Source organism: Rhineura floridana, chromosome 8 (genome assembly GCF_030035675.1).
Source record: "Rhineura floridana isolate rRhiFlo1 chromosome 8, rRhiFlo1.hap2, whole genome shotgun sequence".
In the NCBI taxonomy this organism is placed as follows: Eukaryota; Metazoa; Chordata; class Lepidosauria; order Squamata; family Rhineuridae; genus Rhineura; species Rhineura floridana.
This window is the reverse complement of record NC_084487.1, coordinates 29,886,265-30,030,443: the sequence shown is the minus strand read 5'-3', so window position 1 is coordinate 30,030,443 and position 144,179 is coordinate 29,886,265.

Below are 144,179 nucleotides of genomic sequence, written 5' to 3'. Positions count from 1 at the left end.
TATGATCTCTCTGGGAGGCAGCTTCTTCACCCAGTGTGGCAGCACAATCCCAGGAAGCAGGTTCTTTCATACTTTAAGCCACAAGGGATGTGGGGCTGGCCTCCTGCGGCCCTAGATGGAGCACCCAACTCATTTGCAAACAGCCAGAATTTGTGTTTGCCTCAGATTGACACATAGGGTGGTATTCAATGCCGTTCCTACATATTTCAGTGTGTCTACTCTGAGTAGGACATAGTTTAATGTGCCCCATAGTCATCTGCCTGCCTTCCTGCAAATATTCCTCTCCCCCCACAAAAGTCCTCCCAAAACTGCCCAGAGCAGCAATAATCCTCAGGGCTGTGCAACAATGTAGACAGAACTCTTTTAGCTCAAAGCTGCTTTTTCTATAGTTTTCCTTTATCAACATTTTTGTTAATGCAACATTTAGGTGAGACGCCATTTCACTGTCCTGAAAAGCAACTTGCCCCTTGTGGGCTATTAGGGACCAGAAATAGGGATATTTTAATTGAAACTTTGGAAGAGATTAGTAGTTAAAGCCATTTCTCTCTATTTAAAAATTTGATAGGTCCCAATCTATGAGCTAGGAAAGATGGGATAAATGACCAGGTTGCAGCATCGGACACATCAGCCAAATGCCTCATAACATCTTTTCTGTCTCTTTCCATTGTGGTCCCTCACTGCATTGGCTTCTGTTCTAAGGACCTTCCTTTTTCCTGGGGCCCAGAGTACACTCTGAAAAGGCAGAGGAGGCCAACGTCCTGCAAATTTCCATCCTAAGTGGCTCAGAGAATGTTTTTTCTTTTTTTGTAAAGTCCATTTTACATACTGCTTTCACAATTCAGCTCTTATCTGAAGCCTACAGGTTTTTCTCTGGGACAATGGCATTTGCAAGAACCAGACCATAACTTCCAATAATTTTCCCAGGCATTGTGAAAGCCTTTGGTAGCCACTGAATACGTGGGAGAGAAATCAGCCTGTATTTGTCTACTTTATATCCTCTTTAGTGCTCTCGCTTAGTGTAAATAGGGCTATTTGAATGAAAATGGTAATGCTTATAAAGTCAGAATAAGAGAGAAGCAAAAATGGCCAAGCATTGCACAGAAAAGGGTTGGTGCAAAACTTTTTTTTTCATTCCACAGTTCTCACAAGTATCCTGATATGTGAACAGCTGCAGTGCTAGGGGATTGGAGAAGACCTGCCCTGGGAGTGAGTACCTGAGCATCTGGGTGCTTGCTTGATTGCTCCTCTGGGTTGCTGTCTCTTGAGGCAGCTGAAGTCCCTGGTAAGTACTGCAAGGACTGGGACCCCCTGCCTGACCCTGACTCCAGAGAGAGGCTGCAGTCAATCTTGCAGCCTCTTGCATCAGCTCATGGCTGAGTCAGGGGGCATAAAAGCCCAGCTGCCCTTGGGCAGTGGGTCTGCTGCTGGCTGGGTTGCCACCGAAGGAGTGATACCAAAGCGAGTAGCCCCTTGGGGAGTCTCTTAGGGAGTCTCGAGAGCAAGGGCACTACCCTCTTATATTTTAAAAAACCAATCTAGAGGAGATTGGTAGTGGGGAGGGCTTATGGCTCATGTGTAGTTCCTGCACAGGGTGAGAGCCTGTGCAGTGAACAGAATGATAGGAGAAATTCATCAGATGCCTTCAGAGTGAGAGTCTGCAACTGGCAGAAGGCTGGCCCTCCATAGGTGTGAGACGGGGGGGAGTAGATGTGCCCTGTTTGGAAGATATTGAGAAGGTCTGACTGCTCCCAATTTTCTCAGAGGTGTACTGGGATGATTGGTTCAGGTAGGTTTTATTGGTGGGCTCTTGTTGTGTCCATATCAGGTGTTTAGAAGGAGTCTTAGGAAGGAGGAACATGGGTGATGCCACCACAATTACAGTGATCATGGACAGAGGGAGGTATAGCCATGGGGAGATGGTGAACTACCATAGAAGACGAGGGCAAGGTTATCTATGCCTTGTTCCTCTCTCCCACTCTTCTCATGGACGAGTTCCTCTTTCCTCATCTGTTGTATCCACTGGCTTGTGTGTGCTTTGTTTAATGCCAGATCGGTACACAATAAGACCACATTCATCCATGATTTGATCATGGATGAAGGTGCCGATTTGGTGTGCATTACTGAAACCTGGGTGGGTGAGCTGGGAGAAGTTGATCTGACTCAGCTTTGCCCACTTTAATATTCGGTGCAGCACCAGCACAGGCTGCAGGGATGGGGGGGAGGAGTTGCTGTGGTCTGCAGAACTTCCATCTCTGTCACCAGGAAACCACTCTGTCTTGGAGCTGCCTGTGAGGGCCTGCACCTGGTGTCGGGCCAAGGAGACAGTAACCTAGGGTTGCTGCTGCTGTACCATCCACCCTGCTGCCTGGCAGCTTCTCTGACCGAGCTGGCGGAGGCCATCTCAGCTGTGGTATTGGAGGAGCCCAGAATGATAGCCCTGGATGATTTCATTGTCCATGCTGAGGCTGCCTCTAGTGTTCCAGCTCGGCACTTCATGACTTCCATGATGACCATGGGGTTGTGTCAATTTGTCACTGGCCTGACACATAGGACTGGGCACACCCTTGACATGGTTTTTGCTCCAGATGGAGGAAGGGGTGGTCTGGAGATGGAGGGTGGATGTCACCCCATTGTCATGGTCAGACCACTTCCTAGTAAACTTTAGACTTATGGCTCTGATCCTTCCCTGCAGGGGTGATGGACAGATTAAGATGGTCTGCCCTTGAAAACTAATGGAATCCACAGGATTCCTGAATGCCCTGGGGGAGTTCCCAGTAGATAGAATAGGTGACCCTGTTGAAGCCCTTGTCATGTTGTGGAACAGTGAGGTGCATCAGGCTCTTGACACGGTTGTCCCCGAGCACCCTCTCCGGCATTGTGGAGCCCGGTTTGCATCTTGGTACACCAGTGAACTAAGGGAAATGGAATAGGATGGACAACAGCTAGAGCGCAAATGGTGAAAGAAGTGCTGTGAGGCTGATCGGGAATGAGTCAAACATCATAACCATGCCTACTGTATGGCAGTGAGGGTGGCAAAGAAAGCCCGCTTGTCTGCCACCATCGCATCCTCACATAGCCATGCAGTGGAGCTTTTCCATATTGTCAGGAGTCTGTTGACATCAACTCCAGGAAACTGAGTTTGAGACCCTTCAGAGGCCCACTGTGAATTCTTTGCAAGGCACTTTGAGGGTAAAGTTGCTTGCCTCTGTAGCAATCTTGATGCCCCATCCACTGTAGTCCCCAGAGTGGTGTCCAGTGCAATGTCTGCTGCAACTTTTTGGGATCAGGTTCAGTTCATACAGCCTGATGATGTGGACAAGGTGCTTGCAACAATGTGGTCAGTAACATGTCCTCTTGACCCTTGCCCTTCTTTGCTTATTAAAGCTTGCTGAGGGGGTTTGGCTGAGTGGATCTAGGGTGTGGTCAATGCATTGTTGTGGGAGGGAGTAGTTCCATCCTCCCTGAAAGAGGCAGTGATCTGACTACTCCTGAAAAAGCGCACCCTGAACCGATTCGTTTGTGACAAATACCGCCTGGTCACAAAGACCCCCTTTTTAGGGAAGGTGATTGAGAGGGTTGTGGCGCAGTGATAGCAAGTACTCTTGGATGAAAAGGATTACCTTGACCCATTCCAACCTGGATTCAGGCCTGCTTTTGGGACTAAATAGGCTGTAGTCGCCCTGATGGACGACCTTTATTGGGAGAAGGCCAAGGGGAGTGTGACCCTGTTATTCTTACTTGATCTCTCAGCAGCTTTTGATACTGTTGACCATGGTATCCTTCTGACCCAACTTAGTGAGATGGGTATCAGAGGCACTGTTTTACAGTGGTTCTGATCCTACCTCTAGGGTTGTTTTCAGAGAACAGCATTGAGGTATTGTCTTTCGGCTCCCTAGCAGTTGAGCTCTGTGGTGCCGCAGGGTACCATCTTGTCCCCAATAACATCTATATGAAGCCTTTGGGAGTGGTCATCAGGAGATTTGGGTGAGGTGTCAGCAGTACGCTGATGATACCCAGCTCTATTTCTCTGTGACATCTGAATCAGGAGAGGCCGTGCAAGCCCTGGGCGGATGCCTGGATTCGGTGGTGGGCTGGATGAGGGCCAATAAACTGAGTCTGAATCCTAGCAAGACTGAGATGTTGTGGGTTGGTGGTTCCGGAGTTTGGATAATTGGTCAGTTGCCTGCTTTGGATGGAGTTGTACTCCCTCTGAAAGAGTAAGTCCATAGTCTGCAGGTGCTCCTGCATCCATCTTTGTCGCTAGAGGCCCAGGTGACCTTAGTGGCTAGAAGTGCCTTTTACCAGCTTCAGCTAGTAAGACAGCTGCGGCTGTTTCTGGAATGGGATAGCCTGACCACTGTTGTCCATGCACTGGTATCCTCCAGGTTGGATTTCTGTAATGCACTCTATGTGGGGCTGCCCTTGAGATTGGTCCAGAAGCTGCAGCTGGTGCAAAATGTGGCAGCGAGACTACTCACTGGGGCAGGCTATCGCCAACATGTCACCCTGCTGCTGCTGAAAGAATTGCACTGGCTACCTATTAGCTACAGGGCTAAGCTCAAGGTCCTAGTTTTGGTGTGCAAAGCCCTATACAACTTGGGACCAGGATACTTGAAAGTTTGTCTTATCCCTTATATACCCAGTCGATCAATGCATTCTGCAGGTGAGGTCCTCCTTCAGATACCATCTTATCAGGAGGTCCATTCTGCACAACATAGGAAATGGACCTTTAGTGTTGTGGCACTTACCTTTGCAATTCCACAATCTTAAATATTAGACAGGCCCTATGTCCATTATCTTTTCTGTGCCTACTGAAGACCTTCCTCTTTCAACAACCTTTTTAAGTAGAGACCTTATCCCAATCTGTGTCTGTGTTGGAATTGCTTTTTAATGTGTTTTTAAAGCTTTTTTTTAAAAAAAAAATATTTTAAAAAATGTTTTGTTTTAATGTTGTTGGACGCCATCCCAACCTCCAAGCAGTGAGAGATTTCCGGGAGTCTCTACGCTTACCCAGGGTTTAGTTTCCTTGGAAAGAAGGTCAGCGGAGACTGAAATATCATTTATTGATTTACACTCATTCCAAGCTGAGCTTAAGATGGAGGGCTTCAACGCATCAGCAGTCCAATAGATCTTGCATTTTCTAGCAGGCTTACAGGAGGGAGCCAACCTCTCTGCCTGTCTTCAGTTCCCAGCCTTTCCTCAGACCCAACACAAGCCTCTCTCAGGCCCCAGGAGGGGTGGGGCTCTCCTGAAGAGTTTCAGTAACAATAGGATCTCCATGGCCTATTTGCCAGTTAATGGGCACTTGATAGACCCATTAACCCACCTGGCCACTCTACTAGATTAACAAAAGAGAATAATCTGACTAGTGTAACAGGTTTTTCACCTCCAGGTACAGGTTTCCAAATCAGAGGCTGGCAGGGGACTCAGAGAAATAATCTACCTCAACCCCCAAACCCATAAAAAAATATTTTTAAGTTTGTTTTGTTTTTAATACATTTTATATATTCCTTCCTACTGGGAAGAAGGGCAGGATAAAGTCTTTTTATGATGTTTTAAAGTGTTTTTAGTGCTTTTGTTTGCCGCCCTGGGCTCCTACTGGGAGAAAGAGCTGTGAATGAATGAATGAATGAATGAATGAATGAATGAATGAAAGAAAGGAAATGCTGATTGGTGGCAGAACAAACTATAGGAAACCACAATAATTTTCACCAGCCTAAATTAAACCAAAATAAGTTACCTCTGTTCTAAAAATTTTTCAGGAGTGGGACTACTACTGGCTAAGCTCTCCCACTGGCAGAAGGAAAACAAGCCTTCAAAATAGAGCTTGAGTAACATCACCCTTTTTGCCACTGTAACATCTGCTGGGTTGACCGAGCTGAATGGAATTTGGAATAGGAGAAAGCTCCCCCTGCCCCCCCGCACCTTTCTGGGGGATTTGTGCCAGCTGACCTGGGATAGAGGACCTACACCTGTGTATCTCAGGCTGTGTCTAGATAGAAGTCATCAACCCATGTATTTGTGGCTGTGGCCAGGCTCAGTTGTCTCAGCCAGAGATCCACCTGTTCTAAAACTCCTCATCCCAGCAGATCTTAGGTTTGGATTGCTCGCTAACTCTTAACAGTTTCTGAAAGACTGATTCTCGTACTCCTCCATCTTTTGGCAATCTGTGTATTGAGCAATATTTGTAAGGACCTTCCCTTCTTTCATGGCCCAGAGCATACTCTGAAAAGGCAGAGGAGGCCAACTTCCTGCAAATTGAGCAATACAAGCATCACCACCACAGAGCATATTTTAGCAACTCTCGTTCATATCTATGGTTGCAGTCCTCAACTAGGCATAAGAGTTACATGGTGAATTTATTTTCACACAAATGTTTTGGGAAGAAACTTAGCCTTCAGGAAGCTATCCCAGAATGCAATGTAAAGTGTAAACAATCCTGGCAGGGTGTTTTAGGTTTTAGGAAAAACCTAAGAGCAGCCCTGCTGGATCACAACAAAGGCCCATCGAGTCCAGCATCCTGTTCTCAAAGTGGCCAAATAGATGCCTATGGGAAGCCCGCAAGCAGGACTTGAGCACATCAGTACTCTTCCCATTTGTGCTCCCAGCACAACTGATATTCAGAGGCATGCATCCTCCAGCAGTGATGGTAGAACACAGCCATCATGGCTAGTAGCCATTGATAACCTTATCTTCCATGAATCTGTCTAATTCCCTTTTAAAGCCATTCAAGTCACATAGGCCATTCCTACACCTTGTGGTAGTGAATTCCATAGTTGCACTGTGTAAAGAAGTATTGTCCTGAATCTCCCAACATTCAACTTCATCGAATGGCCCTAAGTTTTAGTATTGTGAGAGAAAAACAAAAACCTCTCTCTATCCACTTTCTGCACAATATCTATTATTTAATATATCTCCATCTTGTTTACCCTTACTCGCTTTCCCCCCTCCCAAGCTAAAAAGCCTCAAATGTTATAACCTCTCCTCATAGGGGAGTTGTTCCAACCCCAGGATTGTTCGGGTTGCCCTTTTCTGAACATTTCCCTGCTCTAAATGTCCATTCTGAGATGCAGCAATCAGAACTGTACACAGTATTCCAAGTGGATTTGCATCACAGAGCTGTATGGCGGTATTATGGCATTGGCAGTTTTATTTTCCTTTGCTTTCCTAATGAACCCTAACATGAAATTTGTCTTTTACACAGCTGCCACCCACTGGATCGATACTTTCATTAGGTGATTAAAAACCAGCGGTGACTGGATTCCACTTCCCCACAGACATGGAGTGACCGGCCGCCACTGTTATAAACAAGAGGTGATTGCCAGCAGATTTGCTCAGCATTTCTGTATGACTACCTCACGTGGCTCCCTTATGTGTGTGAATTTTGCAACCATATGTGTAGGGTTAATAATAGGGGTCTTTTCCATTTAAAAGGGAAAGGGCTGTGGCTCAATAGTGGAGGATCTGCTTTGCAGGTACAATCCCTACTAGCTCCACCTAGGGCAGAGAAAGACTCCTGGCCAGCCACCAGTACAGAAAATGCTCAGCTAGATGGACTGATTGTATAACCTTGCTGTAAGGCAGCTTCCAATGTTCTTATGTGATGGGAATTGTGCTTGCTACAGAAAATGATGGCAGTTCATGGGACCTGGGGAGAAGAGAAACCACTTTCTCTATACCAAGGATGGGGAACCTGTGTGGTCCTCCAGATATTGACAGACTTCCATTCCCATCATCCCCAAGCCAGCATGGCCAACGAACAGGGATAAGGGGGGTTGTAGTCCAACAATATCTGAAGGGCCACAGGACCCCCATCCCTATTCTGCATGGATGCTCTGCATGTCAAGGTTGTGATCAGGCAATCTTACTTCAACCTATGTAAGGCAGGTGGGATGGGGACCGGGGCAAATTAAGAACACAAGAACAGCCCTGCTGGATTAGGCCAGTTGCCCATCTAGTCCAACATCCTGTTCTCACAGTGGCCAGCCAGGTGCCTATGGGAAGCTCGCAAGCATGGCCTGACCATATGGATCTGTTGACAGAGACGGTGATCTGACCACTCCTGGAAAAAAAGGACACTGGACCCTTTGGTTTGTGACAACTATAGCCCAGTCACAAATATCCCCGGTCGCAAATATCCCCTTTGAGAGAGTTGTGGCACAGCGATTGCAAGTACTCTCGGATGAAACAGATTATCTTGACCCATTCCAATCTGGATTCAGGCCTGCTTAAGAGATTGAATCGACTGTAGTCACCCTTATGGATGACCTTTATCGGGAGGACAGGGGGAGTGTGAGCCTGGTATTCTTACTTGATCTCTCAGTAGCTTTGATACTATTGACCATGGTATCCTCCTGACCCGACTTAGTGAGATGGGTATCAGAGGCACTCTTTTACAGTGGTTCTGATCCTACCTCCAGGGTTGTTTTCAGAGATAGCATTGGGGTATTGTCTTTCAACCGCCTGGCAGTTGTGCTGTGGGGTGCTGCAGGGAACCATCTTGTCCCCAATACTGTTTAGCATCTATATAAAGCCCTTGGGAGCAGTCATCAGGAGATTTGGAGCAAGGTGTCAGCAGTATGCTGATGATACCCAGCTCTGTTTCTCCATAATATCTGAATCAGGAGAGGCTGTGCAAACTCTGGACCGCTTGCTGGTCATGGACCGAAATAAACATTCATTCATTCAACCCTGGACTCGGTGGTGGGCTGGATGAGGGCCAGTAAACTGAGTCTGAATCCTAGCAAGACAGAGGCGCTGTGAGTTGGTGGTTCCTTTTTTTTTTCAATTAATTTTTATTCAAGTTTCCAAAACCAAAACAATACAAAAAGACAAAACACAATTCAACAACTAATACAATAAAAAAAGAAAAAAAAGAAAAGAAACATAAAAAATATTGACTTCTGATTTGTCTTAGTTCAGCTATAAATCTATAATATATAACAAGCCTGACTCTAAATAGATTATAAAATCACCCTCCTCCAGCGGTTATCTTAATTGGTTTCAAATCTCATTAACCTCATATCATTTTATTCTTCCACAAAAAGTCAAAGAGAAGTTTCCAATCCTTGAGATATATGTCCATCAATTTTTTTTCTAGATAAACATGTCAATTAATCCAACTCATCAAGTCTACTAAGTCCAGTAATTTCAAATCGCTCTTCTTTCATTATCCGTATTGATTCCATCTTCCATCTTCCATCTTTACGCACCCCATAATCTTGCTGTCATAGTCATATAATAAAAGTCTGATAGGAATTTCCTTTATCACAGATATTTTCTTGCCATCCATTCCGAACGTATCACTGAAGTATTGTTGCAAAGCCACATCTCTGTTCCTCTTTTTTACATGATACACTAGCACATCTCTTGAGGATTTTTCCATTGACACAAAACAGGGATTAATTCTGTTAACTTTCTCCATTTCAAGTTCCATCAAATCCTTCCAGTCCAGGAATTTTTTTGAACCAATAATATCTTTATCTCCAATTTCTTTAATTCCTTCAGGGACAGCGCTGAGTTCCAAACCATAATATTTGTCTCCAGGATCCATCACAGCCAGGAAATCCAAATCTTTTTCCATGTCCATATTTAATCCAATCTCCATAGTTTGAACCTTGCCTTTAATTTCTCTTTCATCCTTTTTTGGTTTTCCAGATCTATCTTTATTCTCCTTTCTCATAGAATCCTGAATTTCTTTCAGCTCCTGTCTCATTTCTTCAAATTCAATTCTCAATACTTGACTATTATTTCTCAGTTCTTGTTTTATTGACTTAATCCCATTCATTATTTTCTGAAACATGTCTAAAGATAAAGTCCCTTCTTGTACATCCATAGTCTTCTTAATTGTCATTCTTAAAGCCAAAGGAACAAAACCCCTTCAATTTTCAATGTCCCAAGCAAAGAGCAGTTTATTTCTTTATCCAGTTACAAAGGAGTTAATCTTTCAAACCAACTGGCGTCACACTCTAGACAGCTCTTATCTCTTAAATGCCCAGAAGTGCAAAAACAGCTTTAGTTCACAGCGTCCAAATAACTAGTAGCAGAAAGAGTGAGCAGATTCGTTAAAAAAAAGTAGATCAGAAAAAATAGTCCCAGACTTATGTTACACAAAAGTCTTATAAATCAAAAATCTCTTCCAATCAGAAATCCCTCATTCGTTGTAATCTTTATAATGCTATTTTCCATGTCAGCTTTTTGCAATAACAAAAAGATAGGCTATTTTTATTTTCTTCCCCCTTAATTCCGTGAGTAAAAGAGAAGGAGTTTTGACTCACCCAGGTTATCTTAATTGCTGTTCCTTTGACAAATCTCTTTGATAAGAAAGTGATAATCGTAGACAGGAGAATGCTTGCCTGTTAGTCCGTATTTTGTTAAAGAGAAAAAAAACACGGATCACTTATTCAGCTGAGCTAGCTAAAAATCCTCGCTCCGTTCGAGCTGCTGGAAGACCTTCTTTCACAGACAATTCTGACGAATTCCAGTCTCCAACAATCACAACAAAGCTGTGTGGGAGATCTCACGTTTCTTCTTTATCCGGAAGAAATTATCCCCAGTCAAAAAAAAACTTTTCTGACTGGATTTATAGCTGAAAAAGTTTCATCCAAGACGAGAGCCGTCTCAGAGGCTGCACAGGCGGAGGGATCCTCCTGGGAAGTCCATGAGTTGGTGGTTCCTAAGTGCAGATGATTAGTTAATTGCCTGCTTTGGTTTGTAGTCTGGGGGTTCTCCTGGATCCATTTTTGTCACTAGATGCCCAGATGAGCTCAGTGACTAGGAGTGCCTTTTACTAGCGTCAGTTGGTAAAATAGCTACAAACATTTCTGGACTGGGATAGCCTGACCACTGTTGTCCATGCAATGGTAACCTCCAGGTTGGATTACTGTAATGCATTCTGTGTGGGGCTGCCCTTGAGGTTGGTCTGGAAGCTGCAGCTGGTGCAAAATGTGGCAGTGTGTCTGCTCACCTGAGCAGGGTATTGCTGACATGTCATCCTGCTGCTGAAAGAATTGCACTGGCTGCCTGTTAGCTACCAGGATAAGTTCAAGGTTCTGGTTTTGGTGTATATAGCTTGGGACCAGGATACCTGAAAGATCATCTTACCCTTTATATACCCAGTCAATCACTGTGCTCTGCAAGTGAGGGCCTCCTGCAGATACCATCTTATCAGGAGTTCCATTCTGCACAACATAGGAAGAAGACCTTTAGTGTAGTGGCACCTACCCTCTGGAATTCCCTCCCTTTAAATATTAGACTGGTGCCATCTCTGTTATCTTTCGGTGCCTACTGAAGACCTTTCTCTTTCAACAAGCCTTTTAAGTTGAGACCTTATTCCAGTCTGCATTGGAATTGCTTTTAAATATGTTTCTAAAGCTTTTTTGAAAAGACATTTTTAAAGATGTTTTGTTTTAATATATTTTAAAGTCTGTTTTTGTGAAATTTTAGAGTGTTTTTAGTATTTTTGTTTGCCGCCCTGGTCTCCTACTGGGAGGAAAGGTGGGATATTAAATAAATAAACAAACATTGCAGGACTGTTAGAGAGTACTGCCATGAAGCCCACATTTTCTGAATTTCAGCCAAGGGATTCTTAGTCAATTAATTGGCTGGTCCTCAGGTAACAGGTTTTTCATTATGTTTAAAGCAGCTAAATGTCTAGATGCAAATATCTTTTCTATAGTCATAGTTTTCCTATAATTTGTCTGCAAACTCTAATTGCCTTGTATAGGGAAAATAGCCACTGACCTGACCATATGGATCTGTTGGCATGTTGCAGAAGTGTACTTTCATGAAGCCCACATTTTCAGAGTTTTGGCCAACAATTATTATTCCAAGGGATTCTTTACCGATGCCTAACTATGTTTCTTTTCTTTTCTTTCTTTTTGGTCAGCTGTGTGTAATTCAATGTGAGAAACTATATTACATTTGTGAAATCCCTACAGATCACTGCAAAAACAAGATGTGCTGCCACTGTGTTTTCCTCTTTTAAATAAACAATGTTTTTGGTGCATGATGGTGCAACAGTTTGCTAATGGGAGACACAATCATGCTGAGTGCATGAGAGAACATACACATTGCAAAGAGCAGCTAGCAAAACATCACTGAATCTTAATGTTCAAAGGAGTGTTGTGACACATCAAGTTCATCCCTTAAGGCAGTGGTAGGAAACTGGTGGCTAAGGAAATGGGGGAGAAATTCAATTCGGTTTGCATTTCAAGCTCAATCTATCAATTTTACCCTTTCCAAAACAATGTGTGAATTGCTATACAGCCATCTTTTGAAATTGGCACTTTTGCAAATTGCAAGTTTTGCAATGCAGTTCTCCAACCCAACAGTGTTTACAAAAATGCATATTTTAGAGGAAAGTGTGCATAAAAATAAATACAATAAAGAACATATCATACAAAGACACATTATATTAGGAGAAATTGCTTACAAAAACAGCACACAAAATGTGTGTGTTCAGAGAAATTTGCACTGAAATGCTGAAGAAGTTTCACGAAGTTTTTTTTTTAAAAAAATTCACAAACTCTTCCAGGAATCTGGAAAACTGAGTTTAAGACTGGAAAAATTAGAAACTGAGAGAACCAACATTGGTAGATACTTCCATCCCTATCTGTGGCTCTCCAGACAGAGTTGAACTACAACTGTCATCATCAACCCTAGCCAATGGTCAAGGATCATCGGAGTTGGAATCTAGCAACATCTGGAAGGCCATAGGTTCCCCACCCTTCCAATGAGGTGAGATACTGGACACCTAAAGCACTTTTCACAGAGGTCTGTCCTAACTTTTCTTTTAAACATTCAAGGAAATCTGTGTCCACATCCACCACTTACATGAATCAAGATGGGGCCTGCCCTCCTCCTGCAAGGAAGCCCTCCCCTGCTAATCCTTTGGAGAGGCAGTAACCAGCAGGGGCAACACTCACTAGACACAGGAAGGCCTTCTGGGGGCCACCTATCGACAACTTCATTTGTGGCTGTTAATGGAGTTTGTAATCTTTGGGATACTTTTTATTGTGCATCCGTGATGACTTGTGTCCGTGATGATATCAGGGTCATTCTATGTGATCCCACTTTCAATACTGCTTGTGCCTGCAAATGCTTCGAGGCAGACATACTAGGTTGTATTCACCTAAGTCCCATTCAGTGTAAACCAATTGAAATAAATGAGCATATATTAATCATGTCTATTAATTTCAGTGGGTCTACCCTGAGCAGTACTAATGGTGAACACCATCCTTAACTTCCTGGTGCAGTCCTGTAACTTTTTATATCACATACTTTTATATCACTTTTTATATCACAAACTTTTTATATCCTCCTGCTATTGTTGCACTATTGTGCAAGAGCACCTCTCCAGATGTCAATAATGCACTCACTGAGGAAACATCACAGAACAACTAATAAAGCGGAATGGTGTGTGGATAAATCCACCACTAATGCATTTGCATCAAGGACATGTTGAAAAATACACCTGCAAAAAACTCCATCAGTCTGGAGGGGCCCTAAATCTCTTGAACTGAATAGGGAGACAGAGAAATTAGCAAAGCCCATCACTGAGCACCATGGGATTTTTAATATTTTCTGCCTCCCAGTTCAGTTCAGGAGGCAGAGAATGGTCTGAGCTGCAGAAATGATGTTTCTGAGCATGCAAAAAGCATTATTTAAAATTTAAAGAAAACAAACAAAAAAGAAAATCCACCTCACCACTTGTTGCCACTTCCCTCTTTGCAAAGGTAAGCATTTTTTCCCTCTTAGGAAGAGGGAAACTGTAAAGAGAAGGGGTACACTTCATTCATTTGAATTATTTCCTAATTTCAGGGGGGTTGGGTCCTGGAACTTTTCTGAGCATTCATCACAAACACTAAAATTGCCAAATGCTTTCCAAGACAACCTGAGAGAGAGTGCCACACATCAGTAGTGTGTGCTGTACCCTTTCATGCTGATGGGAACATACATCCTCATCCATGACTGCTACTTATGACTAGAATTGAATTCTTGGTGTTTATCCAGATGAAACTCATTTTGATCTCAGTTAGGGTGGCCACATGGCTTATTTTACAGAGGACAGTCCTCTCTTTGAAATACCTGTCCAAGGACAATGCTCTTTTTGAAGGTGTCCTCTATCTGAAAGGCTGTGGAGTCCATGTCCATTTTAAAAAGAAAGAACAAAAGAAAGGTGAACTGCATGGGCACTGAAGTTGTTAGCTGTTAGCACCTGCTCACCAGGTCACAATCTTCCCCACAGTTATGAGATGTGTCACATTACTGTTTTCATCCAATGTTGAGAGGAGAAAAACACACTAACAATTTTGGGGGTGTATTTTCTACCCCAATGAGATTTCCCATGTATGGTGGGGTGATACCTTGACCCCAGATAACATTTGTGTCTGTGGTGTGTGACGATACCTAAATACGCAATCTGGAAAACATTTATTCAGAGGAGGTAGAATGTTTCTGTGCATTTGACTCCAGTGCTTTTTGCTGACCATTTTTCTACGAAAAAATGATGGGCTGTTTTTAGTACCCCAATCCACTAACGTTGGCTGACTACTAAATACATCCCAATGCATTCTGGGATATTTTATGCCCCAAGTGGTTTTTTGTTTCCAGGAGGAAAATGGTAACTGGCTGAAATTTGGGAACATTGCACAGGTCACAGTTTGTGACAACACCCTAGATAGACTATCTGATAGGCCTTCTCGTGTGTAAATTGCCCCACAAAATCAGATCATTTTAAATTATAGTAATTATTTCTACATTTGAAGCTATAGATAAAAAAATAGAACATGCAAACTTTATGCTGATCTTCTTTTGTTCCACTTTTTGACGATGTGTGAGTGGCCACTTTAATCTCATCCCCAAATCCACCCACCTTTGGCTTATTTCTAATTTCCTAACCTGGCCTGTTTTCTTCCAAGTGGTATTTTCCTCTTATTTGTCTTCCTTAATCAAAGTCCAGAGTGTTGCTTGAAGTCCCAGCAGCTTCAAGTTCATCTCTGAGTGCAACTCTACACATCTCAAAAGCAGGATTGGCCGCCCTGGGCTCCTGCTGGGAGGAAGGGCAGGATATAAATTTAATAAATAAATAAATAAAAGATCAAAAGCTTGTGTGTTACTGTTGATCTACGTGGTACCTTGGTCCACTTGAAGACATCAAGCAGTTTGCTTCTTCTCTGTAGCACTGCTGAGCTGAACCAGGGTTAACACTCCCCCACATACCCACTTATATTTAAGAGGTTCTTCGAACCAGATAAATTGATTTAGACATAATGAATTTGGTGCAGACTAGAAACTCCCAATGTCCATCATATATTTCTCACTGAACATTAGTAACAGGCATTTCAACAAAATGTAAACAAAACAGGCAAACAAGACAACTTATGTCCTAGAGGAACCAGTCAACCAACTCTAGCAACTGGTCTCTTCAGCTGTTATTTTGCTAATCAGGGGGCAAAAAAAGAGGAAGATACAAAGTGCAGGGAGAAAGGGAGATGAAGCCTTCAGGTTTATTTGGGATGGGGGAGAAATCTGATTCTGTTTGCATTTGAAGCCAAATCTATCACGTTCACACTTTCCAAAACAATATGAGAAATGAAACACAGCCACCCTTCGAAATTCACACTAATCCAAATTTTGCGATGCAGTTATCCAACCAAACCATGTTTACAAATTGCCTATATTAGGGGAAAATCTGTCTAAAAATGGACATATTAGTGAAAATATTAGTGAAAACAACATACAAAAATGCATTATATTAGGGGAATGTGCTTGCAAAAATGTGCCCATTAGTCAAAACGGTATACAAAATATGTTTTGTTAGGAGAAATTCACACTGAAATGCTGAAGACTTTTCCTGAGAATTTTCTTTTTTAAAAAAATTCAAATTGCGACAGAAATATGGAGAACTGAATTTAAGGTTGGAAAAATGAGAGAAACTGACAGATTCTTCTATCAACCAAATTGAGTTTTTGGCATTCTAATTCTGTTGCAAAATGGGGGTCAGCCTCAGGACCACCTGATTCTTCCCCCTCTTTCCACCCCTCTCCAGTATCAGTTTTTCTCTCCCTTACCTAGTTTTCATGACTGTGATTTAGCATCAGTAGGCTTGCTAACCAACCGGGGAGGGGTGGTGGTCTGGCCAATATTTTATCTTCTGGATCCGTTGCCACATTATTTTATGTAAACATTAGGATTTCAGGCTGGTTGCCAAAATATTTGGAGTAAAGCTCAGCCACAGTTTTGCTAGTTTTGTGTTTGGGTCCCATAACAGACTTTTTAATGGCCAGCCATTGTTGCAGGGCTTGATCAAGGCCATGATGGGCTCTGTGCTGATGGGATGTAGCAGATCCTTTAGTCCATCCTCAACTTGGTGGATATTTGCATTGTATTCCGCTAATTTGTACTCAGAGTAGACCAACTGAAATAGATGAACCCAAGTTAGTTATGATTATTAATTTCCATGGGTCTACTCTGAGTAAACATTCACTGACTACAACCCACTACATTTTGTGCTTTCTTAGAGGCAAAAGAATTCATGCATGAATCATGTGAAGAGGTCTCCTCAAGTGCAAGAAATGAGGGAGTCATGCTGCTGGCCATGTTTTTGACATCCCACCCTTGACATCCATTGAACATGGATGTCTGCATAGGGGAAGCCTACATGCCTGAGTATAAGTAACTCAATTATTATTGGGCAGAACAAAATACTGTGTTCCATAGTGACTGGTGCATGTCTGACATTTTGGAGGAGCGTCTAGACCATTGGTGAGCCCTCTGAGATAGGGAACCAAGATCTGCAGCCCAGTTAACCCATGCCTTAATCCAGCCTTGAACGCCTGGGAAAGTGGATCAGAACTCATCTTCTTTTGGCTAAGCAACACTGTGATAGAAATAATAAAGTGAACTCTTCACTGGGGAGATTCCCATCTGCTAAAGCTGATATTAAGTGCCCTTTCATTGCTAATCCATAGATACAACAACTCCCTTGTTCCTTATTTTTAACTTGGAAGTAATTCCAGGGGCACGTCAAGTGTGAATATAATTATAGTCTTAGAATATTACCGTTTCTATTGTGTTCCCCAATCCTTCTCCAGATAAGATAGAACTGTTCAACATGAAAACATCCTGAATTAATATTGCCTGCAGATAATGAAAGGGGCTGATTGGAAAATCCTTATCAAGTTAAAAAGTAATGGTGAACGAAAGGGCATGTGTGAGCCTTTTGAAAGTGGAGTTTAGATTTAGCAACTCATAGAGTCAAAGATGGCTCTGCCAAAGGGTAGAGAGGGAAAGGGGAACTTAGAAATACCTGGACTCGATTACATACTGATCCCAAAGTTTCCTTCCATCCCTCATCCCTCATTGGATGTTGTAAAGTGGAGGTATAGTTTAATGTTCATCATTCAAATACTGTACTTTACAAACCCTGCTATTGTCCCACCTACCATAGGGTGTAATCCTATACATATTTACCTGGGAGTAAGCCTCACTGCAAATGGGTCTTACATCTTAGTAGACAAGTGTAGGATTGTACTATAAATAATCATTCTGCTGCAGTATCAGTAGGAATTTTCTAGGACACACAACCTTTTCCTAGGGTTTAAGGGATCCCTGGGCAAAGTGCCCTCAGGTGGACCCACGGTGGGCTCATATAGCAGTGGTGGTTGTAGCACTCTAAGCAGTGCCAGGCAGATGGGTTTAGGCATCATTTTAATTTCCTAAAACATTTCCTGATGAAGTATCACTTTGAGAAATTATGGTAGGTGTATGTGATAACTACACCCAATCATTCAGTGCTGCTTGGGACAGACACCAAGCCAGACATTTTTTAAAGGGGGCCCTAAGACAGGTATCAATGGTGGGATCTGCCAGAATGCTGGGACCCTGACATCTGCCCAAGGATTCCAGTTGTGGATGCCAGCCTTGCTTTTCCTAGCACTTGTCAACAGTTCAGAATAAATACCGGTGGCACCATATAGGGAGGCCAATCTCTTTCCCACTATGAGCAAACAAAGGCAATATTTTCAGGTTTTTTTCATAGGGGGAAATACATATTTCAGAAGGGCAAGATTCACAGTTATATTTAAGAGGCTTGCTCTTAGATATCTCCAGGATGAACAACACAATCTTATGCATATCTACTCAGAAATAAGTTCAACAGAGCTCAATGGGACTTACACCTAGGTAATTGTGTGTAGGATTGCAGCCTAAATTGCAAAAAATTGTATTTCAAGACCATTTGGTGTGCTTGTTTTCTTTGTCAAAAGCTAGCTAGAGCTCAGCCAAATGTCTGTGTATACGATCGTTGTGCAGACATTTGCATTTTCAGCCAGGGAGAATTTGTATGCAAATTATGCCATAATCTGTTTGGCTGCTTTTCATTCAACTCTTGGATTTGAAACATTGCTCATTGGGGAAAGTAACAATCACCTTCCCACCATATTTGCATTTTTGCTGGTTGTGAATTAGTCGAGTTACTTCACTTCTTGTTGAACACTGTGTGTCTTTGGTCCACTGTCAAATAAATGTGATTGTGTGGCCACATCTGCACCATACATTTAAAGCAATAATATACCACTTTAAACAGTCATGGCTTACTCCCCCACCAAAGAATCCTAGGAACTATCATTTGTTAATGGTGCTGAGAATTGCTAGGAGATCCCAATTCTCCTCAGAGAGCTACAATTCCCAGAGTTCCCTGGGAAAGGGGATTTATTTTTATGCCATTCTGGAAGTTGTAGCTCTGTGAGAACAATGGTCTCCTAAGCATTCTTAACAAACTGTCTTCATTTTGTGCAGTCCCCTCCTGGTGCAACTCAAATCCACGTCCCCCTGTTCCAAGGTCCTCTGTCTGGAATACAGCCATCTCTTCAAGTGGCTGATTCAGAAACAGAACCTGTGAGACTTTTGTTCCAGCCTCTCTCAGTACTGAATAGCCATGACCATCTACCTCTCATCAGTACCCAGCCCAGAACTCTGAACTTTCTGTTTCTGTAAGTCTCAGAAGAGTCCTCTGTTGTATTTATAGATAAAAGACATCTTGTGTAAAACTGTAACCTAAAAGGTCTGGCTTCTCAGTTTCAAGCTGATGAGCTGTAGGATACAGAAATGAAAATTTCTTACTGGTTAATTTCTCCCTGCATCTTTAGTTCATCTACTAGGAGTGATGGCAGTCTCCTCTAAAATAATGTACTGTAAGAGTACTGAAGTAAGAGGAATCTTCACATTCATTTTTAAAAAAATGTTGCTGTCATTACTGCTTTATTCAGTCCCTGGCATGATGAAATTCATCTGGGAAAGGATATCACAAACTGCAGCTAGAATGGATATCCCAAGGGCAGTCTGATATTGGATTACTGCAATGAGCTTTAAGTGGGGCTGCCCTTGAGACTGACCCGGAAGTTGCAGCTATTTCAAAATGTGGCAGCTAAACTGCTCACTGAGGCATAATATTGTCATCATATTACGCCACTGCTGAAAGAATTGCACTAGCTGCCAACTAGCTGCTAGGCTAGGTTCAAGGTGCTGGCATTGGTGCACGAGTCCTATAATAGCTTGTTGCCACAGGCAACAATATATATAATGGCTTGTTGCCACAGGGCATCCTGCACATACCACACTATCAAAAGATCCATTCTACTTTTAGTGTGACAACCCCTACCGTTTGGAGCTCCCCTCCTGCTAAAGATATTCCTCTTTCAACAAACCTTCTAAAGTCTTTATCTCAGTATCTGTCTTGAAATTGAATTGATCTTAAGCATGGTGCTGTTATCATTTTAAATTGTTTTTATATTTATAATTGTCTTTTTAAAAAAAATGTTTATATTTATTTGCAATTGTTTTAACTATTTTTCTATAGGTAATTGTTTTATAGGCATTATGCAAATGTTATTATATTGTAAATAGCTTGGGGATGCCTAATATGAAATTATCCATAGATGATTATGATGATTAATAATAGTAATAGTAATAATAATAATAATGTTTATTGTAATGTTAATGATAAAAACAATGTTTGCACACTTGCCTCAGAAATGTAATGCTACAGGTGAAGAGAAGGGTAAATCTACACACACACTTCGTTCCTACACTAATCAGTCTACAGTTCACAGGTCAAGGAACATAAAAACAGACCCTGCAAAGTACAGGATAAGCAAGGCCCCTGCAAAGTGGAATCTTCAGCTTACCCAAACACAATCTTGTTTCAGTGAGAAGAGAACACACCCAGTTTCTAACCTTGGTTAACAGCTTAAGAGTGGACCGTGGTCATGCATTCTTTTTGTATTAGTCAGGGCCAGTTCTAAAGGGCTGCCAGGTGGGGCACTGGCCCAAGGGCCCCTGGAGCTACAGGGGCCCCTAAGGGGCCCCTCCGCTTCCCTTCCATGATCCGCGGCAGGAGCCATGGATCACAGGACAGGAGGAGCTTCCGAGCCGCCCACCATCCCCCTTGCTTCACCTACCTTTCTCTGCTGTTTTTTGAGGCTGTGTGCACTGTGCGTGCATGGTTGCCATCAATCAAGATGGCAGCCAAGGTTTCCATAAGAGGCTGAAGCCTCTGCCACCATCTTGGTTGATGGCAGCAATGTGCGCGCATGCGTGCCATCAACCAAGATGGTAGCAGAGGCTTCAGCTCCTAACGGAAACCTCGGCCGCCATCTTGTTTGATGGCAAACCTGTGCTTGCAGTGTGTGCAGCTGCAAAAAACAGAGAAAGGTAGGTGAAGAGGGGGGATAGAGGGGAGATGGTAGGTGGCTCGGAAGCTCCTGTCCTGCGATCTGCGGCTCCTGCCATGGATTGCGGAAGGGGAGCAGAGGGGCCCGGGTCAGGCTGGTGCCCAAGGGCCCCGGCATGCCTGCAGCCAGCCCTGCTATTAGTGCTGTGCCAAAAATTTATCCTGCTTAAAAATAATTCTCCATGAATTAATGAGATATGTGCATTTGACAATTATCATAAGAAGATAAAATATTGCTGGATCAGGCCATTGGCCCAACTAGTTCTCACTTTGAGATGCTTGTGAGAAGCTTACAAGCAGGACTTGAGAGCAAAAGCATTCTCCACTCCTGCAGTTTCCAGCAACTGGCATTCAGAGGTATACTGCTTCCAATCGCTGTTTTTTTAATAATGTTATTTGTTATTTAATTTTTGTAAATTGTATTGTTTTATTGATGTATTTCTATATTTGTTTTTTTCTTGTAAGCCACCTTGAGGGCCTTTTGGTGAAAAGGTGGGGTAGAAATAAATAAATAAATAAATAAATAAATAAATAAATAAATAACAACAACAACCATGGAGTCAAAGAGGGGAGAAAATTGCAGAGAAATTCTCATGAGTGGGGTGCAGGAGCTTTTTTAGAGGGACGGTTGTGGCCATGCTCATTACCTTACTCTTGAGGTGAGTGAGGGGCATTTGTGATTGCCCTTTACTCCTTTCTACAAATTGCCTCACCATTGGTCTCTGCACGCTGAAGCAGTGGTGGCTGGTGGCTCTATGTCAGTGGGGCACTGGAATCTGCTCTGGGTTTTAGTCTCAGTTTTCAAGGACCTGTCCAAGTTCCTTGAACATTTCAACTAAAATCCAGAGCAGATTTCACTGCCCCACTGACATGGGGCCACGAGCCACCACTGCTCTGCAGCCTTGTCAGCTTCCTGCATTTCAATTAAAGCCCAGGGGAAGATATCATGAGCTGACTCCTCCTGTGAAACTTTTTCAGATCAACAAGTGCAGGCAGCTAGGAAGGATGCAGAGTGCTGCAGGAAGGTTCCAAAACCAAAGAAGAGCTATCCTTTGAAATTCACACTTTCCACAAATTTTGCAATGCCGTTCTCCAATGACGTAATGTGTACAAAAATGTATATATTAAGATAAAGTGTGCATAAAATACATATATTAGTGAAAATAACATGCCCGAATGCATTATATATGGGTAAATTGCTTGCAAAAATGTGTACATTAGTCAAAAACTGCATATAAAAATATGTTTATTAGGAAAAATTCACAATAACATGTTGATGAATTTTCACAAGGATTTTTTTTAAAAAAAATCACAAAATGCAGAAATGTGGAGAACTGAATCTAAGATCTGAAAAATGAGAAACTGAGAAAACTGAAACTGACAGATCCTTCCATCCCTACCTGGCTCTAACAATCCTACAGCTCTAAGCAAGCAGCATTTGCCAGTTCCACTGGTGGTCCATCAGCTTTCCTCCCAAGAGAGGGGAATTAACCCCATGAACTCACCCTGCTCACTGCACCAAGAACATAAACTCTTTTTTATTCCACATCTCCAGTTCATCCCTGCTTTGTAGACCTCTCCTTATTCATTGCCAAGATCATTTATGGGAATCTGAACACTTCCTAGATGTCATACACTTCATTTTTGTTTACATTAACATGCTCTCTGTGTTCACTGAAAAAGAGGAGGCAAACGAGTGAAAAGGAGTGACCTTTAACTAAAACAATATTATTCAGTAACAGAAAGTCTCATTCATTTAATCACACATGGATCACTACATTCATTTGATGCATATTATAAGCACACTTCTCTGAAAATGGCAAGCTGATTTTTTTTTACTGAATCTCAGGAACTTTATTAATCAGCCTCTTTAATTAGCTCCTTGTGCACATTGCAATATATAATCACTCAAGTCCATCTAAGGTGTATATAAGCATGCTGAAGCAGAGTTCCCTGTGCACATCAGTTCCTGGACCAAGAACTGCATCCATAAATAGGTGTTGTGCATTCGATTCCTCCTACCATCTAGCTGATGGGACTGTGTGTGTGTGCGTGCGTGCATGTAGCCCCAATGAGAAAACTATCGATTGCACCAGTCAACTGTGCAGAAGTAGGAGGGCTAGATTTAATTCCTACTCCCCCCTCCCCAAAAAAGCAATGCACAGGGTGATTGGTGCTATGACTGCTTTTTAAAAAATGGATTACATACCCAGCTGAGCATACATGTAGTTGATTTGGGGCTACTGTAATTTGCTGTTTCCTGTACACAGGAAGCTAGTGAGCAGATAGGTAGAGGGCCAGGGACTCACTGGTGTGTCCAGTTTTCAGCTCAGCACTGCTGATGCCACCATAATGGAGACACTAGATTGTGGTTGAGCTTAACATTAGACAGTTTAGAAACTTTAGCATGCCGATTTTTCCCTTACCTATGTCCTCAACTTGCTCTGTCTGCTTCAGAACAACAGAGGCAATGGAAACTTCTTTCTGGGATAAAAAAAAAGATGGCGAAGTAAGAGGATGCAGTGTTCGGAGCTCTGCAGCAAATTCCTAAAACATCCTTCCTTGGAGCTGTATGGAGAGAAAAACGCTCTCAACGCTCTCCACTGTGGGCTCTGCTGTGGACTTACCAGCGAAGAAACGCCAATGAGCCGGGCGACCTGTGACGGCACGGAGAGAGCAGAGGCAGGGAGCAAGAGGAGTCTGCAGGACACCCAAGGAGTGGTGGGGGTGGCCGGACGGCACTGGTCTGTTTTTCTTGGGCGGCGATTGAGTTTTGTCAGTGGGGGGTGGGGCGCGGAGGCCGGGGCAGCGGCAGCAGGAGCGACTGTACTGTGCGCCTTCCTTGGCAGCTGCTTTTTACTGGACCAGGAGACGCCGCCGTTGCTGCCCTCCTTTTACCCCACGGACCCCCAACTAACTTGCAGCGCCCGTCATACGGCCTGCCGACCCCTCCGCCTAGCCCAGCCAGCCAGCTGATGAGGCCTGAGCGTCTCTTCTTCCATTCGCTGGTGTTGCCGCTGGGAAAACCCTCGCTGCCGCCGCTGCCGGGGCCTCTCCAAGCTGGAGGAGGAGGAAGAAGCTGGCAGAGGCCACATGCTATGATTGCCTTAGCACGACCACTGAGCCAGGCACAGAGCCGCTGCCCCCAGTGATCCTGGCCTAATGCCAGTGAGCTTACTCTAGCAAAAGCAGCACCACCTCCCTTTTGTGGAGGGCTTTTTGAAGAAGATCTTACGGCGCTGCCATCTGACTGTGGGGGGACTATGTCGTGGCTTGCCCTACGCCCCTGAGCGAGCAGTCTACGGTTAAGAAGACAGACTGGGACCCTGGTTTTAGTGGGTCTCCTTTGAACATCACGTCTTCCAGAGGATCACAGTTTTAGGAGTGAGGGGCCTGCCTGACTGGCGGACAGGGAGTGGGACATGTGCAGACCGGAGGGGGGTACCGTGGGGGGGATGGGGAGCCATCATATTAAAAGGCTAGGCGGCAGATCCTGGAAAGGTGCGGGTGGCAGGCCACGCCAGTTTAGGGGAACAAGGGATAGATGCGTAATATCCATCCCCTGTTCCGGGCCTGTACATAACCAGAAGGTGACTGGGGAACGCAGGACTCCATCCAACCTTAGACTGCTGTTGTGCAACGCCAGGTCTGTGGTGCAGAAAACAATGCTCATCCATGATATGATCTTGGATGAGAACGCAGACCTGGTGTGTATTACAGAGACCTAGCTGGACGAGGCCTCAGCTCCTATGCTGGAGGCCATGTGCCCGGCCGGTTTCCAATACGCACAGCAGCTGAGGGTTGGTAGGCGGGGAGGGGGCGTGGCAGTCATCTATCGAGGGTCCTTGGTTTTTGCCAGGCCCCCTCTCCATGAGACCAAGTTTGTTGACTGCATGTACTGGAGGTTGGGCCCAAAGGGCAGTTTAGGGATTCTACCTGTGTACTGCCCTCCCCGCAACACAGCAGACTCCCTGACCGAGGTGCTTGAGGTGGTCTCGGGTGTACGAGTGCTCTCCCCTAACCTGCTGGTTCTGGGGGACTTCAACGTGCACACCGAGACCATCCTCACTGGAGCCCCTCAGGATTTCATGGAAACCATGACTTCCTGGGAACTGCACCTTAGTAATATAGGGCCCACCCATGTAGCCGGTCATGCTCTTGACCTTGTGTTTGTCTCGCGAGGGGACGGAAGTGCTCTGAGAATGGGGGCTGTTTCTTCTAACCCTGTGTCATGGTCAGATCACTATCTGGTAAATATGGACCTCTCAATGCCACACTCCCTCCACAGGGGACAAGGACCTATTAAGATGGTCCGCCCCAGACGCCTGATGGATCCAAAAGGATTCCTGAATGTGCTGGGAGATTTGGAGCTGTCTGAAGGCCACCCGGTCGAAACCCTGGTGACAGAGTGGAATAGGGAGATCACTAGGGCAATAGACCGGGTGGCTCCAAAACTTCCTCTCCCACTGAATAGAGCTCAGATAGCACCCTGGTATACACCACGCCTCTGGGGTCTGAGACAGGAGATGAGACGACTAGAGCGCCGGTGGCGGAAATCTTGCTCTGAAGATGATCGGACACTGGTTAGAGCAGCAATAGCCGCCTACCAGGTGGCAACAAAGGCCACAAAGAAGGAATTCTTTGCTGCCTCTATTGCGTCTGCAGAGTGCTGTCCCAGGAGGTTGTTCCAAGTGGTCTGGAATCTGGTCGGTCCAGTTATTCAGGAACCCATGGAGCAGTCTAAAGCCTCCTGTGACACGTTTGCGAAACACTTTGCCGATAAAATCGAGCACCTGAAGAGCTTGATTCCGTACGCCGTGGATACAGGAAGTGAGCCAGAGCCGGCCAGTTGCAGTCCGGTCCGGTGGGATTGGTTTCAGCCTCTTCCCTCTGAGGAAGTGGACAAGGTGCTCTCTACTGTTAAGCCAACCAACTGTCTGCTGGATCCTTGCCCCTCGTGGCTCATTATGAGCTGCAAAGAGAGACTGGGTGAAGGGATCAAGGCTATAGTAAATGCATCCTTGGAAGAGGGTGCACTACCATTAGCCCTCAAGGAGGCAGTTATAAAGCCCATCTTAAAAAAGTCCTCCTTGGATCCCCAAGAGTTAAATAACTTCCGCCCAGTCTCTAATTTACCATTTCTGGGCAAGGTGATTGAGCGAGTGGTGGCCAAACAGTTACAGACACACTTGGAGGAAACAGATTATCTGGATCCATTCCAATCGGGCTTCAGGACTGGACATGGAACTGAAACAGCCTTGGTCGCTCTGGTGGATGATATGAGGAGGGCGCTGGATAGGGGAGAATTCACCTTCCTCGTCCTCCTGGATCTCTCAGCGGCTTTTGATACCGTTGACCACGGTATCCTTTTAGAACGCCTGGAGGGATTAGGAATAGGGAGCACTGTTTTACGGTGGCTCCGTTCCTATCTCTCAGACAGGCATCAAAGGGTGGCATTGGGGGAGGAGGTTTCAGACCCTTGGCCTCTTAATTGTGGAGTGCCACAGGGTTCTATCCTCTCCCCCATATTATTCAACATCTATGTAAAGCCGCTGGGGGCCATCATCAGGAGATTTGGGCTGCGGTGCCACCAATATGCGGATGACACCCAGCTCTATCTCTCGTTTAAGTCCTCACCAGAGTTGGCTGTGGATACCATCTCCAAGTGCCTGGAATCTGTAAGTGGATGGATGGGAAGGAATAGGCTGAAACTAAATCCCGACAAAACCGAGGTGTTGCTTGTGGGAGACAGGGGCAGGCTAGGGGATATAGACCTGGTGTTCAATGGGGTAAGATTACCCCTAAAAGACCAGGTCCGCAGCCTGGGGTCATTCTTGACTCCCAGCTGTCCATGGAGGCTCAGATCTCGGCAGTGAGCCAGGCAGCTTGGTATCAATTACATCTGATTAGGAGGTTGCAACCCTACCTGCCTGCCCATCTGCTCCCAGGGGTAATACAGGCCCTGGTCTTCTCTCGCCTAGACTACTGTAATGCGATGTATGTGGGGTTACCCTTGAAAACGGTCCGGAAATTGCAACTGATACAGAATGCGGCGGCACGTTTGATTAAGAACAGCTGCTGCCGTGATCATATCACTCCGGTGTTGATAGATCTACACTGGCTACCAGTTGTTTACCGGGCCCAATTCAAGGTGTTGGTATTGACCTTTAAAGCCCTATACGGTTTTGGCCCAGTTTATCTGAAGGAGCACCTCCAGTATCACCAATTATGCCGCCTGACGAGATCAGCCACGCAAGACCTTCTCTCGGTCCCACCAGTTAGGACAGTGATGCTGGTGCGGACCAGAGAGAGGGCATTTTCGACTGTGGCCCCCACCCTCTGGAATTCCCTTCCTTTCGATCTTCGCCATGCCCCTTCCCTGATAGGTTTCCGCCAGACCTTGAAAACCTGGCTGTTCAGGCAGGCCTACGGGACCTTTGGGGTGGTTTAGTTTTAATACTGATATTATTAATTATTATGATGATTTTTGTGGTTTTATTGTATTTATTGATGAAATTGTACGTCGCCTAGAGTGGCCGTTGATTCGGCCAGATAGGCGACTCAGAAATAAAATTTATTATTATTATTCAGTTGGAAGAAACAAAAGTGAAAAAGCCAATGATTTGAAACAAATGCAGACATACCCATTCAGAATTCAGCGGCATTTGTTTTGTAATGGAAACCAATGAAGCTAAGGAGCCCCTATATATCTAAGATGGAGTTTTATCCTAAGCCATGCAGGTGATGGAGAAATCAGTTTGGCACTCCAGATGGGATACTGGGACACCAAGTGAGGCAGGAGCTAGATTGTGGCAGGGTAAAGGGACCAACGAAGTGAGCAAAGAAAAGGGTAAGAGATCCATACAACTCTTTGCTTCACTCAGATAGCTGTATAACCCCTCCTGCATCACAGGAATGCCACTCTAGAGATTGAATTGGTTACTTGGAAGGAGCAACCTTGTTTTCTCTCCTCAGGAAGATAGCTGGATGAAAGATGGTGCTCAGGCTGCTCCAAGAGCTCCGACCCTTTCACAGGACCATTCAGCCCCAGTGAAAGGAGGAGGCAGTTCATAGACTTGCAGGTATAAGGTAAATTCTTTCCATTTGAAGGGGTAGCAGGAACTTTAAATACAAAATGGTCTAGGTGTCAGGTAGGGAGAAATTCAATCCAGTTCACATTCAAAAGTGAAATTCTTTAATTTGACTTTTCTGAAACAATATAAGAACGAAACCACAGCCATCCTTTGAAATCTGCTCTTCTCTGAATTTTGCAATGCAGTCCTCCAGCTATTTAATCTGCACAAAATGCATATACTAGAGTAAAGTGTGCATAAGAATGCATATATTAGTGAGTAACGTACATAAATGCATTATGAAAGGGAAGACTGTTTTGCAAAAATGTGTATATTAGGGAACATGGCATATAAACAGGAATGTTAGCAGAAATTCGCAATGCAATGGTGATGGGTTTTCATGAGGACTTTTAAAAAAAATACAAAGGGATGTAGAAATGTGAAGAACTGGACTTAAAATTGGGGGGGGGGAAGGGAAATGGAAAGAAACTGAAATTGTCAGAGTCACTCATCCTTGTAGCAGTGCTGGACCATAGGCAGCAGTCTGGAGGGAGCCAGGAAGCAGAAGACAGAGCCCAAGAGCAAATAGGCCCAGAGGGAAAACGATAAGGTAGATAGACCCAGAGCACAAACCAGAGTCAGTACCAAAGAGAAAAAGGATGACATAGCAGGTCTGAAGCAAGACCAGAAATGTTAGGACAACTCCAGGCTGCCACTATTTTCCAGAAAAGATTCATGTAGGTTTGTGCTGTATTGCCCTAGTAGCACAACAAATCCTTAAAATCACCCCACCTAACTTGCAGTTAGGAAATGCAATGAAAAGTGTGGAGTGAACAAATTATTAACAGGGAGACATATAAACACCCCACAAGCAAATGGGGATGAATGCAGGATGAATGCATATACTGTATACAAAACAAAATAGTGTGGATTGCCAAAGGGATTGTTTAATCTAAGTGATGTGGTAAATGTTAAGTTTTGATCATTCGTTGCTCTGAAAATTGCTTTGGTCTAACTTACTCTTGGATCGTCTTCTTTGTTTTCTGTGATTTATATAGTAATAGCCACTGGCTACAAAGGATAACCATCTATCAAGCTGATGACACACTTGAGTTGAGATAAATGCTGCTGCTCAGGCAATGTTCATTTTGGAAAAGAAGTGCTTTATAAGCCTCCCTGTCCATGAGGAACCAATGGCCAGCCCGGGTGGGTGAGGCCAGGCCAGATCTGAAAAGTTATTTGCTCAAAGGCTGCAGTAATGTGTCTCACCACATGGGACAGTGATCATCAGTTCCTGGAAATAGGCCGTGTCTTTCTTTCACACAGGCTCACGTACAAAGAATGACAGCATCACAGCACAGAGCAGTATCCAACTTCTGTGTCCCATGAGTGCAAGGATTTCCACTTGTGCAATGGGATTTTCTCTCCTCTCCCCCTCCCATGCCCGCCTCGCACCCTCCCCAAATCTGCTCTGGCAGGATGGGGAGAACCCCTAGGACAGATTTATGGGTGCGTGGAGGATGGAGGGAAGTCTCATTGCACAAGCAAAAAGCCTTGCACTTGACAGGATGTGTTTCTTAGCGCTGCTTTGAATAGAACTCAGAGTGCTGTTCCCAGGGAAATTCTGTTCCAAGAAGATAGGGAGGGCATATTTGCTCCAGCACCTCCAATTAAAAAAAAACCTTTTGAAAATTGTCTAGCAACAATTCATGCACAGATTGAATGTGGTTTCACAAAACAAGCCCTTTCTGCTGTGAAAGCAGCATTCAGTACCAAGCCTGAGTCTGAAATACTGGAGGATCTCATTTGAAAAGACGTTGCTTTCCTATGGAAGACCACAGACACCTGAGTTCTCATTCTGTGTTATTGTCACCATTTCTATTTTTAGGGATTTGCTTTAAATCCTCTTTCCATTGCCATGAGCTTTCCCCAAATGCACCGCCCTATATCAAAGATATGCAGGCATGTTTTCACACCGCACAGAATGGAAAGCAGGGATGAACTGAGGATGTAAAATGAAAATTGTCTCCTGACAATCCTGGCCACACAGTTATCAAAGAGCTGCACGGGCAATGTGGGATTTAGGCTTCTCCCCTCTCCCTTCCCTGCCATGCTAAGGATATGCATTTGTGGACAATAATCTTTTAACAGTACTTTGCATTTTGTCGGTGCTACGCTTCTGTTGATGCAGCCAAAGACTGACTTTATTAAGACTAATCAATATTCACAATGCAGTATGTGAGCTTTTGAGTTATACAACATTCTTTAGCAGGCCAAATACCTACATTTGCAAAGCAATTTTCATAACATAATGCATTTTTATGTTATTTTCACTATATATATGCACACTGTAGCACAGTATTTTCATTTTTGTACAGCTTACTTGGCTGGAGAGCTGCTTCACAAAATGTGGAGAAGTGTGGATTTGAAAAAAATTGCTGTATTTCAGTTCTCATATTGTTTCAAAAAGTGCAAATTGGATAAGTTCACTTTTAAATGCAAACTGAATCAAATTTCTCCCAAATCCCTAGATATAAAGGACGCTCTTTGCTGGCTAATGTGATAATCATAAGCATGCGTACTAAGAAGGAAAGACCCATTGAGCTCCGTGAGACTAGGATTGCCAGGTGTCCGGTTTTCACCCAGACTCCATTTTTTGCAGATCCTCTCTGGGTCTCCGGGTGAGTCACCTTCATCTCTGGACGCTCCGCTTTCATTTTTAAAAAAATAAGTTTCTAGGTGGTCTGGTTCATGAGATATACACCGAAACATCAGCCACCGCCCCCCGCAACTTCTGTTAGAAGTCGGCTGCTTTAATCCCCACCCTTTCAGGTTTTTAGCCAATAAGTGAAGTAAGGGTTGTGATTGACAAGAGATTTGCTGATGTGCAGGCACTAGCTAGAACCCATTGCAAATCTTGAAAACATTTCCTTTTCCTGTTTGTCTGCATATCAGAAGTTGAGTGAGTGTATAATATGTTATACTTTTCTAATTATATGAGTCAAACAAGTTTAGGTTTTACTGGGCTGTTGAAGAGGGCAGTTTATTTGTCTAATTCATAGCCTGTTTTGAAAACCTTCCCAATATGAAATTTTAATCCATTATCCACTTTTCTGGGCATAAAGCTGCAATGCTAATTTCACATACCTGGGAATAAACCCCATTGAATTCAGTAGGGCTTACTTTTGAGTAGACATGGTTAGGATTGTGCTGTAAATCATTGGGACTTTTGAGTGAATATAGCAAAGAATTGTGTTGTAAATCTTTCTCTCCCTCTTTCTTTTTTAAAGCAACTAGGCAGGGGTTACTTAGCATTATTATTATTATTAGAATTTATTACACACCCTTCACCCAAAGGTCAATGCTTTTATTTGGTAGGAAACTAATACTGATTTTTTTAAAAAAAAGTTCTGCAATGGCCAACTGGTTTTTAGAATAAACTATGATATAGGGTGTATGTATTTTTACATCTCCAGTGTGTGTGTGTGTGTGTGGAAACTTTCCAACAACCCTGTGAGGTAGGGTTGGAAACCAACACATCTTACAACAAGAAACAAATCCATTTAAAATCCAATAACCATAAAACAAGTATAAAACAGTTGCAAAACAGCTTAAAGTGACATGATTCTGAATTTTGGGTTGGGTGAGTAAAGTTCCTTATTATTTGAGGTTGCAGTCCTGTGCATGCTTCCCTGTTTGAATACATTGAATACACTGTGACTTGCTTCTGAGTAAACATGCATAGGATTGCACTATAAACATCTTTACAGGTTGTGTAAATAATAAACATCTTTGACATGCATGCTTATATCAATATCTCTTCATACTATGTCTCAATATGTATCTGATTTCACACTATGGTTGTAGATTATTATTTCCTCTACATTTTAAGGGCTCCATTCTTGCTTGGGGTGGTCATGGTCCATCTCCATTGTTTTCACCCTGAGGGGCAGATAAAGCTGAGAGATGGTGAGTAGCCCATCGTCACTAAGTAAACTTTGTAGCTGATTTCCATTTTAAAAAATAATAAAATGATTTATACACAGGCAAAGTTTATGAAGTAATGCAGGTCCACATAATGCATTTAAAACACATCCAACTCACATTTAAAGCACATGACTTCCCCCAAAGAATCCTGGGAAGTGTAGTTTCCCCTTCACAGTTATAGTTCCCATCACCTTTAACTACACTTCTCATGATTCTGTGGTGGGATTTATCAGAGCTTGGCAAAGTTACTTTTTAAAACTACAACTCCCATCAGCCCCAGCCAGCATGGCCACTAGATTGGGCTGATGGGAATTGTAGTTCAAAAAAGTAACTTTGCCAAGCTCTGGGATTTATGTGCTTCAAATGTGTGTTGAATGTACTTTAAATGCATGGTGTGGATCTGCCCTAGGTGTGATGTGCATTCATTAGTGAATTGAAAAGAACAATTTTAAAAGATATTTTTTAAACAGGGGAAGGACTGTAGCTCAGTGGTAGGGCACATGGTCTAAACTCAATCTCTAGAAAAGACTATTGCCTAGAATCCTGAAGAGCCAATGCTAGTCCATGTCATCAGTACTGAGCTAGATAGTACCAAATGGCCTGAGTCAGTATAAGGCAGATTCCTTTGTTCCTGAAAGAGGAAAGAGACCCAAGGGCCACAGTGACTCTGAAATTTATTTATGTATTTTACTTACAGCATTTATATACCACTTTATTGTAAAAAAAAAAACCCTCAATGCAGTATACAGAAGGAATCACAACAATAAAATTATTGGCAAAAACAGTTAAAAACAGGTATATAAAAACATTCAAATTAATAAAACCTACAATAAGTTAAAAACAGATAAAAAAGCACAATCACTTCTACATGCTTGGGTAGGCTTGCCTAAACAAAAAATGTTTTTAGTGGGTGTCAAAAAGAGGACAATGAAGGTGCCTGCCTTATGTCAATAGGCAGGGAATTCCAAAGTGTAGGTACTGCCATACTAAAGGATCAATTTCTTATAAAAGCAGAACAAGTACTATGTGGCACCTGTAACATGGAAAACATACCTTGAACTTGGTCTGGAAGCAAATCAACCACCAGTGCAAATTTCAGAGCACAGGTATTATGTGCTGAGAAGGTCTCACTCATGTCAGCACTTGTGCTTGCAGCATTCTGCACTAATTGCAGCCCCCGGGTCAGGTTGTGCTGCATGAGGATTTCTGTGACCTTGGCTGACTGGCTGCCAGGACTTTTTTAGTTTTGGTTTTTGGTTAGGAACCCTGACTGGTTGTGGGATGCTGAGTTTTCTGCCTTACTCACTGGAATCTTGTTATGGTTAATCTGCTATTGCATTTAGGGAATCATCACTGTTTTTTGTTTTTCTTTTTCTATTTGCATTTCATTTACTTCTGACCTCATTCCCTTACATCCATAAAAGCAATAAGATGTGTTCCATGTGCTCACCTCAACCCCCTTAAACTCAGTGATGGTGCACCTTATTGTTTGCATGATGGTTTGTTTCTTGATCAGTAGTGGTAAAAGAAAATTCACATACTGGGAAGTGTGGCTGCAATTGCTATTATTCCCAAGCTACTGCCTGTGAAGGTAGACCAAACCATGTGTGTTTTCTCTTTGTCAGTTGTTATTCACTGGAACTGGGTTAACTGTCAAAGTGAGTTTATAGCAGCCCAGAGGTAGGCAGAAAAGGGTAGAGAATCTTCTTACTCATTTCTCAAACTTCCTTCTGAAGTGAAGGGTCAAGTCTGTAAAGATGTTTGGAGAAGCCATATTAAAAGGCAGGCAGGGCATTCCAAGCAGGGGGTTGCCAACCCTGCTTTGATACAGATATCTTTGCAGAGGATTCCTAGTCAAGCCTTACCAACAGCACAATCCTAACCATATCTACTCAGATGTAAGTCTTGTTGAGTTCTATGGGGCTTAGTCCCTTAATAAATGTGTTAGAATTGCAGCCTTCAAGGGCATCCATCTTTATATCTGAGTGCTCCCATCTAATTCTCCACAACACTAAGCTCCTTCCTTCCTACAATGGTCTTCTGGTGACTGGCCTGGTCTGAGGGCACTTAAACCCTTCTTGTGAGAAGTAAGTAGGCTAGATTAAATGTTCCCTACCCAGGCTCCCTAAACAGATGAGAAGGAATTATCCCATTACTTCAGCTGGACCTGGGAACACCCTCATTTAGCTAAGATTTCTATCTTAATTTCCAATCATAGAATTTTTTTGTGTGTGAGTGGTATGCTCTAAGCAGCTGTGGTCAATGCTTAAAATATCATGCTTAATGACATCACTAGGCCCCCACCCCATGACATTACTAGGCCCCCCCCATGACATTACTAGGGCCCCACCCCATGACATTACTAGGGGCCATCCTTGAAATTTCAGGGTCTGGGATGCATCTGACCTGGCAACACTACATGGGACTCATTTTTGACCAAATATGGGATTAAATGATAAAGGATAATCTAGAACACTGTTCTTCAACCTTGGGTGCCCAGATGTTGTTGGACTACATCTCCATCTTTCGCCATTGGCTAACCTGGCTGGTGTTGATGAAAGTTGTAATCCAACAACATCTAGGGACCCAAAGTTGAAGAACAGTGATCTAGAACACACATAAAACAAACATGCTTAGGAGTGCACTGCTGTTAAACTGGAATTGTTCTTTGTGCAACAGATTAATGTCTAGTACTAATCAGCACTATACATTGTTCTGTGTAATGAAAGGACCCCATATAGTTAGAACAAAAATATGCTTTCTAACAGAAGATGTTAATAGTTCAGAGCCTATTGATAGCTCAGTCTGGGACTTTTTGAAGCATTCTGCACTGTTTTTTCCTGCCACAACAATAGTGTAAAAAGTGTCACTTTCTCATAAATGAAAATAGGAAGCTCTTTTGTAAATGCAGAAGCTTGATGGGACAGACTCTCTTTGCTTCATGGTGATTGCAATTGCAGCATTTTGGCTAACAGTGCCACTGCAGTAAACGAGAAAATATGGGCTCAATCCCTTGCACTCCCCCTATCAGCTAGTCTTACCTTTGCATCATCAAGGTGAAGGGTGTAGCCTAGTAGTAGAGCATGTGCTTTGCATGGAGAAGGTGGCCATCTTTGAGGTGGGTGGTGTATCCACCTGCCAATAATCTGATGTCATGATGATGTCAGCTGACTGATAGGTGGCTGGTCCTGCCCACCTATCAAAGTTGACCCATGAGGTGGGGAGGAGTCTTCTTCACCAGCACATTCCCAATAGGAAACCTACTGGTGATACAGTATCCAGCAGGATTGAACCCTGCCTCACATCCATCAGTTTACATTTATTTATTTATTTGCTTTATATCCTGCCCTTCCTCCCAGTAGAAGCCCAGTAGGGAGTACATCACCAAGTAATGTCAGCTGATTGGAAGGTGGGGGTGGTTTGTGGAAAATGGTCTCACAGGCCAAATTGGACCCGCCTGGTGGGGGTCTCCCACACCTGAACTTGAGAGAAAGAGAGACTGAGAATGTCTCTATACCCAGCTGCAAAATGTCAGTGGCTATGAGTTCATTACTGATGTTAGGAAGCACCCACACCGATCAAGCCTTGAGCAACACTTCAAAAAGGAGATCTGCAAGAAAAAGTAAGTAAGAAAATGTTTTACCAACCCATGGGGGGGGGGATGTGTTGTTTTTATTCAACCCACTGCATTGAAAGAGCAATATTTTCCTTCAAACTGCCTTTCATACAATGAAACTGGGTAACACAGATTTTCTAGTACCATTTGAAAATATCCCTCTATATAAAGGCTTGCAAAGGTCTGTTGTTAATAGATAAATGATCAAGCCTATTCTTCAAAACAGAGGCGGATTACCTTGTTGGAAAGCTCTTGGTGGTTCATTCCTAGTTGGAATGGAGGAGAATTTTGGTTCAGTTCACATTTAAAGGCAAACTTACTCAATTCACACTTTCTGAAACAATATGCAAACTGAAACACAGCCCTCATTTAAAATTCACACTTCTCCAAATTTTGCAATGCGGCTCTCTAGCCAAGTAATGTGCACAAAAATGGATATTCTAAGGGTAAAGTATGCACACATATGTATATGTGAGTAAAAACAGCATACAAAATGCATTAAACAATGGGGGAATCGCTTTGCAGAAATGTGTACATTGGGCAAAATTGCACACAAATGTGTATTATGAGGACTTCTCACTAAAATGCTGATGAATTTTCACGGGGGCTTTTAAAATAAAAAATTCAAACTGATGTGGAAATGTGAAGAACTGTAAGAGAAACTTAAACTAAAATTGACAGAGTAATTAGAGTCACTGGGGACAGAAACTGGGGTAATGTAGGACTGCACACAGAAGACTTGCATGGCACTCAACTTGTGGCAGTGTCTACAAACAAACGGGGGACATAAGGGTAAGTGAAAAGAGCTTGAGGTAAATTATACAAAGCCATTTTGTAATGGCTCTCGTGGTCTCAGGGCAAAGCAGAAGTAGCAGTTAAACGGAACACTAGCTTTTACTTGCCAAGTGCAAGATGGATTCTATGATGTAGAGGGAGACATAAATTCCCACCTTGCAGCAGTGATAGTTCAGCAATTGTTTGCAGGTATTTCTCCCTGGTCTATCTCTCAAACACCTCTTCAAAGAACCAGGGCTATGAGCTTTGTTTCTAATCCAAACATGAGTTTTGAATGGGTCACTGTTTTAGCAGCACAATTAGTCTCCATTATTCCTCAGGCCTGGAGACCAAAGCCTTCGGAGTTCTCATTGATCACAGGCTACTGTGGCCGGGGTGGGGGGCTGGGAATCCCAACACCTTTGACCTTTTCTACCAGAGATCATCTGAAAGGGTATAAATCATCTTTAACAGATTGCGGTTGATCAAGCTGTTTAATGGATGCCTTTAGAAACTTGGTAGAAGAAAATGTGTTTATGGAACTGTGAATGTGGCTATGGCTCCATTTTTAGTAGACTTGTTTTAACCAAGAAAATGGGCACAGAACTTTTTCTGGGTTGATAAAAATAAATTATGATGAAGTTGCCTCAGTAACAGTCAAGAGCCAAAGTTTTCAATCCTGAGATAATGGACCCAATGTTCAATTTTCAATCCATTAATCTGCATTTTTATATATTAAAAAATCAGCACAAAAATTATATTTAAATATTTGTTTTTCAATGTATTTTGCCAGAAAAATCCATTTCTAGATGTATTTTCTCTGGAAGCGCACAGTTTTATAAGTATTTTGTTAAAATTGGAGAAATGTGAAATCTCATTCTGATTCTCACATTAGTCTGGGAAGCGCAGATCAGGTCACTTCATATTAGAAAACATTCCTTCGGCATCCCTAGCCTTCATGCAAACCAGACCAAAAAAAAAAAAAGCACACTAGCTGACTTTGGTGTATATTTGGACCCCAATTAGATTTCCAATGGAAGGATGGGATAACTTTGCCCAGAGCTTGGAAAAGTTACTTTTTTGAACTACAACTCCCATCAGCCGAATCCAGTGGCTGTGCTGGCTGGGGCTGATGGGAGTTGTATTTGGATGTTTTAATTTGTACATCACCCAGAGTGGCTGGATAACCAGCCAGATGGATTACTAATAAATTCAATAAATAAATAAATAGTTCAAAAAAGTAACTTTTCCAAGCTCTGACTTTGCCCCACAGAGACCATTTTTGTCTGTGTTGTCAGCAGAAGTGTGTGTGACAATACCAAAGGACCTTGAACCAAAAACTCCCCCACTTATCCAGAGGAAGTAGATTTTTTCTGAGCAGTATACGTTGGCCCCTTCCCTATGCATATGGGTAAACAACACCATTTCTGGAGTATATTTGGACCCCAGTGGTTTTTTGTTTCCAGAAGGAAAACAGTAAGTGAAAACTGGCTGAAATTTGAGGATGTTGTACAGGTTAAAATTTGTGATGTTATACTAGAAGGATATAATTTGTGATGTTATCCTAGAAGCACATTACACTATAAAAGTGCACCTGGGGTCCAAAAGTATCCCACAAGTCTGCATGAAGGCTAAAGTGGAAGGGGGGTTACTTCCAAGTAAAGCATAGGATTGGGTTGAAAGAGCCCTGGGGCTAAGCCAAATCATTGCAAGATAGATAATTATGCTTAAGACAGCCATATAGGGTGCCAAGGTTTGCCATCTTTTGATGTGGGCTATTACATTTATTTATTTTATTTATTTTATTAAATTTCTATACCGCCCCATAGCCGAAGCTCTCTGGGCGGTTCACAACAGTAAAACATCAATATACAATATACAATAAGCCACAAAGAAAACAATTTAAACACACCAAACTACAAAAACACTAGCATACTAAAATACTGGTGTGAAAATATTAAAATGTTAAAAAGTTAAAGTATTAGCTGTTAAAATGTTAAAATGTTAAAATGCCTGGGAGAAGAGGAAGGTTTTAACCTGGCGCCGAAAGGATAGTAATGTTGGCGCCAGGCGTACCTCGACAGGGAGATCATTCCACAGTTCGGGGGCCACCACTGAGAAGGCCCTTTTTCTTGTTGCCATCCTCCGAGCTTCCCTCTGAGTAGGCACCCGGAGGAGGGCCTTCGATGTTGAACGAAGTGTATGGGTAGGTTCATATTGGGAGAGGCGTTCCATCAGGTATTGTGGTCCCAAGCTGTGTAAGGCTTTATAGGTTAAAACCAGCACCTTGAATCGAGCCCAGAAACATATAGGCAGCCAGTGCAAGTGGGCCAGAATTGGTGTTACATGTTCGAACCGCCTGGTCCCCATTAACAATCTGGCCGCTGCATTTTGCACGAGCTGCAGTTTCTGAACCGTCTTCAAAGGCAGCCCCACGTAGAGCGCATTACAGTAATCTAATTTAGAGGTTACCAGAGCATGAACAACTGAAGCGAGGTTGTCTTTGTCCAGACAGGGGCGTAGCTGGGCCACCAACCGAAGTTGGTAGAAAGCGTTCTGTGCCACCGAGGCTACATGAGCCTCAAGCGACAGAGATGGATCTAAAAGAATGCCCAAACTATGAACCTGCTCCTTCGGGGGAGTGCAACCCCATCCAGGACAGGATAAACATCCACCATCTGGTCAAAAGAACCACCCACTAACAGTATTTCAGTCTTGTCTGGATTGAGCTTCAGTTTATTAGCTCTCATCCAGTCCATTGTCGCGACCAGGCACCGGTTCAGCACATTGACAGCCTCACCTGAAAAAGATGAAAAAGAGAAGTAGAGTTGCGTGTCATCAGCATACTGGTGACAACGCACTCCAAAACTCCTGATGACCGCACCCAGTGGCTTCATGTAGATGTTAAAAAGCATGGGGGATAGAACTGACCCCTGTGGAACTCCATACTGGAGGGCCCAGGGTGCCAAGCAGTACTCCCCATGCACTACCCTCTGGAGACGACCCGCCAAATAGGAGCAGAACCACTGCCAAGCAGTACCTCCAACTCCCAAATCAGCGAGTCTCCCCAGAAGGATACCATGGTCGATGGTATCAAAGACCGCTGATAAGTCATGGAGAATCAACAGAGTTACACTCCCCCTGTCTTTCTCCCGGCAAAGGTCATCATACAGGGTGACCAAGGCTGTCTCTGTGCCAAACCCAGGCCTGAAACCCGATTGAAATGGATCCAGATAATCGGTCTCATCCAAGAGTGTCTGGAGCTGGTCCGCAACCACTCGTTCCAGGACCTTGCCCAGGAATGGAACATTTGCTACCGGCCTGTAGTTATTAAAATTTTCTGGATCCAGGGAAGATTTCTTGAGAAGTGGTCTCACTACCACCTCTTTTAGGCAGTCAGGGACCACTCCCTCTCACAATGAGGCATTAATCACTTCCCTGGCCCAGCCGGCTGTTCCATCCCTGCTAGCTTTTATTAACCAAGAGGGGCAAGGATCCAATACAGAAGTGGTTGCATGCACCCGTCCAAGCACCTTGTCAACGTCCTCAAGCTGTACCAACTGAAATTCATCCAAAAAATCAGGACAAGACTGTGTTCTGGATACCTCATGTGATTCAACTGTGATAACATTGGAGTCCAAGTCGCGGTGGATGCAAAAGATTTTTTCCTGGAAGTGTCTAGCAAATGCATTGCAGCGGGCCTCAGATGGTTCCACCATATCCCTAGGACCAGAATGTAATAGTCCTTGGACAATTTTGAAAAGCTCCGCTGGGCAGCAGATAGATGATGTAATAGTGGCAGCAAAATATTGCTTTTTTGCTGCTCTCACTGCCCCTGAATACAGCTTAGTATAGGCACTTACCAGTGCATAATTGCATCCATCAGGAGTTCGTCTCCATCTGCACTCAAGCCGTCTCCTATTCTGTTTCATTGCTCTCAGCTCCGAAGTATACCATGGAGCTGTATGAGCTCTACACAGGAGAGGGCGCATAGGAGCGATCATGTCAACTGCCTGGGTCATTTCTGTATTCCACAGTTCAACCAGGGTTTCGACAGGAGCGCCAGCCCTATCAGCCGGAAAACTCCCCAGAGCCCTTTGAAAGCCATCTGGATTCGTTAGTCTCTGGGGGCGGACCATCTTAATAGGTCCCCCACCCTTGCAGAGGGGAGAAGTCGCTGTGAGTCTAATCTTCAACAAGTGGTGATCTGTCCATGACAAAGGAACTGATGTAAGGCTCCCCACATTCAGATCACCATCTCCATGTCCAGTCGCGAAAACCAAATCTAGAGTATGCCCTGCTACATGTGTTGGGCCAGTAGCATATTGGGACAGCGCCATGGTTGTCATGGAGGCCATGAAGTCCTGAGCCGCCCCAGACAAGGTGGTCTTGGCATGAATGTTAACATCCCCCAGTACCAACAGTCTGGGGGATCTCAGCAGTACATCCGAGACCACCCCTGTCAGCTCAGTTAGGGAGTCTGTTGGGCAGCAGGGTGGGCGGTACACCAACAGAATCCCCAATCTGTCCCCTTGACCCAACATAAGGTGTAAACACTCTAGACCAGTAGTCGCGTGGACAGGGTGCTTGGAGAGAAAAATGGAATTCCTATAGACTACAGCAACCCCCCCTCCCCGACCCTCAGGTCTACCCTGATGCTGAACCAGGTACCCCGGTGGGCACAGCTGGGAGAGACTAACTCCTCCCTGCTCACCCACCCAGGTCTCAGTTATACATGCCAGATCGGCTGCCTCTTCCAGAATTAAATCATGGATGAGGGAGATCTTATTATATACCGATCTGGCATTTAAAAGCAGCATCCGGAGACCCGAGAGCTGGCTGATAGGGCAACCAACAAACCTGTGGATGTGGGGAGGACCGGAACAAGGCACAGCCACTAACTGCCTGGGTCGAGTTTCCCTCACCTGGCAAGTCCTCCGCACAACGTCATATCTCCCTCTACCCGTCACTATACTAATTGGGGCCCCCTCAGATCTTCTCACTTGACTCTGTATCCTCTCTCCCAGGCACATGGTGCAGGCCTACACTTACACATACCATGCACACACACGCACACACTCACACCCACACCACACAAACCCCAAACCCCTACACAAGCAAGAGCCGCTACAACTTATAACTGGGATAAAATACTGTAAATAATAACTAGACAGCAACAATGTTCATCTCCTTGCAGGCAGAAGGTCTCCTAAAAGCCCCTCAGCCAGCCGGGCTCTATATCCCTCCAAAGAGGTACAGGTGGAAAAAAATTAATTCACAGCTGGCAGAATATCTGGGCCCAGTCCTGCAGGTGTATCACCTTCCCAGTAAAAGCAGTTCAACGAGAAGTGCAGCAATGATGACAGTCAAGAGAAAACAGGAGCAGACGGTAATAATAGCTCTCACTCCTTGGGCAGCTGGAACAAGATCCTGTGTGTAAGAGCCAGAGTAGCAGCCACAGCTGCTCTCTTTCCCTAAGGAGCAGCAATGTTCCTCTTCCTGCAGGCAAAAAGGTCTCCTACGTCCCTCAGTCAGCAGTCAACATATCCCTCCAAAGGGTAGATGGAAAAGAAAATTAACCACGGCTGGCTAGGTTCCTGGGACCCAATCCTGCAGGGTATAGTGCGAATCAAACAACAGCAATCCAACAGGGAGGAATGACGATGCACAAAACTCGGCCGACAAAGCAAATGTAGGGGAGGGCCAAACCAATCGAGGAGCCCCCGCTCCCCAGAAGTTTCACGAAAAAACCCCCACAACATCAGACCCGCACAGTCCCGCACAGTCTCACAATCACGCCAGCCACTTTGCTAATCCTGGAACGCACTGGGAGGCGGCAGCAGCCGCGACGGTCAGAATGGAAGGCGGCAGATCTGTACCACCTTGTCTCAGCTGTTTTCCGTTCCTCCGTTCTTCTCCTACCTCGCTCGTCGTCACCCCCAAGTTGGCACTTAAAAGTCCTAGGGACAAGAAGGTGCCAGAGAAGGTGCCAAACAAAGCAAGTTGACGACTCTGGCAACTGCTCCTCCTGCAACATTTAGGAGACTTCACAGAGCTTCCACTGCCGCACAATTGCACAACTTGATTGGCTGTAAAGACACATTTTCATCTGAAGCAGGAAACAAGTCAGTCTTGGCTCCTCCCTTTCATTCATTTCCTGTTCCTGTTCTTCCCTCTTTCCTGCCAATACTTTTAAAACTGAAAAACAGTCTTGATAGGCAGTGATTGAGAGCAGAAAAATGGTAGGGAAAGGAGTGGCTTAACCAGGGGAGGCTGGTCCATTTAGAGCAAATGGGGCACTGCCCCACCAACCTCAGTCTGCCCTCAACCAGTCCCCACCTGCCTGCCTTACTACTACTTACAACCAGTCCAGAGGGTAGCATGTGCTGCCAACTTCCTCCTCCTCAAACTCAGTCTTACCCTTGTAAAATTCAGCAGGGAGGAGGAAGGGGGCAAAAGTGGCTCTACCTGTCATTGGCTCTGGCTTTACCTACTGTTAGGCTCCCTGCCATCCACTCTACCTCTCCCAATCAGCACCAGCCACCATTGGGCTTAACTCTTCCTGTCCTGCCATTTATCCACTAAATAACTTTCTCCCAGCTACTTTTATACCCATGGGTTAAGAGATAGGGATGGGTGAGAATTTTGTTACAATTGAACTTGGCAGCTGACTTCGCAATGGTTTGTGCAATCACTATTTCGGCAGACTGATTCTGAATGCTGCGAGCTTCCATGGCTTTTCCTGACACCAGATTTTTGCTAGCATGAATTTGATCAGCCTGTATTTTTGCTTTGCTAACAAAACTGACTTTACCAAAACAGTAAAAGCAGAACATAGCAGAAAACAAAGGAATATGGAATGGAACCTCCCACCAGTTCGATGGAATGTGATTGTACCTGCACCAACAAGCAAATCCCATCCCTATTGGGGAGTGAAATTTCCTGGAGTAGGAGGCTGTACTACGAATGGGTGAGAAATGTGACTCCTTTGCATTCAAAGATGAAGCTATCAAGCTCACAGTTTCTGAAACAATATGAGGACCAAAGCACAGTCATCCTTCAAAATGTGCACTTACCTGAATGTTTTGATGCAGCTCTCCAACCAACCAATGTTTACGAAAATGCACATGCTAGGGTAAAGTGTGCATGTAAATGCAAATAATTGTGAAAATAATACCTTGTACAAGAGAAACTGCTTGCAAAAATCTGTACATCAGTCAAAACTGCAAACAAAAATATGTTTATTAGGAGAAACTGATGAGAAACAGTAAATCACAATTGACAGATCCTTTCATCCCTGGGTTTCACAAACTCCATACCCTTTGTCATTGCAGTGTTTAAGGTTTATCCATTCTAGGGTCAGATCGTGTTATTACTGAAATCAGTGGCAAAACTCCCAGTGGTTTTCATGGGACAGAGTGGTAGTCTTTGGCTTTATTTTCCTTTCTAAAAAAATGATTGGCTTTACAAATGCTCTGTCAGGATGTTTAGGATAACACCTGAACTAATTTTCTTTGCCTCCCAGCAAGAGAATCAGTCTATAATGCAGCCAGGACCCTTGACTCCTGAAAGTCAATGCATGATGTTATTTGGTACCAAAGAGAAAACAGCGATTATGTCTGCTGTTGGGACTTTGATAGAATTATTCTTCATGGACTTTCAAAGCTTTTATAAATTAACCAAGAGCACCAAGGATCTTTGTGTAACAAGCAGGTGTCAAATGCACTGCAGCAAATTGGCTTCCAAACTATGGTCCAGATAGTTCCTCTTAAGCAGTTGCATTCTGATGTGGAACAGTTGCATTCTGAAGCATTTGTGTCCATTTTTGGCCAACTTTTGTTGACTTTCCTTGCAGTGCTGCAAGAGCAAGGAGTCTTGTGAAACCTTTTACATTTGGTTGCAATGACATAGGGAGATAAGAATTGCAAGAGGAGCCCTAATCAGAAAGTCAACATGGCTGTGCTAACTTGAAATTAGTGTCTATTTTCTTCATTTTTTTAAAGAAGTTGTTCTTTTCTCATTCATAAATTGTGCTACTTGATGAAGCCAAAAATTAGGGCATGCAAACTGTCCTAAAAATTTCTTTCACAACTGATTACAACTGTGCTCACTTACTCTTGAGTGAGTGAGCCCAGCCGGCACCAGGTGTGACTGAGCCCTTGGGCACCAGCCTGCCCTGGGCCCACAGCACCATAGCCGAATCCCCCCATACAGGTGGTGCAGAGCTAATAAGCCTGCCTGCACATCCCACCTATTTCTCCCATCCCTGTGAATGATGTGTGCTGTGTGCACATGCCTGTTAAGATGCCCCTTAGGGGAGCCACCACCACCATCTTGGTTGATGGCGAGCATGTGCGCATAGTGTGCACATCATTCACGGGAATGGGAGAAGTAGCTGGGATGTGCAGACAGGCTTATTAGCCCCACTCTGCTTGTATGGGGGGGTTGGGATATGGCACTGAAGGCCCAAGAGAGGTAGGGGGTATGTGTGTGGGCTTATTGAAGCCTGAACTGACTGTATAGGGGGGTGCCTGGGAGCTCCCTCTCTGTGATCTGCTTCAGGGTCAGGAGCCAACACTGCCATGGATTGCAGAATGGGGAGCCACCTTCCTACACTAGGGAAGGCCCTTCAGGGGTCTCTCTGGGCTTCAGAGGCCCTCAGCCAGGGCTTGACCTAGCCAACCTCTATTGCTGGCCCTGTGAAAAGAACCTTAGGTGCATTTGCAAAGGGCCATGTTATTCATCCTTTAAGTCAGGCCCAGCATCAGCACCCACAAACCTTGGGCACCTGCCAGTGATTTGATATCTTGACACGGCCCACTGGCTCTGATGCCTGTCTGTGTCCCCCCACTGTGCCTACAATCTGTTGTTTACATTACACACAATGCCCTGAAGCAATGCTTCCTTTTGGACAATGTGGGGAAACTTTAAATGGCAGTTTGTTGCCATCAGCCACTGCTACTAGGTGAATCCATAACCACTTATGTATGAGGGCATCCCTGGGAGTCATACTGCTGAGGTCTCATTCAAACATGAGTCTGGCCCTGCCTTGAGTAATCATCAAAGCCAAAGAAGACTGAAACTCTGTGGAGTGGGAGAGTAGGATATTTTTAGTTAGAGAGGGAAGAGCCATAGCTCAGTGGTAGAGTATCTGCCTTGCTTGCAGAAGGTCCCACATTCAATCTCCAGCATCTGTAGGTAGGGCTGGGAGAGAACCCTGCCTGAAAATCTAGAGAGCCCTGCTAGTCAATGTAGAAAATGCTGAGCTAGATGGACCGATTGTCTTTGCAGCTCCCTATGTTTCTAGATTGCCAAAAGAAATATTAGGTGAATTTTTAAAGAAAAGAACAAGGCACAAGGCAGGAACTACATGTGACTATATGCAGGGCCAGAATCAGGCATGTCTGGGCCCTTGGGCATCAGCCTGCCCCAGGCCTGCAGCAGCCCGCACAGACTGTGAGGGCCCACAGTGTCTGCCCGCTCCACCTACCTCTTCTCTCTTTATGTGAATGCCCGGCATGCTACCCTACACTGCATGCGTGCACATGCCTGCCATCAACCAAGATGGCGGTTGGGGCATGAGCCCCTTAGAGAAGCTTCTGCTCCCATCTTCATTGATGGCAGCTGTGTGCACAATGCACAGGTCATTCACAAACAGGGAAGAGAGGTAGGTGGAGTGGGTGGGTGCTGTAGGCCCACACGGTCCTTAGAGAGGGCTGGAAGATCCCAGAAGGAAGAGCGCTAGGGCCTCAGGGGCCCTTGGCTAGGGCCTGACCTGGCCGCCCTTTGGTGCCAGCCCTGACTATATCAGCAGTGACCATGTAGTGGGACGGTGTCATGGAACTGCTCTTCCAACACCATGGACAGGGGAGAGTGGTGGCGAGGTTGGGGCTGTGCAGACACACCAGTGGGAGCATGGGATTAGCTCGACCAGTGTGCCCCTGAAGCCCCAACCTTGCCACTCCCTTGCCCCACCCCATCCAGGTAATCTTTTCACAATTTTTTTCAATCTGAAGTTCAGTTCTCCACATTTCCACAGTAGTTTGCAATTTCTTTATTTTAAAGAAAAAATACTTGTGAAAATGCATCAGCGTTTTAGTGCAATTTTTTCCAAATACACACATTTTTTTGTATGCAAAAATAACATTTCTATATATTAATAGATGTGTTTTTATGCACACTTTACCCTCCTATACACATATTTCTGCATATTACTTAGCTGGAGAATTGCATTGCAAAATTTGGAAAAGAGCAAATCTTGAAGGATGGCTGTGTTTCAGTTCTTGTATTGCTTCGGAAAGTGCAAATTAGGTAAATTCACCTTTAAATATGCACTGAATTTAATTTCTTCTCCATTTCTATTCAGGAGACAATCTCAAGTTTGTTCATTGTATTTGTGAGATTAATTTCAACTTTCCATGCTATTTTAAAAAGCCCTTTCACATATTCCTTGGAACGACAGAAAACAGTGCTTTTTTGGATTTTGAAAAAAAATATATGAGGTGCCAGTACTCATATGTTGGTATAAGTGTCGTGGGTGCCACCACAACATAGCTACCATGGGCAGCAAAAAGAGGGGTGCTGGTACCATCACACACACACACACACACACACACACACACACACACACACACAAGATTCTAGGTGAAGCCATAGAATGACACTATGAGGATAACTCCTGCTTCTTATGAAATTTAACATTTTTAACAAGAAAAGACTGAGAAATGGAGACAAAGAAACAAATATGCTCAGATTCTTTTAAGCCTTTAAATTCATCTTCAGGCAGACTCTAGATTCCAGTTCCATTAATCTTATCTGCAACACTCATTTCAACCTATTTTCCAAGCTCTTTCTCCTGCTTCTCTTATCATTTTGCTTTCTGAGTAGGATCCTTGCACCAAAAAAGTCCCCATGGGTGACGTGAAACATTAGCTGCTGGATTTTTGATTTTTCTCCTTTCTGAAAAAGAATTCCACCCACTCGCCTCCACATTCAGCCATCAATCATGTCATTTTAATAGCTCAGTTTAGGCAAGGTTTTTAAAAGCAATGGTTTACATTACTAAAATAGCACACTTTAGGAGTTTGCAAACATATGACCCACAAGTAATTCAGCTGAGGGGCGGGAGGAGGTCAAAACAATCAGTGTATATAAAAAAATACAGATGCTAAACAATTAGTCTATAATGCTCACTTAAGACCTTGAAGTAAAACTAAAATCCTAAAAATTCACAAGTTGTGTGGGTGAGTGTTGGGGAACACATGTTTTGCATGCAGAAAATCCCACTTTTAATCCCTGGCATCTCCAAATAGGACTGGGAGAGTCCCCTAGCTGAAACCTGGAGAGCCCATGCCAGTCAGTGTAGACCAGAGGTGGGCGACCATTGGTCAGTCAAGGGCCGCATTCTCTTGGGGGCCACATGCCAGCAGTGGGAAGAGCCAGAATGAAAAAGGGCCGTGCTTTTTCTTCATCTCTGTCTGCCACCCCTTTCTCTCATTCTCTGCACCCTTTTTCCTCTTCATCATCATCATCACCATCATCATCATCATTGTTTATTTATATGCTGCCTTTCCATAACAATTTATGCACAAGGCAGCTCACAACATGAACAGAAAAAAAGTTACACAACTCACTGGAAAAAGTAAATTCAAATGGTCAATAGTTTAACAAAAACACCATAAAAACATACAATAAATTGATACATCCTTATAATTCCTAATAAAATCCAACAAAATTCTGTCTTTCTCCATCCCTGCCTAGGGAATTGTTAGAGAAGGACCCAGAGGCCTTAACTGATTGTCAGAGAACTTTTGAAATTAGACTAAAGACTGTTGTGCTCATATCCAGCTTGTGGGCTTTTCCTAGGTTGTGCCAGAAGGGCCAATGGTCTAGTTCAATATAAGGCAGATTTGCATATTGCTATGTTCCTGTAGCTACTAGTCATGGTAGCTATATTCACCCTCTACTGTCAGAGGCAACATGCCTCTGAATGTCAGTTGCTCGGTATCACACGTGAAGACAGTGCTGTTGTGTTCATGTCCCAGTTGTGGGCTTCCCCTAAGCATCTAACTGGCCACTATTGAGGATGCTTGCTGCCTGATCCAGAAACGCTCTTCTGTTCTTATTAGGGATGGATGGGATTTTAAATTTTGTTATATTGTGGACCATTCTTCTGGACCAAGATTACTTGCCATTTGTGAGCTATCACAATTTCCCACATTGCACTCTGCCCAAGAAGCAGCCCGGACAGCCCCAGCATAACCTCTCGCTTCTTGGGACGGAGGATCAAAAGTGCCTCACCCCTTCCAAGGCAAGGTGCATAGTATCCAAGGTCTGGTGAATTACTTTGGCACCTAAGGCAAGAAAAAGAAATAGAATCCCACAAGCACCACCTCCCTTCTTAGCAGTAATTCAATAACAATAACAATACTACTACTAATAATATAGCTGACAAATTGTTGTGCTTTCATGGCATCCATGATCAGTTGCTTGAGATGGCTGCCTCACTCTGCCTGATGTTAGGACCAGACCTCCAATGCAGCTAGGGATGGGGGGGGTATTCAGTCTGCATTTGAAGCCAAATTGATCAGATTTGTACTTTCTGAAACATTATGACAATCAAAACATAGCCATCATTCAAAATTTGCACTTAGCCAAATTTTGTGATGCAGTTGTCCAACCAGACAATGCTTACAAAAATGCATATATTAGGGGAAAGTGTGCATCAAAATGAACATATGAGTGAAAAAAACATACCAAAATGCATTATAGTGGGAGAAATTGCTTGCAAAAATGTGTACATTAGTCAAAACTTCCAACAAAAATGTGTTTAGTAGAAGAAATTTGCATTAAAATGCTGAAGATTTTCATGAGGATTTTTTTTAAAATAAAGAATTTGCAAATACCTGCAAAACTGTATAGAACTGAATTTCAGATTGGAAAAATAAGAAACTGAAAGAACTGAAACGGACAGATTCTTTCCATCCCTAGATGCAGCTATACGGAGTGCACAAGATGAAGAGGGAAAGGAAGTGTTGTGGAGCTGTAGGTCAGCATTCTTCAACTTTGGGTCCTTAGATGTTGTTGGACTACAATGTGCAGGGTATCAAACTAAACTTTACCTGAGTAGCATCTGTGGCCCTTCTAGAATCAATTGCCAGCTGGAATGAGACAGGTTTCTAGTGATGGGATGTTTAGGTACCTACTGAAGATACTAATTTTTAAGATTGTTTCCCCTGAGGTGTGACACTATCATTTAAAAATAAATAAATAAATTAGGGAATATTTATTGTATATCTGTAGAAATGTTTTTAATTTTTTTAGAGTTTATAAGAATGGTTTTAATTGTTTTTAGAACTTGCATTTTTTTTGTATTTTATCTCATTTTTATCTTCTAACTTGAAGTGATAGCTTCAGGTTGTCAAGCAGTTTATAAATTTGTTAAATAAATAAATCATGTCAGAGAAGTGCCCGTTCCTTCCCTTATAGGTTGCTTCACTATTCTTCTGCATATTTCCTAGAGCATTGCCAAATAAAGCAGCTGAATCCAATGATGAATCACGCATTAAGATTCAACAGAAGCAGCTTAAAATGGGCTTATCGGCCAAATCTAGTTTGGTCTGTTTCAGCTGATATGCATTAAAAGTAGCCAGAAGACCAAAAAAAAAGTGGTATAGAGGAGGCAGAGGAATTGGCTAGGATGTAGAAATGGCAAGGAAAAGATCCAGACAAATTATTTCCAACAGAAGTTAACAGACAACAGACATGCTATCCTCAGTGGATTACTGCTTCTGAGTTTTCTAGTCAACACAAAGCAGGTGCATCCCTCTTTAAAACCAAATACACTGTGGTTATTAAGAAGTATGACACACAAAGCAAAATCTGGTCATGTTTTTGCATTTTGTCGCTCACACACACACACACACAAGGCCTGCAGCAGTGTTTAGACTGGGAAATACCAATGTGTGCACACACACATATTGCTCATTGGCCAGGCAATCGAATGAGCAAATTGTGAGAGAATCTTTTTTTCTCTTCTGTGTGTGTCTCTCTCTTCTGTCACTCATATTTTCTCTATTACCATCACCTTCTCACTCATGGCTCCTGCTGGCTTCATTTGGAACAGGACGTAATTCAATCATCGAGCACATGCTTTGCATGATGTAGAAGATTCCAGATTGAGTCCCTGGTATCTCTAGGTAGGGCTGGGAAAGATCCTTGTTTAAATCCTGAAGAGCCATTACCAGTCAGTGAACACTAGGGATGCAGAACTTGTGGCTTTCCAGATGTTGTTAGACTCCAACTCCCATCAGCCCTAGCCAGTATGGCCAATGGTCGGAGATTATGGGAACTGTAGTCCAACAACTTTTAGAAGGTGTAGACAATACTGAGCTAGATGGACCAATAGTTTGACTCGATATAAGGCAGCTTCCTATGGGGCACAAGAAAGGCATACTCACCATTGAAACAATGTAAAACAATGGAGGTGAGTTTGTCAGAGCTGAGTTCAATAAGTTCTCAAAATAGCATCATAGGATAGTAGAGTTGGAAGGGGCCTGCAAGGCCATCAAATCTAACCCTCTGCTCTATGCAGGAATCCAAGTTAAAGCATACCCGACAGGTGGCTGTTCAGCTGCCTCTTGAATGCCTCAGTGTTGGACAGCACACCACCTTCCTAAGTAATTCGTTCCAATTGGGTCATACTGCTCTAACAGCCAGGCCGTTTTTCCTGATATTCAGCCGAAATCTGGCTTCCTGCAACTTGAGCCCATTCATGACCTGCACTCTGGGATGATCGAGGAGAGATCCTAGCCCTCCTGAATGACCCTTTTTTTTCATGCTGTCTCTAAGAGGGAAAGGAGAAGCTTCTAGGTCTATATCCAGTCTCAGAAGTCATGGCTATCTTAGCAGATGTTTCCTGATTTGCTCTGGCAGCAGCCATCTTAAGGGCAGCTGTTGCCATAGCAAAGAGAAAGACCATAGCTCAATGGCAGAACATCTGCAGAAGGTAGCAAGTTCAATCCCTGGAATTTCTAGATTGGTCTGGGAAACACTCCCTGTTTGAAATCCAAGAGACTTGCTGTCAGTAAGTATAGAAAATACTGAGCTTGGTGGATCAATGTGAGTCAGTAGAAGTTTACTATGACCAGATGGATTCTACTCTTTTTGTCTCTTGCAGAGAGTATGGGGCAGGCAACGGTCATAATTATATGTCTACCTGCATGGAAATAAGTTCAACTGAAAAACAGTGACATTTATAAACATGTGTAAAAATTAGGGTTGCCATATTCCAGTTCCACAAATCCGGGCAGGTTAATTTGCATATTATGCAAATTATTTGCATGTTATTTGCATATTAATATTTGGATTGTCCAGTTCTTTTGTTTTTGTGCCTAGGAATTACCACCAAAAACTGGGGAAAGATGTGAGAAATCTTTTTTTTTAAGCAACATTTTCAGCCTTAAATGCCTAGACTCTAGTTTCCAACACTATGGAGTATTTATTGATTGATTAAGAGAATTTATATCCTGCCCTTTTGCTGTTAAAAACAGAGCTCAGCACAGCTTACAAATATAATAAAAACAATAAAAATACACAATCAATATAAAAACATAATAAAAACACAAAATAGCAACAAACATAAAGTAAGTCAGGGCAGCAGCACGGTTAACCATAACATATACAATATATTTCAGAGATGTGGTGGGTGGAGAAAAACAAGCCAAAATGTTAGGAAAAGGAGTCTTTCACACCACATGCTCAGTTCTAAATACTGTTGCAGCAAGTTTTACAAGTTCCTCCAGTGTTCCACTGGTGCAGGCACTCAGACATTCAAAGTATCTGTATGTTTCTTAGATTTTATAAAAGCAGAGCTTTGCTTAACTCAAAATTTCTCAACCACATCTACACAGGTTCCACCTCCATACTCAAAATGAAACTGGGCCTGGAAGTGTGCAACAACCCCACAAATACCTTGCTAATTAGATTACCAATGCCAGGCTGTCTGTCTTATCGACTACTCTCCTGCTCCCCGGGCATCATGAAAGACCCAGTCCTTGTCAGGCCCAGGATGCGACTCAGGAACCAGATTAGAGGTTGTAGTTAATTCGTGTTTTATTAGAGTAATGTCCAACAAAGACTGCGCTTTCTCATGAAGCAATACAGGGATACAGGTCCTGCGACATTGGGAGAAAGTTGACAGAGCAAGGGGCTGCTTCCCGCCTGTTCTTTAAGAAGGGGCTAAACGGGCGCGCAACCTTTCGCTCCTCCTTAACTCCCCCTCAGGTACTGCCCGCCTTCCCCCCCTTCTCTCCTGTCTTTTCAACCATCTGCGTGTGCGTGGTGAGGGGGGAGGCATCATCTCCTCCTCTTCTGAAGTGTCCGATTCCCCTATGGGTGATAAAGGAGAGGCTGAGGGTAAACCATCTCTCCGCCTTGCTGCTGTGATCAGCCCTCCCTCTTGCTCTGAGCTGCGGAGAAGGGAGGGCCTGGGAATGTCTGGGGGGGATTCTAAAACTTCAAGGCTCTCAGGCTCCCCGTTGCTAGGTGACCCTATCTCTGGCATGTCCTCTGTTTCGGCTTCGCTCCACAGAGGGTAAGTTCCTCCCTCCTCCCTCTGCCAGCCATTTGAATCCTCTTCTGACAACCCCCCAGGAGCCCAGCTCATCCTCCCGACACCATCCCCCTTCTCAAGCTGTGCCCCCCTCCCCCTGTCTGGCTTGGGGCGGTGAGGAAAATGTTGATGGAAAAGTTTTACTAACTCTGGAGCATGCACATCATCTGCATTTTCCCATGATCTGTCAGCCACTCCATAGCCCTTCCAGTGAATCAAATACTGCAGCTTGTGGCGTCTGATCCTGGAATCCAAGATTTCCTCAACTTCAAACTCAAGCTGCTCATTTATCAGGAGTGGGGACCCAGGAGGCTCCTCCGGCCGCAGCTCACTGGGAGGGGCAGCTTTCGTCAAGAGGGATCGATGAAACACAGGATGTATTTTAAACGTGTCAGGTAGCTTCAGCCGGTACGCCACGGGATTAATTTGAGTTTCTATTTCAAAAGGACCCACCCTCTTGTCTTGTGATTTTCTACATTTGCCCGGCATCTGGAGGAAACGGGTGGACAGCCATACCTGGTCTCCTGGTTGAAGGGGGGGGCCCTCCTTCCTGTGCAGGTCAGCAACTCGCTTGTACTCTGTTTTGGCTTCGTTTAACTGCTGTTTCAGTGTTTGTTGCGCCGCTTGCAATTCTTTTAGGAAGTCCTCAGCTGCCGGTACCAGCATTCCTTCTGAGCTGCTTGGAAAGACTTTAGGATGGAATCCATAATTCGCGAAGAATGGGGTTTGTTGAGTGCTGGAGTGTAGAGAATTGTTGTAGGCGAACTCTGCAAAATGCAAATATGATACCCAGTCAGTCTGTTGATACGACACATAACTTCTTAAATATCTTTCCAAAACGGCGTTCAAGCGTTCCGTTTGCCCATCTGTCTGGGGGTGATGGGCGGAGGAGAGTTTTAATTCCGTCTGCAACTGTTTCCACATTGCTCTCCAAAATTTGGCTGTGAACTGAGTTCCTCGGTCTGAGACTACACTGTTTGGCAACCCATGCAGTCGGTAGACTTCTTTGATGAATAACTTGGCCGTTTCCTTAGCCTCTAAGGCCCCTGCACAAGGGAGGAAATGCGCCATTTTGGTGAGTAGATCTACCATGACTAAAACGGCTGTCATTCCTTGGGATTTGGGTAGATCAGTTATAAAATCCATGGAGAGATCCTTCCAGGGTTCATGTGGGACAGGTAGCGGTTGTAACAGTCCTGCTGGTTTTCCTGTTTGTGTTTTTGTCTGCAGACAGACAGAACAGGACTTTACATAGCTTTCAATATCCCTACGCATTTTAGGCCACCAGAAGTCCTTGGCCACGTTCTGAATGGTCTTGTAAATCCCAAAGTGTCTCGCTGTGATGGAATCATGGCACTGGCGTAGGATTCTGAGCCTTAATTCTCCTTCTGGCACATATCTGGCTGTTTTGAACCATAATAGTCCATTCCTCCAGTGAAAGGTTACTTCTGAGTCTTGACTTTGTCCCGTCTCCTGCCCATATTTTAGTACGTCTGCATCTTCTTGTTGTGCCTTTTTGAGTTCCTCTTCCCACGAAGACTGGCATGATCCCAACATTAATTTCTCTGGCGGGATCACGTACTGAGGCTGGTCCTCGGATTCACTTTCTTTGTACTGTGGCTGTCTGGATAAGGCATCAGCTCTCTGGTTTTTGGCTTGGGTTTGGTAAATGATCTTGAAGTTAAACCTGGTGAAGAACTGGGACCATCTTATTTGTCTGTGGTTCAGCTTTCTGGCAGTTTGGAGGCTTTCCAGGTTCTTGTGGTCGGAGCACACTTCGATCTGATGAGGGGCCCCCTCTAGGTATTGTCTCCAGTTTTCAAAAGAGTCCTTGATGGCCAGCAGCTCCTTCTCCCAAACTGTGTAATTCTTCTCTGCAGGCTTTAACTTCCGAGAGAAGTACGCACAGGGGTGCAGCTCCTTTCCTTCTTGGTCTAATTGCAGAAGGACTCCCCCGATAGCAAAATCTGAAGCATCTGCTTCCACGATGAAAGGGCGGGTCGGGTCAGCAAAGTGCAGAATGGGCTCGGAAGCAAACCTTCTCTTCAGCTCCTCAAAGGCCTGGGTGGCATTCTCTGTCCATTGAAACTTCTTCTTTCCCCTTAGCAGTCAGTCAGAGGAGCTGTCAATTTGGAAAACCCTGGAATGAACTTTCTGTAATAATTGGCAAACCCCAAAAACCGTTGTACATCCTTTTTGGTGACAGGTTGGCCCCAGTCCAATATACAGCTTACTTCCCTGGGTCCATCTCCACGCCTTCCGCTGAGATTCGATATCCAAGGAAGTCTAGAGACTTGAGGTCAAATCCACATTTCTCTAATTTAGCATACAGGTGATTTTCTCTCAGTCTCTGCAACACCGTCTTCACATGCTGGTCGTGGTCTTCCTGGTTCTTTGAGAACACCAGGATATCATCTAAGTAACAGATTACATACGTGTCCAACAAGTCTCTAAACACGCCGTTCATGAATTTTTGAAAAATTCCTGGAATTCCACAAAGCCCGAACGGCATGACCAGGTATTCATACTGTCCGTAAGCGGTCAAGAACCCTGTTTTCCATTCATCTCCCTGCTTCATCCTGATCAGATTGTACGCTCCTCTCAAATCCAACTTCGTGAAGATTTTTGCAGAGCGCAGTCGGTCCAACAACTCTGAGATCAGGGGCAGCGGGTAGCTGTTGGGGATGGTGATCTGGTTCAATGCGCGATAGTCGTTACAGGGTCTGAGTTCCCCCCCCTTCTTTTTCACAAACAATAGTGGTGCTCCAGCAGGGGATTGTGAGGGGCGTATGAATCCTCGTCTCAGGTTTTTATCCAGGAATTCCTTCAGGGCCTCCCTCTCAATCTCTGTGAGAGAGTAGATTCTCCCTGATGGAATGCTGGCTCCTGGCACTAGATCAATCGCACAGTCGTAAGGGCGGTGGGGGGGTAAAGTCTCTGCCTCCTTTTCATCAAACACATCTTTGAATTCTTCATACTTTGGTGGCAGGGTCACTTGCTCGATCTCTTGCACTGCCCCCGCTAAGGTGTTCTTGATTCCTTCAGGTTGACAGTTCTCCTGGCAATACTGTGAGGTGAACCACACCACCGCCTCCTTCCAACTTATTGTGGGTTCATGCTTTGCTAGCCAGGGCATTCCCAGAATCACCTCAAAGTTCGAGAGATCTGACACGTATAGCGAAATGAACTCTTCGTGCCCGGGGATTTGAAGTTTCACTTCCTCCGTGGCTTGTGTCACCCCTCCTGACTTCAGGGGTCTCCCATCGATAGTCTCCACAGCTAGGGGAGCGTTCAGTTTCCACCGGGAAATTCCATGACGCTTGACTAACTTTACATCAATAAAATTTGTGGAGGCTCCACTGTCAATTAAGGCAGTGGAATTAAACACCACTCCTCTGGAAGTTGTAATCCGAATAGGCAAGACCAACACCCCCTTGGAGGGAGGTTGGATCGTTGGGGGGCCTTTATACAACGCTGCCCCCAGTCCACTGGCCTGCACGTGGACTGGGTGTTCTAGTCTCCCGACGGCTCAGCTTTCCCCCCTTTTAGTCCACAGTCTCTGGCCACGTGGCCCGGCTTTGAACAATAAAAGCATAAACGTTCTCAGCGGCGTCTTTCCTTTTCTTCTTCCGACAGTCTTGGCCTAGCCCCTCCCTGTCCCTCAGCTTCATTACCTGCCATTCCTGCAGAGGGAAGGGTCTTGCTGCGAGATGCCGAGGCTGAGTATCTCGGGACCTCCTGCTTCCTTTCCAGGCACCTTCCTTCCATCCGGTGATCTATCTGTAGGCATAGCCGGATGAGCCCTGGTAGGTCAGCGGGGGGGGGAGGTCCTGGCCAACTCATCCAGGATTTCAACATTTAATCCACTCTGGTACATAAACATCAGGGCGGCGTCATTGTAACCAGTTTCCTGGGACAGGATTTTAAAAGCGTTAGTGTACTCGGAAACAGTCCCTTTAGCTTGCTTCAGAGCGCCTAGTTGCCGCGCTACTGTTTCAGCTCTTTGCGGGTCTTGGAACATCTCAGTCATCTCCTGTATAAATCCTCTGTACCTTCTTAAGACAGTATCTTTTCTCACGAGATACGGAGTCACCCATTTTGCAGCTTCTCCCTCCAGGAGGCTAATCACGAAGGCCACTTTAGCCCCATCGTCTGGAAACTCCATGTGCCTGACATCCAGATATAACTCACATTGAGCCACGAAAGTTGCCAACTGATCACTTTGTCCCGCGTATTTTGGGGGCAATCCAATGGGAACCTTTACTGCGGCAGCTGGAGGGGCTGTTTGCATCTGGTCTATCGTGGCCTTCAAGGTTTGATTATCCATCTTCAGCGCCTTGACTGCTGCTAGCAGGGCTTGGACATTCGTCTGCAATTCAGCTACCTTAGTCCTCAAGAGTTTCACTTCTTCCGTCTCAGAAGTGGGGTTCGTCCCCCCCGCTGCTCCCTTTGACATCTTGTCCCAGTCAAGTGAAGAGAGCGTTGAGGGTGATTTAGGTGGCTCTGTCAAGCTGTCAGGCCCAGGATGCGACTCAGGAACCAGACCAGAGGTTGTAGTTAATTCGTGTTTTATTAGAGTAATGTCCAACAAAGACTGCGCTTTCTCATGAAGCAATACAGGGATACAGGTCCTGTGACATTGGAAGAAAGTTGACAGAGCAAGGGGCTGCTTCCCGCCTGTTCTTTAAGAAGGGGCTAAACGGCCGCGCAACCTTTTGCTCCTCCTTAACTCCCCCTCAGGTACTGCCTGCCTTCCCCACCTTCTCTCCTGTCTTTTCAACCGTCTGCGTGTGCGTGGTGAGGGGAGAGGCATCACCTCCTCCTCTTCTGAAGTGTCCGATTCCCCTATGGGTGATAAAGGAGAGGCTGAGGGTAAACCATCTCTCCACCTTGCTGCTGTGATCAGCCCTCCCTCTTGCTCTGAGCTGCGGAGAAGGGAGGGCCTGGGAATGTCTGAGGGGGATTCTAAAACTTCAAGGCTCTCAGGCTCCCCGTTGCTAGGTGACCCTATCTCTGGCATGTCCTCTGTTTCGGCTTCGCTCCACAGAGGGTAAGTTCCTCCCTCCTCCCTCTGCCAGCCATTTGAATCCTCTTCTGACAACCCCCCAGGAGCCCAGCTCATCCTCCCGACACCCCTGGGCTCAGAAAGAAAATAAATATCTGGTCCTCTTCAAAGTATTGATAAGCCTCTTGTTTTAATTGAAATAATAATTATAAATTCTTGTTCTTATCACTAATGGGAGTTAATTATCTTGCATATGCTGCTGTTGCTTCTATGGCTGTAACGGAGTGAGGTTAAAGATAAGTGAAATGCAAATAGGAAAAAAAAAACACAGAAGGCAGTAACACTTTCCTAAATGTAATACCATACCAACCACATCAAGATTCCTATGAGTAAGCAGAAAACTAAGCATCTCACAACCAGTCAGGATTCCTAACCAAAAACCAAAAATATGATAAATGAAGAAATATGTATATAAGCATGACTATCAAATATATTTATTATTTACACAAACTGTAAAGATATTTATAGTGCAATCCTAGGTTTATTTATTCAGAAGCAAGTCCCAGTGTATTCAGTGGGGTTTGCTCAAACAGGGACAGAACTGCAACCTCAAGTGATAAGCAACTTCATTCACACAACCCAAAATTCCGAATCATGCCACTTTACGCTGTTTTGCAACTGTTTATACTTGTTTTATGGTCATTGGATTTTAAATGGCTTTATTTCTTGTTGTGAGCTGCCTTGGTTTCCAACCCTACCTCACAGGGGTGTTGGAAAGACTCCATACATGCACACGCACACACAGCAGATGTATAAATACATACAGGCCATATCATAGTTTATTGTCAAACCAGTTGGTCATTGCAGAAAAATCAGTATTAGTTTTTTAAAAAATCAGTATTACTTTCCTACAGAATAAAAACTGTAATACCTAACTAAGCTCTGCCTACTTGCTTTAAAATTGGACTAGAGACAGAAAGAGTTAGAACACAAACACAATTCTTTTTTACATTCACTCCAAAGTCCCATTGATTTTCAGCACATTCATAACATGTCTACTCAAAGTAAGTCCTATTGAATTAAATGGGATTTACTTTGGGCATATGGGATTAGCATTGCTTTTACAAAAAGCAAGTATTGGGAAGGTTTTCAAAACACTGCCCAAGCTCTGACTCCTGCACACAAGAGGAAAAAAAACTGAAATGTATATACTTACCCAATTTATGAGATTTTCAGATAAACGGGGTGTGTGTGTGTGTGAAACCACCATTTTGTTTTCTAGACACTGCCTGAGGTCAATGAAACTGAAACACAATCCCTGATTGGCTGCAATGCTGAACGGGCGGGGTTAAAGCTAGGAAGTGCTGTAGTACTGTATACAGTACTGTTTAAAGAAAGATTTAACAGTCGGGGGGGCGGCTGACGTTTTTATGCATATCTCAAGAACCGGACCACCTAGAAACTTTTTTTAAAAAATTAAAGCTGAGAATCCGGGCCACGTAAGGGGCTAGCCGGGCGCCGGGTGGCATGCTAATCCGGGTAAAACCCGGCTATCCGGGCAATATGGCAACCCTAGTAAAAATGGACTTAAAGTCACGGTTTCTTTCTCACACAAAATGCTCACCTGTGGCTCCCTCCTCCAAGGTGGACAAATGTATGAAAAGACATCGATGCCACACTTGTAGATATTTTGTGCTTCAAAGCAAAGGCAAGTGCAAAGAGCAAGGAGGGACCATCAGGCTTAAAAGCTACAGGTCAAGTATAGGGATAAAAGAATGTGTCTCTTTTGGTTCTCTCCATTTCACATTTATTTATTTATTTATTTATTTATTTATTTATTTATTTATATTCTGTCCTTCCTCCCAGCAGGAGCCCAGGTTTTCCAAATCTTCCATTCAGTTTGCCACATTTCTACAGCAATTTGCAATTTAAAAAAATCTCATGAAAAATTTTCAGCGTGTTAGTGTGACCTTCTCCTAATAAACACCTTTTACATGCAGGTTTGACTGATGTACACGTTTTTGCAAGCAATTTCTTCTAATATAAGGCATCTTTTAAGTTATATTCACCAATATATTCATTTTTATGCACACTTGCCCCTGATATATACATTTTTGTGAACATTGGCTGGGGAACTGAATCACAAAATTTGGGTAAGTGCGAATTTTGAAGCATGGCTGTGATTTGGTCCTCATATTGTTTCAGAAAGGGTGGATTTGATAAATTTGCCTTTAAATGTGAACTGCATCAAATCTCTCTGCCATGCCTAATCAAAGGTGGGGAAGTTGTGATCCTCCAGACGGTATTAGACTTCAAGTCCCCTCAGCCTCAGTCAGTATGGCCAATGCACAAGATTGATGAGACTTCTCCACCAGCAACATCTGGAGGGCCACAGGTTCTCCCATCCCTGCTCTAAGGAATGCCCAGGTAGCTTTTGGTATAGGGTACCCAGCAACTAGAAGAAAAAATTGACCTAAACTAATTCATAATCCAGATATTGGAAAATTAAATTTGGTCATTTGGCTCATCAGAAAATCAAGGTGGAAGGCCATTTACCCCTTCAGGCTATTATTGTTGTTGTTGTAGTTGTTGTTGTTGTTATTGTTGTCATTATTTCTATAATGCAAACTCATATAATATCTATATAGTGTACAGAATTTCCGTTAAAACCAAAAACAACACAACAAATGAATTCAAGCATTAAGGAATACATCAAGGAAACTGCAAAACAAAAACCATAAATCATTTTCATAAGAAGGCTTAGTGAAATAACCAAGATGGTGCCAGCTTGTTTTCATTAAGTAAAGCAGGGATGAGGAAACTTTTCAACTTGAGGGCCACATTCCCTTCTGGCCATCCTGCCAAGGGCCACATGCCAGTGGTGGACAAAGCCAGAGGAAAAAGTGGGCAAAACAATCAGTACAAATTAGGAGGCCAGTTTCTACACACACACACGCCTCCCTATCCAGGCAAGCAAGAGGCACTATCAGAGTTCAAGAACACATTCTAGCCAGGCAAAAATATCCAAGGTGCAACGCAGCGTGTAGTGTAGTCTAAGAAGATGGGGTGTCACCTGGGAAGAGTTCCAAGGACTTGATAGAGAGGCCTGAATGGCTGGATTTGGCCCTTGGGTCCCTGAGGTAGAGAGTTTGATAATCCCTGGGCCTCCACAGTAAATGCAGAATTTCTTGTTAATGACACCTTCAGACATGCCTCAGTGGCCAATTGCAAATGGACAGCTTTTGCACAGGGGTCTCTGCCCCTAAATCCAGAAAAACTCAGAGTTCTACCCTTGGATCTGGCCAAAACTTTTGAGCTTCACCTCCACACTGGCCTTTGCCCAAGAAGCAAAAATGTATATTTCAAGGTTGCCAGTCATGCAGGGGGGGGGGCAAGGGAAGACATCCAGGGAGAGGATGACATTTTATTATTTTGCCTAAAGCACCAAAATGCCAGACCCCTGAGCTATGGGTCAATAAAGACAACAACTTTCAATGATAACTTCATACAATGTGCATGTAACCACTTGGTAAGTCAGTTGTATTTTACCATCTGTAGTAAAAGGTTTGTCAGAATAACTGCCAATATTTCACTGGTGAAACTTCAGTGCAACAGAGAAAACAATTCTACAGTTGACTGCACATCCAAGGCAATTATTTCTTTGTTTCTAGGCACTGTACACAGATTGAAAAACAAGCAAGCCCCTGCCGATAGGCTAACAATCTAACACACAATGAAAAACAGAAAGAGGAAGAGGAAAACAAACAGATTCTGGTATCAGTTCTGAAAGTTTACATTATTTTATTCATCAGATGACCAGGTAGAATGGCTGCTGATCAAAAAAAGTTCTGGGAGAGGAGGAACCAGTCAGTAGATGTCTCCCCTGTCCACAGCTAGAAATGGCCAGTAGGGCAGTGAGGGTAGAGCCCCATTTCTCTCCTGGCTTCCCAACACCGCAGGTTGCTGCCACAAATAGCGATGGGGGCGAAATTCGATTCAGTTCAAATTTAAAGCTGAATATAGGCAATCTGCCGTTTCCAAAACAATATGAGAATCAAAACAGAGCCATCCTTTGAAATTCTCATTTATCCGAATTTTGTGATGCAGTTCTCCAACCAAACTGTGCTGACAAAAATGCATGTATGAGGGGAAAGAGAGTATAAAGATGACTATATTGGTGAAAATAATATACAAAAATGCATTATATTAGGAGACATTGCTTGCAAAAACATGTACATTAGTCAAAACGGCATATAAATATGAGTTTATTAGGAGAAATATGTACTAAAATGCTGGAGGATTTTCATGAGGTTTTTTTAAAAAATCACAAATTGCTGCAGAAATTTGGAGAACTGAATTTAAGACTGAAAAGATGAGAAAATTGACAGAACTGAAATTGACAGATCTTTTCATCCCTATCCACAAACCAAGAAGGGGAGGGGCAAGGCACACATTGCTCAGCACGGTGCGGCATGCAACAGTGGAGCCAATCCGCACCACCCCACCTGTTGCTGAACACAAGCTCCAGTGCCAAATAGAGGGGAACTAGCATTTCACTTGATTTGGAAACCATACTTAATGCTGCCTAAAATAGTAGTTGGCTTTTTTTTGCAGCCACATTGCACTGTTGGCTTATATTCTTCTTGTGATTAACAAAAATTCCAAGATCCTTCTTGCATATACTATCGCTGAGCCAAGCATCCCCCATCTAACTATGCATTTGGCTTCTTTTTCCTAGGTGTAGAACTTTGCACTTATCTGTATTAAATTCCATTGCCTTGCCCCAGTTTGAGAAGAAACCATTAAGAAGCACTCTTTGAGTCATTTCTGTAACCAACTATGGATCCACCTAACAGTTGTGCCATCCAGCCCACATTTAGCTAGCTTGCTAATCAGAATATCATGAGGCACTTTGTCAAAAGCTTTGCTGAAGCTGAGATATATTATGTCAACAGCATTCCCACAGTCTACCAGGGAGGTTACCAGTTCAAAAAATGAGATTAGCCTGGTAGGATTTGTTCTTGATAAATCCATCTTGGCTTCTAGTAATCACTGCATTGTTTTTAAGGTGGTTACAGACTAAACACTTTATAATCTGCTCAAGAATTTCCCCAGGGATTGACATCAGGCTGACTTGCCTGTAGTTCCCAGGTTCCTCCTTTTTGCCCTTTTTGAAGATAGGGACAGCATTAGCCCTCCTCCTGTCATCTGGCACTTCACCCATCCTCAGTGATTTTGCAAAAATAATAGACTGTTCCAAGAGTTTTTCAGACAGTTCCTTCATTACTCTAGGATGCAGTTCTTCAGGCAAACAAACTGGAGCAGGTTCAGAGGAGGGCAACAGGGATGATCAGGGGACTATGAGGAAAAACTGAAAGAACTGGGCATGTTTAGCCTGGAGAAGAGAAGACTGAGGAGAGATATGATAGGACTCTTCAAGTACTTGAAAGGTTGACACACAGTACTAGCTGGAGGAGAGCTATTGCCTCAGTAGAATGCAGAGACCTTGCTTTATGAAGGCTGAATGGCCTGTTCCTCCTGCTGGTCCCACCTCCTCCAAGGAGCTCTCTTCAAGGGCATTGCTTGATTCTGCAGGCATGGGCTTCTACAGTGAGAGTGATAAAGACTCTAGTGGGAACTTGTCTTCTGATTTTGAGGACTCTGGTAAAGCCATGGCTTTCCCTCTGGAAAGGTCTGGGACGAGGAGCAACAGCTTCCTAAGTAGCATCTTTTCCCTTGCCTGTGTGTCTTAATAACATAAGAAGATCCCTGCTGGACCAAGGCGAAGGCCCACCTAGTTCAGAACCCTGTTCTCACAGTGGCCAAACAGCAACAGCAACAGTGAATACTTACCATACTTGCTGGATTTATTTTGTTGTCATTGGGCTCCTTGTTGGAGTGTGAGCCCTTGGCAGATGCCAGCTGTGCCGACTCTGTCTGTATTTATTCATATAAAAGTATAAGAAGAACCCTTCTGAATCGGGTCAAAGGCCCATAGAATCCAGAACCCTGTTTCCCCTTGCTAGTCAGATGCCTATGGGAAGACCATAAGCAGAAGCTGAGTGCAACAGCGCTCTCCCCACTTCTGATTCCCAGCAGTTGGCTTTCAGAGGTATTCAGAGGGAGGAAACAACTTCCCTATGAGGAAAGGTTACAACATTTTTCTCCCCCTGAATGCTGGAAGATTCAGGACAGACACGAGAAAGTACTTCTTCATGCAGAGTATAGTTGAACTTGTTGTGGAAATATGCAGAGATACTCAGCATCTGAGCTGCGTGTGTGCCAGTGTGTATATAAACATAAGTAGCAGGCTTTTACCCTGCATTTAGATCACTGAGACTTAAGAGTTAGTAGAATAAGAAAAGCTACTTTATTTATAGAAATACATAGCAGATAGGAAAGGCATACCTAGTTCTAACTAAGTTGGAGGTGAAGTGCCCAGACTTGGGTATAGCCCTCACAACTCAGGAGAGAGAGCAAAGACAAAGATGTCTCCTTTCTCCTCGGACGTCAAAGAAGAAGACCGAGAAGGAGGGGCAGGTCAGTTTCCCTGAGCATATCAGTTTACAACGGAGGGACGTTAGGTAGAGAACAGCACAGGTAAAAGTGGGCAAGCCTAGCCAGTTGGAGGACCCTATCTCTATATTCCTTCTGGAATACAAACAAAAGAATCCAGACAGGAGTTGCTCTTGTCCTACTTCCAACAGAACTGTGGCATTCACTCCCACAAGAGGCAGTGATGGCCAGCAACTTGGATGGCTTTAAAAAAAGGATCAGACAAATTCAAGGAGGATAAGGCTATCAATGGCTACTAGACATGATGGCTATGCTCTACCTCCATGGTCAGAGGCACCATGCTTTTGAATATCAGTTGCTAGAAACTGCTGGAGGGGAGAGTGTTCTTGAACTCAGGTCCTGCTTGAGGGTTTCCCATGGGCATCTGATTGGACACTGTGAGAACAGGATGCTGGACTAGATGGGTCATTGGCCCGATCTAGAAGCCTCTTCTTATGTTCTTATGTACTGCCTCCAATAGAGGAGGTAGAACATAGCCAACCTTGCTAGTAGCCATTCATAGCAGTATCTTCCATTAATTTGTCTAATCTTCTTTTAAAGCCCTCCAAGTTGGTGTCGACCACTTTCACTATATCTTGGAGCAAATCCCACACTTATGTGCTTTGTGAAGTACTTTATTTTATATGTCCCAAAAAACATTCAGCTTTATCAGATGGCTTTGAACTCTAGTATTATGACTGGAGAAAAACATCTCCTATCCACTTGCCCCACAAGTTCTTTCAAGTTCCAGGGGAGATCGAGGATGGGGAACGTGACAAATTTATGGCAAAATTGCTGGAGTTTAGAGGAAAAAACTTTTTGTTGCTTTAAATCTTTTATTATGTATCAAAAGGTATCTTCTTGTTAGATCTGTATCAGCATTCAATGTCTCTAGGAGGAAAGGAAGGTAAAACTGAATATATAAAATTAATGGGCTAGTCTGTATTTCACATCGACGGGAACACCTTTAGTTCTAAAAAGGTAGGACTGTGTTACCCTTTCATACCCTGCTAACTTCTTTCTCCATAGATAAGTAATCTAATAGAAAGAAATCTCACTCTGATTCCTCAGAAATGCCCAGAATTTATAAGTCAGGTCACTTTGCTCATAATGTTTTATAAAACGGAACAGTATAATCAGTCTCACAAAATCAAAATGTGCTATGTGTTGCATCTGAAGAGGGCAATAAATGCACCAACAGGGAGTGTACAGTGTTATAATTAATTTTATAATTAATTTTAATAGTATTTTATACATTTTAATCTACTGTAATGTTTTGTGTTTTTATTGTGTATTTTATTATGTATGTATTTGTTTTTATTGTAGCCGCCCTGAGTGCCCTATTGTAGGGTAGAAGGGCGGGATAGAAATATTTTAAATAAAATAAATAACAATTAGACCATTGAAATCACCAGGTGTACTGTCATTCATTGATTCATTCATTCATATATATATCCTCCCCGTAGGAGCCCAGAAGGTCCTCTCATACATGTACACCATGCTGCATTTAACAAAGCTCAGTGTAATACTGCAGAACAGTGAGCTGATGTACATGTTACGCAGAACGAGGTGGCCGGCTGAGATGGTGGAATTCTGCACTGTGTCACTTTAGAGTAGGGGGTGGGAGCCATGCTTTCGAATGCTCTGCCCTGCTATGTGTAAACCCTCTTCTTCTGCGTAGTATACTAGCACATTGGAGGGTCCTACTGAATGCTGCATGATGTGTTGGCTTACAGCTTGTAGAGGTTGTTTTACATGGAGGAGAATTCAAAACTATGGAGTGTCTAAACAATGAAATAAATACAAAATGGAACTAATACAGTGAATCATGTCTGACTCAATTACATGGACAGTTACCTGCGCCCACCCACCCCCATCCTCCCAAAGCCAACATGAGACAGGATGGAAACGTAGGAACACAGGAAGCTGCCTTACACCAAGTCAGATCATTGGCCCAGTTAGCTTAGGATTGTCTACATCAGGGATGGGGAACCTCAGGCCCTCCAAGCCTATCTGTCTGGTCTTCAAGACTCTCCCCTTCCCAGGCCACACTCCTCCTTAGCCCTGTTTTGCACCTTTCCCCCTTTTTTTCTTTTCTTTTTTTCTTTCGGCCTGGCTGGAATGTGTCCTTGAATTCAGATAAAGCCTCTTGCTTTCTTGGACAGAGAGGGGTGTGCAAAGGTGTAGAAACTAGTCTGCTGCATAAATGTAACATTTACATTCATTGCTCTGCCCACTTTTGCCCCTGGCTGCACCCAATGCTGTCATGTGACCCCCAGAAGGTTGCCCTGAAAGGAATGTGGCCCTCAGGTTGAAAAAGCTTCCCACTCCTGGTCTACACAAACTGGCAGCGTCAGACAGGAGACAACCTTAGCCCTAGCTGGAGATCCTGGGGATTGAACCTGGGACCTTTGGAATGCAAAGTGTGTGCTCTACCACTGAGCTACGGCCCATCTTCATATGGCAATGCCCCTTCCAAGAACTTCCTTAGGGTATACATTTACCTAGGATCCATTCAAAATTTCGGGTGATAACTCTCACCCCCAGTAGCTGTACACAAAGCATCTCACATTGTTCATGATGGTCCCTTTTTTCAGGCAGCATAGGTGGTGCAAGGGAGTGGGGGGTTGGGAAGCTTTTCTTCCCTAAGCTTTCTTAAGTAAATTGATCTTAAGATCTAAGCTTATGGGTTATAGTTTTATTTCTTTACTGGCCTTTCCAAATGGCTATGTTGGACCCTAGACATTGTTTCCTTAGTTAGCTCCCTAGGAGCAGTTTGCTATTGTCCCCGTCACCTATTAATAAAGGCAGTCTCCGTGGAATACCTGTAAATTGTTGGAAATGGGGCAAGAGCAATTCCTGTTTGGGTTCTTTTGTTTGTATCCCAGAAGAAAGATAGAGTTAGGGTCCTCCAGCTGGCTAGGCTTGCCTACCTTTACCTATGCTGTTCTCTACCCAATTTCCTTCTGTTGTAAACTGATATGCTCAGGGAAGCTGACCTGCCCCTCCTTCCTTTGTCTTCTTGAACTCTCCAAGGAGAGAGGAAACATCTCTGTCTTTGTTCTCTCTCCTGAACCATGAAGGCAATACCCAAGTCTGGGCATTGCACCTTCAACTTACTTAGAACTAGGTACAGTATGCCTTTCCTATCTATTATGTATTTCTATAAATAAAGTAGCTTTTTACTAAGTCTTAAGTCTCAGACTTAAATGCAGGGTATAAGCCTGCTTCTTTGGTAAATACACACTGGCACACACGCAGCTCAGACTGCTGAGTTGCTCTCCATAGGCATAACATAAATAAAATGTAGATTTACCTACCCACGGCCTCCATAAGCTTTCATATAAATAAGGCGTATAACTATAATAAAGCAAAGCTATTCAAAAATTAATCATATAGATGTAGCTGGTAAGCAGATTGTGCTACAAAATCCAGTTAGGACTAAAACTTAGGCAGAAATGCTAATTAAATGCTCAGTATGTTTTCCCAGTATTAACTAATTCCACTGCATTTATACTGAATCGGTTTTCCAGAATAGGTTTCCCCCAATGTATGCATGTCAGCTACGCTAGTTAAAAAAGAGAAAAAAGTTGCCAACCCCAGATATCATGGAGAACTTAAGAACCAATTAATCCTTAAAATGATTGAGGAAATGGGATTTTTTTCTTATCTGAGGTTTTTTTAAAAAAAAAAAAAGAGGAAGGAAAATGAATTATAGTACATATTTCAGTACCAATATCTAACCTGACTGTAACCTACCCTTTGGGCTCAAAAATAACATGTAAAATGGTGCTATTACTCATTCTGCTACCACCCATGTATTGTGCACCTGTGGTATTTAAAATGTGAAATACCAATGGTTTTCAATGTGTGCATAGCTGGGATCCACTTTTAATCTCAACCTGCAACATGGGGTCCATATATGTAACTGTATACACCTTTCTATGCTCCCACCCTTCTCCTCCTCTTGGAGTAACCTAGACAACAACAAACACTTAAAAGCTTCTGATGCTGTTAAGAAGGGGGGAGAAATTCGATTCAGTTTGCACTGAAAGTTCAAGGTATCAAATTTGCCCTTTCCAAAAGAAGACGAGATCTGAAACACAGCCAGGTTTTGAAATTTGAATTTTGCGATCCAGTTCTCCAACCAAACAATGTTTACAAAAATTGTGTATATTAGGGAGAAATGTGCATAAAAATGAATATATTCATGAAAATGCTATAAAATGCATTATATTAGGAGAAATTGCTTGCCAAAATTTGTACGTTACTCAAAATGGCATAAAAATGTGTTTATTATGAGAAATTTGCACTAAAACGCTGAAGAATTTTCATGAGTATTAAACACACACGCACACACAAATTGCTGCAGAAATGTGGAGAACTGAATTTAAGACTGGGTAACTGAGAAACGGAGAGAACCAAACTCGACAGATTCGTCCATCCCTAAATGCTACTGATGCAATCCACCCTAAGGTATGGCATAAGCAATGCCCACTGTCTATGCTGTACACATAGCTGATGGATCCCTTCTCAGAAGGCTTGAACTCTACCGTAGGAAGATATTCCAAGATTGTGAGGGCATCACCGTGAAATGAGGGGAAATTATGGCAGTGGAGTGGATGAACTGGTAAAATGAGATACTTCACCCTGAGATGATTGTGCAAATAGCAAAAAAGCTCATGTTCGTAGAGGAACCATTGGAGAAATTCATACATTTATGATCTTCATTCTGAGGAAAAGTATTTCATGGAACAATTTCTTTTAAAAACATTCTTAACACTTGCAATTTTTGCATTCCTGGATGTGGGGAAGATTTATTTTGACCTGTCCCATTTGCTTCCCCTTTGAAGGTATTCCGCAGAACCTTCCTTCACTAGTCAAATATCAGGTTGCCCGAACCAAAGAAAGAAGAGCTTGGGTGGCAGCTTTCCCATGAAACCTTTGGCATAGCCCCTAGCTTCCCTGTCCTACTCTAACTCAGCCTAACCCTGTTCTACTGAAGCACGTTCATCCTAATCCTCAGCATGTTCAATGAATCAATGGCATTTTGCTTGCTTGTTTACCTGACTCCATTCCCCCCTTCTTCTTCTATTGTTTCCCCTGTGTCAAATTGTAAGCTCCTTGGGGCTGGGGCTGTCATTGCCATCATCATCATCATCATCACAACAAAAACAGCAACAAATGTTAACATAAGTGCATGGTGATATTAGATGGTTGACCAGCCTTACGGGGCAGGAGTTTCTTTCTTACCCACCTTTTCATCAAAAATCTGTTATAAAAATAGTTAAAACTAATGGCAATTAATGAACAGACCACTGACAACCTCTCAATAGCAAAATCAGAGCAAATAAATATCAGTTCACAAGCCCAAATCCACAAATTGCTCTAGCTGCCACAATTTTCCATATAATATGATATGGCGTACTTTATGGCGCTTCTACTTTTGTGTTGTTTATTCCTTTGTTTAAAGCAGCCTTCCTCAACCTTGGGGCCCCAGCGTGTTCCATTATTCCTAGCCAGCACGGCCAATGATTAGGGATAATCTGAAGTGTGGCCCAACAACATCTGGGGATCAGCATTGAGGAAGGCTGGATTAGAGCATGGATAGAGTCATGTGACTGAGAGAGAGGACTCAGAGCCAAGTGGGTAGATTTGAGGGGCCCCCAATTAGTGTAGTGATGGGTCGAGGGAGATATGATGTTGTGAGGAGGACTTGCCAGGTAAGGGGAATGAGGCCCAGGCTGTTAATGGCTGTGCCTTGTTCCGGTCCTCCCCACACCCGCAGGTTTGTTGGTTGCCCTATCAGCCAGCTCTCAGGCCTCCGGATGCTGCTTCTAAATGCCAGATCAGTGCATAATAGGATCTCCCTCATTCATGATTTAATTGTGGATGAGGCAGCCTTCTCAGTGGCGGCCCCCACCCTCTGGAACTCCCTCCCACAAGATCTTCGGCACGTCTCTTCCCTGAATATGTTCTGCAAGGCCTTAAAGACCTGGCTTTTCCAACAGGCTTTTGGGACTTCTGGGGAGGTTTAATGTCCTTATGATTTAAATACTGCCTACCATATATTGTTTGTTAGCATAATTTATACTGTTACACTGTATTTTTGTATTCTATTTTGTTGTAATTTATTGTATGTACGTCGCCTAGAATGGCCACTGGCCAGATAGGCGACACATAAATTAAATTTTATTATTATTATTATTATTATTATTATTATTATCTGGCATGTATAACCGAGACCTGGGTGGGCGAGCAGAGCGGAGTCAGTCTCTCCCAGCTATGCCCACCAGGGTACCTGGTTCAGCATCAGGGTAGACTTGAGGGTTGGGGAGGGGGGGTTGCTGTGGTCTATAGGAGCTCCATCTCCTTCTGCAAGCACCCTGTTCATATGATTACTGGTCTGGAGTGTATGCACCTTATGTTGGGTCAGCGGGACAGACTGGGGGTTCTGTTGGTGTACCACCCACCCTGGTGCCCAACAGACTCCCTAGCTGAGCTGACGGAGGTGGTCTCGGGTGTACTGTTGAGATCCCCCAGACTGTTGGTTCTGGGGGATGTCAACATCAATGTCGAGGCCACCTTATCCAGGGTGGCTCAGGATTTCATGGTCTCCATGATGACCATGGGACTGTCCCAATATGCCATTGGCCCAACACATGTAGCAGGGCATACTCTAGATTTGGTTTTTGGAACTGGACATGGAGTTGGTGATCTGAATGTGGGGGCCTTACATCAGTCCCTCTGTCATGGACAGATCACTGCTTGCTGAAGTTTAGACTTAAAGCAGCTTTTCCCCTCTGCAAGGGTGGGGGACCTATTAAGTTGGTCCGCCCCCAGGCACTAATGGATCCGGATGGTTTCCAAAGGGCTCTGGGGAGTTTTCCGGCTGATAGGGCTGGCGCTCCTGTCGATACCCTGGTTGAACTGTGGAATACAGAAATGACCCGGGCAGTTGACATGATTGCTCCTGAGCGCCCTCTCCTGTGTAGAGCTCGTACGGCTCAATGGTATACCCCAGAACTGAGAGCGATGAAACAATATAGGAGACGGCTTGAGTGCAGATGGAGGTGAACTCCTGGTGGATGCAATTATACACTGGTAAGTGCCTATGGTAAGCTGTATTTAGGGGCAGTGAGGGCAGCAAAAAAAACAATATTTTGCTGCCACTATCAAATCATCAATTTACCGCCCAGCAGAGCTCTTCAGAATTGTCTGGGGGCTATTACACTCTGGCCCCAGGGACATGGTAGAACCATCTGAGGCCTGCTGTAATGAATTTGCTAGGCACTTCCAGGATAAAATCTTTAGCATCCACCAGGACTTAGACTTCAGTGTTATAGCAGGTGAATCAAGCGAGGTATCCAGAGCACACCCTTGTGCCGATTTCTTGGATGAGTTTCAGTTGGTGCAGCTTGAGGACGTTGACAAGGTGCTTGGACAGGTTTGTGCAACCACTTCTGTGCTGGATCCTTGCCCTTCTTGGCTAATAAAAGCTAGCAGGGATGGAACAGTCGGCTGGGCCAGGGAGGTGATTAATGCCTCTCTGCGAGAGGGGGTGGTTCCTGGCTGCCTGAAAGAGGCGGTAGTGAGACCACTCCTGAAGAGACCCTCCTCGGACCCAGAAAATCTTAATAACTATAGGCCGGTAGCAAATGTTCCATTCCTGGGCAAGGTCCTTGAACGTGTGGTTGTGGGCCAGCTCCAGACACTCTTGGATCAGACTGATTATCTGGATCCATTTCAGTCGGGTTTCAGGCCTGGTTTTGGCACAGAAACAGCCTTCATCGCCCTGTATGATGACCTTTGTCGGGAGAGAGACAGGGGAAGTGTGGCTCTGTTGATTCTCCTTGATCTCTCAGCAGTTTTCGATACCATCGACCATGGCATTCTTCTGGGGAGACTGGCTGAGTTGGGAGTGGGAGGTACTGCATTGCAGTGGTTCCGCTCCTACTTGGCAGGTCGCCTCCAGAAGGTGGTGCTTGGGGAACATTGCTTGGCACCCTGGACTCTCCAGTATGGGGTTCCACAGGGGTCAGTTTGTCCCCCATGCTGTTCTACATCTACATGAAACCATTGGGTTCGGTCATCCGGAGCTTTGGAGTACGCTGATGACATGCAGCTCTATTTCTCCTTTTCACCTTCTTCAGGTGAGGCTGTCAATGTGCTGAACCAGTGCCTGCTGCGACAATGGACTGGATGAGGGCTAATAAACTGAGGCTCAATCCAGGCAAGACTGAGATGCTGCTAGTGGGTGGTTCTTCTGACTGGATGGTGGATGTTCAACCTGTCCTGGATGGGGTTGCACTCCCCCTGAAGGAGCAGGTTCGTAGCTTGGGGGTTCTCCTAGAATCATCTCTGTCACTTGAGGCTCAGGTAGCCTAGGTGGCACAGAGTGCCTTCTACCAACTTCAGTTGGTGGCCCAGCTGCACCCCTATCTGGACAGGGATAACCTGGCTTCAGTTGTCCATACTCTGGTAACCTCCAAGTTAGATTACTGCAATGCACTCTACGTGGGGCTGCCTTTGAAGACAGTTCAGAAACTGCAGCTTGTGCAAAATGCAGCGGCCAGATTGGTAAGAGGGACCAGACGGTCTGAACTTATAAAACCAATTCTGGCCCGCTTGCACTGGCTGCCTGTATGTTTCCGAGCTCGATTCAAGGTGCTGGTTTTAACCTATAAAGCCTGACACGGCTTAGGGCCACAATACCTGATGGAATGCCTCTCCTAATGCGAACCAACCTGTACACTACGCTCAACATCTAAGGCCCTCCTCTGGGTGCCTACTCCGAGGGAAGCTCGGAGGGTGGCAACAAGGGAGAGGTCCTTCTCAGTGGTGGCCCCCAAATTATGGAATGATCCCCTTGACGCCATCTGGCACCTGGCGCCATCACTGTTATCTTTTCAGCGCCAGGTCAAGACTTTCCTTTTCTCCCAGGCCTTTTAGCATGTGTTTTTAAATTGTTTTAAATGTTTAAATTGTGTTTTAAATTGTTTTAAAAAGATGTGTTTTAAATTTGTATATGTGTTTTTAGTGTTTTTAGGTACTGTAAACTGCCCAGAGAGCTTCGGCTATGGGGTGGTATATAAATACAATAAATAAATAAGATAAGATAAGGCCCACAGATTCTAGCTGACCTATCAACACTGTTGCTGTACCAATCAGCAGACTGGTACTGACAGTGAGCCTCTTTGAAGTTGTCACCTGATCTCATAATGATGACAGGTGACTAACAGGTGGGCAGTTCCATGCCTTGAGACCCTTTCACCTGAATACAAGGGACAAATGAAAACTATTCCATTGTTATTAACACTTTTGCTTTAACTAATGGTAGGCAGCATAGGATCCAAAGTTCCAAAGCCTTTCTTTTCATGAAATCGCTTGCCTACAAGTAGGGATGGGTGAGAATTTCGATTCAGTTCACATTTCAAGCAGAATTTATCAAATTCACAATTTCCGAAACGATATTAGAACCAAAACACAGCCATCCTTCAAAATTCACATTTATTAGAATTTTGGAACGCAGTTCGCCGATTAAACAACATTTACAAAAATGCATATATTAGGGGAAAGTGTGCATAAAAATAAATACATGAAAATAACATGCAAAAAGGGACTTCTGGGAAGGGTGACTTCGCTTGTGCCTGCTTTTGAGACGGGCTCCCGCCTCAAAAGAAGCTTATTCAGATATAAATCAGTCAGAACATTTTTTTTTTGACTGATGAAATTTCTCCCGGGCAGGGAGAAACATAGAGATCAACCTCAAAAGCCTGTTTTTGTTGGGAGGACTGGATTTCATTAATTTATGAGAAAAGGTCCAGCCAGCAATGCCGGATGGACTTCCGAACAAGCTCTATCTGATTAATGCGATATGTTTATCTTTTCTTCAAAGAGAAAACGGACTAACAGGCAAGCACCCTTCTTTCTATTATTTTTTTTACTTGGTTTAAATTGTTGCAGCAAAAAGAGATTTGTCAAATGAATCAGCTTTAAAGAACTTCTGGGTGAGCTATAACTCTTCTCTGTTATTCACGAAATTAACAGCTTATCTCTGTTTCTATTGCAAAAAGCTGTCCTGGAAGTGCATTCTAAAGATATAAACAGAAGAGGGATTTCTATTCCGAGGAACATTATATTGTCTGGGACTATTCTCTTTTTGGTCTAGTTTATTTTGACGAATCTGCTTCTTCATGACGCCACTAACTGTTTTGATGCTGGGAACTAAATTTGTTTTGTATTCTTGAACAAAGAGAGATAAGGCAGGCTGCTCTGTTTATACTGTGATGTCATCAAGCCTGGAATATTAACCCAATTGTTGCTGAAATAAGAAGTGGTTCTTCTTTATTTTTGTTTTGTTTTGTTTTCGTGGTTTTAAAAATGGCAATCAAGAAAGTGGCTGAGAATCTGGAAGTAATTATGTTTCAGAAAATAATGGATGAGATTGAGATAACGAAACAAACCCTGCGACAGGGCAGTAAGGAGCTGAAAATGGAACTGAGCAAAATGACTCAGGAGCTTAAAGAAATAGGGGATCCTGTGAGAGAGGAGAATGAGATCAGAGATGAGAAAAGAAAAAATAAAGGGAAGATACAAGCCCTGGAGATTGGAACAAATGTGGAATTGGAAAAAGATCTGGAGTTTATGGATTTTAGAAATAAAATCTACTGTTTGGAATTTAACGTTATCTCTGAAGAAATTAATGAAGATATTAGAGATAAAGTTATCAATGGCTTGGATAATTTTCTGGACTGGAATGATGTGATGGAGCTTGATATAGAGAAAATATATGGAATTAACTGCAGCCATGTGACAATGGAAAAACTCTCAAGAGATGAGCCAGTGCATTTTGTAAAAAAGAAGAACAGAGATATGACTTTACAACAATATTTCAGCAACTTATTCAGAATTGATGGCAAGAAAATATTTGGGATAGAGGAAATTCCCATCAGACTCTTATTATATGACTATGGCTATGACAGCAAGATTATTATGGAATACTGATAATGGAAGATTGGACACTGAAATTACTGGATTTAACAGGACTATTGAAGATGGAAGATGGAATTAATATGGATAATGGAATAATGGCTATTGAAATTATTGGACCTAACAGATTTTGATGAGATGGATTAATCGATATGTTTATTTGGACTATGGTTATGACAATAAGATTATTATTATTATTAACGAGATGGATTAATCGACATGTTTATTAGGAGAAAAATTGATAGATATATTTCTTAAAGAATTGAAACCTCTCTTTGACTTTTTGTGGAAAGAATAAAGTAATGTTTATGAGATTTGATGATTAATTAAGATAACTACTGGAGGAAAGTGATTTTATAATATAATTTAAGAGACAGGATTGTTATATATTGTAGACCTATAACTGATTTGATCTGTGACAAATGGGAAGTCAACATTTTAATTTTTTGTTTAATCATTTTTGTTTTGTTTTGTTTTTTGTCTTTGAATGTTTTAGGATTTTGTTTTGTATGTTTTATGAAAATTTGAATAAAAATTATTGTAAAAAAAAAGAAAATAACATGCAAAAAGGCATGAAATGATGAGAAATGGCTTGTAAAAATGTGTACTTTTGTCAAAAGTGCCTACAAAAATGTGTTTATTTGGAGAAATTTGCACTAAAATGGAGAATTTTCATGAGGATTTTTAAAAAAAAATTGCAGATCTTTGCAGAAATGTAGAGAACTGAATTTAACATTGGAAAAATTAGAAACTGAGAGAACCAAAACAGACATCTTTCCATCCCTATCTACAAATGAGTTTCCTTGTGGCAGTAACCGATATGAGTTAAGAAATGGTACACCAAATAAGGCTACCACAATGATTAGTCCATAATTGCTGGTACCCCAAAGAAGCCTCACATGGGTGGCTGCAGAAAGCTCCTGCTTCAGTGCTTCTTTTTCTCCCTGCATCTCTCTGAGAAAGGGTCAACGATGTCCTACTTCAGAGGGATGCATATGACCCCATTCTAGTTTTTAATGAGCTTTGTTCTTACTGAAAAATGCTCCTTGTTTGACCCATACATGCTTTTATTTGTAGCCTACAATGTACTGACATACACACACAAACCACATACACACATAAAGACAAAGAGCCATCTGGTGACAATATATAAATCTCATTCATTCTTGGAAGGCATTTTTCTCAACTTTTTCTATAGTCCTTCAAGATTCTCACATTTGCTTAAAAAATGGGGACCAGAGGGAAGAAAATGAGAAAACAAAGAAAACTATATATCTAGACCTAAACAAATGAACAAACAAAACCTCACAACCCAAAGACAATAATAATAATAATAATAATAAAAAGTTGTGGGTGTCCCCTCCCCATTTCTGATGTAAAAGAAAAGAAAATAAGACAAATAATGTTTGTGGAGCAGAATGCCACTTAGGCTGATGAATGAGAGGGACTGGCGGCTTATTGAAGCAGCTGCCGTGGGGGCAAGTCATTGGGGGTGATGTCAGACCATATAAATCAACCTAATCTTGTTTTGCTCAAAGTCTGCCATATTGAAAATGGCACCGTCCATCATAACTTACATTTTGCATGCCAGTTCTGTCATCCTTAAATATGGGCAAAAAGCACCACAGGAGAGAAGAGATGAACAATGTAAATCTACCCATGCAATGGTGTCACAGTACAGTGGTAAAGTCCAGACAACATGGAGTGGACCATACCACTTCTGAACACTGCGAATGGGGAATGCTGGGTTGTGTCCACTGTCAGTCATAGGTCACATCTGCACCATACATTCAAAGCACTCTTACAGTCATGGCTTCCCTCAAAGAATCCTGGGAGCTGTAGTTTGCTAAGGATTCCTAACAACTCTCAGCACCTTCCCCAGGATGTTTTATTTGGGGACAGCATAACTGTTCAAGTGGTATAAGAGTGATTTAAATGTATGGTGTGAATACTCAGAATAGACCCATTGAAATTAATGGACATGACTAACTTGGTTCATGTTAATCATTAATTTCAGTGGGTCTGCTCTGTGTAGAACTTAGATGCAATCCACTGTTTTTGAACGCTTCTCCGTGGTGGTGGTGGTGAGGGTATCAACGGCTATGTTTTCCCTTCACTTCTGGAGGCAGCATGCCTCTGTAAACCAGGTGCCGGGAATCTCAACTGGGGAGACCGCTATTGCAGATGGGCCCTGCTTGTGGGATTCCCATGGGCATCTGGTTAGCCACTGTGAGAACAGGATGGTGGAGAGGAGACTTTGGCCTGATCCAGCAGGGCTCTTCTTATGCTCTTTTGGGATGAGCTGTATGCAAGCAGAAAGCAAACGCTGCTGGGGGAAATATTCTAGCCCAGCTTTCACCCTGCCATTCACTGCCTGGAAACATCATGGCAAATGTTTTGGGGAGAGAGAAGGTCATTTTCATGCAGTCCTATAACTGACAATATGCAGCTGCTGAGACATATTTCTGAACTGTTGTAGGACAATCATCTTTCTTTTTTCCTCTGGCGTATGCTTAAGCAAACGCATACACAGCTCTCCTGGCTTTTATATCAGTGGAAGTCAAGCGATTGCAGAATAGATGAATTCAGCCAGCCGAACAGATAACAGCAGCAGTGGAGAGCTTAGCAATCCTCCTCCTTGGTATGAGGACTCAGGTGTTGCAAGCATGTCCCTGTTTTCATCCATGTTGGAGGGGTTGCAGTCCAGCCTGCTACATCATCCTGCTTGCTGTGAGTCCCACGCTGCTCATCCAGACATTTTTTTTGTGATCACTTTTTGTCCTTGCATGCCCAGAAAATGTATCCAAGTCAATCCCATCCGTGACATTTTTATATAGATTAGAGCCTCAGGGTCTTCTTTTTGCAAACAAGAAAAACAGAAGTGTGTGTGCATGGGTGCACACACATGTGCACATGTGTGTTTTTGGCTCGTTTAAGGTTGAGATGGGGAACTTCTTTCAGCCCAAGGGCCGCATTCCCTTCTGGGCACATTTCCAGGGGCCACATACCAGTGGGGGGGGGCAAGGCCAGAGGCAAAAGTGAGTGAAGAACAAATTTATTTATTTATTTATTTACATTTGTATACCGTCCCATAGCCAAAGCTCTCTGTGGGGGTTAACAACAATTAAAATGTTAAAAACAAATATACAAATTTAAAAACAGCAGGCCAGTTTCTACATGTGCTTGCACGCCCTTCTCTATCCTCCATCCAGACTAGCAAGAGACATTATGGCCGCATTCACATCATACTTTTACTCCACTATTATTACACTTTAAACAGTCATGGCTTCCTCCAAGAATCCTGGGAAGGGTAGTTTGTGAAGGGTGCTGAGAGTCGTTAGGAGACTCCTACTCCCCTCACAGAGCAACAATTCTCAGAGTGGTTTAACAGTCAGTCCCTCTTCCCAAAGAACTCTGGGAATTGTTTTGGGTTACCTTTGCTCTTTGTCTTAACATCGGTTATTGTGTTGCTGGAACTATATGAACAATTGTCTTATGAACTGGGCCACTGAATGCTGTACGTACCATTGTGTGTCTGCCTTTTGCAGCCTTGGCTGGCAGTGATATCCACAGTCCTTTCCAGGATGACATGACTTTGTCTCTGTATGTTTTATAAACAAATTGGCAAAGCTCTACGAATTCTTCTCTTTCTTTTAAAAGTAATATTGCAGTGTCACTTTTGTTTTCTGTGCAGAAACAGGGATGAGGAAGGCTTGGAGGTTTTATTGTGTTCTTCTTGGAACAGAATGGTTATTGCAAGAAAGAGAGATCTTTGTGTTCAGATAACTATTCAGTTTTGTTCCACAATGTGGAATATTGAAGGACCTCAGAAGAGCCCTATTGAACCAACCCAAAAGTCAGGCATCCAGTTAATAATTGTGGCCCTAAACTTTAGTTTTGTCTCGAGTAGAGGCTCAACTAAAATTTAGGAAGCTGCCTTATAATGAATCAAACCATTCGTCCATCTAGCTCAGTATTGTCTACACTGATTGGCAACAGCTCTCCAGGGTTTCAGACAGGGAGTCTCTCCGAGCCCTACCTAGAGATGTCGGGTTGGTCAAGATACCCCACCTGACCTCTTACACAATTTCTGGAACCTTCCCGAGCCTTCCTAGAAATAGGGTGTAGGCAAACCCGCCCCTACCAAATGGGCAGGACTGTCATTGCCAACACACCAAGGAAGACTCGTGACACATGTATGGTTGAAAAGTTATATTTATTAAAATATAACACATAATCAATCAAGTTCCAATCCGCCAATTAATAATCTCAAATCCTTCGGGCAGGTGAGGCTCAACCTATCTATGAGGGTCTAGACCCTCCAAACCAGGAGGCAAGTCAGTCACATCGTACTGCAACTCCCCAGACAAGGATGTGGGAAAACTTCTCCCTCCTTGCAATCGGAGTCAGGTTTGTGGTTCCAACCTCCGCATCCTGGCCCCACCATACAGGCGTTCACCATGATGCGCAAGCCGGTCCCACGTGGACAACCCCCGGATCCACACCAGGCATTACGCCTTGATGTTTCGCCAGGGAGTGCCCTTTACCCAAATGCCTCATCCACCTCCATTTTTAACCCCAATTACCTCACCTGCCCGAATCCAGCGCCACAAGAGGGGATCAGCTGAAGCTTGGTCCCCTCAACCCAAAGAAAACAAAGCCCCCAAACCCAACCTAAAATCCTTCAATAGCAAATCACACCCAATATCCGAAAGATGGACACCATGAAAACGGATTCTGTCATGAGGAATATATGCCCCACCCAATGACAAAACTAAACTCCTAACTTTCCTATTCACCCACTTTCTGGATCTGTCGATCCTGTTGGGGTGCATTGCACCCCTCCAAACACGTTGCACCAGCATGTTGGACCACACTATAACAAGGTCCGGGTATGACTGGATGAGAGCATTAAAATCCCAGGTGATCCTAAGCAGCAGATCCATACCTGGCCACTGCACCAAGTCGTTTTCCCCTAAATGAACCACCAACACATGTGGCTGGTTAAACGATGCCATAAGGCGACACACCAAAGGCATGAGTGCATCCCAAAGCATGCCCCTCTGAGCCTCCCAGCCAACCGTTGCTCTAGCGGAAAGCTGCAGCTGTGTCCCGGCAAGCGTAGAGAAGGCTCTCCGATGTGCCCAAAATAAAATAGAGTGGCCACACATGACGACCCTCACAGGCACAGGAAGGCTCAGCACACCTAAGAAAAGAAAAAACAATACATCAGAATCAATACCTGACATAAGACTTGAAAGCGGAAGAACGCCACCTTCCAATCACCTGAATGTCCTGAATGCTCATGCCCATGAGGGCGGCGGCCATAGCCGCCCCAATCCGAAAGGAATGCAGCCCATAGACTCCAGCATCGCGGCCACTGGCCAACAAGGCCTGCCGAACAACGGCCCAAAATTGAAATTGAGTCAGGGCAGAACCATCCGCATAAAGAGCTAACACTGGCCCGCTGACCTCATTGACAGAAATAAATGCACTGCAGCCACTGGGCACAATTCAGGGACCTGGCAAACTCTCAATGAAATAATACTGCCACGGCCCTTTTGATCAGTCTTAGAGACTCGAAGGGAAAGCCTAACTATCTCTGCACCTAGCGTGCAATCGCCAAAGCAAAAGGCTCGGTAGGACACATCGCGCTTTGAGGAAGCCAATACTTCGCTAGGGCGAAAAGCACCATAGAACATCGTCAGTGTTACTGCGGCGAACAGGTGCGACTCATACTGAGATGAGCACAGAGACCTAAATAAAGGCAGGATCTGAAGGAGTACATCGGGCGTGATTGGCCTCCTTCGGTCAGCGGGCCTGTGAGCGGAACGCGACCAACCCCGAAGGACCTTTCTGACCCTAAAATCTACAGAATGATCCTGCAATCCTCTTGCCTTGGAAATAAAGGCCAGCACAGAGAGGTGTCCGGCGATGGTAGAAACAGAATGAGATTGCCCTTTCAGATGTAACTTAAACTGCAGCAAATGTGAAACAGGGATAGGCCATACAGGAGGCAAAGCACTACTGGCATGGAACGCCTGAAGGTTCCCAAGGCACGCTGGTATGCCCTCTGAGAGCTGGGAGCAAGGGCAGAAGTTATAGCTGAAGAACGCCACCTGCCAATCGTCTGGACGTCCTCGATGCTCATGCCCACGAGGGCAGCGGCCGTAGCTACTCCAATGTGAAAGGAATGCAGCCCAAAGACTCCAGCATCGCAACCACTGGCCAACAAGGCCCGCCGAACAACGGCCCAAAATTGAAACTGAGTCAGGGCAGAACTATCTGTATGTATAAGAGATAACGCGGGCCCGCTGGCCTGAAACACACACACACACACACAAAATTGCCGCATAGCGGAAACTGGGCATAATTCAGGTACCTGGCAACTAAATAAAGATACAGAACTGCCACGGCCCCATTGATCAGTCTTAAAGACATTTAAGGAAAACCTCATTAAATCTGCACCTAACGTGCAATCACCAGCATAAAGCACTACAGGACACATCGCGCTTTGAGGAAACCAATACTTCACTAGGACGAAAAGCATCATAGAACATCGTCAGAGTTACTGCGGCGAACAGGTGCGACTCATACAGAGATGAGCACATTGACCTAAATAAAGGCAGGATCTGAAGGAGGACATCGGGTGTGATTAGCCTCCTCTGGTCAGTGGCCTTGGGAGCGGAACACAACCAACCCTCAAGGACCTTTCTGACCCTAAATCTACAGAATGATCCTGCATTCCTCTTGCCTTGGATTAAAGGCCAGCGCAGAGACTGTCAAGCGATAATTTTGCCCTTTTGAATATAGCATAAATATCAGAATACTTCCAGAATGCATGCCCGCTAGGGCAGTTGTCGCGGCCACTCCTGTATGAAAGAAATGCAACCTCTAAACATAATGGCCATACGAACAACATAGCAATAATCAAAATTAAATCAATATGTAGCCATTAATGAATATGAAAAGATAGTACTGGCCCACTGGCCTAACAGAGAAAAAGCTCTATCCGAGGGAAACCAGAGACAGAGTGGGCGATGGGCAGCCCCTCAGCTTAACCACTCAGTCACTAGCCCACTGGTCCATATTAAGCATATGTGCTAAAAAAAAAAAACAGCACGGCAATATAAGCGCAGGGCTCAAATTTTACAATGACTTGCCCAGAAAGCTAATTTTTCCGGGGCAAAAGGCTCACTGAAAATATTATTAAGGCCTCCGCCCAGGACAACTGTCCTGTAAGGGGGGGGGGACTAAGAATCATCGAAGGCAGGAGTATCGATAGCACATCCGGGGCAAATGGCCACATAGGACCAGGCGGTCTCAGGGTGGAATGCAACTAACACCCTTTGGTTTTCATGAAATGGGTTCCCTAATGCACTTGGCCAGAAAATTAATGACAAAGGCAGAAAGGAGGCAAGATATATTTCCAATGGTAACGTCCTGCCCTCTTTAGTAGATAATAAACTGCAACAAGGTGTACATCATTTGTTCATTGGGAGGGGGGAAATGGCCTCAAAAGATCAGGTGGCATTAGAGTGAAATGTAACCAACCCCTTTATGATATTCATAAAATGGGTTCCTGACTGCACGTAAACCCAGACATACCAAGTGATGAATAGATATTGTATTATACTTTGCAGAATAAACGCATGCACAAAGCGCATAGCTCAAATAGCGTTGAGGGTCTGGGGATTTACCCCATAACCATAGCCAAGTGCTGCACTGAACGTATCATGCAGATCTGAAGGGCAGAAGGCCACATATGTACCGCTGGCACTGTAGGAAGATAATCCAAGAAAATAAATTCTATAGTGAGCCCCCAGGCACCTAAAGGCAGCCAGCCATTATTTGGCAAGCCCAAGCTCCTGAATTGACACCAAATTATCAACTACAGCCTGTATCAAAACTTACCTGCAGTTCAGGCTACAGGAGGAAGTCCTCTGTTCTTTGAAGAAAGAACGGCCGCTGAAGAAAATTGGTAGCAGCGCCCAGTGTACACGAGACTGCCATGAAATAGATGCGATTGAAGAGGGTACCTGTATCTTGTGAAACAAGCAGTATATAATTCATATTTGTGGAATAAAGTTAAATTGATTTAAAAATTCCATGGAAAAGAGTCATAATAAAGATTTACCTAATGCTAGAGGAGCACTTTAATCAAGGACCAATAAACTGTCAATCTCAAATTAAGCATAATGTTTTATTTTAGATATTTCAGGGATAAAACAGAGCATTTAAAACTACAGGAAAGATATATATTAACCTTAAACATATTGGCTCCCAGGGAGCCACAACTATGAATTTACCTGTCTGTAGGGCATTTCCTTTCTGCTTGGCTCAGAACGCCACAACAATGAGTTCACCTGGCTGCAGAGCATTTCCTATAAGCTTACATAGCATAGATTACCTTTCTCAGAATCACACCTATTCACATATTTTAAAAACCGCAAAAGAAATATGAGATGTGGAATTTTTCTATACTCACCTTAAAATAAACTATTGCCCTTTAGAGACGCTATTGTAGAAGCATCTATACTTTTCCTCCATGCATAAGAAATGCAACAAATTATGAAGCTACATGATCGAGAACATCATTTTAAAATACAAAACATGCATGCAGGAATACAAACAGAACTAAATATATAAAATAAATGATATGGGGATAAGCAACAACGAAGATCAATCTAAAACCTACATCCGCAATGCTACCAGCCAGAATAAGCTTCATATATCTATATATGATTATCCATGTATCTATAAAGATTTTAAAATTAATTTATATATTATCAAAGTATTTATTCATATAATAATGATAAAATCATTCCATATATAATAAAGAATTTAAGAAATCAAAACAAGCAGACACCCTCCCCTTCTAAGCTACTCACCCCTCCTACGCGAAAAAAGCAAAAGGAACGGGGGGAATCTAAATACATATCTATAAATATTAAAATGAATTCATGTATTTATTCATTTAATAATAATAAAATCATATTATATATCTAGAAATATCTGAAAATTAATTCATGTACATATCTATTTATATATTTAATAATAAAATAATATATATAATTAATTAATAAGACAAAACAAGCAGACACCCTCCCACCCTTGTGAGCAACTCACACCTCCCCCATGAAAGAGGCAAAAGGAACAAGGGAGGGGGCTAAGGGGAGGGGTAAACAACCCAACTCCCCACAATCCAAAAAGGGGTCGAAGAATTATGTAGCAGGCTGAATGGAGGGGGGGTTAATGAAGGTTACCATCCACAAAGGGGGGTTGCTTGTGCAAAGCACTTGCTTAAAACCCACTCTAGCAAGGCCCCAATAGGGTGCAAGGAAGGCCCCTGAAATAAATGGGGTGGGATTGGTGCTGGAACACACCTGCAAATAGCCAGCTCCAGGAAGAGCTGACAAACGGAAAGGGGCCAACAACAGAAGGCAAAGTGTGAGAAGTCCTATAGAAAGCCACGTGCAGGCTCAGCGCAGCAACAGTAGAGCTAGCAAGCAACACTGCAACCGCTGCACAGCTGACGCGCGGGAAAAAGGGGCCCAACAAAAGGAAGGCGATGAGGGAGAACTCCAGGAAGCAGCCACGTGCAGGCTCAGCGCTGCAGCGCCAGAGTCAGCCGGCAAGCCGAGGCAGCCGGTCAAACACCGCTGCCCAGCTGACACGCGGGAAAAAGAGGAAGGCTGCAACAAACAGGAAGAACACCCGGGAAGTAGGTAAGACGAGGCACTAACGCCAATAGGCAAGCCCCACACCCGCCTCTCAGCTGATGAGAAAGCACCCCCCAATAGCCCTCCCCTGCACCTGGCCAAAGTTAAACAAGGCACGAGGGTACCGGCAGTAGAAAGCAGGAAACCTCTACAAGGAAAATTCACCAAAGACGGTCAGCAGCAGGACACCCAAGGAGCCTTTTCTTAACGTGCCGCAAGGCAAAAAAGGCGTGCTCTTAAAGCGGAGCAGGCTATATATAGCCGCTCAAAACCCTTACCCCATTGGTCAAGATACCCCACCTGACCTCTTACACAATTTCTGGAACCTTCCCGAGCCTTCCTAGAAATAGGGTGTAGGCAAACCCGCCCCTACCAAATGGGCAGGACCGTCATTTTCAAAACTCTGCAAATGTCCCAGCTCATGTCTGGGAAAATTATTTTTTAAATCTTTTCTTGGTTCGAACTGATCTAAGACCAGATTCCTGTTTCCTAAATGGGAGCCTTCAGGACTGGCCCCCAGTCAATAAAGAGGAAATTATTCACCTAATTTCCAAACTGAAACCCAACAAAGCCCCTGGGCCGGACAACATCCCCCCAGAGGTCTTTAAAGCCAACATAAACTGGTGGGCCCCTGTGCTTGCCTCTCTCTTTACGTATATTGATTCATCATTAGAAATACCAGAGAATTGGGGAATGGCCACGATTGTTCCTATTTATAAAAAAGGTCCCGCTAACGATCCGACGAATTACAGGCCGATCAGTTTAATAAATATAATCAGCAAATTATATGCAGCCCACCTATATATAAAATTAATTGATTGGCTTGATCAGAATGATATATTAGCAATCGAACAAGCAGGCTTTCGCTCAAAAAGATCGATATTTGACCATATATTAGTACTCCATCATTTAATTGATAAATATGCGGGCAGAAAAGGAGGAACTTTCTATACGGCCTTCATAGATTTAAAATCTGTGTTTGACTCAATATCTCGTCCTCGCCTCTGGTCGAAGCTTAATAATCTTGGTATGGACAGGCATCTTATAGCTTTAATACAAGGTCTTTACAACAACATCTCACTGCAAATAAGATGTAACATCAAAGGTCACCTATCTAATCCTGTCCCTACAAGAGGAGTTAAGTAAGGCTGCGTATTAGCCCTGGTACTGTTCAACATTTATATTAATGACATAGTACATAATTTAACTCCAATCTCTGCTCATCTGCCCATTTTGGCTAAAAAACCGAGAATCATTGGTATACAGTAGGGCTTTACAGCGATTTGCTAATACAGGGGTCTCAATTAGATGCTATTAGACTAAAGCCCCACTCATATGGTCTTGTTCCACTTTTACAGCGGTTTTCGGGCATCGCATGACATTCTATTCAATGAGTTCTGCTTTACAGTGGTTTTCGCTTTACAGCGGAGGTCCGGAACGTAACCCGCTGTATGAGTGGGGCCCTACTGTACTGGGATAGCTTGGCCTCAGTTGTTCATGCTCTGGTGACCTCCTGCTTAAACTACTGTAATACACTCTTTGTGGAGTTGTCCTTGAAGATGGTCTGGAGGCTGCAACTAGTGCAGAATGTGGCTGCTAAGTTGGGGATAGCCCAATGGGACCATGTGTCACCTGTCCTGAAAGCTCTGCACTGGCTGCCAGTGAACTACCAAGTCAAATTCAAGGTGTTAGTGTTAGCATTTAAAGCCTTAAACAGATTGGGACCCAAGTATCTCAAGGAGCGACTCCCCCAATATCAACCACCCTACAATCGGAAGGGGAGGCCCTGTTGGTGGTGCTTCCTCTGGCTGCTGCCCAGCTGGTGTTGACCCATGACAGGGCCTTCTCAGTGGTGGTTCCCCATTTGTGGGATGCCCTCCCTAGTGAGGTGCATCTGTTTTCCTCACCATTGACTTTCAGGAGAAATTTAAAGAAATTCCTATTTACCCAGACATTTGGTGATGGAAAGATCTGTCCATTTTGGTTCTCTCAGTTTCTAATTTTTCCAGTCTTAATTTTGGTTCTCCACATTTCTGCTACAATTTGCATTTTTTAAAAAAATTCCTTATGAAAATTCTCCAGCATTTTAGTGAGAATTTCTCATACTAAACACATTTTTGTAGGCGGTTTTGACTAATGTACACATATTTGCAAGCAATTTCTCCCAATATAATTCAATTTTTGTATGTTAGTATCACTAATATATTAATTTTTTGCACACTTTCCCCTAATATATGCATTTTTGCAATCATTGATTAGTTGGAGAACTGAATCACAAAATTCAGGTAAGGGCAAATTTTGAAGAATGGCTGTGTTTCAGGTTTCATATTGTTCCGGAAAGAGTGAATTTGATAGATTTGGCTTCAAATGCCAGCTGAATTGAATTTATTGCCCATCCCTACTATCAGGTTCTCTGTAGCAGGCTAAATTCAAAGTGTTACTATTAGTATATAAAGCCCTCAACAACTTGGAACCACTTTATTTGAAGGATCATCTTATTCCATATATGCCCACTTGACCACTTCAATCTGCAGAACCAGCACTTTTCCAAGTGTCACATAATGTTTATTCCACATTTGCAAAGAATTGATCCTCTAGTGTAGCAGAACCTACTCTCTGGAACTCCCTGCCTATAATATTAGGCAGGCACCTTTGCTACATTGTTTTCAGCACCTGCTAAAAACTTTTTTGTTTCAACAAGACTGCCCAGTGTTTTGCCAAAGGCAAGAGGTTTGGGGGATTTCAAAAGGCAATGAACACATCAGTGGAAAAGATTTAAAGCTTTATTTGAGAGCAGCTGGTGTTTTACAACAGGCAAGGCACTAAAAACAGATACCAGCAGCTCCTGAGCACAGTTTATCTAATGATCTCCTTTCAGTTGTTGGGAGCCCCAGATAAGCAGCAACGGAGAGATCCCAGCTGGCCAATAGGTACACAGCACCTCACCTGTCTAGGTCTGTGTTGAAGCTCCCTGAACTGGCATTAGGGAGCCTTACTGATGCCCAAAAGAGCCCCTGGACCTGGGTGCAGGTTGCACCTGTGACTTTAATTAGCAATACCTATTGGGATGTTTTTAATTTGGCTCTCACAATTCTGTCTTTGTTTCTCAATCCTGTTGTCAGTGTCTTTGAGCTTTGTAGAAGCATGATTATTGCACCTGCCTTGAAGGCCGTGTTTGCAGCCCTTAGCAATGTGGGAAAGCATCTTCACTAATGAGCTATTGGCATCCACTGCCATTTTGGCCAATTAAGGGCCTCTCCTTTCCTCATCCATGTTACATAAACAAAGCCTCCCAGCCTTCTGTACTATTGTATACTACATCGGCAGGGTGAGAAAGTCTGCCCAAAGGCCCTCCTGGTTGGAATGCAGGGGTGTGAGATAGGAGCATGTGACAGGGGATTTGAGCAAGTCACCCTAAATCTCCTCGTTACATTGACATGTCTTCAAAAAATGTTCCCATACACCCAGACAACTTTAACGTGTAATTTTAACATGTAATTGTATTGTGTATGGTTGTTTTTATTTATATTTTTACATTTACTGGTTTTACTGGTATTTTTTCATGAAGATTGTAAATCGCCTTTTGTAAAGAGCTTGGAGGTCTTCTGTGGAGTAAGCAGCATATACGTTTTGTTAAATAAGTAGAGTCATAAATTCCCATCTGCTTCTCAGTAGCATCATGAGTTCAGCTCCAGCCCCTTGCCTAGTAATTGACAAGATAGCTTCCCCACCTAGAAAGCAGAAATAGGTGCATGCAGTGGAGGCTTGTCCATTAGGGAAGATGGAGCAGTACCCTCAGCCAGCCCTCATTGGTCTGGCTTACATCCAGTCCAGTGGGTGACCCTGGCTGTCAGTTTCCTTCTCCTTAATATCAGTGTTGCCACTGTAGAAATCTGCAGAAAGGAGGATTGGGGCGGAGGGAGAATAGATTTAGTTGGCTGTGCCTGCCATTAGCTCTGGCTTCACTTATCATTGGCTCTGGTTCCACCTACTTTTGACCACCCTGCCTTCCACCCTACCAGTCCCAGTGGGCACCAGCCACCATTGTATGTGTATGAACATACCTGGAAAATGTAGAATGTGTGTTATACTTAATAATTGATAGATGAATTTTTGCAAGTAAATGGAAGTATTCTGTAAAATCCACAAACACCCCCACCCACCCACCCCCAAAAAGGAATGGTTAACAAAAAACAACAAAAGCAATTAATGAAACTGTCAGAAATGCACACTGGAGATTATAGAAACACAACTGAGTGCTGGGAATCAGCCATAACATATTAAATGGAGCTGTTGTGAATATTTATTATACAGCCACGAGAGTGGCTGTATACTATAGTCAGTAGGGATTTTTCGCGTTCTACCATGTTAAATGAAAATACACCCCACACCCCTTTCTGGTGCTTTGTATAGTCCCAATTCAAAACAAAAACTTACAAGTCTTATACTGTTGGATTCAGAATTGCTTGCTCTACAACTCTGGAAGTTTTCTTGGTGATACACAACCCCCCCTCCCGGAGAATCCACAGGTTAAAGTGAAAAACGGGAGAGAGAAAAACTAGACGCCGTTTGGACTTTTTTCTTGAGAAATTGTCATAATCTGTTGTCGTTGATTACAACTCAGAGATGACTGTAAGGTATCCCTCATCAAATCCCTGAGCTTGCCCCAAACACAGTACTTCATCTGTAGTAGGTTTAAATTAAAAAAATGGCATGGTTTATTTTTAATTAATTTATTAAAAATGCATTAAAGTGGATGATAACATACCGCATGTGCAGAAGTAAGAGTTCTTTCATTTCACTCTCCCTCCCCCTCCCCTTCCAGTTACTTGGAGGAAGCAGGGGAAGTCTGCTCCTGTGATTGGTGGGCAACAGACATGTGACTCACACTGGCCTTCTGCTGAGCTTGCTCTGTGTGAGGAAGCAAGCGAGCGAGAGAGAGAGAAAATGGCTGATGGAGGGAGAAAGCAGCAGCAGAATGCAGTGAGAAAGAGTAAAAAAATGGGGGGGAGCTTTGAAGGACTCTGCAAATACCATTTGGGTTGGTCTTTCACAGTCCAATCCACTTCCTGTGTAGCTTGGAAGAATTCGGTAACATGTGCCTCTGAGCATATGGTGAGTGGTGGAAGGAAGGAAACTCAGATGGTGTTTGCATTTTGACCAATTTGTAGGGCAGTACAATATCTCAGAGAGGAGTTCAGGTCTCCTGCTCCCCTGGTGCATTCACTATAGCTGCCCAATTTCCCTGCTTTTTAAAGTTTGATAGAAATAGCTGTGGGCTATAGATACATTCTTAAACCGCAAGGTTTTTTGCCTATTAGTGAATACTAGATTTCACATTTGAAGTATTTTCTTATAACAGTTTCTAATCATAAAAAATATGCAATTTTTTTAAAAAAAATTGATGTGAGATTCTGGAGCCCCCACAATGGTGAAAGGAGAACAATTTCAAAGAGATTTAAAGGCAAACTCTTACTCATTTGTACAACTAGGCTAAAGACATACACATCCTTCCTTGAAAGCAGAAAAGCAAACTGTGTGGAACTCTGTTTATCTCTTTCAAAAGAAGAAAGAGTTGAGTTAGCATATAAACCTGCTGAGATCCATAATGTGGAGTTCTAAGGAGCCCAGGAATTTCAAACATCATTTTTAATCCACTTGGACTAGTCACACTTCAGTGTGCTGTGCTTTAATATGAATAAATGTACAACTTTTGTCCTCAGCAGGGGATACTCTCATCATGAATTATATTACACAACCTGTACAATTTTCATTCCATATATTATAAAATGTGCTCTCCTACACAGGAGAGTGCAGTGACAGGGAATTTATGCAAACGGTTGCAAGGTACATTAAAATACAGTTGCTTAGGGTGCACTATAGTGCACAGTCCACTAATCCAATATTTCCACAGTGCATTTGAAATGCAGTTGTTTATTATCAGAGGTTCTGCACTGAATACCAGACATTTAATTTGTGAGGAATTAATGCAACACAGGGTCACCATATTTGTCACATTTCACTCAAGAATTTTCTGGAAGTGCTAAGATTTATCACAGTGAGCAGTGGTACAACTAGGTAATTACAGCTGCAATCATAATCGCAATTACCTGGGAGTAAGAATCATTAAATTCAATGCTTATGAGTAGACATGTTTAGGATTGGCACCCGCCCAACCCCCTCTTTAGATAGCAATGTTCATTACTTTACTTATTTCCGAATGCAATCAACCAGCCCTGCTTCAGCATTTGGGGGCTGTCCTGTTCATGAGTGGGACCCTGGGCTTCTGCCCCAAAGACCTGCCCTGATGGCACCACTGGAAATCTGAACTAGGTTTGTGTGGGGTACTCATGAGAAAATGTGACTCTCTTATAGGGATGTGTTAGAATTCTGCCCAATTCAGATTTGGTACTGAATTTTCCATTAATCTGCATTATCTGTTGTTGTGGTTTGGATTTTTATTCAGTGATTTTCTGCAGCTATTTTCAAAAATGGATTTTTTAAAAAAAAAATTGCCTGTAAAATATCAGTATTAAGAATGATAATTTTATCGCTATTTCTTTTCAAAAATATCAGAATTTCCTTTCAAAATTTCCTTTCAAAATATTGATATGTAAATATTAATGTTTTTTGGGGGAAATGGACCAGTAATAGCAAAGGCTAGTGGACAAAGAATGAACTAATACAGGCCTGCTTTCAAATTAGAACTGGCCAACATATAATAATAATAATAACTGTACTTTATAGGCCGCCTATCTGGCCGATGGCCACTCTAGGCGGCGTACAATAAAACATGATAAAATACAATAAATAAGATATAGTCAATACAGTACAATACAGAATTACAATATAATAAGTTATCAACATTTCAGTACAGAGGCTAATTCACCTTAGAGGTCTCAGAGGCTGGAAAAGCCAGGTTGAAGAACCAAGTCTTCAAGCCCCGGCGAAATATTTCTAGGGAAGGGGCATGTCGAAGATCTATTGGGAGGGAATTCCAGATCGAGGGGGCTGCCACAGAGAAAGCCCTCTCCCGAGTCCTCATCAACCTAGCTACTTTAGTTGGTGGGACTGAGAGAAGGCCCTGTGTGGCAGATCTCGTAGGGCGGCATAATTTATGACGGTGGAGGCGCTCCATCAGATATACAGGGCCCAAACCGTATAGGGTTTTAAAGGTTAATACCGACACCTTGAATTGAGCCCGGAAAATGACTGGAAGCCAGTGTAGATTGTAGAGCACTGGGGTAATATGGTCGTACCGGCGGCTATTTGTAAGTAAACGAGCTGCTGTATTTTGTACCAGCTGTAGTTTCCGGACTGTTTTCAAGGGTAGCCCCACATAGAGCGCATTGCAGTAGAGAGAGATTGCTAGTCGGACGGTATATAAATTTAATAAATAAATAAAAATAAAAATAAACGCGAGGTGACCAGAGCATGCACTACGAGTGGGAGCAGGTGAACAGGAAGATAGGGTTGCAGCCTACGAATGAGATGCAATTGACCCCAAGCTGCTCAGCACACCGATGAAACTTGGGCCTCCATAGATAGCTCGGAATCAAGGATCACTCCGAGACTGCGGACTTGATCCTTCAGGGGCAATTTTACCCCATTAAATGTCAGGTCGATGTTTCCTAATCTTCCCTTGTCTCCCACAAGCAGTACTTCAGTTTTATCAGGATTCAGCTTTAGCCTGTTTCTTCCCATCCATCCACTCACAGATTCCAGGCACTTGGACATGGTTTCCACAGCCAACTCTGGTGAGGACTTAAAAGAGAGGTAGAGCTGAGTGTCATCCGCATATTGGTGGCACTGCAGCCCAAACCTCCTTATGATGGTTCCCAGCAGTTTTACATAAATGTTAAATAGCATGGGAGAAAGGATAGAACCCTGTGGCACACCGCAGTTTGAGGGGCCAAGGGTCTGAAACCTCATCTCCCAATGCCACTTGCTGTTGTCTACCAGAGAGAAAGGAACGGAACCAGTTTAATACTGTACCTCCTATTCCTAATCCCTCCAGGCGATCCAGCAAGATACCGTGGTCGACGGTATCAAAAGCCGCTGAGAGATCCAGGAGGACAAGAAATGTGAGTTCTCCCCTATCTAATGCCCTCCTCATATGATCCACTAGAGTGACCAAGGCTGTTTCTGTTCCGTGTCCAGTCCTGAAACCTGATTGGTATGGATCTAAGTAATCCGTTTCATCCAAATGCGCTGACAGCTGATTGGCCACCACTCGCTCAATGACCTTGCCCAGAAATGGTAGATTCGAAATTGGGCGAAAGTTGTTTAAATCTTGGGGATCCAAGGAGGGCTTTTTCAAAATAGGTTTTATAATTGCCTCCTTGAGGGCTAATGGCAATACACCCTCATTCAAGGATGCATTTACCACCGCCTTGATCCCATCGCCCAATTTCTCTTTACAGCTCATCAAGAGCCATGTCGGGCAAGGGTCAAGGAGACAGGTGGTAGGTTTCACAGTTGACAGTACCTTGTCCACATCCTCAGAAGGAAGAGGCCGAAACCGATCCCATTGGATCACATTATGACTGGTCAACTCTGGTCCACTATCTGCATTCACAGTATGCAAAATCGAGCTTCTTAGATGCTCGATTTTATCAGCAAAGTGTTTAGCTAAATTGTCACAGGAAGCCTTTGAACATTCCAAGGGTTCTTGAGCAACTGGACTGACCAGGCTTCGGACCACTTGGAATAGCCTCCTGGGACAGCACTCTGCTGATGCAATAGAGGCAGCAAAGTAATCCTTCTTTGTTGCCTTTATTGCCACATGATAGGCAGCTACTGCTGCTCTAACTTGTGTCCGGGCATCTTCGAAGCGGGACTTTCGCCACTGGTGTTCTAGTCGTCTCACCTCCTGTCTCAGAACACGCAACCGTGGTGTGTACCAAGGTGCCGTCCGAAATCTTTCTAGGGGGAGAGGACGTTTCGGAGCCACTCAGTCTAATGTCCCGGTGATCTTTGTATTCCATTCTGTCACCAGGGTTTCAACCGAGTGACCTTCAGCAGGTTCTAATTCCCCCAGCGCATTCAGGAATCCTTCTGGATCCATCAGACACCTGGGGCGGACCTTTCTAATAGGTCCTGTGCCTTTGCAGAGGGTGTGTGGCATCAAGAAGTCTACATTTACCAGATAGTGGTCTGACCATGACACAGGGATAGAAGTAATAGTCCCTAACTTCAGAGCACTTTCCTCCGCCCCCAGGACAAATACAAGGTCGAGAGCATGACCGGCTACATGGGTGGGCTCAGTATTACTAAGGTGCAGTTCCCAGGAAGTCATGGTTTCCAGGAAATCCCGAGGGGCTCCCTTGAGAGTGGTCTCGGCATGCACGTTGAAGTCCCCTATCACTAACAATTCTGGGGACATCATACGTACACCGGAGACCACCTCTAGCACCTCAGCCAGGGATTCTGCCGTGCAGCGAGGCGGGCTGTACACAAGCAGAATCCCTAAACTGCCCTTCGGGCCCAACCTCCAGTACATGCAATCAACAAACTTGGTCCCATGGAGAGGAGATCTGGCAAAAACTAAGGACTCCCGATAGATGACAGCCACTCCCCCTCTCCGCCTTCCTTCCCTCGGCTGTTGTGCATAGCGGAAACCTGGCGGGCACATTGCCTCTAAAATAGGTGCCGAGTCTTCGTCCAACCAGGTCTCCATTATACATGCCAGGTCTGCAGATTCATCCAGAATCATATCATGGATGCATGATGTTTTCTGCACTACAGACCTGGCATTACACAACAGCAAACAAAGGTTGGTTAGAATCCTGCATCTCCCAGTTGTCTTCCGGTTTGGGGCAGACCTGGAACATATCCCATCCCTATTGTCTTAAATATCTTTTGGCTTCCCCTGATATTCCTCGGAAGTCTCACCTGTAAAGGAACTCCCAACTTTGCCCCAAATGCAACTTTAGGCAAAGTCAAATGATTACCTAAGAATTGGCAGAACTACCCTTAGTATTTTAGTTATCCCCAACACCATAATTTGGTTTCTTTTAGGGGTGAGTTTCCTCCTTTCATTTCTTTGGTGCTTCATGGGTTCTCCCTGAACTCTCTTCTACTTTTCTTGAATTCCAGTTCAGCAAGGAGGAACACCAGGTGAGCCTAGGAATTCCTAGACCTCACTGTTAGTAGGATGTGTTAGTGAGTCCTGCTTTGGAAATTACACCAGAAACAACATCACAAGGTGTGGTATTGCACTGGCAACCAATTCCAATAAACTCCTGCATTGGCAAAATAATAATAATACATAATAATAATAGTAGACATCCTGCTGCTGCTGCTGCTGCTGCTGCTACTACTACTACTACTACTACTACTACTAATACTAATAATAGATATGTCTAACTTAGTTCCATTAATTTCAATGGGTTTGCTGTGAGTAGAACTATTTGACACAATTCCAGACATGAAAGGTGCCTCTGCCCTGTTTTAAGTGATCCCCCCTTCTTCAGCAGCCTCCCCCATACCCCATTCTCCATATCATTCAGGAGGATTCTCTGGCCCTCGGTTTTTAGGGGGCATGGGGGGGAAGCTGCAGAGTGGAAGAAGGAATGCGAAAAAGTGCCCATCTGTGAACTCTTGATGACTCTTAGGAGGGGTAGCCAATGTGGTGCCCTCCCAGTGTTAGTCAGCTACAGCTCCCGACATCCCTGACTAATGGCCATGCTGGCTGTGGCTGAGTGGAGATGGAGTCCAACAACATCTGGAGGGCACCATGTTGGCTACGCCTGGTTCTTATGTTCAAAGCCCATCAGCCTCTGACAGTGGTGCCATTATCAGGGCAGGTCTTAGGGGCAGAAGCCCATGGCACCTCTCAACAGAATAAGCAGGAGGGTCCCCAAATGCAGCAGGACTGGCTTTTCACATTCTGCTTCTTTTTCAAACATCCATATTGGGCCTCAGATCTAGACCAGTGGTTCCCAAACTTCTTTTCCCATGGACCACTTAATGATTTCCCGCCTCTTGTAGCAATGATGATGCACTATGCTAGATGCTTCATGATTTTTAATTACATTTTATTGAATATTTAATGCAGACATGCTGCAGACCACCTGAACGAAGCTCGTAGACCACTGGTGGGAACCCATGATCTAGACTGAAATCCTAATAATAAATGGCTGCTGAATTCATCAAAGTATATTTCATTTAGCCATAAGTCTGGATTTCACAAAGGTGTTATTTGAGGGTGGTTTGAAGGAAAAGGTAAAAACATCATATGTTCGCCTCTAATCTCAGTGGAACTCTGTTCCATTAAGATCTGCGAGTTTCCCAAAAAGGAACTGGTTGAATATTTTATTTCCCAGCAAGGCTGGTCATACATAAAATAACTGAATGAATTCTAACTTTTCCATCTAGAATCAAAGCCATAACAAATTCTAAAAAACATATTTCATTCCTAATAGAGTTGTTGTAACCATTTATTATAGTGTTGTGGCACAACATTACATGCTGAAACATGAAAGAATGCTCTGCTGAAGATGTTAAGAGGCAAACACTGTAGCCAAATATAGCATAGTAAGACATTTTCAGTCCTTTATAATATTTCAGTCTATGTTAGACAGTCCAGGTTAGCTTTGCGGATGCAAGCAAGGCCAATGGAGGAGCTTGGCGGAATTGGTTCTGGTTGCTAGTGCAATGCCACTTCCTGTAGTGTTGTGTCTGCAGAGGCATCCTGCCTTTTAATCTCTAGTATTAACCTTTCAAATATCCTCCCATCTTATTCCTTTCCCCTTCCCATTAATCTTATTTGTGATCTCTCTATCTCCACACTACTAGCAGAAACCAGTAATAATTTTAAACTAATGCTGATGAAAGTTAACGAGGAAACACAAAAGCAGGACTACAACTGAACATCAAAAAGATTAAAGTAATAACAATGGACGATTTATGTAACTTTGAAGTCGACAATGAGGCCACTGAACATGTCAACGATTATCAATACCTTGGCACAGTCATTAACCAAAAATGGAAAAATGGACTGCCTTTAAGTTGATCCCGACTTATGGCAACCCTATGAATAGGGTTTTCATGGTAAGCGGTATTCAGAAGGGATTTACCATTGCCTTCCTCTGAGGCTGGGTGAGCTTCATGGCTGTGTGGGGATTCGAAACCTTGTCTCCCAGGTCATAGTCCAACACTCTAACCACTACGCTACACCAAATTGGAGACAATAGTCAAGAAATCAGAAGAAGGCTAGGACTGGGGAGTGCAGCTATGAGAGAACTAGAATAGGTCCTCCAATGCAAAGATGTATCACTGAACACTGAAGTCAGGATCATTCATTCCACAGTATTCCCGATCTCTATGTATGGATGTGAAAGTTGGACAGTGAAAGAAGTGGATAAGAGAAAAATCAACTCATTTGAAATGTGGTATTGGAGGAGAGCTTCGTGCATACCACGGATCATGAAAAATACAAATAATTGGGTGTCAGAACAAATCAAACCAGAACTATCACTAGAAGCTAAAATGATGAAACTGTGGTTATCATACTTTGGACACATCATGAGAAGACATGATTCACTAGAAAAGACCATAATGCTGGGAAAAATAGAATGGAGTAGGAAAAGAGGAAGGATGGATTGATTCCATAAAGGAAGCCACAGGCCTGAACTTACAAGATCTGAACAGGGTGATTTATAACAAATGCTGTTGGAGGTCACTGATTCATTGGGTCACCATAAGTCGTAATCGACTTGAAGGCACATAACACTTTCTGTCTCTGTCTCTGTCTCTCTGTGTGTCTCTCTCTTACACACACACACACACACACACAGAGAGAGAGAGAGAGAGAGAGAGAGAGAGATCAGATAAAATCAAATCAGATAAAAACAGAAAATAGCAGAAACAAAGATGGGACAGGACAGCATTCCAGAATGAAATCGGATCAGAAATAATTAAAAAATTCCATCTCTAATGCAGGCTACAGACTTCAGCAACATGGGAAGTTTTCATTTTAAAAAAAAATACACATTTCTAGCTGTTAAAACTGTTTTAAAAGTCTGTGGGCAATAATGCCTAATGAAATCTCAGAGCGTGAGGAGAGGAATGCAGAAAAGGTCTGTGTTATTGATATGGATCCTTTGGCCCTGACCATACAATGAGACAAATGAAGCAAATAAGTATAAATAGCATATATGTCACAGAACTTATTTTTTTCTCAGTTGTGGGACATAGTTTGATGCAGAGCTTGGAAAAGTTACTTTTTTGAACTACAACTCCCATCAGCCCCAGCCAGCATGGCCACTGGCTGGGGCTGATGGGAGTTGTAGTTCAAAAAAGTAACTTTTCCAAGCTCTGATTGGCACATGGTGCAGCAACTTTGCTGAAGCGAAGCAGATCTGACCAGCATCTGGAGGAAGACTCACCAGGAACCCTACGTATGCTGCTTTGAGTTCCAAGATGGAAGAACAGTGAGATCCAAGTGTAATAAATAACTTTGGTCCAGAATTTGGTTGCTTTTGTTTTTAAGAGCAGTGTCTACATAAGGCTGTACATTATACACCACAGAAATAGTGGCACAGAGATTGGAAAGCAAAAGCTGAGTCCACCAGTCCTTTACCACCTAAGGTGATTCTACATGATAACTCTTCTTGCTATAATGACGGTACACTTTGTCCTGTCCCTTTAAAACAGGGAAAGGGAACCTCAGTCCCAGGGGCCAAATGTAGCCCTCCAGGCCTGTCTGTATGGTCCTTGGAACTCTCCCTGGGCTACACACTGGTCCTCCTTTGCACCCTTAAGGTTTTTTGCCTGGCTGGAATGTTTCCTTGAAGTCTCCAATCATGCCTCTTGCTTGTCTGGATGAAAGATAGAGAGAGGTGTGTGAGTGTCTGTAGAAATTAGACTACTGGGCAAAGGTAAAATGTACATTAGTTGCTGTGTCCACTTTTGCCTGTGACCCCACGCACCACTGGCATGTGGCCACCAGAAGATTATCTAGAAGGGAATGTGGTCCTTGGGCTGAAAGCATTCCTTTACCCCTGTTTTAATATCAGTCAGTGTAAGACCAGCAAAGGGGGGGTATTTCCTTGGACTGATGTGAAGGAGGCAGAATTGGGCTATGGGAAGGAAGCATGTAGCACAGTGATATAGAACTGCACCATGGATATCTCCCCATTGATATGGTCCAAGCAGCTGGGCCCAGGTAAGCTGCCATATCTCACCCTCTGTGCCTTCCACGTGCATCTGCAATATGAGGGTAATGATAGTGATCTACTTTGAATGTGGTTGTAAGAATTCCTAAGATAATGAAAGCACACAATTTCAGCATTCTAAAGTAAGGGTGGACAGTAGGGAAATCAGGGTATTTTGGTAGACCTCTGGGTGATTTGCCATGGAACAGTATGGGTTTCTCACTCCAAATTGTTTAATAATAATTACAATAATATTATATCATCATGAGAGACATTTGTGGTTGCCATTTGAAGTTTTTCCCTACAGTTTGTGAAATTTTGACATGGTCCTGTAGAGGCAAAGACAGCTCTTTAGTTTAATTTCCCTTTTCTCTCAATTAGTCGCTGTTAGTTATGCACATACAGGAACCAGAAAATGACTTATTTTGAAAATTCTAAGTTTTCAAGCCCTGTTTTCTGGATGATTTGAAATTAGTTTGGTGGATGCAGCCTCTGGTCCAGGCTCAGATGTTACAGGCTCAGGAATCTTCAACATCTCAGTTCCAGACATGTCTGGCATTTGGGTTCAGGAGTGATGGTGCTTGAGCCCAGTGCCTGCTCTGTTGGCAACACTGATTCCTCAGCTTTTGAGTCTGTGCCTGGAGTAGGGGTGGAAGGATCTGTCAATTTCAGTTGTCTCAATTTCTTGTTCCAAACTTAAATTCAATTCTCCACATTCCTACAGCATTTTCCAAAAATTTTATTTAAAACATCCTCATGAAAATTCTTCAGTATTTTAGTGCAAATTTCTCCTAATAAACACACTTTTGTATGCAGTTTTGATGAATGTACACATTTTTGTAAGCAATTTCTCTTAATACAATAACATTTTGATTGTTATTTTCATGAATATATTCATTTTTATGCACACTTTCATCTAATATATACATTTTTGTCAACAATGTAGAACAGCATCGCAAAATTCAGAGGTTTTTTTTTTTAGGATCACTGAGTTTCAGTTCTCATATTGTTTTGGAAAGAGCAAATTTGATAGATTTGGCTTTAAATGTGAACTGAATCAAATTTCTTCCCCATCCTAACCTGAATTAGAGATTCGGGTGAAATTTGATGGAGTTCACATTTGAAGGCAAACCTACTATCTGAAACAATGTGAAAAGTGAAAGATAGCCATCCTTTGAAATCAGCACTTCTCCAAATTTTGCGGTGCAGTTCTCCAGCCAAGTAATGTGTACAAAAATGCACATACTGGGGCAAAGTGTCTATAAAAATACATATATTCATGAAAATAGCATACAACAATGCATTATTTCAGGGGAATTGCTTTGCAAAAAGTGTATATTATGCAAAACTGCATACAAGTATGTGTACACTAGGAACAATTTGCACTGATGCATTTTCTTAAGGACTTAAAACAAATGCTCACAGAGTTGAAAATGTGGAGAACTGAATATTGGAAAAATGCAAAAGTGAGAGAAACCAAAACTGATGGATGCACCCATCCCTAGCCTGGATCACTACTGGACTCCATTGTTATGACAATTGTTGCTTCCCACTCCATCTCCAGGTTTGTTTTTTTCAGCCCAAGGAAGCCCTGAAGAATGCAGAAATACAAAAAGACACCTCTTGTTTCTCAGTGCCCCATTTTGACAAGAATCCTATTGGCACTCACCACCTGAGTTTGCTATTAGAAGGAGTTATGATCATCATCACCCTTGGCTCAGCACACACAACTGATCTTTCCTTTTTTTTCTTTTGCCATATACCTTCACTACAAGAACTTTTATGGATGGCCAGCTTTAGGGATGGATGGATCTGTCAGTTTTAGTACTCTCAGCTTCTCATTTTTCCAATATTAAATTCAGTTCTCTTCATTTCTGCAGCAATTTGCAGGGTTGTTTTTTTAAAAAAAAAAGATTCATAAACATTCTTCAACCTTTTAATGTGAAATTCTCCTAATAAACACGTGTGTCTTCAGTTTTGACTTATGTACATGTTTGCGCAAACAATTTCTCCTAATATAATGCACTTGCAATGTTATTTTTGCTAATAATTCACTTTGATGCAGACTTTCCCCTAACATACACAGGTTTGTAAATATTATTTGGTTGGAAAACTGCATAATAAAATGTGGATAAATGTGAATTTCAAAGGATGGTCATGTTTCAGTTCTCAGATTGTTTCAGAAAGTACAGATTTGATAGATTAGTCTTTAAGTGTGAACTGAACCGAATTTCTCCCCCATCCCTAGCAAGCACTAGCACTGGAATCCTGACACCAGAGTGAACTTGGTCATAGTTTTTGACTGGCTCCTTGCATTCAGAATAGCCAGTCACCACCTGTCCCAAGCACATTCATCAGTAGCTCAGATTCTCACCACCACTACCACCCGCACAATCAACCCTAGCAGAAGTGTTTATTGTTACTCCAGTTTCTTCTGAATACGCACTCAAGTAATTAACCCCTTAATCTACATGTGCCCCTTCTCCTGCAAGTGACACTTCCAGATATTTTCACATCTCTAATAGCTGTGGCTTCGGCATTAAGTCTGCTAATGAACCTCCTCATTTCATTTGTGCCTCTGCTATAATGCTTCCTTCTAATTTGGTGACCTGAGTGCAGATATTAGGAAAAGCAGGAAACAAGCATAGAAAAACTCATTAAGAAAGCACAGTACTGCAAAAGATTAGTGGTCGTGAATAGAATTAACAAATGAAAACTAAAAATTGCTAAGATGTAATGTGCATTTTTGTTTAATTGTCTTGTTAAAACAATAAACTCAGTACAACTGTTTCATAATCCTAGCTACATCCTGTTCATTTGCAATACCAGTTGTGCAATCCTGTACATAGGTATGCTAAAAAGTAAACCTCAATTAATTCAATGGTGCTAACTTAAAGTTACGTGTGTAGAGAGGGGATGTGATCCTTCAGGTGTTGAGAGTCACAAACTCCCATCAGCCCCAGCTAGCATGGCCAGTAGTCAGGAATCATGGTAGTTGTAGTCCAACAACATCTGGAGGGCCAGAAGTTCTCCATCCATCCCTAGTGTATAGGATTGGTATCTGAATTATTTTTTGTCCCGTTCAGAGTAGGAACCACGAGGCTGAGATGCAGGTGTACTTAATTCTTGTTTTATTAAAGTAATGGATACATCAAAAGCAGTGTGTTTCATAGAGAACACTAAACTAACTCACTGGAATTCCCTAGCTGCACTCTAGACATGCTCTGCAACATAGAAAGAAAGTTGACTCAGCAGCTCCTCCCCTGGAGCTGTAGGCTTAAGTAGGGAAAGTTTGTGATCTTAATCTCTGACTCCTTCTCAAGTCCTGCCTCTGACCGGTCCGTTTCTCACAACGCCAAGCACAGGGTGATGGGGGGCGTGCATCCAATGGCTCATCCGAAAGGGCCTCGGCAACAGGCTCAAGGTCGGGGGGGGAGGCTCTCCTGGCGCATCCTGTGAACCGCTGGGCAGAGGGGAAGTGTGTTGGAATAGGCAAATATTGCATGGTCACTTTAAGGGATATTTGGGGAATATCCCATGTACCTGTTTACCATGATGTAACTTCCTAATGGGTGAGGTTTAGTTACCTGACTTCCTCCTCCTTTGTCCTGGGGGATTTTTGAATAATCTCCATTGCTGATATATCCACCATTGAGAGAGGCTGCATGGCACAGATGCTGTCTCTGAGAGCATCCATTACTAAAGATCAAGATGGACTGAGACTATTTTTCTTTCATCTAAGCTATAGAGCCTATGTTCCTAACATATGAGGTTGTAAGTAAACACTCTTTTTCTTTTACCTAAAGGATTGTGTCTGTTGTTATTTATATAGAAAAAGGTGGGGGTGGATTATTCTCATTCTGCTGCTTGTATTTTTACAACTCTGCTAAGGAATAGGACCAACCAAATAAGTTCCTATTTCTGTGTGTATTTTTATAATACCGAACAAAGGGAGCACGCCCTCCTGAGTAGCTTCCAACGGCTCTGCGTCTTGATCTGGGGGTGGGGCATGCCCCTCTTCGGAGAGCGCGCCATCCGTGGGAACTGACCCTGGCTCAGACTCACTCCCACGTCCCAAGTCCTGCGGAGATGCAACAACTCCTGGATCTACCGCTCCTTCTGACAGCTGGGGAACTTGAAACTCATGCCTTCCCCCTCCCTCACCCTCACGGAGGAGCTGAGGCTCAACACTTTTAGACCAAGTGATTCACACAGATTTCCTATGCTAGCATAGGGTCTGGGCTGCTTCCCTCTTGGATCCTAATCCAGAGGAATTTAAGCATGACTGAGGATGCAGTCTTAAAAACATTGACTAGGAAATGCATCCTGTTCAGCTTAGTGGGACCTACTTCCATTCTGTGTATTATAAGCAAACTAATTCTCTGAGTACCAATCCTGATGTAGCCAAAACTGTGACTGTTGTGGGGGGAAAGGGTAAAACTGGGGAAAGAGGGGAATGGAATGGAATGTCCTAGAAGAGGGCAAGGTTTGATGACTGGCTGGAACCCTGAACAGAAGCACTCCATACTGAAATATTTTGCTGCAGTGCCCACTTGTGTAAAATAAATATTACTGAGCAATGCATTATATTGAGATAAACATTAAAGAACTCTATTAAGTACATAATCTGTGACTGGCCAAACCACGTGTTAAGCATTTTTAAGGCTGCAATCCTATGCACATGTGGCTATACTTCCCTCTAAAATAAATAGTACTGAGCTATGCATCTGAATTGAAATTAGACTCACTGACAAATAAACCTAAGAGCCCTCCTAGGTTTGTTATCACACTGCAGTTCCCTCTTTTGGCCAGAGCCTGGTGGTAATATAAAGGAAGTTACTTCACAGCCTGCCATCCTTCATCTTATCCATTTAGGCTTGAGTCCTCCTAACCATGCAAATAATCAACAGGGGTTTTGCATGCCTGGAATTAATAGTACTGAGAAGTGTGCCTGGGCACTTACCCTTTCATGGGGCTGTAGTTTGGGGACTCCATTATGTTGGCAGACCCATGTCCAAGAGCCAGAAAGTTGGGCAGAAGGAAGCTTGGTCAGCCTCCAGTGCACTACCTAGTGGCTGCTGGGATTTTTGCTAAGAGTACTGGGCTAGGTTGTCACAGTTCCTGTGCTCCTAAACCACAGCATGAACACAGGAACACTTAAGTGCAAAGAAATCTTGACTATGCTACAGTCCTGTCCAGGGGCACACTGAACTACAATGGGTTGAGATGCACCAAATTCTACCAGGGGGTGGGGAATCTTGGCTCAATGGTAGTCTATGTTTTGTGTGCAGAAAGTTAAGAACATAACTGGTTAAGGCCAGTGGTTCATCTAGTCCAGCGTTTCCCAGCTAGTGGGCCACCAGATGTTGTTGGACCACAATTCCCATCTTTCCTGACTATTGGCAATGCTACCTGAGGCTGATGGGAGTTGTGGTCCAACGACATCTGGTGGTCCACTAGTTGGGAAAGGCTGATCTAGTCCATCATTAGGTTCTCATGGTTGCAACCAGATGCCTATGAGAAGCCCAAAAGCAGAATATAAGTGCAATGGCACTCTCCCTAAATTGCAGTTTCAATCTCTACCGTCTCCAGATAAATTTATCAGATACAAGCAATGAAAGAGACTTCTCTGTCTGAGACCCTGGAAAGCCACTGCTGGACAATGGTAGACCTGCCTGTCTGACCTGCTGCTGGACAACTTCCTATGTACTGAGGATTAGAATGTGCAACATATTGATGTATCACAGGGATTCTATTGTGCGGAGGGGCAGAATTAAGTGGATGATTCAAGATTAAGTGGATAATCCGTTGCAGTTCTCCAAACAAAGAATATGTATATTTTTTAACAGACATGCTGTTATTTTTTTTTTTGTATTTTATTCTGGTTATGTGAAACAATAAATAAATCTAGTAGACTAAACTAGCTAAACTACATAACATATCTATACTAATGAAAAGTGCACCAAAATTATATTAGTCAAAACAATGAGCAAAACTGCATTCTACTAGGTAAAAATTGTTTGCAAAAAGGCAAAATTGTATTTAAAATGTGCATATTAGGAGAAATATGAATTTAAAATGTGCATAACTTTTCATGCTGTTTGTTCTATTTTAAAAAATCACACGAGTGTAAAAATGGAGCAAACCAAACTTATGATTGGAAAAATGAGAAACTGAGACAGATTCATCCATTCCTAGTTGTGAGTTTCTAATAAGAGAGGCTCTCATGTCCTTTGGAATAAATGTTGAATACCAAAACAAACAAAAACAGTGATAAAGTAGTATTATAGTCTTTCCTGCTGCAGCACTTGAGATTATTCAAAATTGTGCACATTATCTGAGGAATCCTGACAGCAATACCAGAAGCAAAATCAGTATTATTATACTCGTAAATCAAGCTGAGAGCCTTGTTGCAGGTATTCTGAAGTGGTGAAAATGGGGTCCAATCATGGGGGAGGGCCATTTTTCCTGGGCCTCAAGCTCAAAGCGGGCCTCACTTCTTAATTTTTTGGTATTTGATATGCTTCCCAACTTGTTTTTATGTATATTGGACCAAAATGTGACACGCACTCTCAGTTGGAAAAGGCATTTGTCAAACAAACAAAAAAGTTCAAATTATATCTCACTCTTTTTTATGCCTTATTTTGTTTTCAAGTGTTGTCACTTTTTATCGTTATTGTGGCTAGGGGCCTCAAAAGCTGGACATGGTCCTGACCTCTCTGGACCTCTGAGGTCCTGGGCGCAGCTAGGATGAGTGTACTTTTGGCATCTTCTAGCTCATGGCAGATGAATTTGTGCAGCAGACCACCTTTTGTATTTATAGAGCAACATTTCCCCACCTAGAGCCCCTTAGATGTTTTCGCTTCCATCAGCCCCAACAAGCACAACCACTCTGAAACACACAGGAAGACTCCACTTTCTTAAAAAGAGAGAGAGAGAGAAGGCTCCCCACTGCATACAGTTGCTTTCCACAAACTGAAAGATGGTGGAAACAGTAACATTCAAAATGTTCCCACTAGTCCAAAAAAAGTTGGTGTCACCTGTGCTGTGCTATGCTTGTTCTAAACATATTCTTACTTACTGCCCATAGTAAACTTCAGAAGGCTGTCCTCGACTAAGGCTACAAATATTTCCTCAGCCGAGTTCTGCTGTGATTTATTTTTCTTGCACTTTAAGTTTCAATAGCTCTGTTATTCAAAGTGAGGTATGGGTGGGAAGAGAACAAGAGCAAAGAATGACATTTCCCCCCTCCCTTATAGATCCACTCTAGAAACTCCCAGCAGCCGCTGAGTAAAGCCATTAAGACTGAGCACCTGCATTTACCAAATGGGAAGAGACAGCTTCTTTCACAGATGCGCTTCATTTGCTTTCAGTTTGCTCTGCCAAAGTCCAGGGGAACATTTAACGTTTTTGTTACTCTTTTTTTGTAGAATAGTAAATTCTGCCCTTGCTGACAGATGGAGAAAATAGCTGTTTCTGGAGGGAATAAACCGCCTTTTTTATTTCCCATTTCTCTTTTACAGTGGCTGCTATACATTTTTAAAGGCCTCCTGCCATTTTCTGGGAATTTAAAACACACACAGAAACACACACTTCCCTCAGTGCACTGATAGTGCAATGGAAGTTCTAAATGGTTCCTCAATATTCCCCATTACTCAAAATCAACTAGGTTTAGTCATTTGCCTGCACGGTACTCCTGGCCCAGAGCATTGGTGATGCAATCATGTTAGCCTGCCGAGGTGAGCATTCTGGTCACTAAACTGAGAAAGCAAATGCAAAAAATCAGAAAAAGGCCCATCATTGCGTCATTTTGTACGTGTGCGTGTGCTTGCGGGCATACATGCACACGTAATCCACCGATACTTGAATATGTTTGTGTGTGTGTGGATTGAAAGATCGTCTGTTTTGGTTCTCTCAGGTTTTCATTTTTCAAATCTTCAATTAAGCTCTCCACATTTCTTCAGCAGGTCTGCACATTGTTGTAGGCGGTTTTGACTAATGTACACATTTCTGCAAGCCATTCCTCATTATATAATGCATTTTGCATGTTATCTTTATTCATATACTCATTTTTATGCATGGTTTCCCCTAATACATGCATTTTTATAAACATTGTTTGATTGAAGAATTGCATTACAAAATTCAAGTAAGTGTGAATTTCAAAGGATGGCTGTATTTCGGTTCTCATATTGTTTCGGAAAGTGTGAATTTGATAAATGTGGCTTTAAATGAGAACTGTATCAAAATTGTCACCAATCCCTAACCGACAAGGCTTCTATGTTTTAGGGACCTTGAGGACGGGAGGCCTTTGTAAAGTCACACTCGACACCGACCATGGCAGAGGACCACTATGCTGTCAGGTACCGTAGGTTGCTTCTGTCTCATTATGGCCCCATCTACACTATGCATTGTATCATACCAGGCTTCCCCCAAAGAATCCTGGGATCTGTCATTTGTTGAGAGTACTAAGAGTTGTTAGGAGACCCTATTCCCCTCACAGTGCTACAAATCTCAAAAATAATATAACAGTCAATCTCTCTTCCCAGGGAACTCTGCTGTTGGCCATCCTGGGCTTCTTTGGGAGGAAGTGCTGGAAAGAAATTTAATAAATAAATAAATCCTTACCACCCCAAGCATTCATTCTGAAAACTCTTAGTTAATGTCATATTGTTCCTTCATTTATTCTTGTTCTTATGTTTGCAATATGCAGATACTGATGACCATTTACCAAGTGACAACTTCCTATGTGTGCATCCAAGTCCTTGGTACTTAGTGGTAGAAGGAGAATTTTGACACACATCAGCTGCAGATATGTGGTAAAAATGGTTGCCTTTACCAATCTGACCTCACAGGGGATTTGGAGGGATGCACCTCTGGACTAGTGTGCTACTTCCACTAATATTGAAGAAACACATCAGACTAGAGGTATGTGACTATGTGTGTACTCAGTGGTCCCTCTGTCATTTTGCAGTATGTGGGCCCAAAAATGGTGGAATAAAGCCTTCTTGTTTTCCTTCTCAGATGCCCTATTCTGAAGATTAAAGGAGAAAACTTTTTTTAGTTTATCTTTTTATTTTTTGGTAATACAAGATTTCATGCACATCTCCCTAATAAACTATAAGGCTGCCAAATATATTTGAACTGTAAAATCTGAGAATGGAAAAAACCCAAGACTTTTTTACAAGGTTACAGAAGAACTATCCACAGTCATGATTCATATGATGCCAAGTGTGTATCTCTTTCTAAGAGTGCACAAACATGATGGCAAAGGCACAATCTCCTTCCCTACTGGGTCAGGAGATGGAACTCCACAACTCATTACCATGCAGTCAACCATCCGCACTCTGTGTGTGTGGAAGGATGCTGTGTTTGGGAGACTCTGTATGCTGCTGCAGCTGTGGCCACTTACTCCACAACTCTGCCATCCTGTTTTTTCTCTGCTCCAGGTATATAAAGGAGAGGGGCTGCCTGAGGCAGCGCCTTGGCGCGCGCCTTGGCATTGCGCAAAGTGCGACACTAAGTGTACACTTAGCATTGCACTTAGTGTCGCCTTGAGGTTACCTTGGAGAAGAAGACCATGGAAGATTCTTTGTTTTTACTGCTTTGTTCTGTTTTGTTTTTATTTTATTTTATTGCTGACTGTTACGTTATGATGCGGGAATCACCTTATTTTATAGTTAGTTACTGCAAATGTTATTTGTTATTTAACTTTGAGAATTGTTATTTAATTTTGAGAACTGTATTATTTTATTGATGTATTATGTTTTATTGATGTATTATGTTCATTTATTTTTTGTAAGCCGCCTTGAGGGCCTTTGGGCCATATGGCGGGGTATAAATTTAATAAATAAATAAATAATTGAAATTTTGTGCTTTCCTCAACTCTGAATGAGTGCTTTCCTTTGTGGGTGAGAACTCCACAGAGGTTGTCTTGAGATTAGTATTCTTAGAGAGGAGAGAAATGATTAATTGAAATGATTAATTGAAATATTATCAGTTGAACATCTCAGTCCATTATGCTTTTCATTCAGATCAGCCCATTAATGAATGCCTATTTAGTGAACAACAGATGGTCAACGAAAAGTTGCTACTATTATAGGTTAGTTACTCATATGAGGTGGTTATTGGTGCCCATTGTGACCGGTGGGGCAGAAGGCAGGGAGCCCTACAATAGGTGGTGCCAAAGCCAAAGACAGCCAATTAATGTTAGGTATGCCCTTTCCTGCTGAGTTCTTCACCATATTGACCTCCCCGCCACCTCACCCCCTCCCTCCTGGTAAGCAAAGGCGGCCCACCTTCCAGGAAGCCAGCATAGTAGTTCTGCCCCTTCCAGCAAGCCGCTTGTCACTTGTACCCTTATATGTTTATATGCCTTGCATATAACACGTCAGCTTCAGTAGCAGAACATGTTAATTGTGCCCCTCTGCTTCAGCAGGCTGATCAGAATAAGCCCTGGGGGAAAACAAGAAGAAGTTTGATGTGAGGTGGAGTGAATGGGGGGAGAAATAGAATAAAGCCAAGATCACAAGTTTATCACTTGCCTTTATGAACTGAAAATTATCCGGCTGCAATATAATGAGACATTTATAATGATTTGGCAGTCATGCTTTTTTAATGTAAACGTCAGTGATATCATCCCCCTCCTTCCCAGCCTAACGTTTTCAGTTTTCCTAATCACTTATTAATTATGGCTCTTGAAAGTGAGTGAGTAGTTTAATAATTTATACAACCTAGAGATTCATTAAAGAATAATTAACCACACACTAATTATTCATGGGATTTTTATTACTCTTGGCTTCCTAGGAGCATGCTGATGCAGAGATCAGGCAGGGAGGGGGTTAAGGCATCTATTTAGATGAAAAGTGAAGGATAAATATATAAAATAAAATTTAAAAAATACTGAAAAAAACCTAAATATTCTGATGTGACGCCACTTTATGTACCAGCCATTCATGCATATGGTGATCACAGAATCAGAATAGTCCTATTAATATAAAACAGTTCCCCATCCCTCCCTCCCAGCATTCAATGAATGCATAAGGGGAAAACAGGATCACTCCTGCTAGCCAGGTTCCCTGATGTTGATGCACTGCTAGCTGGGTCCCTTGGAGGCATCACATTGAGCATTAGTATGGCAATAGGACTGTGCAAGAAACATGCACGTATGGCTCCTTGCTGTTGGATCTGTGTGTGCTCTGCCCACGAACCACTGAACTGCATGTGGCAGCCATGATAAAGCACCTTTAGGCCTTGGCCAACTAGATTGGATCCTTCTTGGCAGGAAGACTCTAAAAGGCTTACTGTTCCAACTGATACATGTTGAACAGTATGGTCTTTGTTAGCTCAGGTGTACTCCTTCCCCTTTGCTCTTGATTTGCTTCTGATAAGTAACTGGGATAGTCCCAGCACACATGTGCACAAGTGTTTAAAATATTGGTGTTATGTTTTTAAAAAACATTTTGCTGAATGTTTGATATGTCTGCTTTTATTACAGCCAGGATTATGCCCTTGAAGTGCTCTGCAGAATGTACTACCTGCATTTTGAATGTGACTGGGGGTGAGGGAAGCTCACAACATTTTGCTGCCTCAGGCCAAAGACAAGACGTTTTCCCCTGCCCCCGATTCCATGCACGGAAATCAGCCATGCTGTTTCTTCAACAAGGATGATAGGACAGATTCTTATGCAAAATTCAGATGTGTGAATTTTGGAGGATGGCAGTGATTCAGTTCTTGCATTGATTCAGAAAGTGCAAATTTGATACACACAGCTTTAAATATGAACTGATCAAATATCTCCCCCACCCTTATGCCCTGCAAAGCATATTCTAAAGCTGCAGAAACTCAGCCAGCCTCTATACCTCAAGGTTCTTAACAAACTTCTAGGATTCAACAGCTTAAAAAGAACTTTTGAAAGAATAGCTTATCGCTCCTCCCTTGACAACTGGCATTTTTAAAAGGTGCTTTTGACACTAAGAACATAAAGCTTCTTTCGTGATCATCAGTGCACAGAATTGAGCTAGAATCCTCAGGAATAAAAAAAAAATAGTAATCTGGGATTCACCATCATTTAGTCCCCTGAGGCATCAGACTGCTACAAATATGTTCCAGTTTGTTCATCTGCAGCTTTCTGGAGAGCCCTCTAGTGCACCCTTGGGAAAAGAAAACATGGGGTGTGTTGTCTCAGGAAGGGAGGCAAAGGTCTCAGTGGAAAGCTTGTCTTACCTCTCCTCTTTCTTCCCGAACTCAGAGGCAGAGTAAGCCTGATTTATTTGTGATGCGATTACTTTCACTCCTGACTGCTCAGCTGTTAATTACACACTGCAGGATCCCTGGTTGAAAGGTGAGCAGCCAGGTGGGAAAGGCTTAAAATCTTTTAAATTCATCATCAATAATATTTTTAAAAGCAAGCAACAAACCATGAGAATAATTTGCTTGAACAAGCAAACCTGCCTTGTATCGAATCAGACCAACAGTCCATTGGTACTGTTTATTTTCTAGCTGCTATTGGCTCCCCAGCACCTTTAGTAGTCAGGGATTGAACCCTGTACATGCAAGATGTGCTTTGCCAGTGAGTCATGATCCTCGAGCAAGCAAAAAGCAGAATGGGGCAGAAGCACCTGCATCCCCCCCCCAAAAAAATGCAAAGGAAAATAATGTGTAGTATAGCTAGTAAGTGTAGTTTGGATTTCAACCTGAGAGTGCAATCCTATGCATGTTAGACAGTCAGAAGTAGGGTTGCCAGATGTCCAGTTTTCACCCAGAGACTCCAGATTTTTTGGGTTCTCTCTGGAACTCTGGGTAAGTCTCCTTAATCTCCGGACTCTCCGCTTTCATTTTTTTAAAAAAAAGTTTCTAGGTGGTCTGGTTCTCAAGATATACACTAAAATATCAGCCACTCCCTGCAATGTCTGTTAAATGAGCTCGTAGATGGCTGCTCTAACCCCACCCCTTCAGGTTTGTAGCCAATAAATGTTGACCTCCAAGCAGTACCAAGACCACATTGGAAGGCCTGAAAACTATTGTTTCATAAATTGAGTGAGTATATAGTTTTTAGTCCTTTTCTCTCTTGTGTGCAGAAGTCAAACAAGTTTAAATTTTCCTGTTCTGTTTAAGAGGGCAGGGTTTTGAAAACCTTCCCAATATGAAGCTTTAATCCAGTATTCGCTTTTCTGGGAGTAAAGCTGCAATGCTAATTCCACATACCTGGAGTAAACCCCATTGAATTCAATTGGACTTTTGAATAGACATGGATAGGATTGTGCTGTAAATTGATGGGACTTTTGAGTGAACATAGCAAAGAATGGTCTTTGTGCTGTAAATCTGTCTCTCCCCCTCCAATCCTATTTTTAAAGCAATTAGGCAGGGCTTGCATAGGTATCACTGCTTTTATTATGTAGGAAACTAATACTGATTTTATTTTTGATAATAAACTATTCAATGGGGTGTATGTATTTTTACATCTTGTGTGTGTGCGTGTGTGTGTGTAGAGTCTTTCCAACACCCCTGTGAGGTAGGGTTGGTGATTGGAAACCAAGGCAGCTCACAACAAGAAATAAATCCCTTTAAAATCCAATAACCATAAAAACAAGTATAAACAGTTGCAAAACAGTGTAGAGTGGCATGATTCTGAATTTTGGGATGGATGAGTGAAGTTACTTATCACCCGAGACTGCAGTTCCATGCATTCTTCCCTGTTTGAATAAGCCCCATGTAATACATTGGGACTTGCTTCTGAGTAAACAAACATAGGATTGCACTACAAATATCTTTACAGGTTGTGTAAATAAACATCTTTGACAGTCATGCTTATATAAATATTTCTTCATTTAAAGCACATGACTTCCCCTAAAGAATCCAGGGAAGTGTAGTTTCCCCCTCACAGTTATAGTTCCCACCACCCTTCACAAACTATGGTTCCCATGATTCTGTGGTGTGATTCATGTGCTTCAAATATGTGTGGAATGTGCTTTAAATGAATTGTGTGTATTCACATACTGGGAAGTATGGCTGCAATTGTTGTTGTTCGCTAGCTGCTGCCCGTGAAGGTAGACCAAACCATGTGTGTTTTCTCTCTGTCAATTATTACTCACTAGAATTGGGTTGGCTCTCAAAGTGAGTTTACAGCAGCCCACAGGGTAGTCAGAAAAGGGAATCTTTTTACTCTTACTCATTTCTCAAACTTTTATCTGAAGCGAAGGGTCAAATCTGTAAAGAAGTTTGGAACAGCCAGGTTAAAAGGTAGGGGCAGGGCATTCCAGGCAGGGGATTGCCAACCCTATTTGGATATGGATATCTTTGCAAGCTTTACCAACAGCACAATCCGAACCATATCTACTGAGGAGTAAATCCTATTGAGTTCTATGGGGCTTAGTAAGTGTGTTTAGAATTGTAGCCTCCATCTTTACTCTTTGAGTACTGCCATCTAACACCTCCACATCACTAGGCTCCTTTCTTCCTACAATGGCCTTCTGGTGCCTGGCTGAAGAGAACTTAAACCCTTCTTGTCAGAAGTAAATAGGCTAGATTAAATGTTCCCTACCCAGGCTCCATCTTTTAGCTAATATTTCTTAATTTCCAATCAGAGAAAGGTTTTTGTTTGAATTGTATGCTCCAAGCAACTGTGGTTGATGCTCACTGTATCATGCTTAATGACATCACTTGGACCCACCCCTGTGTCATCACTAGGGCCCGCCCCTGAAATTTCAGGGTTTGGGATGCTTCTGAGCTGGCAACCCTACTCAGAAGTCCTATTGATTTCAATATGATCTACTACCAAATAAGTGTGTACAGCATTGCAGCCTTCACAAAGTATGAGATCTACTTTGGCTTTCTTTTTTTTCTCTTTTAAATATGAAAACTATAGCCATTGAGTCTCTCTATTTGGCCTGCCAGGCTGTTTTGGCCAAGGCATGCCAAAATGTTGTGTGTTTTAATGATGCATGTTTAATTCTTAATGTTTGTATAATTCGTTTTTACACTTTGTAAACTGCTTAGAAGCCAATTTTGGCATTAAGATGTATATATTATTTATTATGTTAGTAACAATAACAATAATAAAACTGCATCTATACATTTCATATCTTCATATGCCAATTTATTTTCATATTTTATGTGCCAATTTTTATTTATACATATAAGCGTATGACATTTTTATGCATTTTTTTTGTTATGTGTTTCTTCTTTTTGCTTGTGATGCCAGTAAGAATTGACGTGTGAGGACTCCCATATATATCTACAAGATCCTTCTCTAGCTGCAGGTTCCCATTTTTATTGTACCTCCTCTCCTGTCAGTGACAATGGATGCAAGTGCAGCCAAAATGAGACTCCTGGGCACTCGAGATTTGCCACCTGAGACTAAGATGGCCCAGCTGCAGGGGCCCAGGCTGGGAAAGCTCATATCTCCCTTCTTGCATATCCCTTGGCAAAATATCCTTCAAGGGATTTGGAGGCCAAAAAAGAACACAGGAAGCTATCTTATACCATCAGACCAGTGGTACAACTAGCTCGGCATTGTCTACACTGACTGGCAGCAGCTCTTCAGGGCTTCAGACTGGGGTCTCTCCCAGCCCACCCTACCTGGAGATCCTAAGGATTGAAGCTAGGACCTTCTGCATGCAGAGCAGATGCTCTACCACTGAGTCAAGGCCCTGTAAATGTAAATAAAATATTTTCACTGGAAAGGTGAGCAGATAAAATTATAGAAGGATTTAACAAGTGGGAAAAGATCATCACCATCTCATCTCCCATGGACATTTTATTTATTCTTACAAACAGCATTATGGGAATTTCCATGGTCACAGACATTCAGGAGTTTGGCTTTCTTGTCATATCACAAAGAGCACATCTAGGCCACCATTTAATTCCACAGCACCAGGCTGTTCAACCAAACCCCTGAGTGGTCCAGATTTTTGTGACCATGACAAAGGCTCCTTGGAGGCCTGCTGTCCAAAATCCTCCACTTGCCCAAAGCTGTGAAGAATCTGAGGCTCTGCTGAGACTGCTGAAAAGGATGGTACAGCCTGCTTTTACTATTTATTTCCCTTTATTAATTACTTCCTATAAAATATCTCAAAGTGAGCTAACAATAAAAACAATAGCAAAAAAATCATATAGAAAACAATTAGAACAATTTCATATGCAACAGCAACAATTTCATATAAAAATATTAAAACAATTTCATATATAAAAACAACATCATATCCAATACAGTACAGATACAGACTGGGATAAAAAGATGTGTTGAATAATGGAAGGCCTTCAATAGGGGTTGAAAATAAAATTGAGATGGTGTCAGTGTGATGTTTAATGGAAGGGAGTTTCAAAGGGTAGTTTTTGCTATGCTAACAGCCTGATTCCTACATGATATGGGCTTCTAGATGAGATGGTATCTGCAGGAGGCCCTCTCCTGCAGAGTGCAATGATCAATGCAGAGCAGCCAAAACCAAAATACAAGTAGCTTTTCTTAACATTGCATTATTATTATTATTATTATTATTATTACATTTTAAAAGCTAGAAATACACACGCATTTGAAGAACTGGGTATAATTGCCTGTACCAGGGGTAGGGAACCTTTGGCCCTCCAGATGCTACTGGACTCTATTTCTCCATCAGCCCCAGCCAGCACAGCTGGTGATCAGGGATGATGGGATTTTGGAGTCCGAACACATCTGGAGGGCCAAAGGTTCCCCATCTTTGGGTTAGATGTCAGAATATGGCTATAGCCATGCCCTTTTCTTGAATTTTGACCATTAGCCATGCTGGCTGGGGCTGATGGGACCTGGAGTCCATCATCTGGAGAGACACATCTGCTGTAACTGATAACATTTCTACTCATCCTTAGGCAATGTGCTGTGATAATGAGCCACTCTTATGCTCAGAAATCCCCCCCTCCAACAGCTACCTTAAATCTTCTGTCTTAAATGGTCTTTTCAGTAATTTAAGTGGGACACTTCTCTGGAACAAACAATAGATTCATGCAATTTATGCTTTTCATACAGGGAGTGAGGCTATTGTGTGATAATCTTGTTATTTGAAACATCCATCATCTCAGCTATTATCACATTCAGACTTCCATCGTTGCACACAGGGTACACATGTCAATGGGAAGGGATTTACAGTGTCCTTTTGACAAACCTTTGCAGCAGCAGAAAATTGAAGGAAAAGATGTCGTGAAGCAAACGCGAAAGACTAGTAAGGTTGTTGGTTTTTAAAGAAGTATGCCCATTGGTGTTTGAAACAAGGGGCATGGGAATGAATTGGATTTAGAGCTTTGACAATTGTGTCCTGGGGACATCACTGCAATAGGAAACTGTCTTATACTGAGTCAGACCATTGGTGCATCTAGCTCAGTATTGCCTGCACTGATTGGCTGTTGGTCTCCAGGGTTTCAGGGAGACGACTCTCCTAGCTGTACCTGGAGACGCCAGAGATTGGACCTGGGGCCTTATGCATGCAAAGCAGGTATTCTGCCACTGAGCCAACATTGGTTGGGATGACAGCTGAACAATGAATGCGAGGAATCAGCTGACAGCAGGAGCCCAGCTAAGGCAGCAGAACAATGCATGATGCAACAGTGAAGGCAACTGGGGGAGAAAGCTAAAAATGGCAGTGGCAGATGCTGAGGAATGGTGGTGGCACCAAGAACGAATGAAAAAATGACACGTATGCACACCTGCTTGTTTGCTAAGCGATGCAACATGTTGTTGCACTTCAGGAATCCCACCAGAGAGCAACAAATGGGAGAAACAAATGAAAGAATTATAGAAATGGGAGACTGAGAATCTTTTTACTATATTTCTCCTATTCATTTCTCATACGAGGGATTCCCATCTGTTTCCCATAGGAGGTGTTGCACTGCTTTCCTGCACAGTTTGATACATACAGGAGGGAAGTGCAGGCCCCAGAAGACAGGCTTGGTCTCTGCTGTAATCAAGGCAGCAATGAAACAACTGAGGAATACAAATGAATGGAACACAAGTGGAAGAGAAATGAATGCAACAACCATGAATGGGAAACAGAATGAATGGGGCTACCAGAAATGAAACGGAGAAAAACAAAGCAATTTCTTTTTCTAGTGCACTTTCTTATCAGAAACAAATTTTGGTGAGGACTGGCACAGAACCATCGCTGGGCATTTCTGGGAGGGCACAAGCTCTGCCCTACATGTTAAACTGCAGAAAGAAAGGAAAGCAATATTGAGATGAGATGGTGGGCAAGTTTCTTGTTGGATGGGTGGTTGCTTATCCCTAGGGATGAAGGAGAATTTAATTCAGTCTGCATGTTTAAGTGAGCCAACCTAATTCACACTTCCTGGTTGCAGGCTGGCAGAGCTAACAAAAGGGTTGGGCCACCCCTGCATCCTCAGCTCTGCTGCACAAGCTGGCTGGGACAGATGATGAGGACAGGCCTCTGGCACAGTGCTTGGGCCCAGATCATGCGACAGCAGTGGGCTCAGCTTCAGATCCAATAGATCCTGGGCCAGGTCAGCCCCTCCCTGCTTTCTTAAAGGGCTTTCCAATGGCTTCTGCCAGCAGGGAACCTGCAAGTAGTACTTCTTTTCATACACATGTTTCAGAGGCAGAAGGGGGAACTCTGCGCTGGCCTCGGGCAGGTTGTCCCTCTGCTCAATTAACACACATGCACCAGTCAGTCACAAAGGGGGGTTGGATTGCATAGTAATGCAGATTGGAACATAACTATTTTTGGGATGTTCCACCTCTCTGAATTTTGCAATATAGTTCTCAGCTCAAAAACACACCAAAGTGTGCCAAAAATGCCTATTGTGGAATAAAACATGTTTAGAAATATATACTAAGATGAGGGAAATCCCCTTCCTCTGTTAGGGGTGGTAGGTGTCAAACCTTCCTCTTTCTTTATCGTTCTGCTCTTGCTGGTAAGGGCTATCATCTTTTCCTATCCCACTCCCCTGCTGAATTTTGGGTATATCCTTTTGTTTTCTCCCTTTGATTTCGTTTGATTTAATATTTGTATGCCACTTTGTTCAACAAAGCTGAGCTCAAAAGTGGTTCACAACAATAACAATGCATTAGCAAACAAAATCAACACTTCTATCAGTATAACCATATAAAAAACAATAGGACATTCAGTAAGCAAAAAGAAACAATTCATTTAAAAAAAAATTGACATAGTTCAATACAAGTGCATAATAATCTGAAATAATTCATCAGAAATGGCTGCTATGCACCATCCAAGTGTCAGATGTCAGAACCCCTCTGGGAAATGGCTTCTTCACAGCACAATCCCTTTCAGCTCTTTCCATGGGAGTCTGCACTGGGTGGATAGCCATGCAATATATCCAGGTGGAGAACCTTTATTTTCTTCATTTTGAGGGCCACACTGGCTTCTGAACAACCTTTCAGGGGCCTTTCAAGGGCCGCATGCCAGTGGTGGGCAGGGGCCAGAGTGGGCAGAGCAATGAATGTGAATTTTACCTTTGTACAATAATCTAGCACCTGCACACACTTGCATAACCTTCTCTGTTCTCCATCTAGACAAGCAAGAAGCATTACTGGAATTCAACAACTCATCCCAGCCAGCAAAAACACTGAAAGAGGCCATGGAGGGGCATGGCTTGGAGATAGAGGGTGCGGCTGGGGAGGGGCGTGTGCCCTGAGGGCCAGATGAAGAGGCCTGGAGGGCTGCATTTGGCTCCCAAGCCTGAGCTTTCCCATCCCTGCCATATGTAGACTTCTGGTGGAGTGAGCAATTGCATGTATGGCATTTTACCTGTAACATGTAATATTCTGAAGCCAGTGCACTGTATTTTCTCTCTCGATTTATCTTTCATTTCCCACGTGGCCTATTGTTTCTTTTTAAAATCTCCAATTTTAACTTCTTGATAAGTAGCATCTTATGACAAATAAGAATTAAGCAGAAGCATTGTGTTCTTTCTATATGGCACACTGGAGGGTTAAAAAAAACTTGTAAGTTCCTAGGCTATATATTGTCAAATCTCAATTTAAATGCAGATTTCCCCCCCCTGAGTCTCCAGTTAAGCATCCACGAAAGAGGTCTCATACTTGATTAAAATACCAACAGCAGAAAATATTTGACTTAACTTTATTCTTGTACAGAATGAACTCAGCTTATGTGAGTCCCCAGGATGGCAACATTTAATAGATGTTTTTCCCCCTCCTGGAATATGTGAGGTAATGCAATAAGGCTTATTTCCACATATCAGATTTCCACTTCACTTACCTATAAAGAAACTAATATATTTCAGCCAACGTGTGAATAAAAAGGGTTTTTCCCCCTCTTCTGCTAAATTAATATTGGTCAACGGAGATAAGAAGGCAATACAATGCAGATTAATCATTACCTGCTAAATGTGGATGCTGTTTAGTAATCTGAATTCAGCAGCAGCTTCTGAAAAGTACAAGTTTTGACATGTTTTCCCTATGTAGGTCAGAGAAGGATCTACCGGAAGCTCTGAAAAGATTAACCATCCAATTGTGCAGTCAGAAGTTCTCTGAGGCACACATGCATGTACATCATTTGTATTATTTGATTGCCCACTGCATGATGTGTGGACTGTCTCCATTATTTAAAATGGGGGTGGGAAACATATGGCCCTCCAAATGCTGTTGGACTTCAGCTCCCATCAGCTCCAGCCAGCATGGGTCAGTGGGTCAGGGATAGGGATGGGTGAGAATTTTGATTCAGTTCGCATTTCAAGCAGAATTTATCAATTTTGCAATTTCCAAAACAATATGAGACTTGAAACAGATATCCTTTGACATTAGCATTTGTTAGAACTTTGGGATGCAGTTTGCCAACTAAACAACATTTACAAAAATGCATCTATTAGGGGAAAGTGTGCATAGAAATGAACACATGAGTGAAAATAACATGCAAAAAGACATGAAACATTGAGAAATGGCTGGCAAAAATGTGTACCTTTATCAAAACTGCCTACAAAAATGTGTTTATTTGGAGAAATTCGCTCTAAAATGGTAGTGAATTTTCATGAGGATTTTTTTTAAAAAAAATTGCAGGTAGCTGTAAAAATGTAGAGAACTGAATTTAACATTGGAAACTGAGAGAACTGAAACAGACAGATCTTTCCATCCCTAATCAGGGATGATGTGCCCTGAAATCCAGCAACATCTGAAGACCCACATGTTTGAATTTAAGTTGACAGGGGATTTGATTACTCCTTGGATGATGGATTGGTCACATCTGCATGTGATCATTCGATGCTAGAATAAATGAGCTACAGACATGGTTGTATAAACCAACCTGAGTTGGCTACCTGCTCTGAATGGCAGTAGCTCTCCAGGGTCTCAAGAAGGGAGGATTTTTCCATTGGCAGGTACCTTGTCTTTTTGGTTAGAAATGCCAAGGACAGAACTTGAGACTTCTACTTAAAAAGCATGTGACCTACCATCTACACACACATCCTGCACAAAGCCTATTATTTTAAAGTTTAAAAGCTGTGTTTCAGGATATTTTCAACTGTGTTTTACAATATTTTAACCATGTTTTACAAGGTTTTAATGTAATGGTGTTTTGGAATGTTTTAAACTGTTTTTAGTCGTTTTCTTCTTCTTCTTAAATTGTTTTGTTTCTGTTTGCCGCCCTGGGCTCCTTTGGGAGGAAGGGCAGGATATGAATTCAATGAATAATAATACTTCACCTGATGGTAGAGTAGAATGGGGATGGTTGATGTAAAAGTTTTTTCCAAGAGAACTCTTTAAAGCGTAGTTAATTGAAGTATGTATGTGTGGGGGAGACAGATGCATTGTGGGCACATTTTGTGAACACTTTTTATGTAAAATACACATCTTTCAATGCATTCACTATTTAAAAATATGCATTTTATATGCATCTTTTACATAAAATACACATTTTGTGTATTTTGCAAACCAAAGATTCAGTGCAAAATCTGAGGAAGTGTGTAATCCAGCTGGGAGTTTCATTCTGATCTGCAAGCAGGTATGGGGTATTGGATCAGGCCACTCTGCTGTGTAAAGTGGACCAAATGAATTCCTCTCCAATCCCCAGTCCATGGTTCCTGCCCACCCCAGGCTGCTGTCCTTGGCCCAGCTTTGTGAGGGGTTAAACTGCGGGCTATAGAGGGGGAAAGCAACAGATCAGTGACAGTGGGAAGAAAATGGGCTTGCATATCTTGCAGAGGACTTTGAAAGGGACTCTGCAAGCGTGGGACAAGAAATAACCTCCCGTTATTGTGCTGCCAGGTGATTGACAGAGCTCCACCCACCTGTTAAACGTGGCCCGCGAGGGGTGGGAGAAATAATGATCTGGCCCACCTACCACATCCCATTCCCCACCCCAGCCCTAGCAATTCCTCTGCCCACCCTACCTGGGACATCTTCATTATCTTTCTTCCTGCATTGCCAGGCTTGTGTTTATGCCCCAGTTATGACAACAATGCAGGGCAATTATCCAATACCATAAGCCTGCCACACTGAAGTGTGCCTTTCGATACTTATCCTTGCACTTGCAGTTAATGCAGGCCACGACAAAGGACACCTCTGTGTTGGCTTTACCGTCATTTTATACCCACTGACACACTGCCTCGTATGATGCAAGAGGCTTCTGCCAAATTGGAAAGTCACCTGCTGTGCAACAAATCAGTTCAACCTACATCACAAATCAGCAGATGCACAAGCAGCAGTTTCTCTAGAGACAGGACTCTGTTCAGCCAACTTTCCCCTGCTTCTGTTTTCTAAAATCATATTCCATAACTTTTTTCTCATTCTGCACACTCGGATGCAGTTTGGGGTTTAAAAGAAATCTTCTTCACAGTCGTTGTGCTTTGCACACAATTGTCAGTTTTGCTTGTAGGACCATGTTACTGGACTAAAGGGTTTATTAAACAAATTTTTAGTACAGTTGCCACTTTGTATTTCCAGCCTGGCAAAAGCTTGGTGCCATTAGCAGCTGCATTGCAGGTAGAAATCCAACTGGTGACATTTCTTTGAAGCTCAGGGAAAATGTTTCAGGCTGCAATCTTATGCATAAAAATGCATATATTAGTGAAAATAGCAGGTGTTGCCACCGTTCACCATATGCTCAGAGGCACATGTTACCAAATTCTTCCAAGCTACACAGCAAGTGGATTGGACTGTGAAAGACCAACCTAAATGGTGTTTGCATTTTGACCAATTTGTAGGGCAGTACAATATCTCAGAGAGGATGTCAGATCTCTTGCTCCCCTAGTGCATTCACTATAGCTGCCCAATTTCCCTGCTTTTTCAAGTTTGATAGAAATATATGTTTGCTATAGGTACGTTCTTAAGCCACAAGGATTTTTTGCCTATTAGTGAATTTATCTGCTTTTTAATCTGGGAGGGAAGAAATGGGATCCTGTGCAAGTTTGCTGAGAACTTTTCATTCTTTTTCATTTTCATTCTTGTTGAGTTCATTGGGATTTACTCCAGTGCAATCATCCTTAGGTTAGGTGAAACTGACCATGGGGGAGAAGGGGGAGGGAGGATAAGACTTCTGGAGAGGGCAGGGGAGGAGGAAGGGAGATAGGGAGGAGGGAAGAAAGGGGGAGGGAAAAGGCAGGTCTGATCATTTGCATGCTTATTGAGTTCAATGGGATTTACTCCTATACTATTGTGCTTGTGATAGGTGAAACTGACCTGAGGGAGGGGAAGGGAGAGGGGAGGGGAAAGGAGAGGGAAGGAGAGGAAGGGTAGGGGTAGGGAGGAAGTGGGAGGAGGACAGGGAGGGGAGGAAGTTGGGTGAGTAGGCACTGGGCAGAGGTAAAGCCCCTTTCCTTTCCAAAAGGAAAACATTGTGAACAGTATCATTGTTTTTTAGGGCTTCCCCCACCTTTTTATTCTACAGCAGACACATGTAGTCTCCCACCCAAATTTAAACCAAAACTGTCCCTGGCCACATCTACACCAGTGGCCAGAGTGGTTTAATAGTCAGCCCCTCTTCCCAGAGAATTCTGTGGATTGTAGCTTTGTGAGGGGAATAGGGCATCTCCTAGCAATTCTCAGCATCCTTCACAAACTAAACTTCCCAGAATTCTTTGGGAGGAAGACATGGCTGTTAGTAGAATAAATGTCTGCCGTGGCTGTGGCCCTCTGATTAGCCAAACCAAACACCTGTTAGTCTGGCTTTTAGAACATTGACAGTTGATTCTTACCATTCCCGTGCTTATCATAGACTCCAATGTTAATTTTCTTAAATCAATTAAAAATCAGCCATGCATTTTTTTTAACTTTTAAACTACAGAAGATGAAGGTCAGAGTATGGGGCAAGGGTAGTCATAGGATCACAGGTACTCTGTGAACATGTCTGAGTTTCAATTAATTTCAGCAAATTATGAGACCACTGACAGAAAAAAGTCCAACAGGGGTCTGGACTTTTTTTCTCTTGTTTTACACTTTGAACTCTGGATTCTCTCTGAGTGTTTTGTGTATTGCCATGAAAACTTAAAAGGGTTGTTAAACAAGCATTTCTGAGTTCGGGAGTATATGTTTTGAAATGAGCTTATGGGAAGCAGCAGAATGGCATGGGGGTATTTTCATTTTAACGTGGCGGAATGTGAAAAATCCATGCTGGCTATAGTATACAGCCACTTTCGTGGCTGTATAATCAAACCACTGAAACATTTTATGCTCATGTAAACAAGATGAAAGTAATAGACACTGTGTATATTGCCATGTGCAACCATTTCTAGCCAAACTACTGAGATCTGACTGTATACGTTCCTCTATGAGGAAAGGTTACAACATTTAGGGCTTTTTAGACAAGGTAAGTATGAAGGGACATGACAGAGGTATATAAAAGCATGCATGGTGTGGAGAAAATGGACAAAGAAGATTTTACCCCTCTCTCATAATACTAGAACTTGGGGACACCCCCTAAAGCTGAATGTTGGAAGATTCAGGGCAAACAAAAGAAAATACCTCCAAGAAGTCTTCTGTATCTTTAAAAGTTGTGTAGGGGGAAGGGAGAATTTCACCTGGTGGTTTTTTCCCATTACAGTGTTGCAAGAAAACCTGCACTTGGCTGAATTTTCTCTTCTCTTACAGATACAGAATCGTTCTCAGGCCCTGAGCCTGGCAACCCTAGAATGAATAGAGTCAGGGTTGGTATAGTTGGGCATCTGCCAAGGGCCTATACCCCAGCAGGGGGCCAACAAGTACCTCCTGGACTTGCTCCTCCTTTTCCCCATTGCAACCTGCTTGTTCACCCACCTCTTGCTGTGCCCCCAGCCAACAGCAGTGGTGAGCAGGAGGAGCAGTAGATGCCATTGCCTGCTTGTTCATTGCCTCTCTGTCAACAGTTGTGGGGAAGAGGAATAGCAGCAGGTTACAATGGCAGTGAGGATGTAGACTTGCTGAGGGAGGGGGCAAAGAGGGGGTCTTTCCCAAGGGCCCTACAAAACCCAGCACTGGCTGTGAGTATTGAGCAAGTACAGAAAAAGGGGCTTGAGAGGGACTCCCTGGTGTGCAGATAGGACCCCATTTGCACTATAAAGCATGTTGTATCACTTTAAACAGCCATGGCTTCCCACAAAGAATCCTGGAAACTGTCATTTGTTACAGGTGCTGACAGTTGTCAGAAGACCCCTGTTCCCTTCACAGGGAAGAGGGATGGATTGTTAAACCACTCTGGAAATTGTAGTGAGGGTCACAGGGGTCTGATAACAAATCCCAGTGCCAGTACAGAACTACAATTCCCAAGATACCTTTGGGAATACCATGACTGTTTAAAGTGGTATAATTCTAGTTTAAATGTATAGTGCAGATGGGGCCTAGGTATTACAAAATGCATGAGTGTCTTCATATGTGAAGTGCAGTAGTGTAGAGCAAATTTAGAGTGCAGGCTCCCTTCATGATAGTCACAGCCACATCCCCTTTCCGCTTTCCCTCGTCTCTCTTGCTCTCCCTGTTGTCTCAAGAGTCCACACTCCACTACAACAAACATTCCTAAGAGCCAATCAGCATAAAGGAGAGGCTGTGTGTTAGCTGAGAACAGTTGTCTTTGTGGCTGACCAATCTCCTTTCACTCTGATTGGCTCCAATCACCATGAAACGACAAGGAATCTTCTCAGTGGCTAACACATTCCCCTTTCATGAAGATTGGCTCATACATAGGGCACTGGCTGGGACCTTGTTTCCAAAAAAGTAGGGAGTCTATGACCCTCTGCGATCCTGGATGACTACAACTCTGCTGAAATGTGAAGAGGGCATGTCACCTGTCTCTGCACTCAAACAGGTTGAGAATCATAGTTTGGGCAGCAGCTACTTCTTTTTATGTTTCCTGCTCTGTTCAACAGCTGGCTCTTTGCCCATTTTGAGATGAAGTGAATGAAAGGCATGGTCTATCGTAGCCACAAGGAACAAAGACTTTTGTCCTTCACATTTGCTCATTTCCTGGGGGACAACTAGGTAGTCGGGCACTTTGAACCTTTGCTTTTTCACCTTCCCCTGCTATGTGTTCATGTTAACAAAGGAAAGCTTTTGCTACAGAATAACTGGAACAGGTTCAGTGGAGGGAAACAGGGGACTGCAAACAAAGCCCTATGAGGAGAGACTGAAAGAATTGGGCATGTTTAACCTTGAGAAGAGAAAACTGAGGGGAGATATGATAGCAACCTTCAAGTACTTGAAATGTTGTCAACAGAAGAGGGCCAAGATCTCTTCTTGATCATCCCAGAGTGCAGGACATGGAATAATGGGCTCAACTTACAGAAAGCCAGATTTCAGCTGAACATCAGGAAAAAATCCTTAACTAGCTTTATCCTTCATGAATTGGTCTAATCCCCTTTTAAAGCCAAATCCAACTTGGTGGCCATCATAACCTCTTCTGGGAGTGAATTCCATCGTATAACTATGCATTGTGTGAAGAGGTACTTTATCCTGTCTGTCCTGAGCCTTCCAACATTCGTATGTTCCTAACAGTTAGAGCAGTACGATAGTGGAACCAAGTGCCAAGGAAAGTGGTGGGCTCTCCAAAGCTGGAGGCATTCAAGAGGCAGCTGGACAGCTACTTGTCAGATAAGCTTTAATTTGGATTCCTGCAATGAGCAGGAGATTGGACTCAATGGCCTTATCAGACCCTTCCAACTCTACTATACTATGATTCTATACTGAGAGGCAGTGACAAAGGTAACACTGAGGAGATTTTTACCTTTGTTTTGTTTTCAGTTTTGGTCCAGAATGCCTGTGTGTTCTTTAAACAGTCTGCCAAATAGGAAGACAATGGAAAAGGATCACAGAGAAAATGACTTCTCAGATCACTAAAGGTCTGTACAGAGTTGTTTTTTTAACCAATGGGGGAATGTTCTTGGCTCATGCAAATGATGCCCTAGCTCCAGGCTTAGGCCCCATCTGCACTATATATTTAAAGGAGTATTATACTACTTTAAACAGTTATATCTTTCTTCAAAGAATTCTGAGAACGGTAGCTTGTTAAAGGTGCTGAAAGTTGTTAGGAGCACCCCTATTCCCTTCACAGAGCACAATTTTCAGAATGGTTTAAGAAGAGTTGTGTGTCCAAATGGGCATCCAGTCCTAGCTTTTGGACATCCAGTGGACACAAAATTTAATCACTGAACCAAGAACACAGATTCAGATTGGATTATAAATAGATGTTGGAGGTGGGAGAGAAAATATCCTTTGCAGAAAAGCAAAGCATTGCTCTTTTACTACAACATGAAAAAGGAAATAACAAATATTTTCTTTTCAGTCCTGTCCAATCCCAGAATAATTCTCTGATCTTTAAATTCTGCCATTAGAGGATTCTTTGTTTGTTGCATGTTATGCAGTTTTTTTAAATGCCTTCTTTCAGTTACTGCAAAACAAAAATTAAAAAATCCCCAAATGTATTTTAATAATACCAGAACAGTTGTTTTAACCTATTTTTCTAAGCTCTGAAATTAGAGGTCTTATGATGTTTTTAATTCGTGTATTTACTGGTGGGTGGGCAGGCTAGTAAGAATTTTGCTAGACTAGTAACTTGTGTAAATACATTTGCAAGGCAATATTCACTCCCCCCCTTTTTTAGTCTGGATCATTTTCTCCTGAGTCCAAATGTCAGGGTTTGTACATGACAGAGAGGCTTCCAAGTGCAATCCATTTGAATGAAAAAATGGACTCCGAGTAACAATTTCATGCTGGGAATTGTAGCTTTGTGAGGGGAATAGGGGCCTCCTGACAACTCTCAACATCCTTAACAAACCACAGTTCCCAGGATGGTTTGGGGAGGGAGCTATCACTGTTTAAAGTGGTAAGATACTGTTTTAAATGTATAGTGCAGAAGGGAACTTAACAGAAGTAGCACAGCAGGTGTGTGTTTGTGTGTGTGTATTAGAGTTGCTGCAATGGTCATAGCCATGCAATAGGGGAAAGTGTGTTTGCCCCCTTAAAAGGGGGGGGCAAGAAGACTGCTTCTTATTGCAGCAGTGGATGGGAGAGTGAATAGCATCCATCAAGATAAGAAAGACAACAATTAGAAAATGATAGTAAATTGTATCCAACAAAGACATTTTGTTGGTGGAACGACTTCTGCTCATGCAACAGTATTTCCCCTCCCTCAGGAGTGGCTGGTGCTCAATGGGACTGGTGGGGTAGAAGGCAGAGAGTCCTACAGTAGGTAGAGCCAGAGCCAATAACAGGCAAAGCCACCCCCTAACAGGTTGTATATAAGAAGACAGAAATGTGGGGAGTGGCTGAAGGCAGACTGAGGTTGGACGGGCAGTCCCCCATTTGCTCTAATGGACTAGCCCCCACTACCCTCCTCCTGTGCCCCCCACACTCCTCCCAATCTGCTCTCAGCCCTCCAAGCAGATTTGGGGCACAGGAAGAGAAGAGGGAGAGGGAAGTTCCACTGAGTGAGCAGAAGTCGTTCCACAAATGCAATGACTTTTGTGGGATACAAACCATTGTTGCAGAGGGTAGGGATGACTTCTCTCTTTTTCTTTTTAAACCGGCTATATGAACATTCACGCCATAAAGTGCCAACGGTGCACATGTGTGTGCATATATGTACTGAGTCTAAACCAGTAGGCTTTATCTTTCATCGTATTCTAATATGAGCTGATACACTGCCCAGTCATAATTATCCATTTTCTCACAATATTTCTCCTCTCGAGGAACTTGCAGCATGGAAATCCATTTTCAGCACTGCTGTAGTCTGAAATACAACTTAAAGTGAAAACTGGGGATTCTGATATTAAAAATTCAATAATTGCCAACGCCTGCTGGAAGTAACTAAACCCATCCTCTTCACTCAAAGCAAATTGGGGCTGACAATTGTTCATGTTAATGTATTGCAATGACATGTTGTGCTCTCCCTTGCCATAGCTCCAAAAACAGTGTAGCCTCTGAGCAAAATGTAAAGAAAAGCAAATGATAATCACTACTGTTCATTATTCATGTAATCTCAATGTAAACTGTTTACTGCTGGCAGCTCAGGGGATGACGACACCCGTTCCTGGATAGAAATGGGGGAGAACGTCAGTTCGGTTTGCATGTAATGTGAAGCTGCCTAATAATTTGCATTCCCCAAAACAATATGCAAGCCAAAACACAGCTATCCTTTGAAATTTGTACTTCTGCAAATTTTGCAGTGCAGTTCTCTGACCGAGAAAATGCGCATGTGCAATACATGTATTAAAGTGCATTATGATAATGAATGTGTATAGTAATGACAACATACAAAAAAGCATAATATTAGGGTAAATTGCTTGCAAAAATGTGTACATTAGGAGAAATAAGCAATAAAAAGCTGACAAATTTTTGAGGACTTTTTTAAAACAAGAAAAACATAAGCTGGTGTGGGAATGCCGCAAACTGAAAATTGGAAGAAGGAGAAGCTGAAATTGAGTGATTTATCCATCCCGAATGAGCTTATAATTACAGGACTCTGCCCAACTCCAAATGAAAACAATTGCATTAGGCTGGACATTTTGTACTAAACAGTGTAAACCAGAGTAGGTAATCCAAAGACCTTCAACTATGCCTCTGCAAAGACCCCATGTCCTCCCTGTGGCTCCAATCTGCAGAGGGGGGCATCAGGATGACTCGCCCTGGGTCAGCAGCCGGACCATCCACCACAGCTAAGTTTGGAGGCAGGGCTCATGTTTTAATTATATATTGTATATGTGTTTTTAGTGTTTTTAGGTACTGTAAACCGCCCAGAGAGCTTCGGCTATGGGGCGGTATACAAATACAATAAATAAATAAATAAATAAAATAATTTAAAAAATACCACCCTTATTAAACATATGTGTGTCTTCCCCACCACCCCGACTGAGAGCGAGGTCAGTTTATCCTTGGTGATGCTGTTTTGGAAAGAGCTTTCCCACAGGAAAACAGCATCTTCCAGGATTGCTCCTTCCTGCATGATTCCATTTTGCTCTTGAGCGGAGGGAACGATCCTGTGCCATGCTGTTTTGCAAAGGGCTTTCCTGCAGGAAAGACAAAACAGAACACACATCCCCGGAGCATCACTGCCTTTGCTTATTAGGCAGGAAGGAGAGACACAGTTGCCTCTTCTTCATGCCTATTGCCTGACCCCCTGACAGCCCCGGGTCACTCTGGGCCATAGAATCCAACCCACAGCAATCCATGGCTGTCAGAACCAGTCTTGGCCAAGGCCCCAGAAATGACCAAATGGGCTCAATTTGACCCATACCTCAAGCCATGGCCAAATCCAGTACACATATCCTACCATAAACTAAGCCACCAAGGCTTTTGTCATGATGATGATGATTAATTAAATTTATATCCCACCCTTCCTCCCAAATGAATTCTGTCTACCACCTCTACCACCATCTTTTCTCACATGGAACTACAACTATTTCCCTCACAGAGCTACAATTCTCAGAGTGGTTTAACAGTCAATCCCTCTTCCCAGGGAACTCTAGGAAATGTGGCTCTGTAAGGGGAAACAGGTGTATTGCAGCAACTCTCAGTACCCATAACAAACTGCATTCCCCATGATTCTTTGGGGAAAGCCATGTTTGTTTAAAGTGGTATGATACTTCTTTATGTATAGTGCAGCTGGGGCCTGAATCATTTCATACACATCCTTTGCTCATCTTTAGATCTAAAGTTTTATACACTGAATGGTATGGATAGAGTGCCAAGTCAGTGTCCAACTGTCCTCTTCAGAAAATTAGGAGATGGAGAGAGACAAGAGAAATTAAGTTGGAATTCTCAGGGATCTTGCTATATAGTAAAGCTTGTTAGGTTCAAAACTGCAAATGTCTCTCTTGGGATTGGGAAAAGGCAAAGCACACACTTTGTTGAAATGAGAGGGAAACCAAACCACATTCTTATAGCTTTAACCCATTCATCTTCATTTGTAGTGCACCTTAATTAGGCCACAAAACTGATTTGCTCATAAAATGCCTTTATAGCTCTTTAACCTCCAGCCACAACATGACTGATTTTCCAAACAAGCTCCATGCTGATGATAAAAGTGCTACAAAATAAGGCAACGTGCTAGAGCAAAGTGTATACCTGGGAACATCAATCAGGGTGCATGGTGACTCACCGCAGATCGTTGCCATTTATGGTCAGTGTGTACATTCAATAAAAGCCAACCATGAAACTCTTGCCAGGACTGTGCCATTTCAGGGTAGACGGGGAAACTGCTTATTGGAACAATCCCCCCCATCCCCTACATGCAAAAAATCCTTCCAAACTTGTGAAGAGTTCAAATGTCAAGGCAGAGTGTACTAGCCCAGTCTGCTTCATGATATGCTAATTATCTATGTGTGTGTTTTATTTCAATGAGAGAAACATTCACACATACAGCACTCTCCACTAGTAATGCACTCGAATTCCGCCCCATTCAGATTTGGTACTGAATTTTGCATTAATTTGCTTATTGTTTATTGTTACGGATCTGATTTTTATGTAGCAATTTCCTGTGGCTATTTTTGAAAATGGATTTTTTTTTAAAAAAAAAATCTGCCTTTAATATATCAGTATTAAGACTATGTATGGATGTGAAAGTTGGACAGTGAAAAAAGTGGATAAGAGAAAAATCAACTCATTTGAAAGGAGAGCTTTGTGCATACCATGGACTGTGAAAAAAACAAATAATTGGGTGTTAGAACAAATGAAACCAGAACTATCATTAGAAGCTAAAATGATGAAAGTGAGGTTATCATACTTTGGACACATAATGGGAAGACATGATTCACTAGAAAAGACAATAATGCTGGGAAAAGCAGAAGGGAGAAGAAAAAGAGGAAGGCCAAACAAGAGATGGATTGATTCCATAAAGGAAGCCACAGACCTGAACTTACAAGATCTGAACAGAGTGGTTCATGACAGATGCTCTTGGAGGTCACTGATTCATAGGGTCACCATAAGTCGTAATCAACTTGAAGGCTCATAACAACAACAGAAGAACAATAATTGCATCAATATTTCCTTTCAAAATTTCCTGCATGTCCTACAAAGCCCCCAACCTTCCTATGATTCTATGAATCAACATAAGGAATAAAGATAAGAAATAAAAGCATTGTTCAAAGCAAATGGGACTTTGCTGGGCTAAACACAAAAGACGAGGACACTGAGCGATTTCGAGGCAGCAAATTCATAACTGCAGGTTCTGATGCAAGAGGAGTTGTGGCAAGTCAAAACAAAATGCTGGGCCCTTTTGGCACAGAGATCCAGAAGACTCTCTGGCAGATGGATACAGCCCCAGCTGAATGTGTTAATGGGATAGATAAAAATGACAGGCTATATAATAAGCTACAGTTCGGCAGTTTGCTTCCAAAATAATCTTCCTGTTTTCCTTTCTCCCCTTTTGCCCTTTTCTTGTTTCAGCCTCTAATTGGAGATGTCTCCCTTCAGTGCAGAAGCTTCATCATTCTATCTCCAAGGATTAGCTGACAGGGGGAAAATATAATAGGAATTTGCTAGAGCTGCCCTGAAATAACATTTTATACACAGCTTCAGATAAGCCAGTGTCTTCCTGTCCTCTCTCTTCAACACCTCCCTGTTCCCCTTTTGTTTTCAGTGTTGCTGGAGTTTTAAACTTGACCAGCTAATAAAAAGAGAAAACACATTTTATAAGTCTATGCAAACTATTTTTGTCCATGCACACCCTGTTGCTATTTGTGCTGCATGGACACAGTAGATATGCTATGCAAGGTAAGGTTGCAACCCTAATCCCACTTATTTAGGAATAAGCACCATTGAATTTAATAGGACTTACTTCTGAGTAGACACAGTTAAAATTGCACTGTTACTATTTTCCATGTCTGTTGAAAAGCTGTCCTTAGAGCAACTTCTTGGTTGAAATCAAACTCAATTCACTTTATATGAAGATAGTGTCTCTCCATATCTCTCAGACAGAGTTTAAAACTTGGGTTAATTGCAGATGCAAGGCAGCATATCATTATATCCGTAAATGAATTGGCCAACTAAAAACTACCTAACAGTCTTCGTTCCCTTACTGATCTTTGCTTTGGAAAGTCACAGGGATCACAATGAGACAAAATGGGAAATGAATACCAGGGTTGACATCAGGGATTGGCACTGGTGGCCAGCTACTACAAGATGTAGAAATGGCCACCAACGTGGATGTTAATTTTAAAAGAGGATTAGACAAATGCATAGTGGATAAGGCTTTGGGGGAAGTCACATGCTTTAAGTGTATGGTGTGGATGTGTTCTATGTTGCCTGCTCACATAGCAGCTCCTGCTGCCTTCTCTCTCCCTCTGGACAAGAGTGGGGATTGAGCTCCATGGGCCCACTTGTCATCACTGCCTGCCTTAGAAGGAGAGAGCAGGCAAGTGAGCAGAAGTATTGCCTGCTCACTCATACAGTACGTGCTGGGCCTGAGAAGGGGTGGGTCAAGAAGGAGGGTAGGAGCCCACCAAAGTTGTCCCCAAAACCTGGAACCAGGGGTGGGGAAGAGATTAAGTTCAGTTTGCAATTATAGATGAATCTATCACATTTGCCCTTTCTGAAACAAAATGAGAAACAAAACGCAGACATCCCCATATGCACACTTTTGAGATGCAGTTCTCCAACCAAACCCAGTAGAAGGCAGTTTCATATGACACGTCACATTTTAATACGCATCATAAGGAACAAGAGTTCCCCATCCTTTCTGTGCAGTGGTAACAGAGATTGAATGGGCAGATGCACATCTGCATGGAAGTGTACTAAGTGCTTCAATACTATGCTAAACCACTGAGTGTGCAATTCTCTACCAGAATCAAGGATTCAGCATAGCCTGCTTGCTAAATCAGGAATGGGGAACCTGTGGCCCTCCAGAAGTCAGTGGACTTGTAACTCCCATCGACCCCAGCCACCATAGCCAATGGTCAAGAATAATGGGAGCTGTAGTCCAACAACATCTGGAGGGCCACAGGTTCCCCATCCTGTGTTTATAGCACACTGCAGAAATCTCTCTTTCTGGATTAAGGTGATTGTTCTCTTGTGCATCGTACCTAAACAAGGGCAGGAGAAGGAGGGAGTGATGAATGATTCAGAGGTCATTTTCCCCCTTCTCTCACAAAGTATCTAATTCTTCTCCCCCTTCCTCCCCTCCCCAGAAGCATAGCTTTAAGAAGCTCCAGAATAACATTACAACAGAATAATAAACAGAAACAACTCACAGAAACCAGATAACCTTTCAAATCCATTTATCAAAGCAACTGCATTTTTTCATATCAAGCCAAGATAATAAATATTGATTAAAGGAAGTTAGTCTATATCTAGAACATATTACATTTAGAAAAAAGGAACAAAAATACCAGCATACATTTATAGGAAATGAACAGGGGATTATTATTTTTGTTGTTGTTTTGTACTTGTTAGGTACAAAGTGAACTGGCTGTTCATTGGACACCAGATATTACACATCTATGACAGTCCAATCCCATGCATTTTAATTCAAATGTAAGCCCAGAAGAGTTAATAATATTGTTTTATAAAGCACCTTAAAAAATAATCTCTACCAGTCCATTCTGCCCAACCAATTGCCTTGCTCATAGGCTTACAGTCCAATTATCAGTTCAGTGAGATCCCAGCCTTAGAATTTGCAAGTTTTCTGTCTGATTTCCAGGGATGGATCTTTCACTTAAAGTTTTGCCTTAAAGCAATGTGAGATTCCAGCCTGCGACTTGACAAAATAATGTTAATGTTTCTTGATGGCTGTAGATGGCCCCCTGAATAAACAATTTACCTGCAGGGCTGGTTTGGAAAGGAGTGTTTAGCAGATTGTGTATGAGAATGAGCAAATGGCAGCTTTGAAAAGGTTGCCTCTACACTAGAGCCCTTTAGTTTTGTTGAGGCATTGTTGTCCCCAAATAGCTGGAAACAAGAGTAGCACTGGAAGCTCCATGCATCACATAGCATAGCACTATATATGATTCAACAGTGCTACAGGACACAAAAGTGGGAGAGACCCTACCCACCAAGCACATTGGGACCCGATTGAACTTGGGGTGTGATAGCTGTCTCTGAAGAGTGTCCCAACCTGGGAAAAGGCAATTTAGAAGCCAAAAAGAAGAACTTGCTATAATTCTGATATCTGTGGATATCTGTGTGGATTTGGGGGCTTTATTTATTGAAAAGCCCCAATAAAGGCAGAGTTATTGCACTTGTGTCTATCTTGTTGGCAATTGAGCCCCCATGGATCACAGACCATTCAATGTGCCCCTCTCTCAGGATGGATCCACACAGTGGCGGCTGGTTCATTAGATCCACCTGTCTGCCTTCTTACTTACAACCAGTCCAGGTGGTTGTAGGCAGCACTATCTGTCAGCTTCCTCTTCCTTAGCCTCAATGTTGCTCTCGTAGAACTCAGCAGGAAGGAGGATAGGGGACAAACTAGAATTAGTTGGATCTGCCTCTGATTGGCTTGGGGTCTGCCTGCTGTTTGGGCTACCTGCATTGCGCCCCACTGGTCTCACTGGGCACCACTGGATTCACATATTATTTATTTAAGTGGTGTACAATAAGGTTATCACGATCCAAAAAAGATAAATATAGTTAAAACCCACCGTAAAATCGGGGTCGGGGTCAGGGTTAGGGTGGGGGTGGGGATTACTTTAAGTGCCTGCTGAAATAGGTGTCAAATTCAACAGGGAGGGGCACCTGTCTGATCTCAGTCAGGACAGAGTTCCGCAGCATTGGGCCCACAAAAGTGAGTGCATGGCATGCCTCTAGTAGGCTATTGATAATAAATAAATAAATAAATTGCCAAAAATATTAAGACCAAAACCAACAATATCTTCAAATATGTCAGAGGAAGGAAACAAGCTTGGGAGGCGCTGAAAAAGTCTAAGGATTACTTTCAGCAAGGCTTTTAAGTTGAGACCTATCCCAGTCTGCGTCTGTATTAGAATTGCTTGTTAATATGTGTTTTTTTAATGTTTTAACCCCTTTTTAAAAGATGTTTTTAAAGCTTTTTTTAAAAAGATGTGTTTAACGTTGTTTTGTTTTAATGTATTTTTAGGTCTGTTTTTATGATGTTTTAAAGTGTTTTTAGCATTTCTGTTTGCCTCCCTGGGCTCCTGCTGGGAGGAAGGGCAGGATATAAATCAAATCATAAAGAAAGAAAGAAAGAAAGAAAGAAAGAAAGAAAGAAAGAAAGAAAGAAAGAAAGAAAGAAAGAAAGAAAGAAAGAAAGAAAGAAAGAATTGGGAGATTGCAGAAAGGCTGAATGAATACTTTGCTTTTGTCTTCACTGTGAAAGACATTAGACGGATACCCCCTCCTGAACAAATCTTCTCAGGGAGAACAAACTGAGTCAAAACCAAGTGATAAGAGATGACATTCTGGGATTTATTGACAAATTAAAAATTAACAAACCAAGTCTGGACTGCATCCATCCAGGAGAACTCATATGTGAAATTGCTTCTTCTCACAAAATATGCAGCTTGTACTTGAGGATTGGGAAGTGGCCAATATGTAATGCTGATCTTTAAAAAAAAAATTATATCATCATCATCATCATGGTTTATTTGTATGCTGCCTTCCCATAGTAATCTATGTTTATGGGAGCTCACAACATGAAAAAGGTTACATAATTTACTGTTACAAGACAAGATTCAAATAGTCAAACAATGTTAAAGAAAACATCTTTAAAAGCATGCAATAAATTGAAACACCATTATAATTCCTAATAAGATCCAACAATAAAATGTAAAAGAATAATTCCAATAACAGCAGAATTACATTTCGGTCCAAACAGAAGCCCCTAAATAACACTCCACAGTCAAGATGATCTCTGGCAACTTCTGGTAGTAGCAGCTTTCATAGATGCAATCAGTCAGGGCTCCACCCTCCCAAGCCAGGTGGAAAGAGGCCAGCAAGCAGGGACAGTGACTTGCAGGACTTGCGAGATCTCTGCCATCTTCAGGTAATAATACCTTTTATAGGTGCAGTCAGTCTGGGGATCCAGAGAAGTGTGGGATCAGGAGTATATGAGCCACTTTGCTTAATATCTGTTCTGTATTATTATTATTATTATTAGTAGTAGTAGTAGTAGTAGTAGTAATAAATTATTTATTAAACACAGAAGAACAAGCCATGCTGAGGAATACTCGGCATGGCTTCTGCAAATGTTACCCTTACCAACCTTTTAGATTTCTTTGGATGGGTCAACAAGCATGTGGGTAAAGATGTTTTGGTGACTGATATATACTTAAGACTTCCAAAAAGAGGTTGACAAAATCTGTTACCTAAGTGGTTAAACATAACCATTTCAGTTTAGCTCTGGAGTAAGCTTAGCAATTGTGGAACAAGATTTGTCCTCTTGTGGATTAATAACTGGAATAAAACAAGCAGAGTAGGATAAGTGGACAATTCTCACAATGGGGCAAAGCAAACAGTGTGATTTCCTCTTATCTATCTTGGGACATGGGATGGGCAAATCTGTCAAGCTTAGTTTCTCATTATTCCAATCTTAAATTCAGTTTATCTCATTTCCACATTAGTTCATGATTTTTTAAAAAGTCCTCATGAAAATTAACCAGCATTTTAATGTGCACTTATCTGTATAAGCACATTTTTGTCTGCAGTTGTGCATAATATACACATTATATATTGTGCATTATACACACACTTTTAAGGGGAATTTTCCTTAATATAGTGCAATTTTGTATGTTATTTTCAATAATGTATGTGTTTAAGGCACACTTTCCCCCCTAAGATATGCATTTGGGAACCCATTGTTTGTTTGGAGAACTGCATTGCAAAATAAGTGGACTGTGAGCTTCAAAATAATGCCTCCAAACAGGGTGAATGGGTAACAAATGGCAAATGAGATTCAGTATAACCCAGCATAAAGTGATGCACATTGGAGCAAAAAATCCTAACTTCACACATGCACTTTTGGAAGTTGAAGTTGAGGTGACCGACCAGCAAGAAAAATCTCGGATTGTACTGAACAGCTCATTGCAAACATCATTTCAGTGTGCAGTGGTGGCAAAAAACAGATTCCGTGTGAGGATTAACAATAAGACTGCCAGTATCCATGTCTTTCTATAAACTATGGAGCATATATATTTGGAATACCACATGCCATCACAAAAAGGATATTCTACAGCTGGAAAAGGTGCCGAAAAGGGCAACCAAAATGATCAAGGGGTTGAAGCATGGTAGAGGGTTGTAAAATTATCCACTTCAGGCACAGAGAAGACTTTTTCTGTCTCCCATAACATCAGAGCTTGGGGGAAATCAATGAAATCGACAGACAAAAGAAAGAAGATCTTCACACAAAATTAATTTGTGGAATTCACTGCCACCAAATGATGGCCACTAGCTTAGATGGTTTTAAATGAGGATTAGACCAATTAATGGAGGTTAGGTCTGTCTGCGGTAATTAGCTATAATGGATAACCTGCAACTCTGTGTCCAGAGGCAGTGTGCCACTGAATATCAGTTGTGAGACGGGAGGAAACAGCAGGGAAGGACTATTGCCTTCATAGGAACATAAGAAGCTGCCTTCTAGAAAGTCAGACCATTAATCCATTAGTATTGTCAACGCTTGACTAGCAGCGGTTCTCCAAGTTTCCTGGCAGAGGTCTCTCCCTGCCCTCCCTGGAGATGTTGGGGAATGAACCTGGGACCTTCTGCCTGTAAAACAGATGCTCTGCCCATGAGCTATGGCCCTTCCCATATGCTTTGCTTGTGGAATCCCTGGGGGCATCTGATTGACAGCTGGGGGTGGAAGGATGAATACTCGATGGATCTTTGTACTGAGATCTATGGCTCTTCTCATACCAACCTCCCTATGCTTTAAGATCTCCTACTGAGGCCATTCTCTGTATCACAGTATCAGAGTAACACTAATCAATTTCAAGGGAGAAGGCTTTTCCACCTGTGGCACACCAATTAGGGAATACCTTCCCAAAAGAGGCTTGCCTAGTCCCTACATTGCAATTGTTTTGGAGCATGTAAAAGCAGTTCTATTCACCCAGGCATTTTAAATTGTTGTTTTAATGTTTTTAAGGATTCAGTTTGCTCTTTTGTTGTGGATGGCTAATTGTGTTTTGATAGAAATGGATTGTATACCACCCTAAAATCAAATCAGCATGAAGGGCAATATATAAAGGCATATATTCATTCTTCTGAACTGTGATCTCCTAGTTCACTGCTTATGTTCTATCCATGGTGAAGAGAGGAGGGAGAAATGCTTCAGTCTCATTTGGCCAGATATTTAGTGCCTGCTATAGATGGGAATTTATTTTAACATTGCATTTTAAGTGTGATTACCCATGCTGTTTCTTGTTGGCTGTAGTTTTTAAAAGCACTATTTTCATATTGTAACAGGTATGCTTTTAAATTGCAATATTATGTGCTCTAAAGAGTTACTAACCATCCTGAGTCCACGTCAGTTGGGTGCATGATAATTTTGAACTCAGTAAATTATAGGAAATAGGAGATATACTTATAATGCTTTGCCTGTGCTGGTGTTACTGATGTCTGGTCTACAGAGTATTTGTGATTTGCAGTGTGAAATCTAAACTACCAACATGGAAATATCAAATATCCAAACTGTATACAAAATACTGCACGGGAATCATAGGGCCTGTCAACTCCAAAGGGCTTTATACAAATGCCCTGTCCTTAAAAACCATGGCATTTCTCTTACTCATCTGAAATGATCAACCGTTCCTCTGTTGCAAAAGCATGCCTCTCTCAGCAGCAATTCACAAAATAATGAAGGAAAAACACTGAGAAATATAACATTCAGCAAGACATAAAGGAAGCTTTGTGTAGGCCCATGGAGGCTAGTCCATTAGGGTGAGTGGAGAACTGCCCCACCAATGTCATTCTATCCTCAGCCAGACCTCACCTGTCTACCTTCTTAATTACAACCTGTCCAGAGGGTGGCACTGGCTGCCACCTTCTTCCTCCTTAATCTCAGGAGGAAGTTGAGAACAAAACTAAGATTAGTTGGCTCTGCCTGTCATTGGCTCTGGCTCTACCTACTGTTGGCCTGTTGTCTTACACTCTACCGGTCCCAATGGACACCAGCCATGACTGGACAAGGTGTAGCCAATGTGGTGCCATTCAGAAGTTGTTGCACTATAACTCCCATCATCTCTAGCCATTGGCCATGCTGGCTGGGGCTGATGGGAATGGAGTACAGCAACATGTGGTAGATGTCACATTAGCTATCCCATTGTAGGGCAGTGGCAAGAGTGAGAAATAAGGATTCTTGAGGTCTAACTTTATTTCTGCAGGTTAAACAGTGTTTGATCTGGGCCTACAAGTTCACACAACTGTTTTTTCATACTTCCAATTTTCCTCTTGTTTTGGAAGAGTGAAGGATGTGTAGTGTCTAACTTCCTACTATCATTCAGAAAGAAACAACTTATTATTCACACTCTTTTCCTCAAAATCATTCCATACCTGCCTCCTGAAACTAGGTGCATTCTCCAGTAAGCTGAAAAGTAAGTGTTTTAAATATATCCCAGTCAACAAACAAAAATGAGATGAATTTATAAATTAGTCAATATTTTCCTAGTAGGAATAGCAATAAAGGGATTAGGAACCAGAAAGTTTGGATGCCTAGGAATTTGGTGCTCAAGTTATAGAAGCTCATAAAATGTAAGAAGCAAATCCTGGGGAAAGCAAGAGTGGTCAGATATGCACTCAGGCACTGATCTTTGGTTTGGATTAATTAGCCCATTATCAGGAGTTACCTGGGAAACCAAGAAAGGTATAATAATAGCAATCTTTATTTAAAGACCTATAGCACAGCTTTTCCAAGAGCAGGCCATTAATTTGGCAAGACATACCCTGATCTACCCTGATATAATTCACATTTTTGTTCATTTCATAGCACATTGTGGGCTTTAATGAGAAGAATGTATTTTAACACTCATCTCTATTGGCAAGTCTGCAAGCATAGTTACTTTTCTCCAAGGCTGTGCTCTGAAGCATCTTACCTTTGACGGATATCTCACATTTTACAAGTAGGAAAACTGAAATATGGGCTCTGTAGTGTTTGCTTAGTCTATGGGCAAGGATGGGAAAGCTGTGGTCCCACGAGAAGTTGGTGGACCATAACTTCCATCATCCCTGATGATTGACCAAGCTGGGTGAGTGTCATGACCCCTGAGTTGGCAGCATTCTGGGCATGGAGTCAGAGGCTACAATGGCACTAGCTAAGACCAGGTTCAGGCCTCTGTGTCTGCTGTTGAAGATCAAGAGACCACTGGGCCTGTCACCTGATAGACATCCCACAGAATAGCCTCCCACAGAACCAGGGCCTGTAGAGCCACAGCAAGGACTTTTATGGGAGTCTTCCCCTGAGCCTAAGGAACCCAGTGCCTCCCACAGTATCTCACCAGACCTGTGGTGCAAGGAGTGCACTAGGCAGGATGCCATGGAGCATAGGAGTAGTACCAATTTTCAGGCCAGGGAGTTGGCTGCTTATGTTTTCCACAAGGGGTGGAGCCTGAGAGAGGAAGTCTGGGGAAGAGATGTTTTAAAAGTTTGCTGTCAACAGTTTGCTATCAACCTCTGTCAGAGGAAGTTGCTCGGTTGGAGCTTTCTGTGGTACTGCAGTTCCTGACCTGACTTTGCCCTGTGGGATCTGGCATCAGGCCAGAATAGGACATCAGAGCTCATGAGAGGGCCCCAGGTTCCCCGTCCCTGGCCTATGGCCATTTGGCTAACACATGTAATAGAAGTTAAGAGATGTGTGCCCACTCCCCTCAAAAAAGTTGTATCAGTTTTAACAAATCTCTTGGCTTCCTTAGAAAATCCATATTCTCCCTGCAGTGGGTTGCAGTTTCTTTCGCATTTCAGCATAGGTGAAATCTGGTGGCAACCCTAGAATGTGGGAAATCTAGTAAGAAATTATGTCCATTAATGTAAAAAGAAAACTGTGGATGCCTCAAAATTCAATTTCCTTCGTGAGGAAGGAAACTCAAATTCGCTTCAAATTTTACATTTGAGTGACAACTTGAGTTTCATTTAAACCTAAATAAAAGATCAGCCATGAAGTGTAGTATCATACCTGGCCGCCCTGGGCTCCTACTAGGAGAAAGGGCGGGATATAAATCAAATAAATAAACAAACAATACCTTAATACTTGGGGTAGCCATTTTGAAAACATATATATGGACTCTACAGTGTATGTTTGTGTTCCTGCTATGTGGGGTTTTGATATTTTTAGGGAGCATGAAATTAAAACAGAGAACTTGAGGGTGAAAATTGGTCCAGCTTTCATTTAAAGAAATCATAGATGAATTTGTCATCAGAGTTTTAATTGATTAATAAGCTTCATTTGCATAAGCAAACTATATTTATGCAAATTTGAATAACTACAACATAAATGACATAATAAATCATAAATAAACTATTCCAACAGTGATAAACCATATGCTTCCCAGAAGTCCACGAGCTTACTACCACCCCCCAATCCTTCCCTGCAACACAACTGGAATCCTCTCAAGCAGGGGTGGGGAACTGGATCTTGCCAGTCGGTCAGATCCTTACCTCCAGCACCCCCTGCAGGTCAAGTGTGACAGATGGGTGGAGCCACCCACCTGTTAATCTCCTGATGTCACAAGTGTCACAAGATGTCATCAAGTGACCCATATTTGCATAGTGCTATTCATGGAAAACCTAATGGCCAGCTGATCATCAGGGCTTGTGAAGCCTTTCTTTACATTCCACGTACCTGATGTCATAAGGTGGGTGTGGCTTGGTCAAGATTGCCTCATGGGCCAAATGGGAAGTACTGGTGGGCTCATTAGGCCCACAAGCTACAGTTTCCCTACTGCTCCTCTCAAGTTCAGCTGTAGAAGTTGTAGAAGCTGGGTAGAAAAACCTAATGCTGAAGCTGTGTTTTTAATGCACTTTTTTTCCTGCTAAAAATGATGGCTGTGTGCAAGCAACAAAGTAAAGCTCCTCTGGCAAGTATGGTGCTGTAGCTAAATAGGATTAGGTCATTAAACCCCCCCTTTCCCCCCCCCCATAAAACTGCTCAAGATATCTTACAATACAAACATGAAAATGCCAGTAACAAATAATACAGGCAGAGCTTGGAAGATTACTTTAAAAAAGTAATAAATTACAGTTACAATTACTTGGCCCAAAAAAGTAGTAATTACTGTTACAATTACAATTGCTCTGAAAGTAACTGATTACTTTACTTTTTCTCAAAAGTAATCACTACAATTACATTTCAGTTACTTTTTTTAAAAAACTCCTACAAGGTGCTGGCCTTGGCTGCTGCACATCTCAGAAGCCTAAAACAATATTAAAAATAAACACACACACACACGGGGTAGCAGAATAAAAATTTTATCCATAAGATTAACATAATGGCATAACAGAATCTCACATCCCCCCAAGCAATGAAGATACCCCAACTCTTGAAATAAATTTTACACTTGAAACGCTTTTATAATATGTTTTTGTTATGTCTCAAAAGAACAAGATGCTCAAAGAGCATGTCAGACAAGGAATGTCTTTTTACAGTCATTATGTTGCCACCAGTATTGAACAGGCGTTCTACTGCGGCGCTTGAAGGCATGCCTGTGTTGTGCTGCAAAAAACACTGCAGCACACGTGGAAAGCCATGGAGTGATGACACTTCCCTGCTGGGAGACCTCAGGTACCTCACCAGTTCCTCCTCAGCACTGTCCACTGCTGACTTCTTGCCCTGGGGCAGAAAGTTAAAGAAGTCATCTTCTAAGTCATCTCCTTCCTGGTCTTTATCTGAAGACTGATCACTGTCCTCATTAAGTACGCCCATCTTTATTTCAGCTTTCAGCAAGGCTTCCATTGTGTATCTAAGAAAGAGAGAGGATATGTTAACACATATATGTTAGGAAACCATCATCTGCTCTTCATTTCCTGATGCTTGTCATGTCCCCTGGTTCAGGGTCCAGCCTGAGCCTGTGGATGATGACATGGAAGGTAGGAAGGTGACCAAGTCACCACACTCATGGGGCAGCACAGCAGACCCTTAAGGATTACCTGCAGCAACCCAAGGTTGTGATGAGGAGCCCCAGGAAGAAAAGGACCAGCCCCTGCCTACCACCTTAAGCCCTCTGATGCCTCCCTTGAGACAACATTTCCCTTGGAGTAATCCACCCAAAGGGCTTCCCTAATGTTCTTACTTGTTGGTATGGGTGGTGGCCTGACACAATTCCAACCAATCTAGTTTGAAGCGAGGGTGTAGGCAGGCTGCCAGAAGAAGCCTCTTGTCCTCCCAGATAGCTGCAAATCGCTTTCTTAGGGCTTCGCGCACACCTCTCAGCAGCTGAAAACAGTATGTGTACCTCTCAGGTTTGTTTTCCAGTCCTTCTAACTTGCGGTCCAAATTGCAAAGCATTGGTAGCAAATACCCCATGAACATGCCGTTCTCCCATTGCAGGATATCTAGGGACTGGGCTAGTGGCTCCATAATCTCTGTGTATTCCTGTACCACTTCAATCTCAGCAGCTGTGATCCTGGACAAGGAGCAGCGGTCCATTATGGCATGCATTT